The sequence below is a fragment of the Crinia signifera genome, chromosome 1, assembly GCF_055691185.1.
Source record: "Crinia signifera chromosome 1, ASM5569118v1, whole genome shotgun sequence".
Lineage (NCBI taxonomy): Eukaryota > Metazoa > Chordata > Amphibia > Anura > Myobatrachidae > Crinia > Crinia signifera.
This window is the reverse complement of record NC_139217.1, coordinates 374,657,596-374,801,774: the sequence shown is the minus strand read 5'-3', so window position 1 is coordinate 374,801,774 and position 144,179 is coordinate 374,657,596. Positions and strand designations below refer to the sequence as shown.

The 144,179-nt window shown below is 45.3% G+C and overlaps 3 protein-coding genes across 4 annotated transcripts in view; 2 read left to right on the top strand and 1 right to left on the bottom strand.

The window, feature by feature from the left end:
• Positions 1 to 27,278, bottom strand: part of IFT81 (intraflagellar transport 81) — a 121,765-nt gene extending 94,487 nt beyond the window's left edge. Inside the window, exons 1-7 of the mRNA XM_083151380.1 lie at positions 27,167 to 27,278; positions 26,671 to 26,835; positions 23,667 to 23,770; positions 9,833 to 10,013; positions 3,920 to 4,009; positions 3,210 to 3,275; positions 2,786 to 2,896 (exon numbers count right to left, since the gene is read on the bottom strand). Coding sequence (XP_083007506.1) covers positions 2,786 to 2,896; positions 3,210 to 3,275; positions 3,920 to 4,009; positions 9,833 to 10,013; positions 23,667 to 23,770; positions 26,671 to 26,814 — 696 coding nt within the window. The 5' untranslated portion in view covers positions 26,815 to 26,835; positions 27,167 to 27,278. The remainder of the gene's footprint in view (positions 1 to 2,785; positions 2,897 to 3,209; positions 3,276 to 3,919; positions 4,010 to 9,832; positions 10,014 to 23,666; positions 23,771 to 26,670; positions 26,836 to 27,166) is intronic.
• Positions 27,279 to 39,079: 11,801 nt separating this feature from the next.
• Positions 39,080 to 97,892, top strand: P2RX7 (purinergic receptor P2X 7). Its single transcript, XM_083151374.1, has 13 exons — positions 39,080 to 39,274; positions 41,133 to 41,265; positions 44,631 to 44,702; positions 48,274 to 48,346; positions 49,540 to 49,633; positions 54,555 to 54,635; positions 55,997 to 56,126; positions 58,807 to 58,946; positions 76,439 to 76,532; positions 89,382 to 89,447; positions 89,536 to 89,658; positions 94,065 to 94,172; positions 96,110 to 97,892. Exons 1-13 carry the CDS (start codon positions 39,171 to 39,173, stop codon positions 96,605 to 96,607), a joined length of 1,716 nt encoding a protein of 571 aa, XP_083007500.1. The 5' UTR covers positions 39,080 to 39,170; the 3' UTR covers positions 96,608 to 97,892.
• A 16,309-nt stretch (positions 97,893 to 114,201) lies between these two features.
• The window catches only part of P2RX4 (purinergic receptor P2X 4), a 36,793-nt gene continuing 6,815 nt past the window's right edge, over positions 114,202 to 144,179 (top strand). The window contains exons 1-8 of one of the 2 annotated variants that reach the window (XM_083151372.1): positions 114,203 to 114,424; positions 120,366 to 120,513; positions 128,376 to 128,447; positions 129,329 to 129,401; positions 139,188 to 139,284; positions 139,711 to 139,791; positions 140,168 to 140,309; positions 142,788 to 142,924. In XM_083151372.1, coding sequence (XP_083007498.1) covers positions 114,282 to 114,424; positions 120,366 to 120,513; positions 128,376 to 128,447; positions 129,329 to 129,401; positions 139,188 to 139,284; positions 139,711 to 139,791; positions 140,168 to 140,309; positions 142,788 to 142,924 — 893 coding nt within the window. In that variant the 5' untranslated portion in view covers positions 114,203 to 114,281. Of the gene's footprint in view, positions 114,425 to 120,365; positions 120,514 to 128,375; positions 128,448 to 129,328; positions 129,402 to 139,187; positions 139,285 to 139,710; positions 139,792 to 140,167; positions 140,310 to 142,787; positions 142,925 to 144,179 lie in introns of both variants that reach the window. The other variant, XM_083151373.1, reaches the window with a different exon arrangement.

The following is a 144,179-nucleotide window of genomic DNA, read 5'->3' as shown; positions in this document are numbered from 1 at the left end:
AGACACTGAGACAAGCACCATCAGCCGCCAAAAGGTGACCCTCCCACCCTTCATCTCTTTAAAACCTCTGCACACTTCAAACTTTACCACCCCAAAACTCCTTACAAGATGATGCCCAGCTGTGTGGGAAACTGTACAGTCTCCCACACAGCTTTTTGTTTTTCCTTTTCCCCTTATTGTGTTTTGTTAATGCGCTTGTTTTGGAGTCTGGTTCAGGTGAGGATACTTTACATCTTGCTATTTGATATAGGTCTTCCTTTAAGGTTGGCTCATGAAATGTGGGTGGTATCCATTCCTCAATCAAACGGAAGAAACTATTACTATATTTAAATAAACACAAATTAGATTTATACCTCCTACAGGAAACAAACCTGTTGTACCCAAAAATAGACAAATTATCCACTGTTGGGTAGACAGTTGTTGTGGCTGCTCAATATGCCACGAAGGCACGGGTTGTGGTCTTCCTGGTGAGAAAACAATGGATGCTAGAAATTCTACACACGCATACTGAACCTGAGGGCAGATATATACTGTAATAGCTGATTTTGATCTATTTACCTCTCTTTGTTATTTATAACATTTATGTCCCTAATGCCCATTCTAAATCATTCTTCTGTATTTTGTTGACAAAATGAAGCTCATATATATCCAGCCGTTTGATTTTGGGGGGGTGATTTCAATATTATATCTTCCAAATTTATAGATTCTAATTCCTCTTCCAGATCCCCTCCTAAGCTTTGTGCACCTTTTATAGCTGAACGGCTTGCATTCATTGATCTATGGAGAGCATTACACAATACTGAAAAAGATTTTCCATATATATCTGCTGCTCATGGCTCGCTATCAAGGATTGGATGATCTTCTTTTGTCTGACTCAGTTTTCCCAAATGTAATTGATGCACAGATTGAACCAATGTTTCTCTCCGACCACTCCTTCATCTGGGTGTCCTTTTCGACCAACTTAGATGTTGGCTCTGGCACATTTCCTCTCATTTCACAGCAAATTAGATTTATGTTGGGAGGACTTCAGACTTGAAAACATATCCGTATTATAATCAGACCCTTTCCTCTTTTGGCATCTTCTAAAGCTGGGATCAGAGGATGTATAATAAAATATGTCTCCCAAAGAAAGAAGGAATATTCCTCCTCATATAAAAAACTGCAATCCCAATTGACTTCCAAGCCTACAAAACATCCCCTTCTGGTACCACTAAATCTCTATATAATGAATCCAAACATAAATTTGACAGCCCGTCTTAGCGTTTATGGGGGGAGAAACGTACATTTTATAAGGACCATAGGTTTTATAAATTCGGTAATAAAGAAAGGTCACCTGCTATCTAACCTATTAAAAAAACTCTGCGTCTTTGCCCATTATTCAATCTATCAACTGCAAGGATGATTCTTATGCTACCATTGATAAGGATATCACTAATTTATTGAGTGACAGTCGAAAGGTCAACAGTCAAAAAGTTGACGAGTTTTTCCCGTTTTCTTTAACCAACTTGTGCATATGCTACCATCCACTTGGGCGTGGAAGGAGAATATAATAGTGTGCCGAGCAACGCGAGGGGACGGGGTACACGGATAGGATTTCCATGTCGACTTACGGCGAAATTTGGGACAAAAAAAACCTTGAAAAGCTCATGTTGACCTTTTGATCCAATACCTTTAGTGGTCAACCCAATATATGACAGTATTCATAGTGTCCACCCTATGACCCATACCCATCTAAAAGGAACCAGACAGGGATGTCCACTGTCCCTGCTTTTATTTGCATTACCAAAAGAGCCCTTAGCGATCATCCTTCGCAAGATGCCTGAATTCCAAGGCGTGACTGTGGGGCCCAATCATTGACTCCCTAGATCTATCGCAGCAACAACATGTGTTAATTCAAATAAGGTTAACAAAGTGTTTCTTCTTCAGACAGATTGCACACATTTATTGATACAACTGATGGTCTTATTCTTTTGCTTAAATACACTACACCTTACATTCCATAAATTGCGTTATTTTTTTAAATTGAGTGTTATTGGAAGAACTCCACCGGACCATGTGCCCGATTCTGACCTGATCGCTGGGCTGCAAGATTTCAGATCCCAGCGATCAGGTAAACTCTGTCCCAGCATCCGCACTTACCCCTCCCATATGCACGGCTGCAAAAGCGATCACAGCTGTGCACACGAGGGGAAAACCATTCAAAACTACTCACCATCTAAATATTTTCCCCTCTCGTGGCAGCGCCGAGTAAGTCTGATGATGTGAGCAGCCCTCCCTCCCAAAGGCCAGGGAAAGCCTGTGTCTCCGCCCCCAAATGCCTGCGATGGTATGCCTTCAGTGGAACCATACACGTGCTCAGCCATTCTATAATTGGCAGGGCTGGGTTTTTGCAGCCCTGCGTGTCAATTTGAATCGGGCCCTATATCTCTGCTTCCAATTCCCCCTTTTTGAGTTTCTTTATTCCCTTTTGTTATTGATACTTTTTCTAGTTTTATATGTCCTACATACTATATGACATTTTGTGGATATATAATAATAATTTTCTGGATACATAATAATCACTGACTTTTCCTATAATGTTTAATCAATCCAATATAAATCTTTGCATTATCGCACTGCTGAGTGTTGTTATGTATTGTATCTTCACATGCTGCAAATTTGTTTGTGTGAATAGAATTTCTTTATTTGAAAAACCCAATAAATAAATATATATATATATATATATATATATATATATATATATATATATATATATAAATATATATAAAAAGAAGCGGTAAGCTACCTGATTTCTTTGCTCCTGCTTCTGCAGAGCCAGAGAGTCAGCCCTTTCCTTCTCAACTCGCAGCAGACTTGCTATTTCAAGCATTCGTTGATGATTCTGAACGGTCTCCACCTACAATAAATGATCAAGTGGTGCAAGTTACTGTGAAATTCTTCAGAAAATAAGTAGGCAATATCATGTGTAATACAAGTCCCTCTAAGCATTTCCTCTTCATGTCATGTCAAATACTCCTAGCAGCTGACAGCAAGGTATTGGTGTCAAGATCTGTAAAAGCTTTGGCCTTCGGCCTAAGGAGATTCCCTTTCTGACAGTTGCATTTTCACCTCCCTTACTGAAACAGCAACATGCTGGTCCTAATCCGTGTTTGCATTCCTCCGGCCAACAATCTTGACATTGAAATGTTAAGTATCAGATATATCCTCACCCTTTTTTTAAGACGTTCAACTCTCTTCATTAGTTGATCCTTTTCCTCTTCCATTGCACTGATGTCCTGCAGACAGAATAATGATTACATGTAAAACACATATCTTGTTTTAACAGTTTTACATTCCAAGAGATTGAACTGTTCTGCATAAATCAAAATCAATTGTCTGTTGTGAACCTTGCTCACGCTATTGTTATTTATTTAGTTTGCAAAATGTGAAACAAAAACACAGTGATTTACATGGGATTTGCATGGCCAGCAAATCACCAGTTCCATAAGCAACAATGAATTCTAATCGGTGTAGCTAGCTTGCACCCTTTAGGTTACTGCCAGAGGGAGCACATAAAACAATGTGATTGGCTGCCTAATACGTAACCAAAACAGAACAAACAAAACACAAGGCAAGGATAGCTCTCATTAGTTCTAATATTATATAAACATGTTCTTTAGTTTCTTTAACTAAACTTTATAGCAATCCCTAAATATACAATTCCTAAGAAATTTCCATTTTATCAGTGTAGACAAGAACAAATGTTGACACAGTCAATGACCACCCTACTAGAATGTCGACATGATGCAAGTCAACATTACGACCATGTTTTCTATGTCCGTTCTTTCTTTAACAAAAAAACAATAAAAACTTGTTTTTCAGTTTTGTAAATCTAATTAAAAAAAATCAAATGAATATGAATACATGACGCAGACTTTACCCGTCTTATCTCTGCAGTAGAAAATCCAGAGGATTTCAGTAGTTCACACTCTTTATGAAGACTTTTGAAGTTCTCCATCAGATCTTCATACTGAAAAGAAAATATGTTAACAGTTATCTCCATGGACTACAACATAATAATCTGTGAAGGCAATAGAAAAATGAAGGTGTTCAAAAGTCTACAAAGTTGCTCAAATTAAACACATATTTTATTAATAATGTCCTGCCAAACCGCCCCCCATATTGCCTTCATTTTTACAATATACCCCTTTGACACGCAGGATGATACCAAAATCATTATCCATTCTTTTACTTGAACTCTGTAATATTCACATGTCCTTCCTCTTACCAGTCTATCCTTACTCCAAAACCTTCCAAATTCTTTTTGGCCACTTCCTCAAACTTTATCACTCCCTCTCTTCCTCCTCTTGTTTGTGTTCCTTAAGGTACTAACTCCTGCCTTGGTGATGTCATCAGCTTCTCTGACCTACAATACCACCTTTATGCTGATGACACATATATCTACTTTTCTTCAACTGATCTCTCCCTCTTCACCCTTGCTCTCATCTCTTTCTCTCATACATCTTTCTGGATGTCCTAGTGTTCTTTTAAGCTTGACATGTGCAAGACAGAGTTGGTCCCCACCCCTACAACAGACCCACATTTCTCTCACATCGGTCACTCAAGTCTGCTGTCTGTGGGTCAACCTTGACAACTCCCCCTTTTATTAGCTAAATTCATGCTATCATTAAATCCTGCCACGTTAACCTATACAATATCTCGAGAATCACATCCTTCCTGACCAAGGAAGCTAGCGATGGGTACATTTATCAATGACACACATTTTGTCAGAATTAAGTAAGAATAGTATTATCGACACAATTTACCAATGTACACCTCGCAGGAGAGAACTTGCGAAAAACCATCTTTCCAGAAATGTAAACAATCCATTTAGGATTCAGTGTAATTTGGCTTTGAAAATATTTCTATATTTTGCTTTTTTTTGTACTACTGAACACTGAATTCAACTCTGCATAATCACCCTCACATTCAAAGTCAAACCTACACCTTTCCTCTAACATCTCCGAACTGTCCTTCTTACCATCTTAGATTTGCATCTTATCTGTGTCTTACCACTCCGCAATTCTTCTGGCAAGCATTCACCTGTACTGTTCCCTACATCATGAATTTGCTACTCCAGCTGACCAAACACTCTACAAATATTCAAGATTTCAAGCTTGTGACTTGTAAAAGACATAAGTTCCCTTATCAGACATGTGTAACATGTAAAACTATTAAATGCAGAGAGGATTTATTTATTATTTACAGTTTCTTATCTAGCGCAGCATATTCCATTGCGGTTTACAATTGGAAAGAACAGTGATTAAACAAACTGGGTAGAAACAAACCGACATAAAGGTAGGAGGGCCCTGCTTGCAAGCTTAGATGTGACCTTTTCACTGGGAATGGAAGAGGAAAAAATTTGACAGCATATAAGAACCCCTTGTTCCATCTAGTCTGCCCAAGTACAAGCACATTCTTACATACTAGGGTTAATTGTTTTATTGGAAGCCAAGTAACCTGCCTGTATATTTTGCGATTGTGGAAGAAAACTGGTGTACCCAGAGGAAACACATGCAAGAATATGCAAACTCCTTCATAAACAAGAAAATAACACCTGTGGTACAGATGGAGCACCTCTAATTCAGCGCTGGGAATCGTCGGATTCCCTGCACCGACAGAGAGGCGTTCCAACCGATGGGGACCTGCGAGCGTCTGACACGCACGCGTGTACCCTGCACTCGGCGGCAGGACCCCTGCCCGTCTCCGCTTCAGTGAGACGGGCAGGGTTGGGGGGGGGGGGTACGGGGAGGCAGCGGAGAGTTCCGTCGGAAAGGGGCACGCGAGCGTCTCATGCGCATGCGTTCCCTTCCGGCAGATAAGGCAGGCTGGCGGTTGGCGATTCTATCGCCAGCTATATACCACAAGATAGTAGCCAAAGTAACACACAGAATTGGACACATTTCATATGAACCCTTTGAGTGCCAAAATGATGTATGTACACTTATTGGAACAGAGACTGTAATGACATTGCATTCAAATACATATAATTGAACCCTTTGAGAGCCAACATCTGTGAGAGATGTGCAAACTATCTGCTAAAAATGTCAGCATCGCTCACATTTGTTATATAAATCCAAATAAAAAAAATGTTGTGTAAACAAAGATTATATTTCCTATAAAAGGTAAACTTTACAGGTCATTATGATAAATAAAAACGTTTCCTTGGCAATTTTCACACCTATTTTGACAAATTCAGTTGGCATTCAAAGGGTCAAACAATAACCAAGCTAGTATATGGATTAACAATAACCAAGCTAGTATGTAGATAAATATCAATTTATTTCTACAACTATGTTTAAGTATATTTTTTATGAGGTATTTGGCATTTAAATACATCTTCTTCTGCTTCAGACTACCCTGCAAACAGCATGCTGGGCAGCCTTCCAGCGATCTTGATAACAGTCTGAAAATGATAAAATTGAGAAGACGCTCCAACATGGATTTCTGGGAAATGTCATCAGGAGAGAGGATTGCTTAGCAGCAATCCCCAAAGCATATCACAGACAACTACATATTAAACATAGTTATGCAGAAGGGTGAGATATAAATGATCGATGATGAATGGTGATTTAAAATAAATGGAGAAAGTAATGTTATTACATGAATACAATCCTGCAGTACTAATAGTCCTTATTATTGGACTCCATAATTCTAATTATAGTAAACACATAATCTAAAACCTGCCCTGCATCCTTAAAGAGAGCAGGAAACAATTTGTTCTGCACAGCCTGTTATTTGGAAGTGTAGGCATGATTTGGTATTAACGCCAACAGACAGAGAACCCTTGTGGTGGAGCGTAGGCGCAGGGAGGCGGGTGAGCTATACAATTCACACCAACTGCAGCCTGTACTTTCTGACCACTATAGAACATGCTCCTGTTGTTTTTTTAAGATTGGATAACCCAAAATCTTGCGCCTACTGTGTTTTTTTAAATCTTTTTAATTACATTTTTCTCATAAGGTTTAACCCTTTAGATCAAAGATGGACAGCATGTGTTCATTTAGTCACAAGTCAGTCAAATCTAAATCTATATATGTACAGAATCTTAATGATAAGGAAAAAAAAAGTTTTGATTCACTGATATCAACAGAAAAGACTCCCAAATGTATGCATGATCAATAATATATTGATCAACAAATTCCAATGATTCCCCTATTAAGCTCCTATAATTAATATTTCAAGTGCCATGGCAGCCTGACGATGAGATTTGTCAAGTCCTGCACTATAATCCAAAATAGCGTTACAAAAATAAGCCAACAAAATACATTATCTAAATAAAGCTGCGATTAACCGGAAATGATATTAGATATTAGAAAAGAGTGGACTTAAGGTTATGATGGGGAGATTGTAGTGGAAAATACAAAAATACACTAAGAAGATATTTCAAAATCTATTAAATCTAAAACACAGATTGAAGAATCTTCGTTTCCTTTAAAGTAAGCTCTTATGTGCAGAACCCACATGTGCTTTTCCTACCTTACTTCTACCATAATCTCCTCCTCACAGCCTGCAATGGCAGCTAACCCTTCTGATCTGCCCCCTAGCAGCTTACTTCAGTCAAGCATTACGACTTCCGCTGAAGAAATGTTTCTACACCACACCCATGTACTGCAATGCTCCATAAGTAACTTCTTTCTTGTTCCGTACTTTATAAAGATGCTACCGACTCCTTGTAGTACCATATAAATAAATGGAAATAATGCCTTAACACCCCTTCAGAAATGGCACCATTACTCAAAGAAGTGTCTGGCAAACCCTATGTTATTTGCTGAGAACAGGCACAGGACATCCTAGAACAGCATCAGAGTTTGGATTTATTTTCTAACCCTCTATAAACAAAAAATGGCAGAACTGGACTGGGTGCTGTGCGTACCACCACTACTTTATCTGTGCCGTTTTTATAAATTGACCCCCAAAATATCCAAGCATATTATGCACTGGCGGATTTAATGTACATCAACTTCTTGTTCCCAATAAACACTTCAAAACCATTTTAGGGTTGATTCTGAGTTGGGACAGATATGGCAGCTGCAGCCTACTGAGTATTATTCTAGCGCAGGTATTCATGTGTCTGCAGCAGCCATTATTAGTATCAGGACCTGTACTCACTTCATGCTGGATTCATTCATCCAATCACCACCTGCAAGCTACAAACCAGCATGTACAGTAGATGGCTACCACTTCTGAGGGATGGAGCCCTTCTGTGCATTTGTATTGCCACAGTTACAGCCCAGAAACACTCATTTCACAGAAAGTGGTCTGTATAGATCAATCTAACCACACTTGTAAATACCATCAATGGTGCAGTGGTACGATATCAGTGACTGCATCCTTAAAGAGAGCAGGAAACATTCTGTTCTGCACAGCCTGTTATTTGGAAGTGTAGGCATGATTTGGTATCAAGACCCGTAGCCATTTCCACTTGAATCCAACACAGTATCAGACTCTTGTTGGAAAAAGTCTGGTGGGCATCTCAATACAAATTCAGATAGCTCCGGTATTTGCATATTTCCTCACATCCACTATGTACAGTGTCGGACTGGGGCATGAAGGGCCCACCGAGGGAATGCAGTAATAGGGGCCCATGTTTAGGGGTGTGGTCAGTCTTTACACTGGTTAGTCTAACTGTTAGAGTGCATGGTCCGGGCCGCGTAACAACTCCAGCGCTCGCTTCTAAGTAAAAAATAACTGGCTCCTATGCCCTCCTGTCTACCTGAGACCGCTTCAGAGGAGAATAGTCTCTTTGTCATTAGGAAATTGGGACCTGAAAAATTACTGGAGATTATATTTGAGGGAGGACAGGCACTGGTTAGTGTTTATCACTGTATGCTGTGGCAGGAAGAGTAGGATCCTGGAGACATACCATAAACGGTGGAGAATACAGAGCACTCACTATCGGCAAGAAAGTAACTGTGGAGAATAGCTCATGGCCCAGTGTTCCAAAAAAAAATTAGTAGCCGATACACTGTTGCCCCTATCCCCTTATCAGCAGCGTCATTAGCTGTGGCACCAAGAAAGTCACAATGTACAGTGGACAAGATGGACCCCAATCGGCAAGTGACTGAGGACAACTCAGCAGCTCCCAAACACTGGGCACGTTCCCAGAGTGCAAAGAAATGGGGGGTGCCATGCGGACATGTCACGTGATACAAAGCCACGCCTATTTTTCCCCCATGCTCACATTCGGCACACTGACAGATTCCATGGGGAGTACAGGTAATAAATAAAGACTACTGGAATATCGCCTGCAGACAGTCACCACTGTTTGCATTAATGCAGCATCTCGTTGCAGTAATAACTGCTATCTTATACAATAAAAACATTTTAGTTCAAGAGATTTTTTAAATTTACTTACTTACTGGGAGTCTAACCAAGAAAAAAATGCTTTGGCCCTCCATTCAAAGTCATTTCCTTAATACGACACTTCAAGAAAAGAAAAAAGGGAAGAGCCTCTGCTTTCCTTAGGTATCCCCATGGCTGCTCTCCATTTGGAACCCTATTTCGTGTTTTGCGGTCGTGTCTGCGGCATTGATTTTTCTTCTTTTTGGCAGGAAGCGCTTATGCTTATCGAACCTTTTATCACTTAGATTTTGTCTTTAAACAAATACATGACTGTTGTTTAAACGTTCTAGTCTTTCTTTTTTGAAGTTTTTACTGACTACCTTCAGGTCATTCTGAGGTCTACAAAACAACATTTCTGTGCCTGCTTGCATTCATATACTGCATACAGATATTACATAGAGGGATTATGTCTTTAACAACATGATTATAATTATACATAAAAATATACCTGGTTGTTAGTCTCAGATACTATGTCATCCTGAAGAAACTCTGCAGGTACCTCCAGTTTAACCAGAAAACGTGACAAATACGCCCTCTTCTTTAACTCGCCCGTTTTCTGCAGCAGCCAGCATAACAATGGGTGAATAACGGGTTTGCTTCCAACAACTAGACCTTGGCGAAACGTACTCCTGAATATAGAAAGATTTAGAAAGGTTAATACATAAAATTTACTATAATGGGGTTTATTCAATGCTGCCGGCGAGGGGGTTGTATGGCGAGGATGGCTTTGTTTCAGCGAGGATCCTCGCCGCAAATGCAGCTGCATATAGTGGCGAGCCTCGCTGTTTTGACGGCTGCACTCGCCCTTTCCACCTCTCTGAAAAGAACCAGCAAGGTGGAAACGGCGAGTGGTGTCAGTGCAATGGGTACATATCAATATATGCTTTTAGGAATGATGGTACATATGCATGGGAATATACACTATTACAAACATAAATCAATTAAAAATGGTTTTATTTCGAATAATTGGATACAAAAATAAAAGGGGAGAGATAGGATAGATAATAAATTAATAATATATATTTATATATCTTAAAAATGTATAATACTGGCATACAACATAAAATACTTTGGACAACATATATGTGTATGGACAGTAGACACGCTAATTGCATTGTACTCTTTATGCCTTTGAAACTGAAATTGGCCTAAAATATGCACCCAACGTGCTGGAGCTCACCCAACAAGAATATACTGTATATAGAAAAATTACAAAGAGAACAGGCTGAAGTAAGTTAAAAGAGGAAAACAAATGGGATGGAGGAGGGAATAAATGGTAGGGGGGAGGGATGTAATGCCCCCAGTATGGGCCACTGATGTATAATTAGACTATATTTAAAAGAGAAAACACCTGTCCAAAGGGAAGACATAATGTGGGAAATATTCCACTGAGCAGCTGCACTGAGGATATGAATTGCCAGTTTATCAGCTGATCTATCTACACAGAGCCTCCAAAATTGTGTCCTTTTAGAACTTGAACACTAAACATGTAGGAACCCTATTCCATACAACCCTATTCCATACAACCACTTCATTGTTGAGAAATGGAACAAATACCTTGTATAGTCTGGTTGGACACTTTAGTACATATCCCCATTTGTTCTTGCACTACGCGATTTGGGCCTGATTTCACTTGGCTTGGGACGAGAAATCGGGTGAAATCGCCTGAATCGCAAGTGTATGACATCCGATTGTATCTGATGTCGGAGTTCGGAAAGACTGCACATAAGATAAATCTTATGTGCTGCTGTCAGTGGTACATTGTGGCTGCTGTGTCAGTGGCCCCCCAGTCTTTTGAATAGGATTTTTCAAATCTGCTGCGCCCCCACCTGCAGCTACCCAGGCTTAAACGTAACAAATTGCATGCAATTTATCACATGTAAAAAAAATGGCACATCACGCGTCAAATGTCAAATCTAGTGAGCTCTTCCGGGGAGCTCAGTGGAAGTCGGGTCCTTAGGACAAGTTGGTCTAATGTATGGGGGGCCTTTAGCCATTTATATTGAGTGAAATGCTGTGCTATTATTTTCCTGTACACCAGTTAATATTGAAAATGTAGAGAAAAAAGGAGATCCTTATTTAATATTACTTGTTGATGGGAGGTATCGTTTTAGATCAAAACAGGGTTTCCATTGGTAACACAGCACACTCTACTGGTTGATCTGTGGAACAACACATCAATTGTGTTTGAATTGTGTTTAGAGCGGGTATGGGTCATAGGGTCAACAGTTAATAGGTCGACCACTATTGGTCAGCAGACAAAAGGTTGACACATGAAAAAAGGTTGACATATTAAGTCAACATGGTCAAAATGTTGACATGGAAAAGTTTTTTTGTGCCTAGGTAGACATGGACACATTATAAGTGTATCACCTGTGCTGGCCATGCACCTATTGTATCCCCCCTCTATGTCCACTGGGATGGGTAAGTATGAACAAGTCCATTTAAAAAAAAAAAAGGTGAAGAACTTAAGTTGACCTTTTTCATGACAACTTTTTGCTTGTGGCGACCTTTTTGACCATGTCAACCGTTTCGATCTTTTGACTGTCAACCAATAGCAATCGACCTTTTGACTGTTGACCTAGACACTGTCAACCGAATGAACACATCCCGCTAGAATACAGATGAAGACATCCTCAGTTCCTGCTGCGATTACACAGGTAGCACAACAACTAGTGTTTCCAAAACGAGTACGCACATACACGTATATAGGAAATCAATAAAAAATGTAAACTGTATTTTATCCACTCCACCAATTCTGTGTGGGATCCGCAGGGATGTAGAAAAGTATTATTAATTATTATTATTACTACTACTAATACTATGTCAAAACAAGGGCCCGATTCAGACCCGCTCGCAGAGGAAAAATCATTCGATGGTTACTCACGATCTAAAGATTTTTCCTCTGTTCGCTGCCGAAAGTAAGCCAGGACTTTCTTTTCAGTTGACCAGTCTTCTCCGAATTGGGGGCGGGTGTTGACGTCATGTGACATCATCTGCCTGCGCTGAGCAGGCAGGGGTCCCGTCCAATGTTTCTATGGGCATGCCTACCGTTTTAGTGTGCACGTCCATGAAACACCAGATATCCACCCCAGAACGCCAGCTCCCTGTCAATCATACAGCGAGCGCCACCGCAAATGAAAGTTTTGCCGAAGGCACTCGCTGAGGGGTCTGCACATGCACATTAGCGCCTATGCAGATGCGCACGGCCCTACCATCGGGGAAAGGACTCTGAATCAGCCCCCATGTTCGGATCCCAAAAACTAATGGTGTGTGATTTCAGGTGCAATGGTTCATGCTGCGGTACTACAGTACATTGCTGCATCCAAGTTATATGATTTTATATATCCAGACCAAAAACCAATACATGAGGGTGTTTTTACCAAAACCAAACCACAATGATGATTTACTAGCAAAACCACGGGGGTCTGCACACATCTTTGGTTTAGACTAGCATATTGCATTTACCGGATCCAACGTTTTTGGGACTTCATTTAGCTCTGGTTTCCAGTACAGTACCTAATGCGAGTTATCAGTTGTTTATTTGCCAGACAAGATTGGAGATGGTTAAGCAAGGAGAAAACATTAAATTAGCCAAAATGGTATTAACAAGTCTGGATCATCAATAACTTAATGGGGCATGTAAAATGTGTAAGGGTATACATTACTATAGAATAGCTAGTGTTCACTCTAAGATTTTTTTTAGGGCAGGGAACATTTTGGTACTTGTGTATTATCAGGGTGCCCAATTAGCATACGCATACTAGCGTACTGAAATCGCATTGCATGTCCCGTTTTAGTGCCGTGCGATGCGATCTCAGTAGTTAATATGGTACTTGTATATTGGTGGCTGTTACGCAGTTAGTGTAACTGTGCTGTCAGAATCAGAGTAGGCAACATAAATTGCGTAGTCAGTAAGAAGAAGGGTTCCACTCCCTGTAAGATTCAGTCTGAGGTGAATTACTGACAGGAATGTCTGCATCACTGAGAGCTGCAGGAGAAGTGACAGAAATGGCTGCAGAACCTGTCACAACTATGTTCACCTTGCCGAAGACAGAGGAGGAGGCTGTTCTTTTCTTTCAGCAGCACAATTTGTTGCTGGTCACGCAGAATTGCATTAACGGGCACCCTATGCGCTTATCTGTGAAAGAGTGCAGGTGGCGGTGCCATATAGAATTATGTCGCAAAGTGAGCCTTAGAGCAGCGCATTGGTTCCCGGGGAAACGTTTATCCTTCCTTACACTTATCAGATTCATCTATTCCTGGGCAGAGGAGCTCACATCTATTGCATACTGTGAGCGACAACTGCAGTTATCCAATAAAACTGCGGTCCTCTACAACCATTGGACGCGGGAGGCCTGCACCGTGGACCTTATGGCGCAGCCCCAGCGGCGTATTGGTGGTCCCGGTAAGATCGTGGAAGTGGATGAGAGTCTTTTTGTCCAAAGAAAAAGCAATGTTAGACGGACGCTGCCTCAGCAATGGATATTTTGAGGCATTTCATGGGAAAGTGGTGAGTGCTTTGTAACTCAGGTGCAGAAACTGGATGCCAGCACTCTGATGGCCGCCATCAATGAATTCATCGAGCCGGGCATAACATACTATAGTACAGAGCAGCTGGAACAGACCGGATATCAGCATGCTCGGGTTAATCATCGTTTTAACTTTGTGGACCCAGACACAGGTGTTCACACCCAGAACATGCAAATGGCGCAGCCAGCACCAAAGAGGCACGGCACGCCACCATTAGAGTCCTACCTGCAGGAATTCATGTGGCGGAAGACTTTGGGTGCCGATAACGCATTTCAGCGTATTCTTCATGCACTTTCGCTGCTTCCGAAGGCATAGTGACCGTTTTATTAAGTTTTTTGCTTCATGAATTATTATTTATGTTCTTTTCCTTGATTTATTATTATTATAGTATTTATTGTGATTAATGTGATTTAATTATTTAATATGATATTTAATTATTATTTATTAAGTTAATTCAAGTTAGCTGTTAACACATGTGAATGTGTTCCTAAAACACCACCACTATCCACGTCATCCCGAAGCGTGGCGAGGGGACGCGCTACGCGTCCTCCCAACCTTTTCATACCCCCCACTATCCACGTCGGCGTGGAGTTGATTTTATATAGTGTGGCAAGCACAGCGAGCCAGCGAGCCCAAAGCGCGGCAAGCACAGCGAGTCCCGCGAGGGGATGCGGATTACTTTACATGTATTCTGCGTCCTCTCACCACGCTTCGGGCTCGGTGGCTCGCTGCGCTCGTCACACTATATCAAATCCACTCCGCGCCGACGTGGATAGTGGGGGTATGAAGAGGTCGGGAGGATAAGTAATGCGTCAGCTCACGCTTTGGAGTGACGTGGATAGTGGGGGTGTGAAAAATACAATTGTATCACATATACACTCGATTTTGAGTATAATGCGATGCAATGCGATGCAATGCGATGCGATGAGCGGTCAGGGTGCAGTGAATAAAGTAACTAGTGAGATTGCATCGAATCGCAACTCACAGCAGGAAAACGTGCCATGCAATCGCATAAGATCTTGTGTGTGATGTGATTCTATGCGATCGGCGGGCAGGGTGCAGTGAATAAATTAAATAGTGAGATCGCATCGCATTCATCGCATGGCACTAAAACGTGCAATGGAATGCGATTTCATTACGCACAATAGCCCATTAAGAAAGTAGTGCGTAGTGGGCGGGTGCCGGACGGGGCCCCAACAGTCAGGATCCCGACAGGCATTTACCCGGCGTCGGGATCCCGACTGTCAAAACACCGACAGCCGGGTTCCCGATGGCCGTCGGCTATTTTCCATAGAGATAGAATAGGTGGTTCGTGTAGCGAGCCAACGCGCCAGCAGCGTGGCGAGCCCGCAAGGGGCTTAGTTGCGCTCACCATGCTGTCTGGGTCTGGCCAGTCAGGATCCTGACGTCAGGCTAATGACTGTCGGGATCCCGACTGTCGGACCCCTGTACCACACCCGTAGTAGGCACCGTGCTAATACACAAGTACCAACATTTTATATTCGCAATTTGCATTAGAAAAAATTATATTAAAAAAAATTGCACACTGCACTAGGATTACGCCCATTAAACATTGGCATACTCTGCAATACCCATTACATATTCCATCATAATGACAATGACACATTATGGCACACACTGTAATGCCTCTTACATATTATACCACACACCAGAATGCCCATTACACATGATGGCATACACCGTAATACCCATTACACATGATGGCACATACCAAAAGTTCTCAGTGGCATGTCAGCGTGGCGGGGAGCAGCATAAGGGGGCTCATTGCCACACACAAAAAGGGCAGGGTGCATTTTGAGGTTTTAAAACCGGGCAGGGTGCGGCACCCTGAAAAAGAAGCTTAGAGGGAACACTAGTAGTTATGTAGATCCAACAGTGTGTTCGTAAGTGTACTGGTTTAATTGAATGTGATCTACAAATATATCTTGATAATTAAGTCAGTCGCCAGTAACAAACTACCACTCAACAGTACCTGGAATAATAATAAAGCCAAAGAACCAAGACAACTTGTTATGATATCAAAAAAGGGATTTTTCTAAGAACTTACCGTTCAAATCCCTTTCTCTTTCAATGGTCCTGGTGACACAGCTCAACACTGGGATGTAGGAGGGTCCGAAGGAGCCAGGCACCTATCCTAAAGTTTTCAGAGGGTAGGCTCCTCCCCTACTGCATCCCGGACTCTTCAGTTCAATCTTTCAAAGCCACTGGAATACATTAACTCAGTACAAACGCCTGCACATATTATATGCACATTTTTTAACAATAACTGTTTATTAACCAATTTAACATGAACATCATGAACACTGGCATACTTACTGAGCGTAAGGGAGGGATCGCTGTGTCACCAGGACCATATCAGAGAAAGGGATTCGAACGGTAAGTTCCTACAAAAATCCCTTTTTCTCTTTCAATGGTCCTGGTGACACAGCTCAACACTGGGACGTTCCAGAGCCGGTCCTTTGGGTGGGTACGCTCAGGTCTGCAGCTCTCATTACTGCTCGCCCGAATGATGCGTCCTCCGACGCGAACTCATGGAACCTATAGAATTTGGCAAAGGTATGAACAGATGACCAAGTGGCAGCCCTGCAAACCTGCTCAGCTGTTGCCCCATGTCGAACCGCCCAAGAAGTGGCAACCGACCTGGTGGTATGCGCATTAATCCTGGCCAGAACAGGCCTTCCAAATTTTGTGTATGCAAACGCTATAACAGAGCGCAACCACCTTGCAATGGTCTGCTTAGATGCAGGCCAACCAATTTTGTGTATGTCGTACAATACTAACAAGGTATCAGTCTTTCTGACACTCTTAACTCTTTCCACATAAATGCGTAAGGCACGCACAACATCCAAATTCCTCAATTTGTCCCTTTACCTAGAACCCTCTGGTGGTTGAAACACAGGCAGAACTATCTCCTGATTTAGATGGAAAGCAGAGACTACTTTTGGCAAAAACTGAGGTACCGTCCGAAGAACTGCCCTATCCTCATGAAATATCAGGAAAGGAGACTTGCATGACAATGCTCCTAACTCTGACACCCTTTTTGCCGATGCCACTGCCAACAAGAATACCAGCTTCCATGTGAGAAACTTAAGGTCCGCCGACCTTAATGGTTCAAAAGGTGCCTTCTGAAGGCATTCCAAAACCAGTGACAAGTCCCAAGGCGCTACTGGTTGTTTGTAGGGAGGTTTCAACCGAGACACCCCCTGTAGAAAAGTTTGAATTTCCGGTAATATAGCAATCTTTTTCTGGAAGTAGATGGACAAGGCCGATATCTGCACCTTTAATGATTGAAGGCTTAACCCAGAAGAAAATCCATCCTGCAAAAATTCCATCATTTTTGTCAACTTAAAACGTGATGTATGAGCCTTTCGTCTCTCACACCATCGAATGTAGGTCTTCCAGACCCTATAATAATTTGCCGCAGACACTGATTTCCTGGCCTTTATCATGGTGTTAACTACTGCATCTGAGAATCCTTTATTCTTTAGAATGGTGGTCTCAATAGCCAGGCCGTCAAAGTTAATCGAGCTGAATCCAGATGATTGAACGGTCCTTGTTTTAGAAGGTCTGGCCTCAGAGGTAGACGCCACGAGTCCACAGACAATCTCTGAAGCCTCGAGTACCAGGACCTCTTTGGCCAATCTGGGGCCACTAAGATCACCGGGATCGCCTGGGCCTGTATTCTCTTTAACAGTCTCGCCAGCATTGGAACTGGCGGAAAAACATATAGGAGATTCCCCTCCCAGGGTATAGTCATGGCATCCACTGCTTTTGCCAGTGGATCCCTTGTTCTGGCATAAAATCTGGGCACCTGATGGTTGAACCTGGATGCCATCAGGTCCACATCCGGAGTTCCCCACTTCAAGGTAATCTGATAAAATACTTGGGGATTTAAACTCCATTCCCCTTCCTTCAGTTCCTCCCTGCTCAGGAAGTCGGCCTCTATATTCTCCACTCCTGGTATGAATATAGCTGAAACTGCTGGAACCTTCTGTTCCGCCCACAGGAAGATTCTGGACACCTCCCACATGGCCAATTTGCTGCGTGTACCTCCCTGGTGATTCAGATACGCCACAGCTGTGGCGTTGTCGGTCTGAATCCTTAAAGGGAGTCTGTGTAGCCTTTCTCCCGCCAGAGAAATCACTTTCCAGACAGCTCTCAGTTCCAAGATGTTGATCGGTAAAGCCGCCTCCTCTGGGGTCCACAAGCCCTGCAGCCGCAGGTCCAAGACCACTGCCCCCCAGCCCCTGAGACTGGCGTCGGTAGTTACAACCAGCCAGCTCCAGGACTGCAGTGACCGACCCCACTGAAGGGAATCAACGTCTGTCCACCATTTCAGGGAGGCTCGAGTCTCTGAAGACAGCACTATCTGCTCTGACTTCATGGTCTGTGTGTTTCCCGACCACGCCGTTAAGATGTTCCACTGGAACACCCGAGAGTGGAACCTGGCAAACTGCAGTGTCTCGAACGACGCCACCATTTTCCCCAGCAGCTTGAGGCACCTCCACACTGATGTGCTCCGAGAGCTGAGAATCTCCTGGACTAAGGCGACCAGATCCCTGGCCTTCGCCTCTGGTAGAAATACCCGATGCAGATGGGTATCCAGAATGACTCCCAAGAATTGGAGTCTCTGTGACGGCATCAACTGAGACTTTTGTAAATTTAAAAGCCAGCCGTGAGCCTGTAAAAAACTGATGGCTTCTGCCAAATGACTGTGCAACCTGTCTGCTGACTCTGCTTTGAACAGCAGGTTGTCCAAATAAGGTATCACTGTGATTCCCCTCAGCCGAAGCACAGCCGCCATTACAGACATTATCTTGGTAAATACCCTTGGCGCTGTGGCCAGACCAAAGGGCAACGCCTGGAACTGTAAATGCAGGTCTCCTATCGCAAACCTCAACAGGGCCTGATGTTCTGGGTGTATAGGAACATGAAGATACGCGTCCTGGACATCCATGGACGCTAAAAATTCTCCCTGGTCCAGGCTTAGCAGCACTGACCGTAGAGACTCCATTTTGAAATGGTCTACCCACAAATGGACATTTAGAGACTTTAGATTTAGTATAGGTCTGAAAGACCCGTCTGGTTTGGGTACCAGAAACAGAGTGGAGTAAAAGCCTTTCTTCCACTCTGCCCTGGGAACCGGAATTACCACTCCCTTCTCTAACAGAGAGTGAGCTGTTCCTAAAAGAGCTGTACGAAGTCGAGCTTCCTTTGGTAAAGATGTGGGAATAAATCTTCTCGGAGGAAGACCTTTGAAGGGAATTTTGTAGCCCTGGGCTATAATGTCTAACACCCAGGCATCCTGGTCTAGAGAAGCCCATGCGTCCTTGAAAAGTGATAGACGCCCCCCCACCTTTACCACTGTCGGGCAAATCCCCTGACAGTCATGCGGAGGGTTTGTCGTCTCCTTTGGTGACAGGCTTTTTGTGAAAGGAGCCAAATTTGGACTTCGGGGCCTTACCCCTGGCTGACTGGAACTTTCCTCTAAATGACTGTCCTCGAAAGGACGCACCACCTCTAGGGGAGGGCCGAAAGGACGGCCTAAAAGCAGAGAATCTGGATGTTTGCTTTGCCGTGGGAGCAGGCAGGAATGTACTCTTGCCGCCCGTGGCCTGCTTAATAATCTCTTCTAATTCAGAACCAAATAATAACTTTCCTTTGAAAGCTAAAGTTTCTAAGGCCTTCTTAGACTCATTATCTGCTTCCCAGGCCTTAAGCCAGAGTACTCTCCTGGCATTGATAGATACTGTGGAAACTCTAGTCGCCATTTTAAGTGCTTCCTCCTCCGCTTCAAACACATACTCAGCTGCTGCCTTTCTCTGCCAGCAGCAATACACCAGGATCAGCATGTAAAATGGTGCATAAATCATTAGCCCACTCAATCATGGCCTTAGAGACCCAGGCTGAAGCAATAAGAGGACGTAGGGTGAATCCCACCCCTTCAAATATAGCCTTGAGGTTACCCTCCAGCTTTTTGTCCACAGGATCTTTGAAGGCTGCGCCCCCTTGTACAGGTAAAATAGTAGCCTTAGACAGGCGCGCCACAGAAGCGTCCACAACTGGCACTTTTTCCCAGAGCTCCGCATGAGACTCTGGCATGGGGTACAAGCTTAGGAATCTCTTTGGCATCTGAAGCCTTTTATCAGGGGTTTTCCAAGCCCCTTCCAATAATTCCTGTAAGCCTTCATCAGAAGGAAATGTAACAGCCTCCTTACGCTGTCGTTTAAACACACCTTTAGCAGGAGTTTTATCCTCCACTGAAAGTTTTAAAGCCTGTTTTACAGCTGTAATAAGATCCTCCACCCCTGCAGCTGAGGAATCTTCCAAATCATCACCCTGGTCCCAGGGGATATCAGTATACGCTCCCTCCTCTTCATCTACCAATAAAGGCACCGAGTAAGCCCTCTTAGGGGTCCCTACAGTATCAGCATCCATTTTGTCTAGTAATTCACTAAACCTGTTGATCCCTTTTGCAGTATCCTGCATCACCTGTATGAAGGCAGGATCTGCCTGGGTAAGAGGCAGGGAGCCAGAGGACTGCTGAGATGATGGCATAGGTCTCTGAGATTCTACCAAGACATCACTCTGCCTGTCCAACAATTGCACTAAAGCGTTAACAGACCTGCCCAGGGCACTGGCCCACGCGGGTTCAATCTGCTCTGCCCTCTGGGATTCACTTCCCATGGGTCTCACAGCAGCGCAAGCAATACACAAGCCCCCCTTGGCCATCTGCTCAGGTACAAATTTCTGTGTACACACATTACAAGCGCTCAGTGTAATAAGGGCTCCCTCCCCCAAAACCACAGCTTGTTGCTCAGACATGATGAAAAGTAACCCAAACAGTGCATACAATGTACAACAGCGCTTATACAGGGTTAATGCACGCAGTCACTTATCTGTCTGTCGGTTTCAGATGCGGGGAAACGATGCTCAGGAAATCCAAACACTCTGTCAGGATCTGTAAGCCAGCTCAGCTCAGAAGCTGTAAGCGCTGCACAGGGAGGCCAGACAGCGTCTCCCCTGTGCACAGCGAGCTGACAGGACGCGCTTCTGTCAGATCCTGCTGCGCTATCAGTGTGAGGATTCACTAGAAGAATCCTCACACTGTGCCTACCTAGCTAGAGTGAAAATTAATAAAATAATAAAAATCCCCTAACTACTCTATTTCTTCAGCTGCTCCAGCAGCTCTTTAGAATAGCACCCACTCCAGTGGGCACCTAACACGAACTGGAGAGTCCGGGATGCAGTAGGGGAGGAGCCTACCCTCTGAAAACTTTAGGATAGGTGCCTGGCTCCTTCGGACCCTCCTACATCCCAGTGTTGAGCTGTGTCACCAGGACCATTGAAAGAGAAAGATCTGTATTGTTATCCTTTACTTACATTACGCCACAAGGGATCCGCAGCACCCAATTACAGAGTATATGAATGAGCTAAACAGTGACATTCAGTTGAACACAGTAGAGGACAAGTACAGGGTACATAACCACAGATGCATCAGCAAAGGACACCAGAATAAGTATCAGTGTGGCAGAAAACCACAGGATTTGGGGCCATCGAAGATGGTTTAAGTAAGGGAAGGAATAGAACACAAAGGAAGAGAGCCCTGCTCATGAGAGCTTACATTCTAAAAGGAATAACAAGATACCTGTATCTACTAGTGGTAATAGAGATAATACTCAAACCAATATGTAATACAATACCTAAGGTATAGGTGAAAGAATGGAGATCCCTTCTAGTCAGAGCTAGTGGGTGCCACCCACAAATTAATTTGTATGAAATTAGTGTATGCTTTCAAATGGCACATAAATGCATCACAGTGCCAACATCAGGATAAGTGTATAGCATCACAAAGTATAATGTATGCTGTGCTGTACATTTAGGTCATATACAGTTTTACTGTAGTAGGTAGGTGAGCAGCACTACAAGTTTGTATTAGTCTGTATTACAGAAATAATATGCACTTATGTAACCTGCAAATGGTGCAAGGTTGTATCGTAGTGCCCAAAGCAGACAACCAGCCATTGTAAAAACTAGACAAGCCACACTGCAGGTTGCACAACTGTGCACAAAAATGTCAAGCACAATTTGGTGTAAAAAAATACAATCCATACAGATGGTGCACAACTATATTATAGAGCAATACATGTCCCTTTAAACATCGATATGCGGCACTACAGGTTGCACTGCTTTGCACCACTAACTATATGTTGTGTAAGGCAATCAGAAAAAAAAAACACAGCAATGAAATTGTGTCAAATAACAAAAAACATGTCACTGTGCAACAAGGCTCTGCACAATTATGTAAGGCACACTAAAATTCCAGGTTATGGCAGAAAAGGCAATAGGTAATAACGGACTTCTCAGTAAGTACACAAACACACACATCAGAATATTAACAGGTAATGAAAGTAAATTCCAACTCAAAGCAGATGAATGTTAAGCATATTTGGTTGAATATACTGGGTATAAAGCATATGGTTGCAAGATACAGTTGGGATGAAGAAAGTAATGATAATCCCCTTTGGCATGGAGAACGTAGCTGCTTTGCACCATGGGGTATATCTATTCAGTATAGATATGGGGGTGGGGAAGATGTACCAGCGCACACTCCTATGTATAACGGTGTATGCCAAAAGACAGGGCTCTGTCTATATCAGTGCTGTCATCTAAAAGGTTATATGCCGATATGCAGGGCAAGGTTAAACGTTTCCGACTATCAATTTTGACAGCTGCAGGTGTCACTGCCCTATCTCCACAGCAGGGACAGCACTGTCGCTGGCTGTGGCAGGTGCCTCTTTTGGGCTGTACGAAAAGTTTGTGGGCTCCATAGCAAAATCTTGAAAAGGCCCCCCCGCCCACCATTGTCAATACAATGCCTCTATGGTCACAGAAGAAAAGAGAGAGGGAGAGAGGTGGTCATGGAAAGAGAGAGGGCTTCATTGAAAGAGATGGAATTAGAAAAAGAGGTAGAGGGTGTCAGAGACAAAAAGTGGGAGGAGCAAGAGTGAGAAGAGGGGGAGCAAGTAGGAGTGGGAGCATGGGACTGCCGTGGCGCCAATGGCAGGAGGACAATGGGACTGTGGCGGGTGAGCATGGGACTGCAGTGGCAATGCTGGAGGTGGGAGCACAGGACTGACCACAGATCTACATTTAAAAAGAAACTAAAGGAAATAAAAAAAATCCAAAGGGCACAGGGGTCCCATAGCAGGTGCATCCCATGCACCCTCCATAGTTACACCACTGACTGTATATGTGCTTTTTTTTTGTTCTTTTACTGCATTCAGATCGCAAAATGCATTGTGCTCACTCTGTCTCCTTTAGCGACCCAGCAATATTGCTGACATCTTGCGGAGGCGGGGCGTCATTGGGGCGGGGGAGGATTCTAAACAGATTTATTACCGGTTCGTAATGCCAGGTTGCTAGACCCAGTAAGCCTTCTCAGCTCGCACCTATTACCGGGTTAAACCGACAACAAAAAGTTATGAACCCGGTAATTAGGTGCGATCTGAAAGAGGTATAACAAAAGAGGTATAACAAACATGAATCAGGACCACTGATTTGGGAGGACTGATCATACACAATTGTCAGGATTTGTTATATACACACGAAAGAAAGACACTGCTTTAAGTTTGACGACTAGAACCGCAATACAAAATGTCTACCAAAGAGGAGGGGGGGGGGGGGGGGTCCTTCAAAACCCAATGTCTATGTTTATTGGTACCTACATGTCTCCTGAATTTCCTGCAGGTTTATATTTTAGGATAGCAAGAATGTTCAACATTCTCTTGGCTGTTTGGTCAGGCATTTCCTCACGAATGTCAACAGAATGCTACAAAGACAAAAACAATGTAAACATGAATATTACATGTATAACAGTAATGTTGAAATTGAGTAGAAAACATAGGGTTTTTTTTAAAGCGGCAATAATTTACACTTCAAAACCAGTTTGATTTTGAAGTGTAGATGATTGCTGCTTTAAACAAACTGTCGATTTCTTACCAAATCTCTCACTTTCTGAATCTCTCATCCTGTTACATTTCACCCAAAATATAGACTTCACATACTGTTTTGCATTTTATAACATTTACTGCAGCCTAAAACTCACTCACACATACAAAGTTTGTTGACCACAGTTTCCCAAACTTTACAGTACAGGTTTCTTTGTTTTTTATTCTTTTTAAACCATGAAGCTTTATTCAGATCTATAGTACAGGGAGGAGGAAAAGAAAACTGTAGGTAGAATGAAATAGGTCAACAACTAAAACAATTCCAGTAATCATTAAAAGTACACCACTGAGATCAGACTGCATGAAACGGGATACGGTCACCGTCACTAGGTCTACAAGCATTAGGTCGACATGACTGAAGGTCGACAGGGTCATTAGAACGACACAAGCATTAGGTCGACATGGAGAAGGTCGACAGTCAAAAGGTGGACATGGGGTTGTTCACTTTTCTTTTGAGCCGACATGTGCCATCAGGTTGTATTTCATACCCTACCATCCACTAGGGCGCGGTGGGAGAATAAAATAGTGTGCTGAGCGTAGCGAGGCACTGTGCTCGAAGTATGGTGAGCACAGTGAGCCATGTGAGGGGACACGGTGCTACGTTTCAGTGTCCATGTTGACTGTGTCGTCATTCGGGACAAAAAAAAAAAAGTGAAAAACCATGTCAACCTTTTGACTGTTGACCTAATGCTTGTGTCGACCTAATGACCCTGTTGACCTAACCCATGTCGACCTAGTTCATGTCTATCTAATGATCCATACCCCATGAAACTTGTCCATTGTGTTGTTTTAGACACTGGTGATATATTTTAGAGACAAATCATATCCTATTTATAACATCATGGTGCAACGGAGGACCAGGCTATTTCCAAATTTGGACCAGTTGCTACTTAGCTGCACAAGTAACATATAAAAAGAAAATTCCAAGGAATGCCCACCAAATGTGAAAGTAGCCAACAACAGAGTTTCCCAAAACATACCATTACAGTCAAGTTTTAAAGAATATCCATAGTTAAATGCAGGTGACTTAATAGTAATGCAGGCAGTATGATTGAACAATCTGGACTCAAAGATGGACACCCTTAAACCCTGAACTGTAATGGTAGATTTTGGGAAACTGGTGTTGGCTTCTTCACGTGGAAGAAAAAAGGACAAAAACAAAGGCTAAAAGGATTTTCATCTTCAAGATGAGCCCAAGATAAACCCTCCAAGCCTTCAACTGTGACCATGAATTCCCCAATGCTTCTTTTGTTTCTTATAGTGTGTAACATCTGATTCAACATTCCTGTTGGTATTATTACAGTAGAGGTGGGTATTCAATCCCGGCAGATATTTCCGATCCTTGGAAATATCACCCATTATCGCGTAGAATAGATTGAATTCGATCTATTCAATGTTCTTTTTTTTCTTACTTTCCCAAACATTGCAAAAGTCGAAAAAGATGTTGATTGGTGAATCAACGCAAATTTAGCATCTGTTTCTGTGAATGCATATTCAGCATTTCAAGGAGCCAAAAGTGCAGCGGAAAGTCCCATATGAAAGCGGCTGGGATAGAACAGGTCCTGGACAATAATTCCAAGTATACGAAATATCGGCCAGCATTGCATACCCTACAGAGTGTCCTTTCTAAGATTAAATGCATTGTTCTGACTTATTACTGACATCAAAGGTAACATGTGACAGTGTAGGGGCCCCTGAAGTATAATAGATTGATGAGAACTGCAAAGGAATAGTCTACAAAGAGATAGAAAATAAATGCTGTTCATTTAATGTACATAGGGTGATCTACTACAGCAACTAATGTATTAAGGTGACAAAACAGACTTTCAGTATCCGATGCCATCTATAGAAAAGCAGCCAATATCTGGTGCCAGGAATACAAAACTTGGGTATATCTGATGAAGCACCATATCTAGTGCTGAGAAGACATTTGGTCCAATAATATATGGGACCATAAGCTGGTGGCAGTAAGGCTGCCATACTGTATATTCTTAAAAACAAAGGTTCTCTGAGAAGACTCTCTCCTGCCAATTTCAGCTGTATCCGTTAATGTCAGTGAAACGCTCGGAATTCCCGTGGGTGCGTCCTTCCGGTGCCGCCCCATGCCTGCACTGTTAGGTGCGAATGGGATGGCGACCATTTAGTTCACTGTGCGCATGCGCCAAACATCGCTCCCCCGTGTGAACGCATGGGGGAGTGAATGGTCAAGAATAAGGTCCCAAGCTTGAACCCAAGTGATGCTTTTTTTCATTTCTTATAAAATCCAGTACAATGGAGAATTCAGTTCTTGTGAATCCAGTACTATGGAGAATGCCCACGGCTGCAGGGCGCACTACATTTCTCCTTTCCTGGACCCCAATAATAAATGATCCAGGGAGTCTTGAATCTTAAAGAATTTGCATAATACATTGCGTTAGGAAATACATATACAATACAACAGTATATCTTGTTGGAACAGTTAGTAAATCATAAATCATGTCCCTGTCACTCGCTGTCAGTATGAGAAATGAATGCTTTCTGACAAGAAAACTGCTGATTTGACTTTCATCCAAGCAAGCTCATTCTTTATTATGAAGCAGAGGGACCACATAAAATCCAAAAGTGCAATCGTAATGTGTACTGGAAACAATTTTAGGCAACACCAACATAAGATTAACATCTGCCTTTAAAACACAATGAACAACCCTTTGCTGCTATGTTCGAGTACATGCAACGCAATTACCTTTGAGTCAATTTCTGCAACAACATCATTCAGGACCTGCAACAACTGCATGGGCTCCAGCGAATCAAATGTGATCAAATTAAAGTTCTTTTTAAACGGTTCCCTGTTCAGCTTTTCCACAATGAACTTCAGTTGATCAGTCATTTTTATTTGTAGGAATTAAACCTGTAAAGTATATAATAAGCAACAGATTTATGACATGGGGGAAAGAGCAAAGTGGGGACATTCTTCACGAATTTACCTTGCAAGATAATTTCTGATGATATAGATGTATATATATTGTTTTTAGCTTGCAATAGGGATTGGATAACAAGCAATATTATTAACACCTTTGTGATCACTGAAGTTATATATACATATTGACATCCGTGTCAATGCTTATACCGTTGTTTTTTTTACAATACTGGACATCGCAGCAGCATCAATACGAAGTAATCCTTAATGAACCTGACGCACTTTATAAAAGGGATATAAGCAAGTTTATGTTCAATATTACCTGACAAAGATACAGGACCGTGAAGGAAAAAAGTAGCGTTAAGCAGTTGCCAAGGCGACGCTTTCCGTGTGCAACGTCACATCCGGGTCAAACAGGAACTCGCCAGAGAGTACAGCAGCGCGCTCTCTTTGTAGCGAGCTGTGGTAATATGCTGCCCCCTGTGGAGGAATAGTGCAACTCTACTCTAGCGTTTCAATTAGGGATGGGACATCGAAAGAAAACATCGGTCAAATGATGTTTTTCAACATTGGTTGCAAAACATCATTTAGACCTAAACATTGGTACTGTGAACCAGATGTTAACCGATGTTACCCGATGTTTCGATATTTTTTAAAATAAACTGGTTACCAAAGCATATAATACACTAATAAGCTTCTGAAATGATAAATAATCCCTCTATTAAGTTTATCTTAGTGGGTTCTCCATGATACACTCTGACTCTCCGTAACAAGTTATAAAAAAACATGACTATGCTGGCATCTGTAATAGCAAGCTATTGCTAATTCATAAAAAAAAATTTTTTTTATTTAAATACATTTATCACGATTGTTTTAATATGGAAAAACTTTGGGCCTAATTCAGAGGTGGATGCAGTTGCACTCTCAAATCCACCGCTTAAGTATAAAAGATGCAACATTGCCAACATCAAACATCTGAGCAACCCGATTGTTGCTTAGAATAACCATCAGAACAAAGACGCTGGAGCCAGTGCAACTGCAAATTAATGTTTGAAACACGTCTGCATTTGACAAACCAGCCCCCATCCCCTCCCTCAAATAGAAACTACTGTACCTGTCACTCAGTATCTGCAGCTGCTGTTACTAATAAATCACTGCACAGAAATAAACTGTGCACATGTCTGCATCCACAACTGAATCAGGCCCTTTGTAAGGTGCTGTAATATGCTTGCTGCATAATAATAAATCAATTGATAGATTGTAAGCTTGCGAGCAGGGCCCTCATACCTTTGACTGACTGTAAATACCCAGTTTGTTGTATCACTGTCTCCTATTGTAAAGCGCAAGTGAATATGCTGCTCTATATAAGAAACTATTAATAAATAAATAAATATGAAGGGAGTTCACCACAATGTCACTACTAGTGACTATCGTATTATACTGTTCATTCTAGCACCCGCTATCTTTGAAAACCCATACAGTTCCTCTTCCGTGCCTGGAGTGTCGCTGTCTGCTGTAGTGCTTCTAGCACAGTGTGGTCTGTATATCAGCACTGATATGCAAACCAGACCTGTGCGACAGTGACTCACTAACAGCACCAGTTGCAGTGAGGCAGGGGTGGGGCTGTCCTGTGTGCTGCTGCTGAATGGCTGGCCAGACTGTCTTTAACTGTCAGCTACTACCACCCACAGCAGCAGCACACAGCCACACACACATATGAAAGCCCAGCCAGCGGTGATAATGTCATGTTTGTTAATGGCTTTTTTTTTTTTATCAGTCTCTTAAGTTTTAATGAATATAAATCAAGGAGAGCGTGAGCTGGCTGCAAAGCATTGAAAGCAGCACACATTGACACACAAAAGAAAAAACATTGGAAGATTGAGAAAAACATCGGGGGAGAAATCTAGCGATGTAGATGAAACATTGGATCCTCAACATTGCATGGTTAAACATCGAACATTGGAACCATAAATCCGATGTTACCGATGAAACATCATATGATTACCCATCCCTAGTTTCAATGTCATTGGTAGATGCTCGTCATCGTTATCAGTTGTCCCTCATTTCCAGGGAGATTTAAAAATGTTGCTCAATGTGATCGTTGCATGATCTTGGCATTACCATAGAGAACATGTATTCAAGATTGATATTTTTAAAATGAGAAAGTTGCTATAAGTTTATGAATGTGGCGTGAGGGGGATTCATTGTAGTTCTCCAAGTTGAACTTTCTAATACAACATTGCATATGACATAGGGGAAGCCGCAGTGGTCGAAGTGGAAATTTGAAAGTGGGGGTATAGAAAGCTGAAAGGCAGTGCAGGCAGTAGTTCTGCACGTGCAAGAAAGGGGTGTGTGGCCACTCAAAAGGGAATGTGTCCATAAGTGTAGAGTACTGCACCTTACATACTGTATATCCCTTTTCTCTTTCACTCATGCTGGTGACACAGCTCAACCTTGGGATGTAGGAGGGGACCGATGGAGCCAGGCACCTATGCTAAAGACTTGAGAGGCAGGCTCCTCCCTCCTGCATCCCAGCAATCTTCAGTTCGTTTTAGGTGCCCACCAGAGTGGGTGCTATGCTGAAGGGCTGTTGGAGCAGCCATAGAGAGGATAACTAGGGTGTTTGTTTTTTTATTAATATTTTGCTTTAGTTAGTCAGGCACAGGGTGAGGATTCTTTGAGAATCCTCACACTTACAGCGCAGCAGGGGATGACAGAAGCGTGTCCTAAAAAAAGGCACTAAAGTCCGGTCTCCCCACTGTAGCAGGGACTTGGGGCCTTATTCAGATTTCAACGGTACTGCGCGCATTCACACGCAGTACCGATGTTGTGCGTCTGCGCATGTGCAGGCGTGTTTCTGCGCATGTGCAGGCGCATGGTGCGCGCACCCACGGCGACCTTTCGGGTCGCCGGGTGCACGCACCCATGGCAGCGAGGGGGGGGGGGGGCGGAGATGGGCGGGGAGCGCCGGGCTGCCCCATTACCATATGGGAACGCCCAGCGTTCCATGGGCGTTTCCATGAGAGCGCTGGGCGTTCTCATGGTAATGAGGCAGTGACGCGGGTGTGTGGGCCGGGTAGCTGACATCACCGGATGTCACCTGCCCGACCATATCACGCCAGCGTGCACGCTAAACTAAGTAACTCAAAAGTCACTTATATAAGCGTGCACGCTAAACATCATTCGATGGTCACCGACCATCGAATGATGTGGGCAGACACCCCAGCAAAGCGAATGGATGTTTATGCAAAACATCCGTTCGCTGCTGTGCGGGCGAAGCCGCACTTTGCTGGGGCGGCGGGGGGGTGTGCGTTCGCCGGGCGGGGTTTGGTGGACTCGCAAGGCTGCGAATTCGCAGCCTTGCAAAACAACCTGAATAACCCCCATGGTCTCTTCCCTCACTCTGTTGTTTGGCGGGATTCAGTATTGAATCCCGGCGGTCGGGATCCCGGCGTTCAGAATCCCGACGCCGGAATCCCGACAGCCGAAATGCCGACAAGGGGGGGACGTGGATCGCCCCCCCTTGCGGGCTCGCTGCGCTCGCCACGCAGCGGGCCCGGTGCCTCGCTACGCCCGGCACGCTATTTTATTCTCCCTCCAGGGGTGTCGTGGACACCCCAGGAGGGAGAAAGTGTCTGCATTTCGGTGGTCGGGATTCCGGCGTCGGGATTCTGAACGCCGGGATCTTAACTGCATCCCGTTTGGCGCCCTTTCTACTGCATGGCGCGGAGCTGAAAGGAGTGGAAATATCCTGCTGGCAGAGTGATTGTGTTTCTCCTGAGGTGACGCCATCCACGGTGACCGCGGAGGGTCCTTGCAGCAGACAGCTAAGTACACTGCATATATTGGGGGATGCTCTAACATCCGCGCCCCCTTACCGCCGCCCATCGCCGGCTACCACTAACATAATTATCGCATATGATCTAATATATGTGATAATTATGACAAAAGACAGCTCTTGCATAGTCTGTCTTTTGCGGTGACTCGGCGATGAGCGGCGGGGCCCGGCAGCTCCCCCCTCCCTCTCTTACCCGGCTAATTTTGCTGCTGCAGGGGGGGGCTGGCTCTCCTCCTCCCTGCACTGTACATCCTCTTCTGGGTGCAGGGAGGAGGAGGAGGTCACAGCTCTGTGTTGCCCGGACACAGGTGAGGGAAGGTCGGTGCGGGGCGGCGTGGGTCGGTGTGGGGCAGCGGGGGGTCGCGTTAGAAGCCCATAGGTTTCTATGGGGCATCGCCAGATTTTTCTGGCGATGCCCCATGACGCGGTAACCCGGCGGGGGGAGGCTTCGAGCATCCCAAAATGCGGTAAAACCCCCGATAATGGGGTTTTTACAGCATTTTTAGTTAAGAGAATCTCCCCTATTAACTTTTGTACTAACGCCTGGCTATTTGCACTGTGTTGTTTAACATGACAGAAAGGTGTGGTGCTGCTGCATTTGGGGAGGGAGTGTCGACCAGGGTGCGGTTTAAAATTAACTCCTGAACAGATGGACCATGGGGATGCTCGCCCTATATGTGTGTCTGTGCCCAGTGGAGCGCAAGCCCAGAAGGCTGAGCAACCAGAGCCGGCGTGGGCTCTTGCTTTGGAAAAATCTGTGTCTGCCTTAGTGCAGGTTTTAAACAGGCAGAGAGATGAATTGGTGAGATCTCCCAGATCATTGTCATCCTCTCAGTTTTCTATGGGCTCCATTCCCCCAGCTAAAGGGGACCCTGCCTTTATTCAGGTAGTGCAGGATACGGCTCTAGGGGTACAAAAGTTAAACAATACCCTTATGGAGCAGTTTAAGGAACCTGAGGGTTCTCCCAGATTGTCAGCTTCTTCCCCTCCTGTCCCTAATGTGGGGTCGGAGGAAGAGGGAGAATGTTTGGAAGACATAGCATGGGATCAGACGGAAGGAAGAGGATGTCTCTGTCCCTGGTGTGGATGATTTGATCATCGCAGTTAGATAAGCCTTAAATTTATCTGAGGGGTACAAGGCTCCTTAACAAGGAGTGTTTAAGAAACAGCGCAGGGACGCGGTCACTTTTCCTTCGGATGAAGGCATGCAGGAATTACTGCGCGGAGCGTGGAAAACTCCAGATAAAAAGCCTCTTATGCCCAAAAAGTTTCTTACTTTATATCCGTTACCAAAAGAGCATGTAAATGTGTGGGAAACTGACCCTCTGGTGGATGCTCCTGTGGCTAGATTGTCAAAAGCTACCATTTTGCCTGTTCAAGGTGGTGCGGCATTTAAGGACCCTGTGGATAAGAAGCTGGAGGATTGCTTAAAGGCTGTGTTTGAGGGTGTTGGCTTTACACTTAGGCCTATTATAGCTTCTGCCTGGGTATCCAAGGCCATGGTTGCTTGGGCAAACACCTTAGGTTCTCTGCTTCAACCTGATACCGAGGCATTTGCTTTGGCAGAGAAATTAAAGGCAGCAGCTGAATACACCTGCAAAGCAGGGGAAGAGGGAGTCAAGATGGCTCCAAGTTGTCGGCCACTTCAGTGACAGCTAGGAGGGCATTGTGGCTAAAAGCTTGGGACACTGATAATGATTCCAAAATATCCCTGGAGACTCTGGCCTTTAAAGGGGAATTACTCTTTGGTTCTGAGTTGGAAGCACTCATAAAACAGGCTACGGGGGGGGGGGAGTACTTTTCTGCCCTCGTCCACTAATAAACAGGGCTCTTCCAGGTTCACTGCCTTTCGTCAGTCCTTTTGCCCCTCCTTTAGAGGGGGTGCTTCTTCCAGAGGATCATCAGGAAGAAGGAGATACAGTGCTGGGAAAGGAAAAGGTTCCAGATCCCGAACCCATGACGGCCTGGAGGCTCCCTGCTCTGGAGTCAGAGTGGGGGGGTCGCCTTTTGCAGTACCGGGACGTTTGGGCCTTATCAGGTCAGGATGCTGGGTTCTCAACGTAGTTTCCCAGGGACACAGGATCAACCTGAAAGGGACTCCTCCAAGGAGATTCCTTCCAACATCTTTACCCAGGTAGGCTCGCTTAAGACAAGCCCTTCTGGGCGCGGAGAGATCTCTCATTGAAAAGGGTGAGTGGTACCGGTACCGCGAGAGGAAAGGAAGAAGGGGTTTTACTCCATAATCTTCTTAGTGCCAAAACCGGATCAGTCTTTCCGACCCATTCTAAACTTAAAAGCTCTAAACCTGCATTTATGGGTGGATCACTTCAAAATGGAGTCTTTGAGATCAGTACCCCTAAGCCTGGAGCCAGGAGAATTCCTGGCGTCCATATATATTCAAGACGCCTATTTGCATGTTCCTATTTGCGAAGAACATCAATCTTTGCTGCGTTTCGCAAAAGGCGATCTACATCTACAGTTTCAGGCTCTACCGTTTGGGCTGGCAACAGCTCCAAGGGTATTTACAAAGATAATGGCAGTAATGGCTGCTGCACTCAGGCTTCAGGGAATTGTGATTATTCCATATCCGGACGACCTGCGTCGGCGGAGAAATTAGAGGAGAATCTGGCAACAGCGATACAATTTTTACAAAAACATGGATGGATTCTGAATCTACAGAAATCCAATCTTTGTCCTACCCAAAGGATACAATTTTTGAGAGTACTTCTAGTCACTCATCTTCACCGAGTGTTTGAGACAAAAGCCAGGGACATTTGCCTGCTAGTTCAGACTATTTTACACTCACACAGTCCATCGGTATGGCATTGCTCGAGGCTCCTAGGCATGATGGTAGCGACGTTTGAAACGCTTTAGTACGCCAGATTCCACTCCAGGCCGTTCCAATGGAACATTCTGACGTGTTGGTCGGGGAATCCCAAGACCATGAAGATAGAGACTGTTCTATTGACGGCAGACACAAGTACTTCCTTACTATGATAGACTGATGTGGAGTCTCTCCAATTGGGACGTTCTCTCCAGTCATGGGAGTGGCTGGTGGTTACTACAGATGCAAGTCTCAGAGGCTGGGGAGCTGTAGTCCTGGAGTCGAGGTTACAGGGCTTGTGGTCCAGGGAGGAAGCTTCACTACCAGTCAATGTACTAGAACTGAGGCCAGTTTAGAATGCACTAGTACAAGTGGAGAGAATGTTGAGGGGTTTACCCATTCGCATTCAATTGGACAATGCCACGACTGTGGCTTACTTGAACCATCAAGGGGGTACTCGCAGCAAGATGGCGATGGAAGAAGTCACCAAGATTTTTCCAATGGGCAGAGAACAACAGGGGTTATTCTGCTAGCTACGGTGGGACCGTAAACGGGCGGATCGGGTTTTTTTTATCTGCGCATGCGTAGCTATCACAATGCGCAGGTGCACGACCTCACACCGCTCACGGACGGGTCTCTCTGTGCGAAAAAACCTGTCCGCAAGAGTACGGTCATTGTGGGCGGCATGGGGGCGTTTTTAGGGGAGTGGCCGGAATAATGAGGGAAACTGGGTGTAAACATGGGCGTACATGGGGGTGTGCACCAAAAATGTACGGTGCTACAACCGCTCGATCGGCGAACACACCGTGCATTGTGGGCCAAAAACAGGCGGACGCCAAAGATAGCTCCAGACCACCCCTAGAGATACCGCATGAGAGCAAACGCCTGGGTCTGCTAATTAACGCTGATTACTACACCTGAATGTAATAAGCAATGCTGCAGCCTATTAAGTGAAAACCATGATTTCACTACCTGCAAGCCACACACAGCCCTCAAACACATTGGAAGCATATCTTTCTACACTTCTCTACATGTAAAGGTTGTTTTAATTTTAGGTAAGATTCATTCTAAGACCTGCTTACATATGTCAAGGTAGTTATTTTATAACCATCTACACCAATTCAGTAAGTGTTTTGGTATACTTTAAAAAGCAGGACACTCAATTCACAGAAGTCGACATGTGTCAACTTTTTCACTGTAACACCAACTTAACTTTATTTAAAAGTAAAACCAATGTGGGGACACATAGATAGTGATTAAAATGCAACATTAGAACATAATAAATATACATGTAATGAGGGTTAAAATGTTGTTTTATTAGGGTGTTTATTAAGGTACACAATTGAGTTCATAAAAAAACAATTATTTAATAACAGTTAGAATAATTAATTATTGTCTTAATTATAGTTGAAAGGCAAGATTTTTAGTGCCATATATGTGAAGGGTATGCCACCGTGCACGGACGTACGCTCACTCTCACGATCGGTGACACGCTGAGTTTTCCATTGAAAAAAGGCGAGACCCATCCGTGCACTGTGGCGTACGCTTAGATATACGCAAGATGTCGGTGGGAAACCGGACGAGACACGTCCGTATACGGTGGCGTACGCCAGTTATCGGTGGCTAAGAGGAGATCCGTCCGTGTGCGGTGGCGTACGATAAAGTGTACGCCCCTCCCCTTTGTCGGTGTTTGTGACCATCCGTATGCGGATGTTTTGTGGGCGGACTTTCGCTCACTGTCTGCGTACGGGAAACGTACTGTGAAACGGACCGTACGTACGTTCCACCGCACCAAACAGAATAAGGCCCAATGTTCCTGCCTTGTCTGCTGTGTTCATTCCAGGAGTTCAGAATGTGGAAGCGGACTTCCTCAGCAGCGAGGAACTCCTGGAAGGGGAATGGGCATTACACCCGGAAATTTTCCAAGAAATAGTATCTCGTTGGGGAATTGGATTTGATGTTGGGACTTGGATTTGATGTTGTCCAGGCACAATTACCAGGTGTCCAGGTTTTGTGCCAGGACCAGGGACCCGTTAGCATGGGCAGTGGACGTCATGACAGTGCCTTGGAATTTTGGGATGGCGTATGTTTTCCCTCCGTTTCCCATGATTGCTCGGGTCTTCAAAAGAGTGAGAGAACAGAGAGCATGTGTCATTCTGATTGCTCCGGACTGGCCAAGGAGATCCTGGTATTCAAACATTCTGAGCTTGTCGACACAGTCCTGGAGACTTCCACTCTGACCAGATCTTTTCAGACAAGGTTCGTTCCTGCACCAGGACCTTCCTCTGCTCAGTTTGACAGCTTGGCTCTTAATAACGTCATTCTGAAGAGAAAAGGATTTTCAGAGGAGTAATCCGTACCATGATTAGCGCAAGGAAACCTGTTTCAGCTGCTAATTATTACAGGGTGTGGAAAACCTACATTAGACGGTGTGAGAGACAAAAGGTTCACACGTCTAGATTTAAGGTCTCCAGGTTATTGGATTTTTTACAAGATGGATTTGCTTCAGGGCTGAGTCTTCAGTCTCTGAAAGTACAGTTGTCAGCTTTGTCTATCTTTTTTCAGAAAAAGGTGGCGTTATTACCTGAAGTTCAGACTTTTCTGCAAGGGCTTACTCGGCTAAAGCCTCCTTATAGGCAACCGGTGGTTCCTTGGGATTTATCTTTGGTGTTATCGGTTTTACAGAAGTCTCCATTTGAGCCGTTAGGGTCAGCTGACCTAAAGTTTCTTACTTGGAAACTAACCTTTTTGTTGGCTATCGCTTCTGCTAGAAGGGTCTTGGAGTTAGGAGCCTTATCTAGAAGGTCTCCGCTTTTGGTTTTCCATGAGGATAGGGCTGTGTTGAGAACAGTTCCTACGTTTTTACTTAAAGTGGTTTCATCTTTTCATTTAAATCAGGAAATTGTTATTCGAGTCTTTTCCCCTTCAGAGGGGGTCAAAAATAGGGACAAATTAAAGAATTTGGATGTGGTTCGCGCATTGCGCATCTATGTGGACAGAGTGAAAGAATTTCGTAAATCGGATCTTTTACTGGTTTTGTACGATGCACATAAAAGGATGGCCTGCTTCTAAACAGACCAGTGCTCGGTGGTTGAGGTCCGTGATTGCTTATGCTTACACTAAAGTGGGCAGACCAGTACCTTCCAGAATCAATGCTCATACCACCAGGTCGGTTGCTACCTCTTGGACGGTGCGCCACGGGGCATTCGGCAGACCAAATATGTAGGGCTGCCACTTGGTCTTCTATTCACACGTTCACAAAATTCTACAGGTTCCATGAGTTCGCGTCAGAGGATGCATCATTTGGGTGAGCAGTAATGAGAACTGCAAACCTGAGCGTACCCTCCCAAAGGACTGGCTCTTGAACGTCCCAAGGTTGAGCTGTGTCACCAGGATGAGTGAAAGAGAAAAAGGGAATTTTGTAAGAACTTACCGTTCGAATCCCTTTCTCTGATCTCATCCTGGTGACACATCGATCCCTCCCTTCACACTCAGTAAGTAATACCGTTCATGTGTAGCCATGTTCTAATGGTTATGTAAATTGATTGTGCATGTCAATATGTTCAGGCGTTGTACTGAGTTAATGTATCCTAGTGTGCTTTAGAAATTGAAGTTAAGATTGCTGGAATGCAGAAGGGAGGAGCCTGCCTCTCAATTCTTTAGCATAGGTGCCTGGCTCCTTCGGACCCCTGCTACATCCCAAGGTTGAACTGTGTCACCCGGAGAAAGGGATTTGAATGGTAAGTTCTTACAAAAATCCCTTTTTATAGCAGGGATGGGACACCTTTGGCCCTCCCAGCATGCCCTGCTACAGTTTTGCTATTTGTCCACGCTTAAACTGTTGCAGGGCATGCTGGTATGTGTAGTTTGACAACAGCCGGAGGCCTCATCGGCCATCGCACCGATGTTGATCACATATGTACTAACATATGTAATCAACATCGCAATGCGGTGATGGAGGCCCCCACAATACCTGTGATGTGGTGTGCTGGGGTCTCCGTCACATCCCCGGGCTCTCTCTGGCCGGGAAGTAGAAGCCATTTGCTCCTCCCCCTGAAGCTGGAAGGACCTCCTGCGGGCGGTGTCAAGAAGCCCATAGGCTTCTATAGGGTATCGCCATCCAATTGTGGCAGGGTTGCCTACCCGCCCGGAATGGCCGGGAGGGTTCCAAAAATTGGGTCACCCTCCCGACCCCCTGGAAAGGTGGGCAACCCTCTCGGATTCTGGGGGACCCCCGCTCCCCTCCCTAATTGCGGCTTCCTCCCCCCTGACTGCAGCATTTAAATAACCTGATCTGCCAATCTCCGGGCAGGGCTAAAGTGTCATAATCGTCGCTCTTTAGCCCCATCCCTCTACGCAGATCGGCATATGGGGTAATTTGTCTTCATGGGGGTAGGGCTTAATGATGGCACACTCTCCCAGAGAGAACCCTGGGCAACCCTGAATTATGGCGATACCCTATGTGGCGAAAATGTGGCGTCCAGGTCTCATTACTGTACATTTAAAAATGTGGTAAAACCCCCAAAAATGTCAGATCCCAGCTGGTTTATGTGGAGCTGGGAAGGGGTGTCAGAGGGTGTGGGTATGGATTGTAGGGTCGACCTAAAGATGGTCGACAATCATTAGGTCGACACCACTAGTTCGACATACTGCAAGGTCGACGTGTCTAGGTTGACTTGGCACAAGATCGACAGGTCGTTAGGTCGACACAAGCATTAGGTCAACATAGTCTAGGTCGACATGGGGTTTTTCACTGTTTTTTTTACCCAATGTCGACACAGTCAACATGGACACAGTTTTAAATGCACCGCGTCCCCTCGCATGGCTAGCTGTGCTCGCCATACTTCAGGCACACTATTTTATTCTCCCACCATGCCCTAGTGGGTGGTAGGCCATGAAATACCTCGGCACATGTCAACTAAAAAAACTGTGAAAACCCCCATGTCGACCTTTTGACTGTCGCCCTAACAACCTGTCGACCTTGTGCCATTTTGACCTAGACCCCTGTTGACCTTGCAGTATGTCGACCTAGTTGTGTTGACCTAATGACTGTCGACCAACCGACCGTATCCTGATGGTGTGGGGGCCACAGCTATACTTACAGGTAGTATCTGGTATGTTATGTTATTAGGTTGGTGGACAAGGGGAGGGGGGTAGAATTGGGGCCTCCAGAGCTTTCAGTGTACTGTGCTCCAAGATTTCTGTTGCCATCCCTGAGTCTATCTATCTGTTATCTATCTTTCTTTTTATCCTTTTTTTCTTACGCTAGTGCACACCCCAGTGTAATGTGTTTCACACACCAATGTAGGTGTCTGACTGGTTTCCAAAATAAATAATCTTACAAAGCACCTAATTGCTTCTTATACACTGTACTGACATTTTATGTACAGCGATTAGTCATCATCCAGCTCTGATACTACACTACACAGAAACATTCTGGTCAGTCCTAAATCCACACACAAGAAGACACAGGAGCTGCTGTTTGGCCTAAAGCAATGCTGTGATTGGTTAAAACTTTCTTCAGCGTGCAGCATGAGTCACTACAAGTCGCTTTCATTTCTGCAGCTGCAAGAAACAATTGCACAGTTCCCTTTCCAGTGCCCACTCCTGCGTTGGCTGTGAATCTTCTCTGCATGTCAGCAACCAGCAGCAGGACCACAGAAAATGTCCCTTTGTGAATACACCACACAAAAAGATGTTCGCATACGAAGTGTTCCACTCAGCACTTTAAAATGGGTAGTCACTTCAGGAGTTTTATTATACATGTGGTGAGTACTGAAAAAAAATACTTACTTGTGCTGCTTGTTTAAAACAATCTGCTGACTGTACAGTTCAGATGCTTTCATGAATGTGCTTGACTAATAGGATACACAATGGACGTGATTTAAAAAAATGGAAGATGACTAAAGGCCCATACACACTGGGTGACTTTGAGCTGGAAGTTGCTCAAAACAGCAGGTTTGAGCGGCTTTCAGCTCAAAGCCGCCCAGTGTGTATGCCCCGGTGCTGCTGCGCGCTCCCACATCATCGCCGGGAAAGCCGTTCATCTGCTGGTAATACCAGCAAATGAGCAGCTTTAAGGATGGCTTTGCATAGCTCTGCACTATGGAAAGCCGTTCGTCCCCCGCTGTTGGCGCCGGGCGGGGGGAGAGCCGCTCAGTGTGTATGCACTGAGCGGCTTTCCCCCTGTTATGAAAACAATTTGCACTGTCCATACATGCTGGGCAGAATCACCCAGTGTGTATGGACCTTAAGGGCCAGATGCACAAAGCTTCAAAAGTGATAAAATGGAGAGTGATAAACAACCAGCCAATCAGCTCCTGCCTGATTTTGTTCAAACACACTCATGGCAGGTAGGAGCTGATTGGCTGGCTTTTTATCACTCTCCATCAGCTTCGTGCATCTGGCCCTATGACTGATAGAGCCCTGCTATAGTTGTGAGAGATGTTTAAATAATGTTACGTTTTTATGATATGCAAGAAGTTTTTAATATATTACTTACCTCGTAGTCCTATCCTGTGTGAGTGCGTATACAGTAAAAATAGAAAGAGGTAATGTTGTCCATAGCTACCAATGAGATTCTGGCTATCATTGTCTAGGATGCAATATAGAAATGATACGGCATACAGGGCAGGCAGCGGCGGCTCATACCTTATTGGGGGAGGGGGGCTGCCTCTGGCCGCAGCGGGAGTGCTGCGATTCAGGCACCCCTCCCCCTGTCGCCGCCGCTGCTGCCTCCCATCCCAGTCCCGGCGCCTGTGTGCTGTGATGATTGACAGGCGCCGGGACTGGCGCATGCGCAGTACACAGTGAAGCCAGAGCAGTCTCACAGACTGCATCCGGCTTCACTACAGTGGCGGATTTTACCTGGGGCATAGGTAGAAACCGCCACTGCAGGGCAGGGATGCCGTTTGGGGTGCACGGCTCTGGCGCCCTGTCAACTTTCGGCTAGCTACACCACTGGTCATCACAGCCGGGTGTAGGGGCTACATTGGAAGGGGGCTGTATGCAACGGGACCCAGGAGACTTGCTTACTTTCCTGGCCATGCACCTGCATTAATTTACCTGTAGACTTCAAGAGGAAACTAAGCACATACAGAGTAAAGCTGCCTACACACGGGGAGATATGCTGAGGGTTCTGAGCGATGCTAGATTGCTCAGCACACACGATGTGTCAGAGTCTGTCAGGGCCCGTTTTCTCTGGTGAGAACACTGGCCCTGCCTGGCGATTAACTAGGCTTATCCAGCATGCTGGTTGTAAATCATTGGGCGACAGCCACGCATGGGGCCGTGCATCGCTATCAATATGGCCATGACACACAGAGCAATGTACAAGCATTTTCTAAGCAATCTAGTGAGATCACTTAGAAAATGCCCTGAAATTGCCCCGTGTGTAGGTCCCATAAGTACCTATATATACTGTGTGGTAGATCTATTAAATCTTTGAAAACAGACAAATCAGATTCTATCATTTCTCTATTGCATCAGCTTCTTATATTTTTATTATAATCCTAAATATTCTATTTCTGTGTATGCAAATAATGTTACCAATTTATTCTGTATTTTATTGTATTATATTCCCTGACCTTAAAGCTTTTCTAATTTTTTTCTAATTTCATTTTCCAGTGTTATACTGGTTAGCGAGAAACGCTACCAGAAAAAAGATTCTATTATCAGTTCGGTTCACACAAAGGTGAAAGGAGTTTTGGATGCTGATTCAAGGATCTGGGACTCTGCTGAATACACAATGCCGGCCCTAGTAAGTCACATTGTACAAATCAGTTACTTTTACCTTTGCATCATTTATTAATGATGTTTTTATTAAAAACCATCAATGTCAACACAGTCCACATGAGCACGGTGCCAATTAACATAACGTATGATACATGATTTTGCGCTGCACATGGCATTAAGAGAAGTTGCAAGCCTGAGCAAACTGGTCTAGCAATTGCACCAGCAAATACCTAGAGAAGCAAGAACTGGGAAGTGCATTGTAACATAGGCCCATTAGTGTAAAGGTGCCCAAACACGGTCCAAGGGTGCTGTGTGGTGCGATGCGGTGCACGCTCCCGTGGGCATCCCAATGCACACCACATAAAGTCTGTGCAGCCTGTGCTTTTTGAACTAGGTTCGGATCGCATCACACGTGATTTGCGTGCAATGCGATCTAGTTCAAAACGCACGAAAATATTGTACCATGTATGGGCTACTTTAGGATATGCTTGTGCCATTGGGAGCATACTGGCAGGGGATAAAGTTAGGGGGAATGGGGTGGAACTCTGGGGCAGATTTATTAAGCTCAGTGAAGTGATAAAGTGTCTGGTCTTTATCATCGGCCAATCAGCTCCTACCTGTCATTTTTCAAACCAAGCCTGTAACTTCACTGTTAGGAGCTGATTGGCCTGGTGATAAAGTACCAGCCACATTATCACTTCACCGAGCTTAATAAATCTGCCCCTGAGTTCCTCCACCTCTAATAGTAGGGGGAACTGAGTTCCACCTCTGCCACAGCCCTGAACAGTAATTCCAGCAGAGGTAATTCCAGTCCCAGAGACTTCTTCTGGCACAGCGTATGAGATGTCATGCCGTCACCCCAGCGGAAGTGAAGAAGGGCCACTAACAGGAGCAGGCTCTGTGCTTGCTGACGACAGGGTGAGAGGGGGCTGGAGGGACACAGAGGTGTGGAAGCTGCTAGAGGGTCACAGGGCATGAAGCTTCTGAGGGACATGGAGAGTGAGCTGCTGGACTGACAGAGACAGATGTGTATAAGCAGCGCAACTGTGTACATTATGGGGGTTATTCTGGATTACTCCTTCTGGCAAATTCCTTCTAAAATGGACAAAACCACATGCACTGCAGGTGTGGTAGATGTAACATATGCAGAGAGAGTTAGATTTGGGTCGGGTTTTACTTAAAAATTAGATCTATATTCCAGCAGCCAGTATTTTTTCCCTGCACAGAAACAAAATAACTCACCCAAATCTAATATTCTTTGCACATGTTACTTCTGCCCCCCTGCAGTGCACATGGTTTTGTCCATCTAAGAAGGAATTTGCCAGAAGCAGTAAATCAGAATAACCCCCTATGTGTATATGATTGTTCTACTGTGTGTTATAATTTTAATTGGCATTACTATTGTGTGACCACACCCCATCCTTGTGGGACCATTATTCCTTTATGGGAGGTACGGCAGAAATTCCCTGGCACTGGTTTAGGGAGGGGTTGGGTACTTGTGTAGTTTAATGGTGGCAGCATGGCGCCGTGCGTCTGAGTCCCCTTGCGGGGGCTCGGTGGCTCGCCACTCTATCTAAAATCAACTCCATGCCAACATGGATAGTGGGGGTATGAACTATCCATGTTGGCATGGAGTTAAGTGAGTTTATTTTAGATAGTTGTGGCGAGCGTAGAACCCGGAAGTAGCACGGCGCCAGTACCAGGTGTTGATTTTTGGGACAAGTACCAGGGGTTGATATTTGGGGAAAGCAGTTCCACCACCTCTCCAGGACCACTTTAAGCCATACTGGGACATAAAAAGGGCTGGCAAACACCGGTACTGTAAGGGGGAGGTGTGGTTAGGTCCCCCTCTTTCAAAAATATTAAAAAAAGCATCGGATAACAGTAGCTGATGGTTGGATAAAGCAGTTGCTGCTGCAGCAGTCTCCCCAGCCTGAAGTGTTAGCATCCACTGCTGCCTGTTACAGGTATGCCCCTCCAGCAGGCCCAGTTTGGGTAATGAGTACACACCCCCATTCTTTCAGCACCACTAGACATAAACACATATGTGCCTGAGAAAGATGTATAATTTACAGGTGGTCAGGGGTAGGTGCAAATAGTGCATGATAAAGGATGACGGATGAAAATTGTTTCTTTTTGGCTGTTTTCAAATGCACATCTGACTGATTTCTTCATTCTTGGGCATATATTAGGCTTTTCTACCTGTGTTTAAGCAAATATTTTTGTTTTGTATTATCGTACATGAATAACATAGATATTTTTTTGATGCATTGAAGATGCATTAAGTGTTAATGACTCCTAATAGAAAATGATTGTATTCCAAGTGACCAAGTGATTAATACCATGTTGCAAGTGTATGTGACTATGGAGGTTATTCTGATTCACTCGGAAAGGCACAATCACTCTCTAATGGACAAAACTATATTCACTGCAGGTGGGGCTGATGCAACATGTGCAGAGATTTAGATTTGGGTGTTTTATTGTTTCTGTGCAGGGTAAATACTGGCTGCTTTATTTTTACACAGCAATATAAATATCAGTTTGAAGTACACCCCCCACCCAAATCTAACTCTCTCTCGGCACATATTACATCAGCCCCACCTGCAGTGCATATGGTTTTGTCCTTTAGAGAGTGATTGTGCCTTTCAGAGTGAATCAGAATAACCCCCTATACCGGAAATTAACCAACCTGCACACTTATTCTGTTAGTTGCAGCTTGGCATTAGCACACATAAGGGTGTATTTACTATGGTGGGAGTTTTATTGAAGATGGTATGTTGCTAAGGGCAACCAATCAGATTCTATCTGTTATCTTCTAAAGGGTGCTAAATAAATAAGAAGTAGATTCGGATTGATTTCCATCTTCAATAGAACTCCCATCGTAGTAAATAAACCCCATATTCTACAAACTATGGCATTTTGGCCCTGATACTTGTTGGTTTGGTAAGCTGCAAAGATCGCAGCTTGCCAAGTGCCACCACGGCCAAATCCCCTCATTTACGTGTAAGGGGATGTGTAACGAGGACACATCCTCTCGCATGTCTCCTCTGCAGGAGAAATCATTTGGCATTCCCATGAGCGACCCCCGTCCTCGTCACCATCTGCCCCCGCCCGGATCCTTGCGAACAGCTCGGCAACTATGCAAGTCACCGAAGCTGTTCATAAAGGGGAGCTGCACATGCACATCATATACCATGCGCATGCATAGAGCCCCGAACATCAGAATTAATTAGAACCACCCCCTTTGTGTCTATAATTTGAGGGTGCAATTGCAGTCAGTTTAGCCTATGAATATTTTCTGGAAGCGGGTAACATTTGCCAAACGTAGATTCATTTTGTTCATTGTTTACTTTTACTTTAATAATGTAGCATCATGTTCACTTTTCACAGAGTGGGTCCTCCTTTTTTGTTGTAACTAATATGATAAAAACAGAAAATCAAGCACAAGGCCTTTGCCCAGAGGTAAGACCAATTTAATGAATGCTTTTCGATATATTTTCCTTGAATAATAAGGATAAGGGTCTGGACTTTACATGTACTCCAGGATATATGAGCACACTACAGACTAGCACATGCAAAACTAGCATGGCTGCATGTCACACCCATATGACTCACTACATTGGGGTGATGCCATGAATTAGGCCTCCATTTCTCATCCTGCTGGGGGTGATCCAGGTGACAATGCCACAGGCGAGGCCGTGTCTGATTGTGTAAGCCAGGTTTCTGTAATGGCCAGCAGGTTGAAGTTGTGAGAGACGAAGAGGTCGTGGATGGATATTAATTTGTTGCAAACAGAGCGGTCATTCAATAGGGCACATTTGGTGGTGGGAGGCATGTGATATTTATGAGACTAGCTGAATTTCTATAAGGCTTAGAAACAGGTAAATCTGAGTGGGACAGGTGGTTGGGGCCTGGGTTTGGTGATATGTCACCAGCAAATAAAATCAGAAAGGAGAGATAGATATAGGTCAGGGTTGCCGACTTTGAAGAAATCCTCTCCGGGAGAAGCCCGGAGAGGAATCTTACAGTACTCGTTTTGGGGGCGGGGCTTAACTGTGACGTCATTAAGCCCCGCCCCCATTACAAGAAATAGTCGAAATAACAGTTATCCATGGAGGGGGCGGGGCTAAAACGTCACGATTGTGCCGTTTTAGCTCCGCCCCCTCCCCTGAGACCCGCGGATTGCGGCATATAAATGCCGCAATCGGGGGGCTCAGTGGGGGTCCCCCTGATTCCGGGAGGGTTGCCCACCCTTCCGGGGGCCGGGAGGAAGGACCCGATTTTCGGGAGACTCCCGCAAATTCCGGGAGGGTCGGCAACCCTGATATAGGTGGATGTTTGTGGTTTTTTTATATTGGTGGTGAGATGTGGATGTGAAAGTACATGTAGAGAAGTAAGTAAAGAGCTCATGAGTGTTTATAACAGGGGAGTGTATAATAGAAGAGGCAATGTGCACAGGTTAGAATTCCATGTAATGAAATGAGAAGTAGCAGTTTTGTGAGCATGATGTGATTGTGTATTTGTTAGAGAAAGAGCTCATTAGAAAGGATATGTATAGTAAAGATGTGTAGTAAGTATTGTATTTACCTTGCTTGATGTTGTTCAATGTTTTTCAACTTTTTTACTGTTCTTTCATTCCCACTTTCTTTCATTCCCACTTTGTAATTTCTCACTTAGGGCGGGATGTATTAATATACATCGCCACCCTTCGCCATGCCCCTGCTGCGATGCCAGCGCATATGTACTAACATATGCAGCTGGCATTGCGGTGTGATGATGGAGCCCCCCCGCGATACCTGTAATGTGGTCTGCGGGGGGTCTCCGTCACCTCCCGGGTGCCTGCTTCTCCCCTGCAGCCGGGACAGCCCCCGGCGCCTCCCCCCCCCCCCCCTGCATCCGGAAGGAAGTCCGGCTGCGTTGCTAGGGGGAGGAAGGGCTTACCTTCCGGGGTCCGGGAGGACGTAAAGTAGAAAGTTGTTGTGCGCTGGATGTATATGTTAAATGGACATAGTATTGCTATGTGAAATCACTATCAGACACTCTTTGACTGAATTAAGTAATAATGCCATGTCATCTAGATTGAATACTGTGTCCAGTTTTGGAGGTCATATCTCCATAAGGAAATAAACACATTAGACAGTGTGCAAAGAATGGCAACTCAAATTATACATGGCCAACATCACAAAACTTACCCATGAAGACTAAAAAAACTCAGTATGTATAGTTTGGAGCAGAGAAGGTAAAGGGGGGACATGATAGAGACTTTCAACTATATCAACAGTTTTATCAAGGTCCATGAAGGAAACATTCCTCAAAGGAAGAGGAGTATAAGAACACAAAGACATACATTGAAACTAGAGGATGGGAGGTTCATGGGAAATCTGAGGAAAAAATACTTCACTAAAAGGGTAGTGGACAAGTATAATAGTCTCCCATCTGGATTCTATGGGCTGCATCCGAAGCAGCCCATAGAGGCATCCCAGAGGGAGGTAATACCTCCCAATGGGACTGGCTTGGGTTACTTGCCGGTTATGTAGGGTACACACCAGGACGACCCGCTCACGATGCACATCGTGAGCGGGTCGCCAGTGTCTCGTCCGACCCGCTCACGGTGACGCGGGGGGGGGGGATGACCCGCTCACGATGTGCACCGTGAGCGGGTCCGATCCAATGGCGACCCGCACCCGGCTGTATGGTCGTCATTGAGATCCTACCTGCAGCAGGTAGGATCTCAATGACGACCGACCGACCCGCGGGACCGCGCATCGGATCGGTATCGGTCCACACCAGGACAGAAAAGGGCCCAATCACCACACAATCTACATCCAATTGGTCGGAATTGGATCTAGATTGAGGGGATCGGGCCCTAGTCGTCCTGGTGTGTACCCAGCATTAGACTACCAATAGGCTAAGAAAGTAGAACAATGTAAATATGGATGAGATAGACATAATGGCATATATTCAATGCCGTGGGCGAGCGGTGACTGCGAGCAGGACTTTTTGCACGCAGTCACCGCTCACCCTGTCAGTATTCAACTGACCCCCCCTCATTCGCAAATTCCCCCTCGCTCCGTTTTTTGAGCGAGGGGGAATTTGCGAATGTGCCTCCAAAAGCTGCGAGAGCCGAGGCTAATTACAGCGAGTTTGCTGCACTAGCCGCGGCTCTCGCAGTTTAGGGGAATCCTCGCAGTTCTGTGACTGCGAGGATTCCCCCGGAACGTTGCATAGTGCGAGCGGCCGGCGCGGGGGTTAAACTGCGAGGATCACTGGTTTTCTGTGATCCTCGCAGTTTAACCCCCTTGCCGGCCGCTCGCACCGGCATTGAATACTGCACAATGATATCCTTACAAAGAAATAAGGATCAAATAGGGTTCGGGTAACAATATGGAAAAAAGAGGGGAAGACTATATGGGCCAAATACTTCTTTTCTGCTATAAAATTATATGGCTACTACAGTCAGGTAAGAAACCTGAAAAATATAGGCAGTTTACAAATAGGTGCTGTAAAGTTTGGGGCACAGCATTAGATTTATATGGAGATTAATCTGCATCCCCACTATAGATTTAGGTACCAAGCTATTATGTGTCATGGCTGGTGGGCTGATTTATATATTTGCAGACATATTCTGAATTGTCTGTTTTTGAATTGTATATAACATTAGCATTTTTAATAAATTAGCAAAAATCTCCCAAAAAGCTTTTTCAAGTTGCCATTACGGGGTATTGTGTGTAGTATTTTCAGGGTAAAAAATTATTTATTCCATTTTGTAACATAATAAAATGTGGAAAAAGTGAAGCGCTGTGAATACTTTTCATATGCACTGTATGCTGAACTCCTGCAATAATGCAAAATAAGTAATCTTTTATATAATTTCTCTTAATTACACCGAAAACTTTGTTTTTGGCTATGTAAGAATTTACTATTAAAACTTAAGACTTGTTTTTTTACAGGATTGATACTTCTCTTTATGCAATGTGCAGCGGAAGTGCCTGCTACAGTACTTGCATGTCTAATTATATTCGCTTCTTTGTAGTTTCCAAGCCCAAAAACAATTTGCTCCCGTGATGATATCTGTAAGAAAGGTCACGCCGATCCACAAAGTAATGGTATGTTCCCTCTTTGTTCTTTAATAATATAACTGCTGGAATTTAAGCTTACACTAGGGCCCTTATTCAGATCTCATCGCAGTACAAATTTGTTCTCAAAATGGGCAAAATCATATGCACTGCAGGTGGGGCAAATGTAACATGTATAGAGAGTTAGATTTGGGTGAGTTATTTTGTTTTCTGTGCAGGGTAAATACTGGCTGCATTATTTTTACACTGCAATTTAGATTTCAATTTCAACACACCCCACCCAAATTTAACTCTCATGTTACATCTGCCCCACCTGCAGTGCAGATGGTTTTCCCCATTGTGAGAGCAAATTTGTACTGCAATCAGATCTGAATAAGGGCCTAGGTGTGGTGATATTTTATTTATGTGTTTATTTGTGAATTCAGGGTATTTATTTTTTGGGTGGGATATTACATCAATTTTTTTTGAAAGAAAACTATTATTTTTAAAAACAATAATGACATATAATTTCTTAAATATATCCAGTGCCGCATTGTATTTGTTATCTTGGGTACATACTGTATCTCCCAACTGTTTAGGTGCCTGTTCTGCCACCTAACAGGCCAGGACTGTCAATGTGTGCTGGAGACTGGTGCCACTTCAGTGGCATGCATACCAATATCAGGTGTGGCCAAAATTTATGTAAGCACTTTCATATATCATTCAAATTTGGTTGTCTGTTTTTTTTTAAATCAGAAACTTTATTTTACATTTTTGTTTACATTATATCATACAGAAATCATCTACTAGATTTCTCAGGGAATTATTTAAAATTGTATGGATTTTTTAATGACAAGATTCTATGACTATGATATGCACAATAATGACCATGTCAAAGGATGAGATGTAATACCCACCGAGCTCGGTGGCCATGCAGGATGCCGCCCGATCACTGAGTTTTTTTTTGTTTATTAAAGGGGCAATTATTTACAAGGCAAAACCATGCCTTGTAAGTGATTGCCCCTTCATAGAACGTCTGGATTCCATCTGGTCCAAAATTGACATAACCCACCGCCATATCTATTGGTATTCTGACTGCATACCCTATACTGGTATAGTAGAACACCATTACTTTTGATGTCAGCTGCATAAGCACAGGGAGAGAAATAATATGGCAATATAATGGTATTACTGTTTGTCTATAAAAATCATGGTGTGTAACTTTTGAAATCTGTGTCCTATAGGAATTCAAACTGGGAAATGTATTCCATACAACGCTACATTTAAAACCTGTGAAATCAGAGCATGGTGTCCTGTAGAGTCCAAAAGTACTCCAGAGTAAGTTCTCCACTGGAAATGTCTGGTCTGATCTAAACCCTATAGATTAGATTCATGCGACGAGTTTCCAAAGCGGCCGACTATCGGCGTTTAAATGTAAAACCAGGCTATTGTGTAATGACTGCTGTTGCTGGTTTAACCCTTTGTTGCTGTGAGCAATTCTCAAAATATCCACTAAAAATGCCAGTGACTGTTCTTGTCGTATAAATAAATACATATACAGCTGTCAATTGAGGTTTAGTTAAATACTGCACCCAAAAAAAGAACAGTCGATGTGAGCGGTGCTGGCATATTTACCGGATATTTCGCAGATCTCTCACAGCAGCGTTGCCACTCAAATGAGTAATACATTTTTTTTTTTAAAGTTTGCTTGGCAAGTTTCATACCTATTTTAACAAATTCCCTTGGCACTCAAAGGGTTAAGTTCTGCAGTCAAAGCTGCCAACAAGCAGTGGTTTTGGAAACATTTGCTACCAAGAAGGCTCGAGCACTTGCTGAAATATAGTCACAATAGTCCATGTTGTGTACTGTACTTCTCAGTGACAATAGCATCTCTGTGCCTGGGAAATAATTCATTCCTGCATCTTCTTTCCACGACTTTCTAGATTGCCCCGACTTTATAAATACTACATTTCTTAGGGAGAAGCTGAACGTTTCTTTCCTCTGACCTCTTTATCTATTCATTACATATCTTCCACATCTCTTCCTGCCCATAAAATGCATGAAAATGATTTTATGTTGGCAGAATTATTAGTTTTGTAATAAAGGGACAATCACTGTGTATTCAACTTTAAAACTTCATCTAAACTTGACCTTAGCCTCCTACCTCAGTGCCTACTAAATAAAATGTAATAATAATAATGTTGACACAGATGAAATGTTGACATGTTGAGACTGTCAACTATGTGTTTTTTTTTTACAATAAGTCTATCCCTAATAACTTATCACTTATCCTAGCCCTGAACTGTAACTCTAAAAGTAACCCTAACACAAATGTGGACATTTTAACAATGTCGACTTTGCCTGTCAACAATTTCCAGGTGTCAACATTTAGGATTTAGACATTCACTCCTGTCAACATAACTATTGACATTATGTCATCATCATGAATGTTGCCATTGTAAGCGTTAACACAGTGACTGCATAACCCATGCATAAACATAAATGGAAACTTTCTGCTCTTTGGCCCTAAATAAATGATGGAATGAGACTTGGGGCGAAATGTAATAGGGTGCGATTTTTGGACGAGTTCCAAACTCGCCAGAAATCGCACCTTTAAAAATCGCGTTTTTTGCCGCGAATTCGCATATGTAATGAGATGCGAATTAGCGGAAAAAATGCGATTTGCCGCGATTTGCCGCGATTTTTAGTCATGAAAATGTGCGCATTTTCAGTCATGAAAATGTGCGCATTTTCATAAATGCGATTTTGTGGAAAAAAAAAAATAAAAAAAAAAAAAACGGCGTGGGGTCCCCCCTCCTAAGCATAACCAGCCCCGGGCTCATTGAGCCGGACCTGGTTCCAAAAATACGGGGGGACAAAAAGCATAGGGGTCCCCCGTATTTCTGAAACCAGCCCCGGACTCTTGGACCGGTCCTGGTTCCAAAAATACAGGGGACAAAAAATCTGGGGGTCCCCCGTATTTTGAAACCAGCACCGGGCTCCAACAGCCCGCGGTGTCATGCCACAGCCGGGGGACACTTTTTATACAAGGTCCCCCGGCCAAAACATGAGCACCGTGGCTGGTCAGCCTTGGACGGGGTACCTGGAGGAGTGGGGACCCCCCCAATAAAGGGGTCCCCCCCAGGCTTCACCCGTCCAGGGCTGAAGCCCGGGGCTGTCACCGGCGTCCGTGGCCAGTGGACGCCGGCCTGATAGGGTTAAATCCATCATACATATCATTACATTGCTTTTTACCGGCGAACTACAAGTGCCAGCAGACCTCCCCCGCATGCTGGGACTTGGAGAACCACAAGTCCCAGCATGCGGGGCATTAATGGGCCCGCTGGGACTTGTAGTCCACCTGTAAAAAGAATGTTTATAAAAAACACACACACAGAGAAGTAAAAGTTTATTACACACACACACCTCACTTTTACACCAGCGTTACTTACCATTCCTGGATCCAGCGCTGGTCTGGCTGCTTTACAGCCGGCTCCCCCCGAACTGACAGGCAGCGGGGAGAACCGGCTTTCTCCGTTGCTTCTAACAGCTTCTGTAGCGCTGTCCGAGTGCTACAGAGGCTGAGAGCGTGATTGGCTGAGCTACAGTATGCGTCTCCATGGAGACGCATAGCTCAGCCAATCAGGACTGAGCTATGCGTCTCCATGGAGACGCATACTGTAGCTCAGCCAATCACGCTCTCAGCCTCTGTAGCACTCGGACAGCGCTACAGAAGCTGTTAGAAGCAACGGAGAAAGCCGGTTCTCCCCGCTGCCTGTCAGTTCGGGGGGAGCCGGCTGTAAAGCAGCCAGACCAGCGCTGGATCCAGGAATGGTAAGTAACGCTGGTGTAAAAGTGAGGTGTGTGTGTGTAATAAACTTTTACTTCTCTGTGTGTGTGTTTTTTATAAACATTCTTTTTACAGGTGGACTACAAGTCCCAGCGGGCCCATTAATGCCCCGCATGCTGGGACTTGTGGTTCTCCAAGTCCCAGCATGCGGGGGAGGTCTGCTGGCACTTGTAGTTCGCCGGTAAAAAGCAATGTAATGATATGTATGATGGATTTAACCCTATCAGGCCGGCGTCCACTGGCCACGGACGCCGGTGACAGCCCCGGGCTTCAGCCCTGGACGGGTGAAGCCTGGGGGGGGGGGGACCCCTTTATTGGGGGGGTCCCCACTCCTCCAGGTACCCCGTCCAAGGCTGACCAGCCACGGTGCTCATGTTTTGGCCGGGGGACCTTGTATAAAAAGTGTCCCCCGGCTGTGGCATGACACCGCGGGCTGTTGGAGCCCGGTGCTGGTTTCAAAATACGGGGGACCCCTATGCTTTTTGTCCCCCCGTATTTTTGGAACCAGGTCCGGCTCAATGAGCCCGGGGCTGGTTATGCTTAGGAGGGGGGACCCCACGCCGTTTTTTTTTTATAAAAACACTTTTACACATTTTTATTAACAGAACCATGCACAGATCTCAATGATCTGTGCATGGTTCTGTCAAATTCGCCTGTCAGAACCTGGTCTATTTTTTTTGCGATTTTTGGTAACATTTACCAAAAATCGCACCCTATTACATTTGCGAGTTGTATACTTTATAATGGGAAAACATCTGCGAATTGAAATGTGACTAAAAATCGCACTTCTAAAAGATTTTCAACCTATTAAATGTGCGATTTTCGGAAAATGTGCGATTTCGGCCGTTTTTGACCAAAAATCGCACATGTCTAAAAAATCGCACCCTATTACATTTCGCCCTAGGTGTTGGTTTAAATAAACCCTTTTATTTGTTTCACACAGAGGCCCTTATTCTGGTTGGTGCGGCCAGAGCCGCACACGGTGCTCTGGCCGCACAAACCAATCCCCGCCCACGAGACGGATCGCCACGGCCGTCCGTACACGGACGGCTGGCGATCCGCATAAAAATGGTGGAGGCGTACGCCTCCACCATGGTGGGAGCTGCCCCCTGCATTCGATGGTCGTCGACCATCGAAGGCAGGTCCGCACGCCACAGCAGCTCCCGCAAGCTGAGACCACACGGACAATCGTCCGTGTGCTAGCTTGTATGGGGGCTGAGAGCTGACATCCGGCGACGTCAGCTTTCCGCCCCCATGAGTTGCGTCATACCCTCATTACCATGCATACGCCCCGCGTTTGCATGGGAACGCCCATGAAACGCGGGGCGTACACATAGGGAAATGAGGGTATGAAGCCCCTCACGCCCCTATACGCCCCCTTTGTGGCGGACGAAATACGTCTGCGGCGAAGGGGGCTGCACATGCGCAGATTGACCTCTGCGCATGTGCAGAATAAAAACATCGGCGGTACGGCCGCACGCGGGCCGTACCGTCCGAATTAGAATAAGGGCCAATGTGTTTAATAGAACACTATCACAAAGTGCAATAAAACTAATCTAGGAGAAATGTTCTGAAGGGTATACTCCTATAATACCCTTCAGAACATTTCTCCTTGATTAGTTTTATTGCACATTTTGATAGTGTTCTATTAAACACATTGTGTGAAACAAATAAAAGGGTTTATTTAAACCAACACCTAGTCTCATTCAATCATTTATTTAGGGCCAAAGAGCAGAAAGTTTCCATTTATTGCTCACTACCACAGGCTGATCACCTGTTATTTCGTAGCAGCTAACCCCGCACAGACGCACTTAGGATAATATTCTAGTTCATTCTTTCTGACAAAATCCTTCTTAGATGGACAAAACCATGTGCACTTCAGGGGGGCAGATGTAACATGTGCAGAGAGAATTAGATTTGGGTGAGTTTTTTGTTTCTGTGCAGGGAAAATACTGACTGCATGATTTTACACTGCAATATAGATCTCACTTTGAAGAAAAACCCCACCCAAATCTAATTCTCTCTGCACAAGTTACATCTGCCCCACCCACAGTGCACATGGTTTTGTCCATCTAAGAAGGATTTTGTCAGAAAGAATGAACTAGAATAACCCCCTTAGTGCGCAGTTTCACAAAACCCATCCATAACCATGCATATATGTTGTAAAATGTGGCCGTACGTTCCTGAATAAACGTGCTCCATGGACACCAGCTATAATAGGAACCAGTCTTAAAATGCTCACTCTCTTACTGTGGCTGGGCCATGACTTCCTGTGCTTCCCATGTTTCACCTGCTTCTCTGTTAAAGGACAAAAATGTCTTTGGGTTTTGTGCTGCGCCTCTGTGTTATATTTTACTCCACATCTTGCCATATTCCATGCACAGTAACTTTTCATGTGCTTGCTTTTAGCCCCGCCATTTTGGGAAGTGCAGAAAACTTGACAGTTTTGATAAAAAACAACATTCATTTTGCTGCCTTCAATTATACAACGTAAGTACTGCAGATTGTCAATGTACTGTAAGGCTGGCAATACTCCTGCCAATTGTCCCAATTTTCATGGGACAGTCACAACTTGTTTGTGCCTCTCCAACATCCCACCCATGGGCAGCAGTGTCCTGCGGTGGCATTTGGGAATCCCTCTGTCACCCGCTGCTTTGCTAAGTGCAGCAGCGGTGAATAAACACTGTGTACATGTACACAGCATCTAATTACAGTGAGAGAGGCTCAGGGGGCATGCTAGTGGGTGAAAGTGGCAAAAACAGGGGCATGGCCTCGAGGGAAGTGCCGCGATCATAGGCCAAGCCCCCTGACAGCGAGGCATGCAAATTTGCCCCTCCTGCACGTGAAGCAAAGGTTGGGAGGTATGTGTTAGGTGATTGTCTTTTTGTTAATTGTAGTTTTATTGACATTAATTTTTGCTCTGTATGGGAAACAATGATCCAACTAGAAATGTACTTATTATGTTGTTCCGTGTCTTACATTTGTATCTTGATGTTATATAGTGTGGCGAGCGCCACATGCCACACCATCCTGTGTGTGGACACAGGATGCAACAATAGCAGCACCTAACTAGTGGAACAATGTTCTTTAGCGTTCAATGTTCTTTAGCCCCGCCCCCCCCCCCCCTCCGATTCCGATCTGATGCATGGTCCCATGCGGATAGGAGCCAGAGATCACAAAACCCGCACTATAGTTGTATCAAATCCATCAGGGCTTACTTGGATCGCATACGAGATACATCATATGCAAAAGGTCTGCCCCAAATAAGAAGGGGGAGTGTTCTTGGAAACCAACACAGGACAGTGTATTATTAAGGAGAAACATATCCAGAGAGTGGGGGGAACATCAGCACTAAATATAGTATATATATATATATATATATATATATATATATATATATATATATATATATATATATATATATATTCCATATGGACTGGCTAGAAACCAATCTACCACTTGGGGAAGCTACAGTATATAGAGAATGTACCATTCTCTACTAGAAAAGCTATATCTCAATGTTTTAAAAATACTCCATGGTAGAAGGACCGTATTCTTCTCAATGACCTTCCGATCTCTCTTGAGTAACAATTTTCATATGACCTGGAATAGCACAAATATTGTACTTTTCTTTCTTTTTCTTTTTGATACAATAATTTTGAAATGTTTATTTTCACTTTGTAATACATAAAAAATATATAATGTATACAAAATATTGCAAGAGAGCATGTATAAAATCCTAAAATAACATCACTTAAATGTAGACATGACCTTAAATTATATTATCCATACTTTACTATGTATGAAATGATGCTATTATCATCTAATTACTCACCTGATTTCTCCTCCAGAAAAAACATCCTCCCAGAATACAATGTGTCCTGTATATTTAACAAAGCCAGTGCCCCTCATTGCCCCATATTCCGGTTAGGGGACATTCTGAAGGAAGCAGGAGAGAATTTTTCTCAAGTTGCTATTTTGGTAAGGACTACTAATAACTTCAGTTTCTTTTCAAATTCTGTGGATTAAATAGAGTTAATGGAAGATTTTTATTTATGATGGAGTTTCCCACCTAAGTTATCCTCCTCAGTTACAGTATATATCTGGTCAGGCCGCTTGCCCCCCCCAATCTCTTACCTCACATTTGTCACAGGTAGCCCTGCAGATGGTAGAGGAGTGGAGCTAACAGGTGAGTTAATCTGATTGTAAGCAGTAACTGTGCAACAATAGCAGCACCCGACTAAGGGGACAATGTTCTTTAGTGTTGAGGGTTGGGATCATTTGGTCTATTGCATTATGGTAGAAAGTCATTAGGTCGAATCCATTAGGTCGACATGCTAAAAGGTCGACATGACTCTAGGTCGACATGGGAAAAGGTCGACATGATTCTAGGTCGAAAGGTCATTAGTTCGACAGGTCATTAGTTCGACAAGGTCATTAGTTCGACATTGTCTATGTCGACATTCACAAGGTCGACATGGAGTTTTTCACTGTTTTTTTACCTGAATGTCAACACAGTCGACATGGACACAGTTTAAAGTGCACTGCATCCCCTCGCATCGCTCGCTGCGCTCGCTATGCGTAGGGCACTGTGCCTCGCTACGCTCGGCACACTATTTTATTCTCCCACCACGCCCTAGTGGATGGTAGGGCATGAAATACCGCCTGTCGGCACATGTTGGCTCAAAAAACAGTGAAAAACTCCATGTCGACCTTGTGAATGTCGACATAGACAATGTCGAACTAATGACCTTGTCGAACTAATGACCTTTCGAACTAGAATCATGTCGACCTAGAGTCATGTCGACCTTTTAGCATGTCGACCTAATGGATTCGGCCTAATGACTGTCGACCATAATGCAGTAGACCAAATGACCGCATCCCGTTCAAAGGTGTCCATACACTTGTGCTATTTGGGCACTTGTCATCTGATTGAGATGGATCATGCGGATAGGAGCCAGAGATCACAGGACCTGCTCTATAGTTGTATCAAATCCCTCAGGGCTTACTTGAATTGCATACGATACATCATAGGCAAAAGGGCTGCAGTGGACTTTTGCTTAACACCACCCCCCCCCCCCCCCGCCGCCACCATGTGAAAAGTATGTGAATACATCCCTTGCATGCGGCCATAGAGGAGAGAAATCAGTAGTGTATGGGGGGCTATAAAGTGGTGATAAAGCTGTGATAAAGTGGAAGGTCATAACATACTGTACCAGCCAAACAGATGTGTTTACAAAGTGACAGGAGTTTATTGGCTGGTGAATTATCACCTTTCCCTTTATCACAGGTTTATCCCCACTTTATCACTTTACCAGGCTTATTATATCTGCCCCCCTGTGTGAGGAAACCGGAGTACCCCTAATAAACCCACACAAGTACTTGGAGAATATACAAACTCCACACAGTTAGGGCCATGGTGGGAATCGATTCCATGACCTCAGTGCTGTGAGGCAGTAATGTTAACCATTACACCATCCCTACTGCCCCATCTCTATCATCTATATGGACCCTGAGTCTCCGAAACACTGCCATCTGCTGGCAGAGAGTGAAACTACATCTCTTTCTCACACATGCACAAACACAGAAGGTAGCAGGCTAGCTTTCGAAGTCTTGACTTTGCTTGTTAGCCACACCAAAACACTAATTCTAATAATTACTACACTATGGGGCTAATTCACTCTCCCACGCAGAAGCACAAAAATCTCTATCACCCGATCTTCACACTGCTGGACATGCACAACACGCGCAGTGCTCATGAGGGAAAACTCACCCTGGAAGGATGCAAAAGTGGTTTGAGTGAGGTTGGTAGGCATTTATAGGAAAGTGAAGCATCATTTTGTGGGCGTGCTCCGACAGCAGTGATTTCTGCGATTACAGTGCAGAGAATCTACATGATACAGGCCTTGCCCTGACAAGGCAGTAGTGTTAACCACCATGATACCATGTTACCCAAATTAATCTGGAAGGTCAAAATTAACCACTTGCCTGGCGAGGTTACATCAGCTTTGCAACCACACTAGGCTGGGCTTTCTCTGACATGGTCACATTCAACTGATGCGACCAGTCAAACAGTTAACTGTGCAGGAATATAATCTTCCCACAGCTGCCACTCTCAGAGGGACCTCCAAATCCCTCTGCTCTGTGCCTGCCATGCTGCCAATCATTGCTAATCGATCACTCCTACATCACCTCCCACCCCACTGCTTTAGACATTATCAGCCATTGGGGAAATGTGGAAATGCTGGCTTCACATTTACTCTGTACCCCTGGGGGTGGCAGAGAGGAACAGGCGTTGGGAAATTGTTAAGTCCCGATGGTTGCGATGGTCATGATGTTCAGAAGGTGATGTTACTGATATTCCAATGTGCAAAAAAAATGTTTTTAATGAATCAATTTGGATAAGTATTAAAATAAAATTATTCACCTAATTCAATCATGAAAAAACCCTGACAATTTCTGGGTGTTTTTTTGTAAAAAAATATATATTAGCCAGTTATGGGGGTGATGAAATTACCCATGATTACTGATTGTGGGTAATTACTTCCATGGTGTGGAATGGCTATTCAATTATTCCTGATAAGCTGGTGCAAGAAAAAAAAAAGCTACCATGTGCCTGGTCTACATACCTGCTTTTCTTATACGGTTTATTTTTTTCTAGGGAGGTGTTATGGGCATTGAAATAAACTGGAAATGTGATCTTGATCACTGGGTACGCTATGGCTGCCGCCCAAAATATAGTTTCCGGCGTTTGGATGATAAGGTTGTTGATGAGCGCCTGTATCCTGGCCTAAATTTCAGGTAACGAATAAAGTATGTGCCAGGGTTTTATAACTTTCATGTGCGGGTGAGAAATCTCTGGAAACTAAGAATTTCCTGAGGAAATTTGGGCAGAGGCAGGGGTGATTTTTAATTATGTTCTAGCAGATGATTAGAATTGTATCCAAAAGTAGTGAATTAATGCTGCTTTACAAGCCAACCAGAATGAGGGTGAAATGTGTAGTTAAAACGCGTATTTTTGCATACCATAAATGGACTTGGGTCCATCTTTAAGTAAGCCCTTTGATGTACAACTGTGGAAGTGGAATTGGTAAGGAATAGTACAAATATAAAATTCGGTACTTGTGTATTATCTGGGCACCCGATTTTTTCATCGCAGGGCAAAAAATCGCGTTGCATCACATGCAATCATATCGCATGCGATGCGACGCGATTGGACCCAATTTTTAATTGTACAGGCACCCAGATGCCTGATTCCTATGTTAAATGCTCCCCAGACCCGATTTTTTATTGTACACCCACCCTGATGGGTAATTACTATGTTAAATGGACCCCCATTGTTAACGGCACCCCACTATCAATGCCAACCCGAAACACGCGTCCTCCGACCTTTTTATACCCCCACTACCCACGTCGGTGTGGAGTTGATTTTATATAGTGTGGCAAACGCAGCGAGCCACCGAGCCCGAATCGTGGTGAGCGCAGCGTGCCCCGCGAGCGGACGCGGATTCTTTTACATATATTCCGCGTCCCCTCGCCACGCTTCGGGTTCGGTGGCTCGCTGCGCTCACCACACTATATAAAATCAACTCCACGCCGACGTGGATAGTGGGTGTATGAAAAGGTCGGAGGACGTGTACCGCCGCCCCTCGCAGGCTCGCTACGCTCGCCACGCTTCGGGTTGGTGTTGATAGTAGGGTAGCGTCAACAATGGGGGGGCATTTAACATACTCATTACCCATCAGGGTGGGTATACAATTGGGGGGGCATTTAACATGGGAATAAGCCCAAATCGGGCATGATCGCGTTGCATCGCATGCCATTATAATGGCATGCGATGCGACGCGATATTAAAATTGTACAGAGGGGTTTTAAAACCCCTAAAATCGGGTGTCATCGCATCGCATGCCTTAATTAGTGGCATGCAATGCGATATACTGTATCGGGCGCCCAGATAATACACAAGTACCTAAAATTCTAGTTAAACCCAATGTAAGATATTGAGCATTTATTCCATGTAGGAATATATGAGTGTAAGGGGCTGATACACAGCTGAAGGAATGCTTGTTTACACAGAGCTGTTCATCTTGTGTACAGTCTCTGGCCATGCACTGAATGGGCACAAGCAAGTATGGAAAATGTCCTGAGACAGGGCCTGATTAAAGGTTCCAGGTGCCCTAGGCTAATGCACATGTACTGTAGCACCCCCCCCCCCCCCCACACACACACACACACACACACACACACCCCACCCCTGGTACGTGTCTAGGCACTCGCCATTCATACTGTGCTCATGTGTGTGTAAAGCAGGCTTGCCTACCCTCTCGGAATGGCCAGGAGCCTCCCGAAAATCAGGTCCTTCTCCCGGCCCCCCGGGAGGGTGGGCAAGTCTCCCGCTTTTTGGTGATTGCCCCCGCTCCCCCCTTGCCCGCTGGTTTAAGTACTTTAAAATCGCGGGTCCGCAGGTAGGGGGCGGGGCTTAAATGACCCGCCCCCTCTCCACTGGCCGCGAATCACAGCGGTTTCCTGCATGGGGGCGGGGCCAAGTGATGTCAGCCTTGCCCCCGCCCCCTGATGTGTTGCCCCTCCGGGCTTCTCCCGGAGAGGTGAGATCCAAAGTAGGCAAGTATGGTGTAAAAAAAAAAAGGTGAAAAAACTGGCATGTAGGATCTAATTCTTGTTCCATGTGAGGGAGGCTTTGGCTTTAAGCTGCCCAACTGGCCCTGTAGCACAGTGTACATAAAGTAATGGTTCCATAAATAAGTTACATTGGCACAGCCATCTGGCAGTCACCTTAAAAACTTTACCCTCCACAGTACATTGGGATGGGTGATAAGCTGAGCAGCAAGGAATAAATTAGCACTTAGGCCTGGAGGTATCAAGCTTCAAAAATTGATAAAGTGGAGAGTGATAAACAACCAGCCAATGTTGTGATAAACAACCAGCCATCCTCCCTGTCATTTTTCAAACCCAGCCTGTAACATGACAGTTAGGAGCTGATTGGCTGGCTGTTTATCATTCTCCATTTTGGAGATGTAGAACAAGGCGTACTCATAAAGGTTTAGTAAAGGCATGTGCCTAGAAATGGAAATATATTATTAGAACCTAGTATGTGATAGGTGCAATTAGTTACTGTTACGCTTTACGCGACTATTAGCAAACCAGACTCATATACTGTACTATACATGCAACGGTGGGCAAATCTTCAGGTGCACACATCTCTGCATGTGTGCAAAGTACACTATTCTTCTGTGCATGATATATATCAGTATTGTGCCTGAATAAAGCCAGATACACACCTATACAATCCATGATGATTCTATATTAGGTAAATGGGCAATTGTAAGGGGGTGCGTGTATGCATGTCTGAGGCAGGAGCGTTAGCTATATAACAGCTTGAAATGCTCCTGCCATAGCCAGGATCCGGTGGTCGAATCTTATGTGCTGTGTAATATTTGTCAGGATGGGATGCAGTCAATTTGCCGGCGGTCGGGATCCCGGCGGTCGGAATCCCAATACTGGAATCCCGACCGCCGAAATCAGGAAACTTTCTCCCTCCGTGGGTGTCCACGACACCCATAGAGGGAGAATAAAATAGCGTGCCGAGCGTAGCGAGGCACCGGGCCCGCTGCGTGGCGAGCGCAGCGAGCCCGCAAGGGGGGGGCGCTCCACGTCCCCCCCATGTCGGGATTTCGGCGGTTGGGATACCAGTGTCGGGATTCCGACCGTCGGGATTCCGACCGCCAGCATTACGTATCGGATCCGTCAGGATGACCTCCTGATCCCATAGAAGCCCGCACTGAGATATTTCTAGCACAGTGCTTACAAGGCTCGCAGGTGGCTGATAGGAAGTCAAGCTGCGAACTATGCACTCGGATCGGGAGTGATTACTTCATCATTTGAGGGATCAGAGTTCTGCATTAGCCCCTAAAGGCTGGATTCAATTAGGTGTTATATTGGGGTTTTTTTGCTCCATGTTTTAACCCCTGTTGCTATTCTGCGCATGCTAACCCGCCAGACATGCGAGAGCCCTGAAACTGCTATCACTAGCGATTGCAGCTTCAGAGCCTGGGGCGACAGAGGGGTATGTATCATTAGGTCTCCAGCATGTTGGTCGACGCAAGCATTAGGTCGACACAAGCATTAGGTCTACAATCAAGAGGTCGACCTTGGGTTTTTCACATTTTTTTGTCCCGAATTTTGACACAGTCGACATGGACACTGAAACATAGCACCGTGTCCCCTTGCATGGCTCGCTACGCTCGGCACCCTATTTTATTCTCTCACCACGCCCTAATGAAATACCGCCTGTCGGCACATGTCGGTTCAAAGAAAATGTGAAAAACCCCATGTCAATCTTTTGACTGTCAACCTTCCCTATGTCGACCTAATGCTTGTGTCGACCTAATGACCCTGTCGACCTAACCCATGTCGACCTACAGTCATGTCAACCATCAACCTTCCTGCATGTCGACCAAAATGCATGTCAGCCTAATGGTGTCGACCTAATCACTGTTAACCCAATGCTTATAGACCTAATGACCACATCCCGGGCAGAGCATGGAATCGATGGACTGTTATGTGGGTGTTGCATTTTGTGGGAGTGGTCAAGACAACACATCCCTGTCTAGGCTGCTTGGGGAGAGGGCCACGGCTGTGCGACATCACATGCAGCCTCTGCAACCCGAAACATGGCAGACCGGTGCCTAGCTTCACAGCTAGGCTGCGCAGACAGGGGCAGCCGATAATGTACACATGATTCTCTATGAAGCACTCACACCTTAGCGATGTGCCTGCAGAATTTTACATGTAAACGGGGAGGGACCCGTGAGCAGGGAAGCCGTGTCCGGTGCTGGACGCCTCCCCGCGCAGCATAGCGCCGGCAGTTGCAGCTTTTCAAAGCTTTGCAAAATTGCATTATGTCCTTAACCAGGTATTAGGGCTTATTTATTGCAATTGTATTGAAGTGCAGAATTTGTAATAAACTACTCAGTTGTTTTCATTGTCTGACTTCCACAAGATTGTTGCTGTGAGCCAGGCAAATTTCACTCTTCAGTGCAATATTAGTTCTCTACAATGTTCCTCTAGTGAACTATGGAAACTTTACTTGGTGTACAGTAAGTCAAATATTGACAGATATGGTGAAGGCTCTGATGGAAAAAGATTAGAGACAAGTACAATATATATACTCTAGAGTGGATTTATACAGTTTTCATACCAAGGCCACTTGTTTACATGGTATGTACAGTGTGTGCACTTTTTTTTTTTTTTTTTTAAAGAAATTTTTATTGGGTTTTTTCAAGTCAAAAATACAAAGCAGACAAAACCAATAATAAATTTGACATGGTGTAAACAGATTTAGTGCGTTTTGGTTTTTGAAGAGACGTCCATATATCAACTCAGGAGAGCTATAGAGAAGCTATAACGAAGGACAAATGGACTATGAGGGTGTATGCATAGTGGAGGGAGAGGAGTAGGGGGAAGGAAAGGGGGGTAAGGGAGGGAGGGGGGGGGGGGCGGGGCTGGGATGGCAGGCAGATTTAGATGCGGGGTTGGGGTGATATACAAGCAGTAGTCAGATATGCGTCAAAGGGGCCTCGGATTGGAAAAAGGAGGTCCATGGGGACCAAGCTTTTATGAAGGAGGGAGTGGAGTCGTTTAAAAATGCTGTGATTTTCTCAATTTTGTATGTGGACCAGACAGCATTGACCAAGATAGGTTTGGAGGGTGGGAGGGGGCTTTTCCAGTTTTTGGCTATTAGACATTTGGCTGTATTTAGGATATGGTTAATTAGCTTTTGAGAAGCAGGTTGGATGTGTGGGATTGGTCTCATCAACAGGGAGAAAGAAGGTGAGGAGGGCATCTGGATGTTGAGAATCTCTTTGATTAATTCATGGGTTTCCAGCCAAAAGGGCTGGATAATTGGGCAACTCCACCATATATGCAGATGATTGCCTTCTTGAGCACACGATCTCCAACATTGAGAGGGAGTAGAGGGGTAAATGGAGTGGAGCTTGGTCGGTACCAGGTACCAACGGTAGTAAATTTTGTATGCGTTTTCTTTTATACGCGTTGAAATAGAGCTTTTTGCAATGGCTAATCTGATATCAGACCAGTTTTTTGCGCTGAGTTCCTCTCCCATGTCTGATTCCCATGCAACTTCATGTTTCTCTTTCTGCGGCTGATTGAAAGTGTTAAGGATCTGGTAGATGGTTGATATCAATTTTTTCGTGATTTGGGGTTGTCTGCATAAAGATTCAAGGGGGGATCTTTTGAGGGATGGGGAGGCCTGAGGAATAGATTTGTAAAAGTGGCGGATTTGCAGATATTGGTAGAAGCTAGAGTTTGGAATCGAGTATTTGGATCTGAGGGATTCGAATTCAGGGAATAGTGGTGTGGGGGCGATGTCAATGGGAAAAATAATGTTATGACTCGTCCAGGTTTTAAACTCGTCTTTGTTGGTCCCCGGAGGGAAAGCAGGGTTGTTCCATAGAGGAGTGAGCGAAGGGTGGTATGATCGCAGTTTGTATAGTTTAGTGGAAAGGTCCCATATTTTAAGTGAGTGGCGGGTCGTTGGGAGAAGGGATGACATCTTGGGACGGGCCGATGACGGGATCCAAAGGAGAGTGTAAAGAGAGTAATGTGCGATGGAGGATGCTTCAATGAGGGTCCAAATTCTTTGTGAAGGGGGGGCGTGCCAGAGTATTGCAGGGGCAATATGTACGGCTCTATAATATTTGGTGAGGTCGGGGAGACCTAGACCTCCTGTAGTGTGATGTTTTTGTAAGAGGCGAAGTTTGACTCTGGGTTTTCTGCCCGCCCAGACAAAGGTGCTAATGTCTCTTTGGAGGTGTTTCAGAATTGTAGTAGGGATATGAATGGGGAGAGTTTGCCAGAGGTATAGCAGGCGTGGTAAGATCATCATCTTGATCGCCGCCATCCGGCCCACCCAGGATATAAACTGTGGGCTCCAGGTGGCAAGGTCAGATCTGATGGATGCCAACATTCTAGGGACGTTCGCCGCGTAAAGATCTGCGTATGATTTGGTTAGATAGGTTCCCAGGTATTTGATTTTGTGCGTTTGCCAACGGAGCGGAAATTTAGATTGGAGGGAGGCAAGGTCGGGTGGAGCAATGTTGATATCAAGGGCCTCTGATTTTGATGTGTTAATTTTATAGTTGGAGAATGAGCTGTATGAATGGATTTCGGAGAAGAGAGATGTCAGTGACGGAAGTGGATTAGTAAGGGTGAGTATGACGTCGTCTGCGTAGAGGGCTATTTTGTGTTTTGCGGAGCCTATGTCGATGCCATAAATATTCGGATTGATGCGTATACGGGAGGCCAGGGGTTCCATGATTAGGGCAAAAAGGAGGGGGGAAAGTGGACAGCCCTGGCGAGTGCCGTTTTTAATTTCGAACTGGGGAGATTTAAGGCCGTTAACTAGTACCGAGGCTGATGGGTTGTTGTAAAGAGCTAAAATACCGTTTAGAAACGGACCGGTGAATCCCATGTGTGTCAGGGTGCTATGAATAAAAGGCCACGCCACCCTGTCAAAAGCCTTTTCGGCGTCGAGGGCCACAACCAGGGCTGGATCTGCCCGCTTATTGGCCACGTGAATAAGATCGATAAGGCGTCTGGTATTGTCAGGTGCTTGGCGGTTGGGTATGAAACCCACTTGATCTGGGTGGACTAGTGTATGGAGGTGGGGAGCAAGGCGGTTAGCAAGAACTTTGGCATATAACTTTAGATCGGAGTTGAGCAGGGAAATGGGACGATAATTTCCCATCTCTGTGGGGTCTCTGTCGGGTTTGGGGATAACTATTATGTTAGCCCTGGTTGTGGCTGAGTCTATGGAATGGCCTTGAAGAAGCGAGTTGAAAAGGAGCGTGAGCATTGGGGCGAGGGGTTGGGCCATTTTTTTGTAGTAGAGGTTTGAAAACCCGTCGGGCCCAGGAGCTGCTGAACGTCGCAGGGTTTTAATGGTCGCCAGGATTTCGTCGGGGGTGATCGGGGTATTTAAAGCTTCTATTTGGGACGGGGTCAGTTTAGGGAGTTGACAAGATGAGAGGTAATTGTCTAGGGCTTCTGAGTTGGTTGCAATAGTGGATTCAGAGGATGCAAGGTTGTAGAGGTTTTCATAGAAGGTGCGGAATTGAGTGGCCATGGTATTGGAGTTATACGTGACAGTGCCATCTATACATTTTAGGGATATAATCCTGTTTTTGGTACGTTTGGCCCTAAGTTGGTTAGCTAATAGTGCATCTGCTTTGTTGGATTTTTCATAGAATTTTTGCTTTGCCCATAGTAGTGCTTGAGTGGCTTTGGATGAGAGGAGTTGGTTTAATTGGCCTTTTGTCGTTAGGAGTTCCATATATTTGTGATGAGTTGGGTGGAGTTGGTGGTCATGTGTAAGGGAAGTAAGGGTGATTTCTAGCTCTTGGATGCGTTCGCGTGTAGCTTTATTGTGTGCACTTGTCAGGCTTATCAGTTTGCCCCTCATTGTGGCCTTATGAGCTTCCCAAAGAATGGAGGGGGGGATGTCTGGGGTATTATTTAAAGAATAAAAATCTGCGATAAATAGGTTTAATTCTTGGAGGATATCTGGCTTGAGAAGCAGGGAGTCGTTAATACGCCATTGCTTTAGAGGAGGGTGGAGAGTAGATCGGACATTTAGCTCAATAGCCAGGTGGTCTGACCAGGATACTGGAATCGTATTGGCATCTATCAAGTTTTGTGATGAGAGGGGATCTGCAAAAATATAATCGATTCGAGTGTGGAGGTTGTGGGGGGGGGAAAAGTGGGTATACCCCGGAGCTGTGGGATATAAGACTCTCCAAGAGTCGTAAAGGTTGTGTCTAGCTAGGTGTGTGAGGAGGCGTTTAGAAAGCCTGGCGTGATTGGGTAGAGATGAATTTGACTGGGATCTATCTAGATGAGGTTGGATGGTAGCATTAAAGTCGCCCCCAATGAAGGTGGGGCAGGGGGGGAATTGTGCTAGCCGCGCGAAGAAGGTGGCATACAGGGAGCTTTGTTGTGTATTGGGGGCGTAGACAGAAGCGAGAATAATAGGAGATTGGTTGAATGTACCTGAGAGTATGATGAATCTACCCTTGGGGTCTGAGAAAGTATTCTCAATGCTTAATGGGAGGTCGCGGTGAATTAGAATGGCAGTGCCTCTGCGTTTGGCGGACATTGAGGAGTAAAAGACATGTGGGAATTTCCTGGAGGATATTGACGGATGAGGTGGTTTGAGGTGGGTTTCCTGGAGCATAATAATATCAGGATTGCGTCTATTCATGAATTGGATGGCCATGGCTCTTTTTGTGGGTGAGTTGAGGCCGTTTACATTCAGGGATAAGATTTTAAGCGTCATGGGGGATCAAATTGGAGGAAAGCGAGTAAATTGGGAGGATATGTGCCCGCGCTCCCAGCCCCGCCCGGGACAGGAGATGGGGAGGGAGGGATGGGTTGAAGTGAGAGGGTAAGTATAAGAGGGGATAGGCGAGGTCTCCCAAAAGGCGGGAGGGACTCAATGTTTGAGGGGACAGTGTCGACGAGACAGTGACCCTGAGGGGGGGCGATATGCCAGCCGAGTAGTAGCTGGGGGTATAGGAGAAGCATGTGCATGTGGGGCAGTGGGGAGGGTGGGGAGAAGCATCAATACAGAAGCTGAGGTTTGAGGAGATGCTCATACGGTGGAGGTGCGAGAGAGGGGCTGCATGAGGTTGGACACCCAAGGGTTGAAGGGGGAGGGGGAAGGAAGGGGGGGCGAAAGTGGATAGAAGGTGAGAGAGGTCATAACATCAGGTGATATAATGTTTGAAAGCATTACGTTAGCTAAAAGCAGTTTTTGCCTAACAGTACCTGGTGAGCTAGAGGCACATCTATTGTGAAAACAGAGTAGAAGAGAGTTTAGAAACCTAAAGAGGTGCTTTACCAGTTATCCAAGGTGTTGCCCCCATTGGGAGATGGGAACAAGACCCGGGACATTAAAGAGATTGCATGAAGCCATGAACGATTAGTCAATATTCTATACATAAAGTTTAGGAGTAGAGGTAAAGGTAACACAATTCACCGCCTGAGCGAGAACAAGTATTAGGCTTGGCTATGGTGACTGACGAGAGATATTTGATATCTGTATCTCAGTATAAAGTAGTGGTGTGACCGGTTATTAGAAGTGGAGGGAAATAGAGACTCAGAGTAGTAGAAGAGAAGGAAATACTTTCTACCTAACAAAAAGAACTTATTCAGGTCAAGTTAGTATAGGAACAATGTACAGGAGCATTCACATGACATATATTTAAAAATTGAGGCAACTAGAAACAGTTATCTCTAATTTAAGTAATAATACGGTCTATGTTATCAGAGGAATTATGAAACGATAATCCAAACATTTTGAACTGTGTAACTAAAGAGAATGCAGATACTTAGCGTAGTATAGCGAATGAACAAGGTAGATAGTGGTAGTCGGGTAGTAAATCACGTTGTTTAGACAGTCAGGTTTTTGTCCATTCTGGAGAGGGGGCTGAGGGGTTAGATCGATTCTGTGAGGTTTGTGGTTGGAGAGAATTTGGAACAGAATCAATGATACCAAACTTTAGGAGCAGGTCGAAGCCTTGTTGAGGTGTCTTTATGACATAGGAGTTACCGTCCTTCATAACTAGCAGCTGAAACGGAAAGCCCCATCTGTATCTGATGGAGTGGTTCCTGAGGGCTTTGGTAATGTTGATTAGGTCTCTTCTTTTCTTTAGGGTGACCGGAGAGAGATCCTGAAAGATTTGAATCTGGGATTCTGCATAGGTGATTGAGGGAGATCCTCGGGTTGCTGCCATAATGCGCTCTTTGGTGGTGTAATAGTGAAACCTCAAGATGATGTCTCTGGGGGGCTGTGAGGGTTGAGGTTTGGGTCTCAAGGCGCGGTGGGCTCGATCTAGTAGCAGCTCCGGTTTAGGAACACTAGGAATTAGTTGTGCGAAGAGATTTTCTAGATAAGAGTGCAGGTCTTCATTTGAAACCGTTTCAGGAACATTGCGGATCCTGATGTTGTTTCTTCTGTTCCTGTTTTCGATGTCCTCCAGTTGTTCTTTGAAGGAGTCGAATTCGGATTTGATATCTGAGATCTCTTGTTCTACGACGGTTTGATAGGTACATACTTCATCCATTTTTTGTTCTAAGGCGTCGGTGCGGGAGCCTAGGTCAGCTAGCTCCGATTTGAATTCGGCCAGGACCGTTCTCATTTCTTCTTGAATTGTTTTTGTGACAATTTGGACTATGTCCTTTGCAGAGAGCGCCATGTCGGTACCTGGAGTATCTTCGGAGTCGGATGTCTGTTCAGATACTGGAGAATGTTTGGCAAGGGAGCCAGATTTTTCCCAGACTCGCAGAATGTTTGATTTCGAATTGTTAGAGGATTTACGGCCTTTTTGAGACATAGTGTAGCCGTAGGGGGAGAGAAAGGCCGTTACGGGGTCTGAGAGCCAAGATCGTGTGGCGGGGGGACAGGTAGGGTGTCTTGTCTGGAGGATTTCGAGTTTAGTGAGAGGTTAGTGCTATGCGTTGAGCATCTCCGAGTGGGGAGTCTCCCCTCCCAAGCGCCTCTGGATTATGGGAGTTGCATGGTTCACTTGGTGTCTGGGTCGTAAGTGTGGTTATCCAGTGCTTGATAGGGAGGTTCAAGATTTGCTTGGTTGATCTTCTAGGCACAGAGGGTTCAGTTAAGAGCGAGAGGAGTCGGAGAATGGGGGTAACATGTGGGAGGAAGGTCGACGGACCTAAACCTCTAGGTGGCCAGGAGTCAGCTCCGCACTAGGGGAAAAAGTCAGTGGTTGGTGTTGATTCCCCTTTTTATATATAGCTGACCCTGTGGTAGTTAAATTCTCCTGGAGGCACTTAATACCTCTCTGGGATGCAGCTCAGCGAGATGGCAGCTACCAGATTGAGTGGCTTGGGGTGGAGTGGGGCTGTAGAGTGATTGGCTTGGTAGGGACAGAGATAGGCGGTTCAGCTGGCTTAGGGCCCAGGGGGGATCGTTGGGTGAGAGAGGAGCCCTCCGATAAAGGGGCTCTGCAGCCCTATGTCTGTGCGAGGGAGTTTTCTGGGATCCACAGAGCTTTTGAATGGTGGATAGTGTCTGCCCAGGAGCCTCTTTGTTAGAATTAGGCGCCTCCGGTGCCCCCCGGCCGAACTCAGATCTCTCACCTGGGTGTTGTGTGGATCGGCGGCCTCACTCCCGGAGTCACGGTGTGCGGCGATCCGGTCGCGGCTGGTCAGCTCCTTTCTGAGGGTGCTGGCTGTCCCAGGAGTCACCAGGCATCCAGGTCTCTGTGCGGAGATCTTTCTTATAGGCGCTGGGGGACCCAGCAACCTCCGGGCGTCCAAGCACCCGTGCGGAGAACCGGCGGGGTATATTGGGTGCGTCGGCGGGTGAGAGGGCGGGTGAGGCGCCGCGTCGCTCTCCGGCTGCAGGTTCTAAGATGGCGGGCGGGGCTGTCGGGAGCTACTATCCCCGAGAGTCGCAGCCCGCAGGAAGGGCACCAGTCCCCTCCCCGGCTCTGCCACTGCACGCGGGGGCTCTCAGGGGGTCTCCGGTATGTGAGGGGAAGCAGCAATCAGCCGTGGGAACGGCGAGGAGTGTGTCCTCGGTGAACGGAGAGACGGAGCCCCGGGGAGATGCGCTCTGCTTCTCAGCGCGCCTTCTGTGTTGGCGGCCGCTGCTTCTGGACGGTGAGCTGTTCTTGGTTTCTCTCCTGCAGCGCCCTCTTCGCTTCTCCGTCCCCCCGTCGGTCGGGTGCCCCAGCCTCACCTCGTCGATGTCTTAGTCGCCGCTGGTCGGGTCAGATGATGGGCGTCCGCGCGGTGCCGTCGTCAGCTCCGAAACTGAGGCCCCGGCTTCTGAGGTACACCAGGCCGCAACCTGCAGGAAGGCAGGAGGCCCTCCCCGGCTCTGCAACCGGTGTCCTAGTGCTGTCCGGTGGATAGGTAGGGCGAATCTGGCTTTCTATTGAGGGAATGGAGGGTATAAAGCATGCAAACTTCGTGGGTTCAGACGGAGCTCTCTGAAAGCACGTCTGCTCGTTATGGCTGCTAGGCCACGCCCCCAGTGTGTGCACTTTTAATGGATTACTAGTCTTTTTAACACTGACTGATTATTTTGATAGAGGTGCTAAAAATGTTTGCATTATCACAAAACATATTAACCAAATTTTCATATCAGGAGCCAAATGTAATAGGGTATGAGATCAGAAAGAGAGATTTGGGAAGAGATTTCCTATTTATTTAAAGTGGTAATCAATTACATGGCAAATTCATCCTGGATTTGCAGTGTAAATGATTGCCGCTTTAAATAAATAGGAAAACTCTCCCCAAATTTCTCACTTTCTGATTCTCACATCCTATTACATTTTACCCCAGGTCCCATTGACATCCTGGGAGATCCAGGTATGAGGTGAGGGAAGAGAGGGGGGGGGGGGGGGGGGTCTGGCTCCGCCTACTACCCTGAATGTGGGAGAGTTGCCTACTATCCTGCAGCCGGTATAACACTCTCAAATTTGAGAGTCTCCCAGAAATACAAGGAGAGAGCCTATTACACACACATACTGTATGTGTATAGTCACACAACCACTGCCACTTGACGATAGATAGCTTCCACATCCATCCCATGAATTGTCTTGTAAAGTTATCATCAGCAGTCCCTGCCAATAAAGTTGATTCTATTCTATTCTATCATGAATTATAGCAGGGTTGCCAACTTTTACAATCTCCTCTCCGGGAGAACCCCAGAGAGGAGACTGTCAGCATCACTTCTGGGGGCGGGGCCTGATGGAGACATTTAATTTAACGCTACAAGGTACATGAGGGGGGAAGGGGCCAGCCTGAATCCGGGAGGGTTGCCCCCCTTTCCAGGGGAACCGGGAGGCGGACCCGATTTTCGGGATCCTCCCGGCCATTCCGGGAGGGTTGGCAACCCTGAATGATAGGGCGAGATTTATTGTGTTTACCTTTTTTCCGAAAATGCGATTTTTGCACAAATCGCCCTGTATTGCCGTTTTTTAAAATCGCATTTTTTTCCAGAAATCGAATATTTGATGAGGTGTGTATTCCGGCATGAAAAGTGCGAGAAAGTGCGATGTAGGGCGATTTTCAGGATGGAAAGTGCGATTTTTTTTAGTCATGAAAAGGTGCGATTGTTTTAAAAAGTGCGATTTTGTGATTGTGAAAAAAAAAAAAAAAAATTGGCGTGAGGTCCCCCCTCCTGTACATAACCAGCCCCGGGCTCATTGAGCCGGACCTGGTTCCAAAAATACGGGGGACAAAAAGCGTAGGGGTTCCCCGTATTTCAGAAACCAGCCCCGGACTCTTGGACCGGTCCTGGTTCCAAAAATACGGGGGACAAAAAATCTGGGGGTCCCCCGTATTTTGAAACCAGCACCGGGCTCCAACAGCCCGCAGTGTCATGCCACAGCCGGGGGACACTTTTTACACAAGGTCCCCCGGCCATACCATGAGCACCGTGGCTGGTCAGCCATGGACGGGGTACCTGGAGGAGTGGGGACCCCCCCAATAAAGGGGTCCCCCCCAGGCTTCACCCGTCCAGGGCTGAAGCCCGGGGCTGTCACCGGCGTCCCTGGCCATTGGACGCCGGCCTGATAGTGTTAAATTCACATTCCTAACATTGCTTAATACAGGAGAACTACAAGTGCCAGCAGACCTCCCCCGCATGCTGGGACTTGTAGAACCACAAGTCCCAGCATGCGGGGCATTAATGGGCCCGCTGGGACCTGTAGTCCACCTGTAAAAAGAATGTTAAAATAAAACACACACACAGAAAAGTAAAACTTTATTACACACACATCCACACACCTCACTTTTACACCGCTATACATACCGATCCAGGATCCAGCGCTGGTCTCTCTGCAGCAGAGCCGGACAGCCCGCACTGACAGCGGGCTGTACCGGCTTCCTCCGATGCAGCTAACAGCTTCTGTCGCGCTGTCCCAGCGCGACACAGGCTGAGAGCGTCTCCGGCTTATGCGTCTCCATGGAGACGCATAGCTCAGCCAATCAGGCTGTCAGTGAGGGCTGTCCGGCTCTGCTGCAGAGAGACCAGCGCTGGATCCTTTATCGGTATGTATAGCGGTGTAAAAGTGAGGTGTGTGGATGTGTGTGTAATAAAGTTTTACTTTTCTGTGTGTGTTTTATTTTAACATTCTTTTTACAGGTGGACTACAGGTCCCAGCGAGCCCATTAATGCCCCTCATGCTGGGACTTGTGGTTCTCCAAGTCCCAGCATGCGGGGGAGGTCTGCTGGCACTTGTAATTCTCCTGTATTAAGCAATGTTAGGAATGTGAATTTAACACTATCAGGTCGGCGTCCAATGGCCAGGGACGCCGGTGACAGCCCCGGGCTTCAGCCCTGGACGGGTGAAGCCTGGGGGGGGGACACCTTTATTGGGGGGGTCCCCACTCCTCCAGGTACCCCGTCCATGGCTGACCAGCCACGGTGCTCATGGTACGGCCGGGGGACCTTGTGTAAAGAGTGTCCCCCGGCTGTGGCATTACACTGCGGGCTGTTGGAGCCCGGTGCTGGTTTCAAAATACGGGGGACCCCCAGATTTTTTTGTCCCCCGTATTTTTGGAACCAGGACCGGTCCAAGAGTCCGGGGCTGGTTTCTGAAATACGGGGGACCCCTACGCTTTTTGTCCCCCGTATTTTTGGAACCAGGTCCGGCTCAATGAGCCCGGGGCTGGTTATGTACAGGAGGGGGGACCTCACGCCATTTTTTTTTATTACTTTTACACATATTTTACAAAAGAACCATACACAGATCACAATGATCTGTGCATGGTTCTGACAAAATTGCCATGTCAGGATCAGGTCTTTTTTTTTTGGAACTTTAGACCATTTTTTTTGGCGATTTCCAAATTCGCATCTCATTAAAAATGCGATTTGTATCTTTTTCAATGGGGAAAACATCTGGATGCGAATTCCGGAGTTAAAAAAAATCGCACTTTCAGAAAGTGCTATTTCGCGGCAAAAAGTGCGATTTATGCCGCAAATCGCCACCCATTAAAAAATCGATTTGGGGAAAAAAAATGAAAAAACGGCCGTTTTTGCAGGAAAAATCTCCCAAAACCCAACATCGATCTCTAATAAATGTCACCCCTAGTCTCTGTTACACTCTTGTGGCCATTTTAGGAATTTATGATGGTCACTAAGGGCGGGATTCTCTAATAACCCCCGCAGCACATCGCTATGCATTAACATATGCGATTATTAACACAAATGCGATGGCCGGCGATGTGCTGTGGGTTTCCCCTCCCTCCCTGAACCCTTACACAGCTGTGACCGGGCATCACAGCAGGAGGCTGCCCAGACACAGTCGAGGGAGGGCATCGTGGATCTGCGGGGGGCGCGCGGGGCGGCGGGGGACACAAAAGGAAGCCCATAGGCTCAGGGCCGGATTAACAATGGGGCTGATGGAGCTACAGCTCCAGGCCCATTCTCCAAATAGGCCCATTCTGTAGCTGAGGGCCAGAGCTTTCTAACGAGCCCAGCCCCGTGTCGGTAGCCCCCCGGGAACCGGAGATACCGACAGGCAAACCTGGAACGTTTTCCCCTTAGGATAACATGGGACCAGCTAATTCCGACCTACACCCGGTTCCAACGGCTGCCAGTTCCCCCTCCGGCATCACAGAAGCTTGAGGTTGATCTCAGTCTAACCCAAATCGCTGGGCCTTCAATCTGATACATGGTCCATATGGGTTCATTGGTTCTAGAGATATTGCGGGTTAACCAATTTTTTTTCATTTCTGAAATGTAATTTCATGGCTGTTCATGTTGTTTGAGGACAGATTTCTCTGGAACCAAATGTCCCATTTTCACGGGACCAAAATCATTTGAAGCCTACATGTAAATCGGTCAGTTGGTTCCGAAGATGTAGCTGGTTGTTTAAAGGGGGGCGGGGGTTGTTTTCTCTCCCCCTCACACAAAAAAATGCAGGGACTAGGCTGGTGTAAAACGGTCCAGTCCGGGAATGTCCCTGCATGATCTTGGGGCCATATTCCCGGGTAATTCCCTGCATTTTCTGGTGTGAAAGGGGTATTATTTCAAATAGCCGGGACATGCAGCCGTGCTCTGAATACAGCCAGGCAGCCCCCTGCTCTCTGCCCAGCTGTCAATGGCTGTCATTTCTGCCCGGCGGCGGCTACCCCCCAGTTACCGCAAGCATGTATTCCCCCTTGGCAATGAGCATGTAATCCCACGTGGCAATGAGCATGGAACCCCTGGCAATAAGCATGGAACCCCTGGCAATGAACATTTTGGTAAGCAACACTTAAGTAGCATCATTTTTCATAGGCATTATGGTGTTTGGCATAATACGTAATGGAGAATATGGTGTTTGGCTTAACATGTAATGGGCATTATGGTGTCAATTTTTAATGCGCGCCTTCAGCGCGCAATGCCCCTATTTATGAAGCATATTGTGCATTATTGCTCAATCTATTTGGTATAATAATGTGTATTTTGGCTCAATCCATGTGGCAAAATGTGTATTTTGCCTTAATCTGTGTGCCATAGTGTGAATTTTGGCTCAGTCAGTGTGAATTTTGGCTCATTCCATGTGTAAGAGGCAAGTACAGTATAAGGAGGTTACTATTGTGTTGCATGATTTGTATAAGGGGTATATGGTGTGGTAAATTTAGGTGACCACATAAAAGGTGCTGAAATGTTGTCTACCAAGTTTCGGCTTTCAGTATTTTTTTTATGACTGGAATGCTGCCTCACCCTGCAAGTATCTTAGGACATCGGCGTGATGCGGGTGCACCTTTGGAGGGCACCCGCCAATATATCTCCCTGCATTTATCTTATGCCAGCCCCCTGTCTTTTCTAGGCATATATAATTAGTTGAAAGTATTTACACAAATACAGACACACCCATGAGCAGACCACCCAAACAGAACACTGGTCACGCCCCCCACATTATTAGGTGCTGGCCACAACCCCTATTATTGTGCATAATAGGCCATTGATAATTTTCAGCTCCAGGCCCATTTAGACCTTAATCTGGCTCTGCATAGGCTTCTATGGGGTTACGCCATATAGAGAACTGGCGTAACCCCCCCCCCGCAGCGAAACCACAGCAGTGGGGCTTTGCTGCATATGAAAATGCGGTAAAACACAGAAAACTGATTTTTTTTTTTTTACGGCATTTTTAGTTTGGAGAATCTCGCCCTAAATCATTTACACACAGTGTTGTCAATAATTGTCACTAGATGTGCTTTACTGTCTACAGATTTGCCAGATACTACAAGACCCAGAATCAGAATGAACTGAGGACACTGATAAAGGCTTATGGGATACGATTTGACATACAAGTCTATGGAACAGTAAGAATTTAATTTCTTAAAAATAATAATAGTGCTATAAGCAACCAGATGTCGTTCATCATATTTACTGTGAAACATGCTTAATAAAACCTATAGAACAGTGCAATCACATTCCATAAATGATAAAACTTTTCAAGTCATCAAGATGATGTTTCCCACTCATATTAAGGCACATGAGTTGACTAAAGAACTAGGGCCTGATTCGGACTTGGAATGTAGATTTTCACGTAAGGTGACAATTTTCAGCCACTGCCCATGTATCAAAATCCTTAACAAGTCACAAGAGGCAGGCGACCTTGAGTGGGAGAACTGACTGAGCTGCACAGACTCTGGAATGTAATGGGAATTCCTGGGCGGTTACTGGGAGGTGGCTAAACAGGCGCACAAGGATCTAGTGTCTGGTGGGTGTGTTATGGGAGGTCACTGGAGAGGTTTCAGAGATATATGAAGCAGTGAAAGGAGTGGGAGAAGTGGGCCAGTGGAAAAGTTGTCCATTGCAACCAATCAGCTTTGCGGTAGCATTTATCAAGTACATTTTATATAATTCAAGTTAGAAGCTAACTAATTGCTTCTCCTCTAGTACACTCCTCCACTCTTTTCACTGCTCCATACATCTATCAATCAGTTGTATTGGAGTCTTTACGCTGATAAAGATTCCACAACTAGAATGTGGCTTGTGCAAGTCCCTATTGATAGCTGCAGACCCACAATTGTACACCAGGGGAAGGGCTTATACTAACCGTAGTATAAAGTATCAGAAGCAATTACATTAATGCGGTCTCAGCAGCACATGACTCAGAATCAGCTCCTATACCACGTCAGACAGAAAGTGTATGTGCAATTCACTCATATTCCTGAATGAACACAGTTGATAACTTCAGATCTCATTATTTATAGACGGCAACATACGCAGGGGTGGATTGGCAAAAGAAGCCACAGGGATGATTCCCGGAGGGTCGATGCACCTATTGAACCTCCTGTGACCTTAAGACGGTGTAGTGTGAATGACTGGTGGTGTGGCTGTATTAGGGGCTAGAAATGGGCTGTATGTAACTGTGCCCATCCCAATCCGCCCCTGCAGGCCTGTGTTAGTAGTTAATGCTAGAGTTTCAATGTATAAAATATAGTACTTTAATGAAGTGTCATATACATAAGAGTTTGTCTCTGTCTGGACAATGTTATTTATAAATACTAAACTTCAAATTGACCATGTAAAATACAATTAAAAACAGAGGAAAATAAAAAAAATAACATGACAGTATTATATTTTATTACATACTAACGTCTGTTGTTTTCGCTGGATATGCTTTCCTGTCTGTGTTGATGAAAGCCTTTCTGCCGTTTCATCTTGGATCCCATCTCACCACCTCAAACTGAATATTTCCAAAACAGCAGTTTAGCAGTTCTTCCAACACACCCATGAGGTGGCTGCTCAATGTCATGTTTTTTTTTGTGTAATGTCGCCAGTAGCCATACCCCCAGCTTGTTCACATCAATTCCCTCCAGTTTCAAAACATAAAATAAAGAGAAAAACACTGTAAATGTGTAAAAATGATTGTTGAAATTGGAGGGATCAGTGACAAGTCTTCTTAATCATTTGAAAAATACAACAAATTAAAATGAATAAAACACTGTAAAAGAGTATTTCAGGAGGGTGGAGGGGGGACTCGGGGTACCTCATTTGGCAGCCTTCACCCACTCGGTTTTTATGAGGTACATAATTGATTGGATGACAGGGACAGATTATTATACCCATAAGACACTAGATTCGGAAATGTTTCCCCAGATGTCTACAGCGGCACTTCTGCATGTTCCAAGGTCGGCCTTACCCCCCTTGGCAATGCAGAACATACTATTTGCTGACACATATCTGGTTTGGCGGGCTATAAACAAGAGACTGGGCCGTAGAAATGAAGTGTCGAGATATGCCACTTTCTGGGGGAATCCCAATTTCCTTCCGGGAACACTCAACACCACATACCTTGGGTAGGCTAGCAAGGGACTCTCAGCTATTCGAGACGTGTTTGACCCGGGGGGACAGATAATGACCTTCCAGGACCTGGTTGCTAAGTACTCCATTGACAATAAAGATTTCTTTATGTATTTGCAGATTAGACATTATATACAGACTATGCCCTCGCCTATGATAGCAGTAGGGGTTCAGGACCCTTTGCACGTGGTTTTCGTATTAAGTTCCACTGGCCCATACCGCCTTAGATACATATACCCGAGTCTGTTGCCATCGGACCCTAAAATAAAATGGGAAGGAGTAGCAACTCAATGGAGATCTGACATACCATCAGTGGTTGCCCAGGACACTCTGACTAAACACCTAGAAAAGACCATGAAAATCTTAGTCAGCTATGCTACAGGAGGTACACTTAAAAACCCTTCACAGAGCTTACATGACCCAGGCACAACGCAAACATTTCATCCCAGGGGAACTGGGCTTGTGCTTGAAATGCAGGAGCTCATAGTCCAATTTTTTCCATAGTATGTGGGAATGTAGTAAGATACGAAAGTTCTGAGATAAGGTCATGGGACTAATAAATAAAGTATGCGGACTAAAACAGGTGAAAGATCCACTGGCTATGCTGCTGGCAAACTTTAGTAATTGGAACTTGGAGGGCAAGAAGACAATATTGTACCCATTTTTGACAATGACGGTAACAGTGGCCAAAAAAGTGGTGCTGCGATCATGGACTTCGCCTAAAGCACCAATGTTGTCATCGGTCAAGGTGGAACTTAATAATCTGTTATTTTTTGATAGAAGGGCCACGTTGCCAGACATAGAAAATGGAGTGCGACGCTTCCATAGGAAATGGGGGGTCTATATAGACTCGCTAGATCAGGCTACAAAGACACATATTTTCAAATTATTTGAAGGCACCACGTGGTATCTATTGAGGACATTGTAGTGAACATAACTGGATTACTTTCTGCAGGGAGGGGGGGAAGGGGTGGGGGGGTAGAGTTAGTAGTTAGTTGAAAAGTTGTAATGTGTCGATAAGATAAAAATGTAAGCGAGATAATCGCGTGAACAAATAACTCACACTTGTATGCCTTTTACAGTTTTTAACTGGTAGATTTTATTGGTATACTCATTGCAACTTTGTTTAATCTTTATTGTGATAAAATAGAAAATTAGCAGTTTGTGACATATGCACAACAACTATGTAAGTATAACAGCTGGTCTGTGAATGTCAATGTATTTTCCCCAACTGCTTAATAAAATTGTTTATTAAAAAAAAAAAACACTGTAAAGGTTTAAAAACTTTTATACTTAAAAAATAAATTAAAAAGGAACTTACTCACAGCTTTAGACCATTGTTTTTAAGTTGGTTCTTCTGATTTGCTGGGTAGCCGTCAGTTAAGGTGAAAGAAAACATCCAGGTTGAAGAGTTCCGCATGGCACAGAGGGCATATGTTGTTGATCTGCAGCCATTTGTAAGACAGGCAACATGGAAGGTGTGGTGACAGTGTGATACAGCCATTTCTGTACCTACCTCAATGTCACAGATGCAGATGGTGCAGCACTGCGCTGACTCACCTTCTGCAATGGTGCGTCTGCTGTAGGTGGGCAAACAGGGCATGATGAACCACATGAATCTTTGCAGCAGGAGGAGTTCTGCTCTCACTGCACCCGTCTGATGGCCACTGGCACTGGGCTCATTTCCTCCTCTTCCTAATGACCATCCAGATCTTCCTCTTCCCGACGATGGTCCAGATATTCCTCTTCCTGATGATGGTCCAGATCTTCTTGCTGATCAACTCCCATGAGATGGTCTGCGGCGTCCTGACCTCAGCCATGTCTCTCTGGTGTTCTGGGTTGGACTGGTATTTCCAAGCAGCTGGGCTAACTCCCTTTGGCTAATTGTAGATGGTGGATATGGCTGCATAATTGGGAAAAAAAAAGAAAAGAAAAGAAAAAGCACATGTAATTGTGCACGGAGATCCTGTCACTGGTGAATTGGTGGTAGCGAAACAACCTGATCTTTCTTGGGAGCCCTTTTCTCCTGTGTGCTCAGCAGCTTCTACCCAAGAAATGCCAGTGCTGTGGCTTTATACCATGGAGGATTCAAATGTGGCATGCAGGCGTCAGTTGGTGATGGCCGTGTGTCACATCACATCTACAGTATACTACACATCATCGTCTTCCAACTGATATTACATGGGGACATGTGGGAAATCAATGTCTTCTATTGTAAAGCTCAACGGAGTATGCTGCGCTATATAAGAAATTGATAATAAATATATATACATGCAGTAGTTTTGTGCTGAAAACATAAACAATAATAATAATGATCTTGTTCCACATTGTAAAACAAAGTGACGTAGATTTTTGAGAAGTGTCACTATAGTTCGTTGTCCTGCAGATGATGCTCCTGAACAGTGTTCTAGAAGTAAGAAAACTTTAGTTGAAACCAATGTGCGCCTCTTGGTGCCATCCAGTGGTCAAATACTGATAATACAGGATCAGATTTGAAGTCAGTTGTATCAAAACATAGATTTAGGCCCTTATTCAGATTCATTCGCTCCCCTGCGTGTTTGCCTGTAATGGTGAGGTGGAAGTATTTCTACCTCCACATTGACCCTGCACAGTAATTCTAACAGAAAAGCATTATAGTTTGCAGGGGGTGCCAGAAACCCTGGCTCTGCCTAATGGGGGGAGAGGAGGAGGGAACAAGGTAGCAGAGGGAATAGCGTTTCCCCACCTCTCCAGGACCACTTAAAGCCCTGGTCTGAATACATACAACATGTATTTGAATTGATATAAGGTCGACATGCATTGGGTCGACCACTGAAGGTCGACACGGGCCAAGGTTGACAGCTGAATAGGTTAAAATAGGCTTAGGCTGACAAGTCATTTGGTCAACACAAGCATTAGGTCGACATGGGCAAGGTTGACAGTCAAAAGGCCAACATAGGATTTTTTTGAGCCGACATTTGCCGACAGGCAGTATTTCATGCCTTACCACCCACTATGGCTTGGTGGGAGACTATAATAGTGTGCCTAGAGTATTGAGGCACCTTGCCCAAAGCATGGTGAGTGCAGCGAGTCATGCGAGGGGACGCGGTGCACCGATACAGTGTGAATGTCGACTGTACCGGCAATTGGGACAAAAAGTGAAAAACCCCATGTCGACCTTTTGACTGTTGACCTTGCCCATGTCGACCTAATGCTTGTGCCGACCTAATGCCTTGTCCACCTAAGCCCATATCAACATTTTTAGATGTCAACCTTGGTCCATGTCGACCTTCAATGGTCGACCCAATGCATGTTGAACTTAGTGCTGTCGTGCCTATGACCCATACCCATATGAATTGTTAAAACTGCAATATGGAACAATACAGCATGAAGGAAATATACCTATGTTATCTTGGATATGGTTCTAGGCATGATATGGGTCAATCACAGCAAGTAGAGCCAAGTTAAGAGCAAGTAGGAATAGATTACCTCCGGCAAAGGGTATCCGGTTGATTGGTCGACAGTCAGTAGGTCTATACTGGTGGAGTGTGATAGACTGGTGGCGTGGCTGTGTTAGGGGGGAGATAGCGGCTGTCTGGAACTGTATCCAACTCATAATCAGGCCCTACATAGAGGGATCCCACCCCCACAACAGACCCCGCCTCCAGTGTCAAACGCAGGATTTTCAGAAGGGGGTTTCCAGAGGGGCGGAGCAAAGCACGGAGATGGACACTTAGGTGACCCAGTATATGCCGGGTCAGTTAAAGTATTATAGATAGACCAAATGTATATAAATAATAATAATATTAAAATAATACAGACACACACACATATACATACATAACAGCAGTGTAGACCCCTGGGCATAGCAATGTATTGGGGCCCCTACCGATCCTCCAGCGGTAGGGGTGGGGGAAGCTTTGATGTCCCGCGGGTGGTAGGGGGTATTATATCAACCGCTCAGTATGTAGGGCCTGGATCAGTAATTTCCACTAATTACCCCTTTACTGCACATATGGTGGGAGATGGGGTGGGAGGAGGGGGCATTGGGCTGAATTTAGCGGCCCTGATACATAACTTCCAGGGTGGTAGAGGATGTTTAATATGCAGAGGAGGGGTGTATAGTGGAGTGGGCTTATTATTCATAATTTTCTGGTGGGAGGACAGCTTGCTTGACTGCAGATATCTCCAGTTCCCAGAAATAGATTTCTTAGATTTTAATGGAATTAAAAACTAGAGAATCCCACCTACCAAATGGTATTGGGGACTATGGGAGCAATCTGCCAACGAGCATATAAAATGACATACCAGTTGTGTGGAGCTGGAGCAGTAACCAGCTGCTGGGAGGCTGATATCTCTGGTTCTGGGAACAGTAGAGACAAGCTTCTAGTGCATAGGTCCTCAAACTGCGGCCCTCCAGATGTTGTGAAACTACAAATCCCAGCATGCCTTGCCACAATATTAACACTCCCTTATAGCAAAACTGTGGCAAGGCATGCTGGGATTTGTAGTTTCACAACATCTGGAGGGCCGCAGTTTGAGGACCCATGTGTCATCAAAGGGGAAGAGTCCCAGCTTTTGGAATATATCCTCAGAAAAACTCTAAGGGCAGTATTCAATGAAAAAAATTCTCTGTGCATGGCGAGAGATTTTTTCTCTCGCCATGCACTCTCCCTGTTCCGGAGCCTCCTGCTCCCACTATTCAATGTATTTAAGACTCGCCGCCACTCGCGGCGAGTCTTAACCCCTGCAGCGGACGAGCGTCCACGGCAGGGAGCTTTCAGGGAGCCGGGGGACGGAAGCAGCCAGAGAGATTAAAGTCTCCCTGGCTGCTCCAGAGGAATGTGGAGGGGAGGTGGGCTCCCCGGGACCCAGGCAGCACAAGCTGCCCCCCCCTATAGCTAGCGGGGGACCCAGTATTCCCTGCACCCGATCGTGCATATTAACGATCGGGTGCAGTGAATATATGAATATCTAATGAGCGGCTCGAGCGCTCCAGCCCCCTGCTGGCTGCACTGTGTAAAAAAAAATAAAAAAAAAATATTTTTTTTTTTAAATGAAATATATATTCATGTGCTATAAGCACATGAATAAAAATAACATGCCCCTTCACAGAAAAAAAAACCTGATTTTTTTGACACCAAAATTAAAAAAAAAAAAACATTTTAGTTTAAAAGTTCACATTCCAGCTCTCCATCAAAAGATGGAGAATTTCTACACGGAGAGAGACGGCGAAAATCACTTAGAAAGACGGCGAATATTTCACATTGAATAGGGTGGTTCACTTTTGGAGAGCAAAATGCACCGTCCAAGGCGAAAAAAGCAAAAATTCTCCATAAAACATGGAGAATTTTTCTCATTGAATACTGCCCTAAGTCAGACAGAACCTGAAATATCTGACTGGGAAGAGCAATTAACAGGCTTGGATGGGGACCACTGTTTTGAAGTCAGATATCTCCGGTTCCCAAGGGCCGATTTTTAAAATTCTAGTACCCATGGAAAGAGGGGACCCTCAGCTTTCAGAATAGGGCCATTAGACTCCTGGGGGGGGTTTCTGGGTACTCAGAAACCCCCCCTGCGTGCGCTACTGGCCTCCATAAGGGCTGCTTCCAAAAATTTCCCGGGTTGGTTTTCCATCCCAATCCGCCCCTGAACATACAACTTACTATGCAGATATTAATATACCTTGTGTACTATAATATTTAATATGCAGAAGTTTGAGTATCTGGTAAGATCATCAGAGGGGAACTCAAATGTAGAGGTACAACTATATATAATATAACGCCACAAATATATGACCAATGACTCTAAAGCAGTTGTTTTCTTGTGCTGTGAAAACCATGTATTCTCATCTCATGTATTGTAAACAAGATCTTACTTATGTTAGTGGGTGCTGAATGATGATAAGTAGACTGTAGAATAGTCCATCAGTACTGGTTGCAGGACAGGTTTATAAAGCAGTCTCCTCTCAGTGGGCCTTATTTTGGTTCATTCTTTCTGACAAAATCCTTCTTAGATGGGCAAAACCATGTGACCTGCAGGTGGGGCAGATGTAACATGTGCAGATATAATTAGATTTGGGTGGGGTTTTACTTCAAAGTGAGATCTATATTGCAGTGTAAAAATAAAGCAGCCAGTATTTTCCCTTCACAGATACAAAATAACTCACCCAAATCTAATTATCTCTGCAAATTTTACATCTGCCCCCCTGCAGTGCTCATGGTTTTGTCCATCTAAGAAGGATTTTGTCAGAAAGAGTGAACCAAAATAAGGCCCAGTGTTATTTCCAGAGCCATGAAGCACATTTTGAGTACAGTATGGTTTTGTATAGTCTTTCCAACAGATAAACACAATGTTAAATGCGTGGTTTATTATTTTCACGTTAAGTTTTAAAAGCATGTTCGTTCTTAAAAAAGTACATTTAACAATTCAAGAATATCTTTCTTGAAAGGCTCATTTCCCAAAAACATTTACCATTTAAAAGAAACCTAATTTATTTTCAAGCAATGGGGGTAAATCAGACGTGGACGGAGTTGCATTTTGCATCACAAAGTACTAATTATCAGCATACCTCCCAACTGTCACGATTACAGCGGGACAGTCCCAATTTTCGGGTCCTGTCCCACCCGCGGCAGGCATTGTCCCGCTGCGGGGGGTGGCAGTTGGGAGACCCCCCAATCTAATAGAATAGACCCTGTGCGCATGCGCACAGCGTCTATTCTCGTATGAAAAATGAGGTTGCGGCTAATTAGCATAAGCCGCGCCCTCATTCGGAAAGGCACAATCACTATCTAATGGACAAAACCATATGCACTGCAGGTGGGGCTGGTGTAACATGTGCAGAGAGAGTTAGATTTGGGTGGGGTTTGTACTTCAAACTGATATCTATATTGCCGGTTAAAAATAAAGCAGCCAGTATTTACCCTGCACAGAAACAATAAAACACCTAAATCTAAAGCTGGGTACACATATATACAATTGTCGGGCCGTTCTTCCGTTCTGGGTCGGACAGCCGTTCAATTGTATATGTGTGTACGCTGTCCCGTACGAGCGATAAACGGCAAAAAACTGTCTTGTCCGTCCATACTCGGTCGGTCGATGGTTCTTTGCAGTTTAATTTTCATCCGACAGGACGGCCTCATATCGGAACAAAAGTGCAGTGTGTACGCACGTTCGATCGATATGCTGCCGTCCTTGCGACTATACTGCCAAAGCTGGAACGCCCATGTGGGCTTTCCAAAGCTGCATAATCTCTCCTACAGATATAGTTACAAAATAATAAGTATATTGCATTCAGAACGCACACATGAATAAATCATGTGTGGAGGTGACAGGGTTAATGTAGTTCACGGAGCAGCGGCTCCGCTGCTCATGATATATCAGGCTGTCACAACATAAAGGAATTTGAGAGGCACAAGCAGACCGACAATAGCCCTTAAAATGAAGGATAATACAAGGCACAGTTGCTAATATTTCAATATGCATTACATAATGTGACACACGGAGCACCAAACTTCTATAAAGCCGGGTATGCGACTAGTCAGTTTGCGGTAGTCACCCTGCCAAACTTCTATAAAGCCGGGTATGGGAGTATAGTCAGTTTGCGGTAGTCACCCTGTAGTCGCATACCCGGCTTTTTAGCAGTTTGGCAGGGTGACTACCGCAAACTGACAAGTCGCATACCCGGCTTTATAGAAATATTGAACTACAATATTTCAAATGGGGATTAGTGCAGCGCTCTGCTCCTAGGTGTATGTGTGTGGGAATAAGTTGAGTGGTACAGTGTTGTTTAAAACTTTTACTTCAAAAATAATTCAGATACAATACAGTGTAGATACAAAGTATAACATATACAAAATTCATACAAATTAACGTTTCTGTGGGGATTGTAGTAAGCAAGAAGTAGCAGAATGAAAATGTCTGTCTGTCACAGAAGGCTGCAACACAGTGCTTCCTTGCTTCCTTGCTCTCTTACTACTGGGATTTCTGGGGGGCACTTTATGGGTTGGTGCTGGGTGGGTTGGGGTATCAGGGTGACAGAGTCCAGTAACGGTGCACGGTGGCAGCGTCCCGCTCGTCCGTGATAATTAGTGCGGTCCTATGCGCTTGATGGTTGATGCGCTCCGGCTGGTAGTTGGTAACTGATTCCTCCACGGGGGGGGTTTGAGATCGACGTGCTCGTTGGTGTGGTATGGCAGCGAACGGGTTTTCAGTGGTGGCAGTGGGTCTGGTCACTCCTTGTGTCCCGTCGTGGCTGAAGTGCTGCTTAGGTTTCGGGTTAACAGCCCTCTGCCTTTGCAGTCCTGTGCCGCGGTCGGGGACGTGGAGTGTCTGGCAGCGAGCACGGGTAGGAGGCGGCTTGGGTAACCCCTTCCTTCCCGGTGCCTGTCTTACGGACCCCCGCCTACTCACCCTGGCTTGCTTCTCGTCTCTCTCATACGGCTCTCCCCGTGTGTCTTCTCCGCTTGTTGTTGGTCGCGTCTCGGCCGGTGCTGATGTTCTGCCGTTACCGCTGTCAACCATCAAGCGCATAGGACCGCACTAATTATCACGGACGAGCGGGACGCCGCCACCGTGCACCGTTACTGGACTCTGTCACCCTGATACCCCAACCCACCCAGCACCAACCCATAAAGTACCCCCCAGAAATCCCAGTAGTAAGAGAGCAAGGAAGCAAGGAAGCACTGTGTTGCAGCCTTCTGTGACAGACAGACATTTTCATTCTGCTACTTCTTGCTTACTACAATCCCCACAGAAACGTTAATTTGTATGAATTTTGTATATGTTATACTTTGTATCTACACTGTATTGTATCTGAATTATTTTTGAAGTAAAAGTTTTAAACAACACTGTACCACTCAACTTATTCCCACACACATACACCTAGGAGCAGAGCGCTGCACTAATCCCCATTTGAAATATTGTAGTTCATTATTTCTATAAAGCCGGGTATGCGACTTGTCAGTTTGCGGTAGTCACCCTGCCAAACTGCTATAAAGCCGGGTATGCGACTACAGGGTGACTACCGCAAACTGACTATACTCCCATACCCGGCTTTATAGAAGTTTGCGACTACAGGGTGACTACCGTAAACTGACTATACTCGCATACCCGGCTTTATAGAAGTTTGGCAGGGTGACTACCGCAAACTGACTAGTCGCATACCCGGCTTTATAGAAGTTTGGTGCTCCGTGTGTGTCACATTATGTAATGCATATTGAAATATTAGCAACTGTGCCTTGTATTATCCTTGGCCATTTTAAGGGCTATTGTCTGTCTGCTTGTGCCTCTCAAATTTAACTGCGGGACCAGACCGGCATTTCTATACTGAAGTTTAGTAGACGCGTACCCCGTCACTTTTGTTTAGGTTCTGTACTCACGCCTCTTTGTTTTGGTATGCCCTTAACCCAGCCCATTATGATAATTTTGTTCATATATATCGTGTCAAAAGCCCAAATCGAGAGAGTGTGTACGGTGGTACAATCTTTTTCTTGCGACTGTTTGGACGGGAGTACATCGGACGTCGCAAGTAAAATTGTACAGGTGTGTACGCGCGTGATCGGCTGTTGTTTGTGGACGGTCCGACGGGAGTACAGTCGGCCAAACGGTTGGATTGTATATATGTGTACCCAGCTTAACTCTCTCTGCCCATGTTACCTCAGCCCCACCTGTGCATATGGTTTTGTCCATTAGAGAGTGATTGTGGGTTTCCGAATGAACCAGAATAATCCCCAATGTGTAGCTGCTGAGTGTGCAGGTGTCATATCCCTCACATAACTCCAAATTGAATCGCCTCATGTATACTATACTGGAATATCATAAATATAAAATTATGTGCATTTTTAATGACTTGGGTAAAGTGGTAAAGGCATCATAAACAGACATCACATATCAATTCAATTATTTTACATTTGAATAAAAAAAAATGAAACTGGGATACGGTCACTAGATCGGGAAGGGGACGGTCGACATGCATGACGGTCGACATGGGTTAGGGTCATTAGGTTGATACAAGGAAGAAGGTTGACAGTCAAAAAGTCGACAAGTGGTTTTTTGCTTTTTTTGAGATGACATGTGCCAACAGGTGGTATTTCTTGCTCTACCATCCACTAGGGAGTGGTGGGAGAAAAAAATAGTGTGCCAAGCATATAGTGAGGCACCATGCTTGAAGCATGGTGAGCCACAGTGGCGTAAGTTCGTCCCAGCTGCCCGGAGGCAAGATGTATACTAGTGCCTCCCCACAGACACATACACATACGCAGACACACAAACTTATATAAAATATAAAAATATATATAGAGAGAGACATATATATTTCTAAATTCAGCCATAGAAGTGATATCAATGGCTTTCAATTAATGGATTTAAACTTGCAGAGAAGGAGAGGTGCCCCCTTGGGAGCAGGAGCCCGGCGGCAGATGACTCCATTGCCTCCCAGAGTTCTGCCTCTGGTGAGCCATGTAAGGGGACACGGTGCACTTTTTTAGTGCCCATGTCGACTGTGACGGATGCGGTGCAATGATATGGTGTTCATGTCGACTGTGTTGACATTTGGGCCAAAACCCTGAAAACCCCATGTTGACATTTTGACTGTCGACCTCCCCCATATCGACATTATGCTTGTGTTGACCTAATGACCCTGTCGACCTAACCCATGTCGACCTTAATGGATGTCGATCTTCAGTCATGTCCACCATCATGCATGTCCACCTTCAGTGGTCGACCTAATGCTTGTCTATCCTATGACCCATACCCATTGAAACTATCGAACCATAATTCAAAGAAAAAGAGCCATAGTAACAGCGTGTAGGTTACTCTGCTTTACAGGAACATATTGTAGAAGTATTTCCCATATTTATATTTCAAAATTCCTTTTGCAGGGAGGTCAGTTCAATTGGTTCGAGCTGGTGATATTCATTGGTTCCTATCTCTCTTACTTCGGATTGGTGAGTTTTTTTTTTCCCCACTGAAAGGTCCACTTTGTAATAGTAAGATATAAGGTCATAAACGTGTGTTTTGTTTTCTTTATTGTAGGCTACAGTGTTAATCGATTTCCTCATCAGCCAATACTATCCTAGTTGTTGCAACTCCAAATCTGGGCAGAGGTACTATGATGAGCAGAAGTATGAAGAGATATCTGGTCCCAATATTCTAATGGTAACACCATTTTTTACTATAGGCCTACTAAAATGTTTACTTTTCATGTGCAACTGATTTGCCAGTTTGTGGAACCACAATCGTAGTCCAAATACTTCTCTGTAATGTAGCCCATAAACTTATGAGATATTGCATGCAATCATCAGATTTTGACCACATCTGTTCAATAATCGAATGATTGTATGCACTTTTTAGGGACCATGCGACGCGTTACCCAGGCCTGCCAGTCGAATGACGCGTCAATAGATAGTATGTGCAGCACCAGTGGCGGATTCAGGGGGGGGGGGGCACCCGGGCACGTGCCCCCTGTCATTTGTAGCTGAGGACCAGGGATTTCCAACGAGCCCAGCCCTGTGTCTCTAGTCCCCCGGGAACCGGAGATATTGCCTGGCAAACCTGTAACATTTTTTCCCCATAGGATAATATGGGACCCGTCAATTCCAACCCCCACCGGTTCCGACGGCTGCCAGTTCCCGTCCTGGCATCTCAGAAGCTTGTGGTTGATATCATTCAATTCCAAATCGCTGGGCCTTCAATATGATACCAGGCTGGTCCAAATCGGTCAATCGGTTCCAGAGATAATGCGTGTAAACCGATTTTTTTATTTTTGAAATGTAATTTTATGGCTGTTCATGATTTTGAGGGCAGATTACTCTGGAACCAAACGTTCCAGTTTCACTGGACCAAAATCATTCAAAGCCCACTGAAAAGTTCTTCAATATAATACTTGTCTCATGTAAATGGGTCAGTTGGTTCCAAAGATATATCCGGTTAAATGAGATAACTGGTTAAAGGGGGTAGGGGTGGTTTTCTCTCCCCCTCACACCAGAAAATGCAGGGACTAGGCTGGTGTAAAAGGGGCCAACCTGGGAATGCATTTTCTGGTGTGAAAGGGGTATTATTTCAAATAGCCGGGACCTGCAGTGCTCTGAATACAGCCAGGCTCTGCCACTGTCAGTGGCTATCACTTCTGCCTGGCGGCGGCTGTCCCCCATTTACCACGAGCATGTATTCCCCCTTGGCAATGAGCATGTAATCCCACATGGCAACGAGCATGGAACCTCTGGCAATGAGCATGGAACCCTTGGCAATGAGCATGTAGAGAAGCAGCACTTATGTAGCATAATTTTTAATAGGCATTATGGTGTTTGGCATAACACATAATGGACATAATGGCGTGTAACTTAACGTGTAATGGACATTATGGTGTAAATGTTTAATAAGCGCCTTTGGTGGACAATGTCCCTGTTTATGAAGTGTATTGTGAATTTTGGTTTAATCTGTGTGGCATTATGTGAATTCTGGCTCAATCCATGTGGCATTATGTGAATTTTGTCTCAATCCGTGTGGCATTATGTGAATTTTGGCTCAATCCATGTGGCATTATAAGAATTTATGTGAATTTTGTCACAATCCATGTGGCATTATTTGAATTTTGGCTCAATCCATGTGGCATTATGTCAATTTTGACTCATTCCATTTGGCATCATGTGTAAGGGGCAAGTATAATGGGGTCTAGTATTTTGTTGCATAATGTGTAGAAGTTGTATATGGTGTTGACATGCCCCCTGTTGAGTGGCCACACACCCTTTTCTGGAGCGCGCCTTTGGCGCGCGCACAACTACATCCTTCACTTTTGTCGCCATGGTGGGCCTGCGTACTTTAAATGCCAGGGCCTATTTTTAATTCCATTCCAACCCTCTCCTGCTGCTCTCTTAACATGTACACTGGCACCACTAACACCGCCCCTCCCCCACCCAAACCCTTTTTTATCATGGTGCCCCCCCTGTCATTTTATCCTGGATCCGCCCCTGTGCAGCACATAATATCTATTGAATTGCAGCAGCGATCGCTCAAATGCAATCCATGGGTGGGGGGCATTCGGCATCGGGTTTGGGGAGAGGGGGCCGGAGGGACCGCTGGTGGCACCAGTCTGGATAGTTTAGCTCTGTCAAGGAGCGAAGGAGCGCTAGCGGGCGGTGGGGGTCAGCGGTGGCAATAGAATCAGAGGGCCGCCCAGTGGTTTATTTATTTTTTTCAAATTCTGCCGCCGCGCTGACCTCCGCCGCCTGCTAGCACTCCTTCACAGCGCTGCCCTACTCTGCCACCCTCTGCCTGCCCTCTTCAAGCACCCAAGATGGCATGCGACATCGGGTGCTGAAAGGGGGCACTTTTTTGCACCATAAGATGCGATCGGATGCAATGGACATCGCATTTCAATGTCGTATTGCATTCAATCACATAAGTGTATGGACATCATTACTCTACTGCACTATCCACATCGCAATGTAGTACCATAATTATCATTAAGGTGGCCTCACAGTATACGGCATGTGTTGTAGAGAGGTGATACAGTATAAATTGGTCTATATGAAAAGTATTTGTGGCCCAAGGTGTCCATTGAGGACTGGTTTAATATATTTTGCTGTGGCAAGGTCTCACAGCTTTTTGTAAAATATAAGGGGTTATTCAGACCTGCTCTGCTAAATTGCAGAGTCCCACCAGAGTGAAATCCCGCCCTGTGCTGGATCGACGATTCCCTGCAAATCCATTCACAAGATGCTCATCATTGAATGATTTCTCCACTGTGCAATCTGTGCCTCACCCAGAACTTACTGCGATAGAAACAGACGGATCAGGGATGGAGCTCACGTCACACGCCTTCCCCTAAAACGCCTGGGCACGCCTGCATTTTCCATGAAACTCCTATAAAACAGCCAGTTACCAACCCCAAAAGCCGTCTTTCTGTCAATCAAATTGCATACGGCCAGCAATAAAAAAAGTAGCGTGATTTTATTGCAGGTCTTACGCACCAGCGCTATGATCCGTATGCATGTGCAGTCTATTGATAATTGCCCGGCCTGCGTAATTCACAGCCATGCGATCAGTTCTGAATAACCCCCATAAGCAGAGAACATACAAACTCCGCACCGAGAATTTAAATGATGACCACAGTGCTGTGAGGCAGTAATGCTAACTGCGTCACATTTTGCACCTTGAGAAGCACCAGCTAATGACAGAATCAGGCAGTTCCCAGTCCTTGTGGCTGTGCAGCACTGTACAACTCTGAATCAGGCTGTTAGTTAATAAGGCAGAAGACAAAAGACTCTGATTCAGAATTAGGAGCAAAAAAAAAGGCAAAATAAAAACAACAAAAGGAACAATTTGAAACTTGTTAAAACCAGGCTACTGTGCATGAGAGGCAGATTTGAAATGGTCTGAGAGCTTTAGAGTTGAGAATCGGTATGTACTAATGTAGACTTACATTTAAAAAAAAAAAAAATGCATCCTGTATTTGTTTGCTGCATGCAAAGCTGTTAGTATTTTCCCTACATGAAAACAGGTCAATTCATTTGAAATCCTTGTATTGCAACATGGTTAATCCAGGAGCATATTCCTCCTTTTTTGCTTTTTTTCATTTGCTCCTTAAGCTAGGCACACACTTATCGATGTGTACCCAACATGACGTTCCTGCTGGTGGGAACCTGCATGCGACACACTTTGCGATGTCGGATCCAATGTGGTAGAGCCATGTGACCTTCTGCAGCATGTAATCACTAGTGACATCCCCCCATGGGGAATGATGCCAGTGACCCGTGGCATCATTATATTCACCAATTTTTATATTCACCAATTTTTAAAATCTCTTCTCTGGAAGATCTCTAGTGAGGTGCTGTAAACTCAGGGGTTGGGCCTGGCAGTCACGTCAGTAGACCCAAAACGAAACAATTTGCAGGTTCACAGATAATTTATGCAAATTTGCTTAATTTAGCCGCTGCCCCTTCATATGATGGAGGGTACAATCTCATCCTGCCCTCCTCACATGATGTGGGAAATCCGGGCACTCTTCTGTGGTTGCGGGAAATACCCAAAAAACATGAGTCTCCCGCTACCTGTGCATACCTCCCAACCTTGGAGGAGACTGAGGAGGGACGAAGCTGCTGCCTAAAAACCCGGGGGGCGTGGCCTAATTTGATGGCGTGGCCTATACTAGCGGCTCTCTAGAGGCCACGTCCCCATTTTGACACTATGGGGGCATGACCCAGAGGCTCTGTGAGCCTCTAGCCATGCCCCCAGCCCCCTGGCTACGGGAATAGATGCTGTGCGCATGCGCACAGCGTTTATTCTCCGCTGCTTGGCAGCCAACAGGGGCGACTCCCAACAGCCCCCCCTTACCGCGGGACACTGCCGACCACGGGAGGGACAGCGGGACAGGCCCTGATAATCGGGACTGTCCCGCTAAAATCGGGACTGTTGGGAGGTATGCTGTGGGAGAGAAGTCTGTCCTCATTCTGATTCTGGTTCATAATGTCTACAAAAGATACTGCTACTTGTTGTGTAATGATTAATACTGTCACACCCAACCAATATTCACTGCTACATATGTCTATTTCTTTTTTTGTCAGTCATGCCAGGAGCTTAAGTTCGTGTCTTTCGTGGATCAAGACTACATTGTAATGGTGGATAAAAAATTATATAAAAGTTTGCAAACAACAAAAGGCCATCGAATCCAGGTAGGTCTTCTAACAACACAGTTGTGTTTACACAATTTATCTTGCACTTTTAAGCCCTGCACACACTGGGAGATTGGGGGGGGGGGGGCGGTGGTCACACACGATTAAGCACTAAGGCCCTTATTCTGATCTGTGCGGATATTCCCGCATTCTTACGGAGCGGTCCGCACGCCACGGTGTTTTGCCGCATGCGGCCATCGTCCGTAGAAACGCCCACGTGTCCTCCGCATTCGGACGGACTCACTCTTTAAGAACAGGGCGTGTTTACGGACGACATACAAACCATGCGTGTGCGGGAGAAACACTCCGATTCGGCACGGTATTACAGAGTATTACAGAGTATGCTCGGGAATACCGCATCCGAACGGGAGCCAAGCGGTGCTACCGCACGTAAGCGGAGGATTTACGCCAAACAACCCACTATGAAGTATCTTCTGCAAGACATCACATGACCCACTTATTCAATTACCTATCCTCATAAAAAACTGCTTATTTGGAATTGGAATCAATTAGATTCCAATATATCCTTACAAGCATGCCTAACACATGCATAGCACACATTAACCCTTACAGCAATTGAAGTGCAATGGTTTCAATTAAAGCACTGACAAGCGTCCTATTAGTGAGTAATGAGTAAAGGAGTAGATTGTTATTGGGTTCAGGTGTTAATGGTTGTAGTCATTAGGCGTACGTTCGCCTACCGCATGAACGAGTGGTGTCCGCAAAGCAATAGTACACTTGTGGACACCGCACATTTCAGCCCTTTTTGCTCGCGTGCATTCGGAGTGGTTTCCGAATGTACGCCCCCCAACATAAGTGTACTCCCCCGTGTCCGCCCATGTTTCCGCCCCGTTTTGCCCACTTTGAAACTACGCCCATGTGTCATTCCGCATGACGCCCATAATACGCCCCTATTTCCCGACTGATTGCGGTGACCAGTTTTGGACGGGCTTTGTCCGAACTGGTACCGAGTCAAGGCGTGGCACATGCGCGTAGCGTTCTCCACGCATGCGCAGACGCCGTAAAGACGCGATCCGTAAGAACGCGGTAAAGTCCGCATCAATCAGAATAAGGGCCTAAATGTGGCAAGTTTTGCATGTGATAAATCACATGCAGTTCACGGGGAGCTGCAGTCAGAGGGAGCCGTGAGCGGAACAGGGCAGAGAGCCAGGCAGGGGATGCAGAGAGGCAATGGGTGCACTGGGCGGCGAAGGGACCAGAGAGCCGGGTAGCATAGGGGAAGCCGGGCAGCAGTGGGTGCACATAGAAAAAAACATATACCAATGAATGGACAGCCAGTGATTGGCTGAGAGCTCTCTGACTAAGAGAGCTCTCAGCAAATCACTGACTGTCCATTCATTTGTATGTAGTTTTCGGACAAAAAGCCCTCTGCCAACATCACAGTTTTGAAGATGCAGTGTAACAATCGAATAGTAGCCTGAAATCTATGTAAGAAGACACAGATCCTGGCCAAGAAGAGTGCCGGGTGACTGCATGACAAGGGGGATCCTGCCGGTCAGTATCCCAATGTCAGAAACCCGACTGCCAAAGCTCTAACAGGGGGGATCCTGACTCACAGGGGTTATTCTCCCTTGTGGCAAGCGCAGTGAGCAGTGAGCCCGCAAGGGGCTTCTTTGTGCTCACCCCCCCCGTCAGAGCACCGGCAGGCCGGATACTGACCGTTGGGATCCCCCCCCCCCCCCCCCTTGTCGGAGCACCATACCACACCCGGCCAAGAAAAATGGAGCTGCCCCTGGTTTCTGGAATGCTGCCCAGAGCCATCCTAAATGGTCTCAGGCTCAGGACCTGTTGCAATTGCACAGTCCAGCCACCATTGGAGTTGTATGTAAACCATTGGGTTTGCTTATAACCCTGAATTAAGGATTAAAGTAAAAGGTCCTTTGATTTAGTCTGACTTTCTTACTATTCTCTTTCAGAGAGGAAAATTCACTGACAATATAGTCACACATTTGGAAGATTCCACAGCCAGTGGACTCGAAGTGTCACCTGTCACCACAAGAGCAACTAATAAACCCGCCGAAAGTCCTTTATGGTGCCGATGTTTGGGATGTGTACCGGAGGAAATGCTGGAGAACCAACTCTGCTGCAGATATGAAAGAGGGGAATGTATCACAGCCTCTGAGATGTTTAGGAAAGTAGTCCTGTGCAGAAATACGCTGGTGTACCTTCTTCAGTATAGTAACCCGCTGTTAAAGAAATGCTCTATGAGCAGCGAACAGCTAATAAAATGCGCAGAAAAACAATATATTCAATGGCGTTTTGGATCCAATAAGGATATAATGGGCTTTGCCAAGGTTCCAAGCTGTTGTAAATCTGGGATCAGGAACATGTTTGACAACAGTATTTGTGAAACCTCCTTTCGTGATGTTAATGAGCCTCTTAAAGCACCTCTGCTAAATCAGCATCATCGGTAAAGATTACACTAATAAATAAGACACTGTGGCCCTTATTCTGATCGGTGCGGCCGGAGCCGATTATGCGGCCAGGACCGTGCGTGCGAAACCCCGCCTTCCATACGGATCACCAACTCCGTCCGTATGCGGTAAGAAGCTGTCCGAACGGACCGCACGTGTATTTTTCACGGAATACGCCTCCTCCATCTAAGGGAACCTCCCCCATCATTCGATGGTCGCAGACCATCGAATGCAGGACCGAGTGCTCCACCAGCACCCGCAACCTCAGACCACACGGACATTTTTCCGTGCAAAAGCAGGGATCTGGGCGGGCAGCTGACATCCGGCGATGTCATATATCCGCCCCCTACACGTGCGTCACGGCCGCATTACCATACGTACGCCCAGCGTTATCATGGGAACGCCCATGAAACGCGGGGCGTATGCATATGGTAATGAGCCCAAATAGCCCTTCACGCCCCTCTCCACCCCCTGTTCGGCGTGTTCACATATCATGCGGGATTTGGCCGTACACCCCGCTCGCACATGCGCAGAGACGCCTCTGCACATGCGCAGACACAAAACATCGGCGGGCCGAACGCACGCGGATATATCCGCACCGATCAGAATAAGGGCCTTTGTTATTTTATACGGCTTTCAGTTTTGTGATTATGTGTTTAGTTCTTGGCTGCAACATGTTAATCCTTCACAAAATATATTGTACTTACAATGTACAGCTTTGATTAACAGTGTACACGTGTGTACTCAGAAGTTTTCTTTGCATTATATCTTCAACGTCCTTGTGCTTGCAATAATTAATTATTTGCTCCTTTGCCATGGAAGGGACATTCCAATGTTTTCCAAAAATGTCACTTATAATACATTTCACCATTGCAAAATTGCATACTTTTTTTATCATTACATTCTATGTACTTGTACATATATTGTTAGCTTTTTATATGATTAATTAAATGATTTTTTTAAAATAAGCCTGTCTGCCATATTGATTGCGTCCTTTATAATAAACGGCTAACGCTGCTCCTCACCTCTACTGGGCAAATTCAAGTGTTGTGCGTGCCACTGGTCACTAGATGGAGCCCGACAGAGTAATGGAAGTGTTTCCCCTATTTAACATGCTGGGACTTGTGGTTCTCCAAGTCCCTGCATGCGGAGGAGGTTTGCTGGGATATGTAGTTCCACAACTTAACCCAATAGCTTTTAATTCTATTTTATACACAGTATTGCCTGACTCGGGGGCCAATTGCCCAGGGGCACCGGGACAGCCTCAGGCTTTGGTCCAGGAAGAGGGAGCACTGGAGGGGAGGACCCCTTTATTGGGTCCCCCCTCCCCTAGGGTCCAAGCCCAGACTAACCAGTCAGGGATTAATGCTTTGGCTAAAAAGCTTCCCCCATCTTTGGCGTTAGTCTGCTGACTGTTAGTGTCTGGTGCTGGTTTTCAAAATACAGGGGACCCCTACTCTCTTTGTCCCCATATTTTAGCAACCAGGAATGGCCCATGAGCCCGGTGCTGGTTATAAAAATATAAAGAGACCCCCCCCCCCAATGTATTTCTACAACCAGGACCGGTTCAATGAGCCGGGGCTGGTTACACCATTTTTAAGGGGGAAAAAAAATATTTATTCTTTTTTTTTTACACTGCCCAGCATTGCATGGACCTCACAGATCCGTATGATGCTGGTGGCTCCTATGTATTTGGCTACCATATTTCTGGCACCCAAATATGAACGGCTACGGCATCGGAGAATATGAATCTGGAGAATACAGCAGCTTTGTAAATTTAGCATATTCTCCATTCGTATTGTCAAGCTGTATACGGCCGATCCTGTTCGTACCTGTTTGTATGGAGATCAGCCGCATACGGCCGTTCTTAATTAATGTCCCTCATATACTCTGGCAGGTGTGGTATAGGGTTCCGACAGTCGGGATACCGACAGTCATTAGCCTGATGTCGGGATCCCGACTGGCCGGAATCAGACAGCATGGTGAGCGCAACAAAGCCCCTTGCGGGCTCACTGCACTCGCCATGCAGTGGGAACCACCTATTCTATTCTCCCTCTATGGGGGTCGTGGACCCCTATGAGGTAAAATAGCGGGTGGCCATCGGGCACCCATCTGTCGCGTTTTGACAGTCGGGATCCTGACGTCGGGTAAATGACAGTCGGGATCCCGACGGTCGGGACCGCGTCCGGCACCCCTTCCTGGCTGTGACTGTGAGAGAAACACTGCTTATCCAGACTCCCAGAAGGACAAGGAATGGGAAGTATAGGGACAGCCTAATTGACCATTTTATCCCTTAAGCTGCAGAAGCCCATTGATGATGTCACTTTCTTCTGTGCTGTGCATCTCTGATCTCCTGTCTGTCTCTAAGCAAAAGCACTTTTTTAAGGTCTGGGAGAGAAACACTTTTTGGACCTTGGTATATGTAGGACCTTGGTATGTACAGGACAGATGTCAGATGTTAAGGTGCCTACACAGGGTGTGTGCATTTTATGCTAGATTGCATCACATCAAGTTCAAGATATGCTACAACAGCATGAGTTTTAAACTAGATGCAATGCGATCTAGTACAAAAAGTACAGGCTGCACATTTTGTACTTTGCGATGTGATATCTGCCTAAAGCTGCCTAATGGTAGAGCCGGCCTGTGAAAAGACGGGCATAGTGGAGGGGGCAAGATGGAGGGGGGCAAGCAGTGACCCCCTTGGCAACGAGCATTAACCCCTGGCAATGCAAATGAACCCTCTGGCAACAAAAATTAACCGCTGGCAGCAAGCATTGACCCCTGGCAATAAGCAGGTAGTTTACATTTTATTTTATTCAAAGCCTTACTGTGGGACATTGTGTGCAGAATCTTGTGTCAGGGGCATTGCGGTGTGTGGCATAATGTGTCGGGCATTGCAGTGTGTAGCATAATGCATTTTTGAGGCAGGGGCGTAACTAGAACCGTGTGGGTCCCATAGCAAAATCTTCATAGGGCCCCCCCACCTTTGTCACTATAATAGGCTGTAACCTGCAGGGGCATGGGAGGGGGTGGTTACACAGGAGGGAGCATGGTGGTAGAATGTCACCTGTAGGGGTGGGGGGCAGGGGTCCACAGGCAGAGGTGCCGATTTATGTTTTTGCTGGTGGGTGCTCAAGACTGTTGAAAGGCTCAACAAGCAAATACAGTGGCGCGGCATTGGGACTCTGGAGTTCTGGGAACGTGGGTGCTCATTAATTCCTGTGGGTGCTCGGGCCCTTGAGCACCCACAGAATAGGCACCTATGTCCACAGACATAGGAGGGAGCAGTGGATAGGCAGTAACCTGCAGAGGAAGGGGAGGAGGTGGTGGCACAGTAGGGAGCAGGCTGTCACCTGCAAAAGGGGAAGGAGTGTTGGGGAGGGGCGTGGCCACGGATAGCAGGGAGTAGGCAGCAGGTCGTTGTGCTCTCCCGCCCCGTGTTAATGGCTATATCGTTGTAATGAGCCCACGCTGACTTACCCTTTTGCTTCCCCCTGGATCCCCCCGCGGAGATATCTGCTACCTCTCCGAAGTGGAGACGAGGCGAGCGACGTGTCTGATGCCCGGATAGAAAACTTCGGGCTGCTGTGCTGAGCTGGAGGGGTGACGCTGCCGCACGTTATAGATTAACGCCGGGTCAAGGAGGCAGCGCGGCTGTGGCGGCTGTGAGAGAGCCGGCGTCTGCAGCGTCTGCCGTGCTCTAGTCTGTACATTGTCTCCCTGCTGCTGGCGGAGCGGGAGCAGCGCGGCTGTGGTGGCTGTGAGAGAGCCGGCGTCTGCAGCGTCTGCCGTGCCCTATTCTGTACATTGTCCCCCTGCTGCTGGCGGAGCAGGAGCGACGGGGACGCCGGAGGTTCATTGAGGAGTATCTCTGACTAAGAGACAGGATTACCTGACGCCCTGTGGACTATCAGTATCAAACACCTCGGGGGGAGAAGATTGGGTTTTTTTTGCGTCCTGTGCAAGAAGCCTGGCCAGTAAGTAATCCACTTAGCGTGGAGCTAACCTTGGCTGTAATACCTGTGCTGCTGCTTGGTTTGGTGTCTATATTGGGGGCTATTGTCTGGCCGGGGACCTGGGCTAAAGAGTGACTCTTAAGTGAAGGCAGGCTTTTTGGAGGGGAGCAGTTTGGGTTGCCTTCACATTCAGGCACTATGGGAAAATCCCAGAATACCACCACGGCTAATCGACTTGCCAAATATGCGCGCCAGCCGGGGACCCCAACCACTAATCCTAGAGGAGAAGGTTCTCCCCCAGTTACTCCCCCTGAAGTAGAAAACCAACAGGACCAATTAACACCCTCTATTCAAAAAGTGCTTGACGCACTGGCTGCGAGTGAAGGCAGACTGGCCGATAAAATTGAGAAAGTTCAGGGAGATCTGGACATAATTCACCAGTCAGCCAGTAAGCTGCAGGACCGGGCCAAGGAGCTGGAAACTCGTACTTCAACTCTTGAGGATACAGTCACCCCCTTAGTAGAGAGAGTGGAGGACATGGCCACACAGGTTAAAATGATTAATGCAAAACTTACTGATATGGAGGGGCGTTTACGCCGGAATAATCTGAGACTTGTGGGCTTACCGGAAAAATCAGAGGGAGAGGCGCCAGAACTTTTTATTGAAAAGTGGCTGGTGAATTCTTTTGGCCGGGAATCTTTCTCACAATACTTCGCAGTTGAGAGAGCCCACAGAGTTCCAATGAGGGCACCTCCCCCAGGTGCCAAAGATCGTACCTTTATTTTCAAATTATTGCACTTTGCCGATAGAGATGCGGTTCTCCGGTTGATTCGGCTTAAAGGTCCCTTAATGTGGAATAACAAAAAGGTATCGGTGTTTCCAGACTACGCCAATGGAGTACAGCAAGAAAGAGCACAATTTTACCAGATAAAAAAGCGTCTGAGGGATCTACAAATACAATATGCGATGCTCTTTCCAGCAAAGTTAAGGGTGAATCATGAAGGCAGCATAAAGTTTTTTTTTTCCCCTAATGAAGCCGCAGCCTGGTTAGATGCAAAATTTCCGTCTCATCGCATGCTGTCCTCCCGTGAATAGATTGCGGAGGAAAGTAGCTGAGGAGAAGGGTCCAGGATGAGACACTCTACATAATTTTTTTTTTTTTTTTTTTTTTTCCCCTTTTTTTTTTTTTTTTTTTTTTTTATTTATTTATTTATTTATTTTTTTGGTTCCTGCACATTAGCAAGATGTTGCATAATTAGAGACACTATGCTATTTATAAATGTATAGGCGTCAGAACTAATCTAACGTAAGATGAACATCTATATGACACTGGACAACCGGAGCCATTATGACCTTATACCTGTACATTCATATAAGTATCCGTATTATTCGGGAGCGACTAGCTGTATAGAGACTGCACAATTAGAGATATACTATCTATATTCTCCTTTCTGGATACATTCTGTTAGAATGTCTGGTTTTTTTTTTTTTTTTTTTTTTGTACTAATTGAAACTATGCACATTAGTAAGATAATGTATAATTCAAATCACTAGGTTTTTTTTTTTTTTTAAATATAGGTGTTAGAATTAGTTTGACGTATGAGGAGTATTTGTATGACACTGGGCAACTGGAGCCATTATGTCTTTATATCTGTATATTCATATAAGTATCCGTATCACTTCTGGGTGATTATTTGTATTGATATTGCACAATTTGAGATTTACTATTTATATTTCCTTATCTTGATGCATTCTGCTAGAATGTTTTATTTTTATTTTTTTTTTTTTATTAATTGAAACTACGCACATTAGTAAGATAATGTATAATTCAAATCACTAGGTTTTTTCTCTATATAAAAATATAGGTGTTAGAATTAGTTCGACGTATGAGGAGTATTTGTATGACACTGGGCAATTGGAGCCATTATGTCTTTATATCTGTATATTCATATAAGTATCCGTATCACTTCTGGGTGATTATTTGTATAGATATTGCACAATTTGAGATATATTATGTATATTTCCTTATTTTGATGCATTCTGCTAGAATGTTTTATTTTTATTTTATTTTTTTTATTTATTTATTTTTTATTTATTTATTTTTTTTTATTTTTCTTTTCTTCCTACCTACCTTCTCGTAATATTTGGGTCTATGCACATTAGAAAGATACTGTATAATTGGAGTAATCATGTTGTTTGTGCAAATGTATAAGTGTTAGAATGGTTTGACGTACGAGGAGCATCTGCAGGATACTGGGCTACCGGAGTCAGTATGTCTGTGTATCCGAATATTTATATAAAGTATCCGTATCACTTTCGGGTGACCATATGTATAGGGATTGCAAAATTTGAGATACTCTTTAATTGGATACATTTTTCCGGAGTGTTATATTTTTTTTTTTTTTTTTCCTGTTCACTATAGTGGAGGCGGGGTAGGTCAGTGGGGTCAGTGTTGGGGTCAAGTTAGGGGGCGGGGGAAGCACCCCCAGCTAGTGGTCAGTGATTAATTGCCCTAATAGTATGTTTGACTGTATTGGGTTTTGGGAAAGTAAAGGAGGGAAAAGGATGAGGCATGTCAAGGGTGGGGGTGGACATGCAGGGAGGGGGGGCGGTGGGGAGGGGTTAGTGGTGGGGGAGGGAGGGTTGGATAGGCCGATTCAGTTCACTTGTAAAACAACTTTATGGGGAGAAATACTCAGGTAAAGCAAAGCTCCGTAAACTATAAATTTCTTACCTGGAATGTTAGGGGGTTGAATAACAAAATCAAACGGTCCCTTGTTCTGAATTATATTCGTAAGCAAGCGGCAGATATCATCTGCCTACAAGAGACCCACCTGGTAGGGGGAAAAGTGTTGGCATTAAAAAAACCTTGGATAGGGTATGCCATTCATTCGACCCACACTTCCGCCTCCAGGGGGGTCTCTGTTCTTGTCCGGAGGGGAGTAGTATTTTCCGCTGATAAGGTGGTTATTGATCAGTGGGGGAGATATGTGTTTTTTAAGTGCCGGCTGGGATCTAAGGCCTTGGTATTGATGTCCGTTTATGTTCCCCCACCTTTTTCGTATGATGTGGTTAAAGCAGCGGCAGAATTTTCAGCATCCTACCCTAATTTACCGGTTATAATGCTGGGGGATTTTAATAAAATCATGGACCCAAAAATAGACAGGAAGTATGCTACCGGTATGAATGGGGAGACTCGGAAAACGGGATTTTCTGATGTGGTAAAAGAAATGGGGTTAAGGGATGCCTGGAGGGAGAAATACCCAGCTCAACAACAATATTCATTTTTTTCTAGCTCGGCTAACTCTTTTTCCAGGATCGATCTGGCCCTTGTCTCAGAGGAATTGATCCCTGATATACAGGATATTGAGTACCTAACTCGGGGAATATCGGATCACTCCCTGTTACAGTTTACGTTGGAGTCGGGCGCCGAAAGGGGCTATTCGTTCTGGAAGTTAAATACTTTCTGGCTGACTCAAGCCCAATTTGGAGAGAGGCTGGAAGCTATGTGGGCAGACTTTTTGACTAACAATGAAGGCTCTACTACATCAGATATTATCTCGGATGCCTTTAAGGCTAGTGTTAGGGGTAGCCTGATAAGAGAGGTTGCTGGCCTTAAGGCCTCTTTTAGAATTAAGGAAGGTGAATTAGAGGCTGAATGCCGCACTCTGGAAGCAGCTTATCTACATAACCCTACGGAGGAACATAAGTTAAGATGGAGGGAGGCCCAAAAAATTTGGTTGGACTGCCTTTCTCAAAAGGAAAAGTTTCGGGAACTGTATGCTGGCCATAGGAGGTATTTGGAGGGGGACAGACCCGGGAGTTTTCTTGCAAATATAATACATACGGGGAGAGCAGTTAATACAGTTACGGAAATTAAGCAAAAGGAGGGTGGTTATGTATATCAAACCCCAGATATAGCGGAAAGTTTTAGGCAGTTCTACTACCAACTATATCAGTCTCGTCAAACGTATTCCCTTGAAGAAATTGCAAATTATTTAGCCACTATTAAACATCCTGTTCTATCTGTAGAGGCTAGGGATATGTTAGATGCCCCTATCTTATTAAAGGAGATTGAAGAGGCTTTAGGCTCAATCCCAATAGGAAAAGCTCCTGGGTTAGATGGGATACCTCAGGAAGTATATAGGAAGTATAGTAGATTTTTCGCCCCCAACTTTCTGTCATTGTTTAATGACAGCTCACAGTGGCTGAATAGTGAACGGATGCCCCCGGCAACACCACCGGCCGGGGGGGACACCCTAGGACCACCTCCACTGCCCTTTGGATGCAGTGCCGGGCAAAAGAAGGCGAAAGAAGACCAGCAGACCCGGTGAGAAGGGACCCATCCCCCGCCACCTAGGACAGGAGGCAGATCAGCCAGGAGGACCCCCGGCAATTTCACCGCAGTGGCCGGTAGGATCCCCCCCCCCAACAGGCCGCACCAGCCCCCGGGTAAACTCTGTGGCAGCTCCGCGCCCTCCCCCCCCGCCTCCACTTCCACTGACTCTCCCCCGGCCTCACTGACTTTGCCCCCTCCTCCCCCCACCACCCACGGCTCTCCCCCAGGAAGATTCAAGTTGGCGCCGCAAATGGCTGCCTAGGAACTGTGCAAATGTATCATGTGTTAACTGTACTGTCCCTGCTTAACTGTACTGTCCCTGCTTATATTGCTACCTGCCTGGCTTCTGCAACGACCAGTGGCGCCGCTGATGGCTGCCTAGGCGCTGTGCAGCTCGGCAGGTATGTGTTTCCTGTGTGATAACTGTACTGTCCCTGCTTATATTGCTACCTACCTGGCTGCTGCAACGACCAGTGGCGCCGCTGATGGCTGCCTAGGCGCTGTGCAGCTTGGCGGGTATGTGCCCCCTGTGTGATAAATGTACTGTCCCTGCTTATATTGCTACCTACCTGGCTGCCGCAACGACCAGTGGCGCCGCTGATGGCTGCCTAGGCGCTGTGCAGCTTGGCGGGTATGTGTCCCCTGTGTGATAAATGTACTGTCCCTGCTTATATTGCTACCTACCTGGCTGCCGCAACGCCCAGTGGCGCCGCCGATGGCTGCCTAGGCGCTGTTCAGCTCGGCGGGTTCATGTCCCTTATGTGATAAATGTACTGTCCTGCTTATATTGCTACCTACCTGGCTGCTGCAACGACCAGTGGCGCCGCTGATGGCTGCCTAGGCGCTGTGCAGCTTGGCGGGTATGTGTCCCCTGTGTGATAAATGTACTGTCCCTGCTTATATTGCTACCTACCTGGCTGCCGCAACGACCAGTGGCGCCGCCGATGGCTGCCTAGGCGCTGTTCAGCTCGGCGGGTTCATGTCCCCTATGTGATAAATGTACTGTCCTGCTTATATTGCTACCTACCTGGCTGCTGCAACGACCAGTGGCGCCGCTGATGGCTGCCTAGGCGCTGTGCAGCTTGGCAGGCATGTGATCCCCGCTAGTGATGTCTTAATGCTCTCAATGTAATGCGTTTAATGTCTCAATGGAATGTGTAAAATGTCTCAATGGTATGCATGTAATGTGTCGTCGTTCCCCCCCCCCCCCCCATTTCATCCCTGCTTGATGCTGCACTGTACTCCACAAAAAATTCCTAGTGTGCGCAAGCACACATGGCCAATAAAGTTGATTCTGATTCTGATTCTGAAGAAGCTTCCAACGTCAATGTCAGAGGCTCTTATAACTGTAATTTTAAAAAAGGATAAAGATCCTAAAGAAGTTGAGTCTTACAGACCTATTTCTTTGCTAACCAATGACGTGAAAGTACTGGCTAAAGTCCTCGCGAACAGGTTAAATCTGGCCCTACCTGACGTGATACATAGTGACCAAGCTGGCTTTATGCCGGGAAGGTCGACCACCTCTAATTTAAGAAGGCTATTTCTGCATATACAGGCCCATCGGGAGGGATTGCAGGAGGAGGCTGTAATCTCTCTCGATGCGGCCAAAGCATTTGATACTGTAGAATGGGCTTATCTATGGGAGGTAATGAAGTGGATCGGGATTGGACCCATATTCATTAATTGGACAAAGTTGCTATACCAGTCACCTACCGCGAGAGTGTCTGTTAATAATTATATCTCTGGTGGATTTGAAATAGCAAGGGGCACACGTCAGGGATGCCCGATGTCACTGGGCCTCTTTGCCTTGGCCATCGAACCGCTGGCATGCCTCATCAGGGATAGTACATCCTTACAGGGAATCAATATTGGGGCAAAAGAAGATCGAATTGCCTTGTATGCAGACGACCTGTTGTTGTTTGTACACAATCACCTGGAGGCTGTGCCAGTGGTGGTGGGGCTGGTCAGGAGGTTCGGTGGATATTCGGGCCTCAGAATTAACTGGAGCAAGTCTTGTATCCTCCCGATGGAAGGACCATGTCCACCAAGTATATCTGCTCCAACTTTATTAAAATGGGTTACGGAATTTCAATACCTGGGTATTTGGGTATCCCGGGACACCAATAAGTTTATAACTTTAAACATACTCCCACAAATAGAATATATAAAGTCAAAGATCGAGCCGTGGGGTCGACTGCCACTGACAGTTACAGGCAGGGTTAATTTAGTAAAAATGGTGGTGCAGCCAAGAATATTCTATGTCCTACAGCATTCGCCTTTATACCTCCCTCGCCGTATATTTCGAAAGATTGAGGGATTAATCTCCTCCCTAATTTGGGCCAATAGGAGACCTAGAATAAAATTGAAAACATTGATGCGAACAAAGGACGAGGGAGGCTTGGCGTTAACGAATTTCTGGCTGTACTACCTGATAGGACAACTGGTACATCTTAAACTGTTAATTCAAGAGGACTCTGGGGAAGGTAGCTATATAGAAATTATTAAGATCTTATCCTCAGGCCATACCCCTATTCAGTGCTTTCTCAGTGGTAATGTGAAACGTAGATGGCCCCCAATCATCCGACAGTTGATATATGTATGGAAACAAGTAGAAGAGTTATTAGAAACCAAGGGAATAGATCCTGAGACCCCACTTTTTAATGCTAGAGCTTTGTCAGAGTTAAAGAAACTTCAAGGGGCTAGGATATGGAGAGAACAGGGTGTACAAACGTTAGGGCAGCTGTATGAGAATTCACAGTTCAAATCATTCCAATCTTTAAAACTTGAGTTCTCCCTCCCAAATAATTTTTTTTTTAGCTATATCCAAATACGCCATGCCTGTGATGTACAATTTAGGAACACCACTCTAATACCCCTTTCACATCGCACTTTTAAAACGGTATATTGCCGTTTTTTTCCCTTTTTAAAACGTTTAAGGGTGCACTGTGAATGCACCACAGGCAATTTACCGTTTTAAGTTAACTGGCATTTCGAACCGTGTAAAAAGCAGAGTCCTACACGGTTCCTTGCCGTTTTTTGTGCAATGTGAATGTGTGCAGTTTGTCTGAAACGGTATTTCAGGCAAACAACACAAGCACAAGCACTGATAGCCCCCCCCCCCCCCCCGACAACATATATCCCAGCACTTGCCCCCCCCCCCCCCCGTTAAAAGACGTCCCCGGGAGCTGGCAGGGGGTCCCAGCACTTGCCCCCCCCCCCCCCCCCCCCCCGTTAAAAGACGTCCCCGGGAGCTGGCAGGGGGTCCCAGCACTTGCCCCCCCCCCGTTAAAAGACGTCCCCGGGAGCTGGCAGGGGGTCCCAGCACTTGCCCCCCCCCCCGTTAAAAGACGTCCCCGGGAGCTGGCAGGGGGTCCCAGCACTTGCCCCCCCCCCGTTAAAAGACGTCCCCGGGAGCTGGCAGGGGGTCCCAGCACTTGCCCCCCCCCCCCGTTAAAAGACGTCCCCGGGAGCTGGCAGGGGGTCCCAGCACTTGCCCCCCCCCCGTTAAAAGACGTCCCCGGGAGCTGGCAGGGGGTCCGTGCGGCGCGGAGGTACCTGTTAAGGGAGAGCCTGGAGGTCCCTGCGCCTGCGCTGAGTATGATGCTGCCGGGGTCCCTGCAGTGAAGTGGAAATAACGCGCTATCTCCGCTGGAGATAGCGCGTTATTTCCACTTCACTGCAGGGACCCCGGCAGCATCATACTCAGCGCCGCAGGCGCAGGGACCTCCAGGCTCTCCCTTAACAGGTACCTCCGCGCCGCACGGACGAGCACCGGGGATGGCGCTGATCAGTGCATTACACTCTGCATTGAAACGTGTTCAGAATGAAACGTTTCAACTGCAATGTGTAATGACACTGAACCTGCTTTTAAAACGTTTAATCTGGCCACTATTAAGGCTCTGACCCGTTTTAATTACCGGTTTAAAATACCGGTTTTTAAAACGGGTCTGCGATGTGAAAGTGGTATTAGGCTGGAAACGTCCTTAACTAAAAAATTGTTAAAGAGATGCCCGAACAGACATCAGGTTGCTTATCTATATAGGGCTTTTAATCACGAAATCCAGAAAGATGAGCTACTGGACCTGAAATATAAGTGGGAACAAGATATAGGTCCTATATCTATGGAAGGGTGGCGTCAAGCTTTGAGCAATATTCGGTTAGCAACCTGCCAAGTACGGTTACAGCAAATTCAACTATATATTGTACACAGAACATATTTGACCACTGAATTATTGTGTAGGATCGGAGGCAGGGCTGACCCCAAGTGTCCTAAATGTTTGATAAACATAGGCTCATATTGGCATTTGATGTGGACATGTCCCAAGGTGGCGTCCTTCTGGGAAGCAGTGTTTAAAGAATTGATAGGTAGGGGTGTACCCAGAGAGTACTGTATACCATGTTACCATATTTGACACAGTCCCAATTGATAACTTTCTGAAGCAATTCATAATTGTAGCTTGCTTGCTGGCTAAATCCTGTATAGCTAGGAAGTGGCTTGCTAAAGAAAGTCCTAACCTAGAGACTTGGAAGGCGCTGATGAACGAGACTATGGCGCATGAAAAATTTGTTTATTTAGCAAGAGGGTCAGAATCTACTTTTCATAGGATTTGGAAATATTGGAAGGTATGAGTCCCTCCCTGCGGATTAATTAGTTTACGGACAGAATCTATGGTTGTCCCTTTGCTCTTTCTTCCTTATGTGATGTTTGGGAAGGATAACAGGATGGACATGAATCGGCTCTGTATTAGAGGGGTGGGTATGGGGGGGAGGGTGGGAAGGGGGGTTTCTGCTGGTTTGAAGGTTTTCCTATTTTTTTTTCCTTTTCTATTTTTTTCTCTTATTATTATCCTTACTTTTTTAAGTTAGTTAGTAAGGATAAGGATTAGGTCATCTGCATTGATTCAATGAAGCCTTGTAACCAGGCTTAATCACTGCACACCCAGTGTAGTGAATCTCTAATTGTTAAATATTGAAACACTGGATAGTCATAATGGTGCTAAGTCCCTATAAAAGGGTTATTTCCTAAATTTGTAAATCCTCGGGCGAGTTCCCCCAGTCATCTCTATAAACACTTTACTAATAAGTCACAAGAAAAGTTAATTACTTTATAAGCACTCCTAAACACCCTATCTAACTTAATTTTAAATCCGAATAGTAGCTTAGAATATCCCTAACCACATAGCAATGAACACTGAATAAGAGGTAAAAAGCACATTGAACTGTAAATTAAATAAACAGTCAAAACACTGATAGAGCAACGTAATACAAGCTACTCTATGTAAATAAGAGAAAAGTAGAGCTGGTTGTGGTAGTATGAAAGGGCTGAACTCGCCGGATGATAAAATAACCAAGTGTAAATATATTCTCTCTAACTGAGCCCCTAAGCTGCCTCCTCAATTGTGGAGAGCTGGAATTGGTAGAGAAATGTTAAGTTCATATGTATAATGCAGGCTAATCATGTGTTTTAAGATATTTGTACCCCCTTCTCTGGGTATTTTTATTTCAAAATAAAAATAAAGTGGAAATTAAAAAAAAAAAAAAGGGGAAGGAGTGTTGCAGGCACATCAGGGAGAAGGGGGGTAGACTAGTATCACCAGCAGGTGGGAGGGGTCCGCAGGCACAAGACAGAGCAGGTGGAAGGCTGTCACTTGCAGTGGCAGGACGGTGGGGGAAGGGGGCATATAGGCTGTCACAAGCAGGGGCGAGGGAGGGTTGCAGGCTGACACTTGGTTACCTGTTTGTGGTCAATGCTCTGTGTGTGCAGCCAGCGGCCATCCGGGCCCATGCTGCACTACTTGGTAAAAGGTGCTGGGGAGGTGCACTGACTCACCTTCCCTTCAGCACCATCTACTCAACATCCCTCCTCACACAGCAGAAGAAGCTGCACTGCAAGGAGCTGCCGGCCACTGCTGCCGCTGGTCTCACAATCTCAGCGAGCACCCGGCAGTTGTGAAAGGCAGCTGCAGCACCCTCTAGTGTGGTGCACTATGCAGACTGCCTTTCCTTCTCAGATGCATCCTGGCCTCCATCCCTCCCTCCCACTAAAATTACTGCGGCGGCGGCACAGTGATAATAAAAAAAAAAAAAAGGAAAGAGGGTACAGGGGATTGCCTGCTGGGCCCCCGGACCACCCCAATCCAAAGGGCCCCATAGCAGTTGCACCCCCTGCACCCTCCATTGTTATACCACTGTTTTGGGGGCTGTTCTTTGTCTCACCTGGGGCCGGCAGTGTCCTGCAGTGGAGCAGCGATAAATACACGGTGTGCATATGCACACAACACCTATTCAGGGAGGCTGGGGGCATGGCCAGCAGCTCTCAGAGCGCTGGCCATGCCCTCTGGCCTCGCAGGAGTACCACGGTATTTGGGCACGTGCCTTGCACAGATGTCCCTTCTCCTCTGCCTCCAGTGTTGGGAGGTATGTATGTGGCATATTGGACATTGTAGTGTGGCATATTGGGCCTTATTCTAGTTCACTCTTAGAGGCAAATTCCTTCTTAGCTGGACAAAACCATGTGCACTGCAGATGGGGCAGATGTAACAGGTGCAGATAGAATTAGATTTGGGTGAGTTATTTTGTTTCTGTGCAGGGAAAATACTGACTGCTTTATTTTTATACTGCAATGTAGATCTCACTTTGTAGAAAAACCCCACCCAAATCTAATTCTCTCTGCACATGTCACATCTGCCCCACCTGCAGTGCACATGGTTTTGTCCAGCTAAGAAGGAATTTGCCTCTAAGAGTGAACTAGAATAAGGCCCATTGTGTCTGGGGCATTGCGGTGTGTGGCATAATGTGTCAAGGGCATTACAGTATGTGGCATAATGTGTAAAGGGCATTTTTGGGTTATTATGCAGAAAAAAAGGTTGTAGACCACTGCTATAGACTATATGTACTGATAAATATTAATACTGTATTCCATGCAGTATGCAGTGTATAAAAAGATCAATTTTCAAGGCTGTTACTGCTCCCCCAGACTCCCGTACATACTCTAATGTGCTGCAAAGTGGGAGATTTTGGATTACATTTGGAAACTCTCCCTTTAAAAATCCCATGTTTGACAGTGTGTATATATGTAATTGGTGATTATCTGTGTTGGTTACTAGAGCGACTCACTTTCCCAGCCCCTCCCTACCCCCTAGTGTCTTTTCCCCCACCATCTAGCAACTCAGTATTCTCTCTCCACTGCCTAGAGTCTCTTTATCCCCTCTCCACTGCGGGTGCCGGATGGTTGACAGACAGTCGGAATACTGACAGTCATTAGCCAGACGTTGGGAACCCGACTGTTAAAACCCCAACACTCGGGGTCCCGACTGCCACGGCTATTCTCCCTCATGGGGGTCCACAACCCCCATAGAGGGAGAACTTAATAGTTGACGAGCGTAGCGCTTCATTGCGCTCCCCTCGCTGTCTGAGTCTGGGCAGTCGGGATCCCAACATCGGGCTAATGCCTGTCGGGATCCCGACTGTCTGTGCCGTATACCACACCCCTCCACCGCCTAGTGTCTCACTGTCCCCTCCCTATTGCCCTGGGTCACTCTATCCCCTCCCTACTGCCCTGCATCTCACTGTCACCTCCCTACCATCTTTCATCTATCTCCTCCCTATTGCCTAGCATCTCTCTGTCCCCTCCAGCAGATGAAAACTTGTACTGCACCATGTTATGGTGGTAAAGGGTTGAGCCTGCAGTGTGGAGTATGTTTTTTATTCTTAATTGGAGGCCAAAGTGGTTTTTTTTCATGGGGGAGGGGCTGTTCAAGATTTTGCTATGGGGCCCACAAAGCTCTAGTTACGCTCCTGCTTATCACGTGGGACTCTTCTGGGCTTCCTCCAGACTTCGGTACACACTTTTAACTGGCTAGGGCTGCCATCTGCATAGCAGGGCAGACAGCAGCGTTGACAGGTTGTGCCATGTCTTCCAGCCCCTAATGGTACACTGTGGTTCAGCCCCTAATGGTACACTGTGGTTCAGCATGCTGTAATCGGGGCCTGGTCCGACAACCCAGGTAACCCGTAGACATTGCCTGGATCCTTCTCCTGTCCAACACTGGTCGCTACCTGGGTTATATTCCCAGGTAACTGGCCGTGTTTTTTTGTTTTGTTACCCAGTAGTTAAAGCGAGGGAGAATAGGGTGGAACTCAGTTCCACCACCTGCAATGGTAGGAACTTGTTCCATCTCCACCACAGCCCTGTACAGTACATGGGAAGTGTGCTGCTAGAGTGACAGAGGCAGAGTTGTTTCTAAGGGGCATTATGTGTATAAGCGGCACAACTACTGTGGGCATTATGTGTAAGGAACACTACTACTACTGTGGGAACTGTGTATAATGTACTACTCTGTATGGTAATGTGAATAAGGGGCACTACTGTGGGTTTAGTGTGAATAAGGGGCACTACTATTATGTGGTGTAATATGATTCAGGAGCACAACATGTGGTGTAATGTAAATAAGAATTTGCTACTGTGTGGCATAATTTGAAATGGGGGACCTATTGTGTGACCGGGGCCTAATTAAGGACTCCTGCCAACCTAGGATAATACAGAAGTGCCCCCCCAACCCCATGCATTAATTAGATTTTTTTTGCCTATGTGCTCATTGCCAGGGGTTACGTGCTTGTTTCCAGTTGTTACGTGCTTGTTGCCAGGAGCTTTGTGCCCTTTGTCAGGTGGTTACATGATCATTTGCATTTGCTTGTTGCCAGGGGTTACGTGCTCATTGCCAGGGGTTTATTACTCATTGCCTGGGGTTTGTTGCTTGTTGCCATTGGTTACATGCTTGTTGGCCTTGGGTTATGTATGCTTGTTGCCTGGCATTACATGCTCGTTGTCTGGGGGTTTCTTGCTTGTTGTCAGGGGTAACATAATTGTTGCCAGGGGGGGTTACATGATCATTGCAAGGGGGTTACATGCTTGTTGCCATGGGGTTACTGCTCAGAGTGCACTAGAGCCCAAATAATCTGCACATCCAGGTAGCGCTGGGCATGTTGCTTTACCTGACAGATGCTAGAGGTCTAGTAGGACTTCTAGCATCTGTTGCCTACATTTTTGGGAGGGCGATTTAGCATCTTCAAATGCTGTCTGCATGGAATGTATTCTCGTTTATTGAGCACTTAATCCAGAAGGTAATAGATAGTATCTGATTGGTTGCCCATAAAAACATCCCATATGAACTAGAATTCAGAAAATGTTTCCCTTCCAAACTTCCAAAGATTACAGTATGTAGGAACTGAGCAGTAGGTGGCGATGAGCGTTCTATCCCCCTCCCATCGTTGTGTAGTAAAACTCTCGGCGGGTACAGCAGCAGTCACATGACCTGCGGGAGATCAGAAGTTCTTCTTGTTGCTGCTGCTGGCAATTCCTCTTCCCAAAGCAGCAGTCATGTCTGCGGGCGGCGGCTGCTGCGGGGAGGTGTACAGCTGTATCTTTGACTACAGCACCCCGCGTATAGCTCTCATTAAAAGCAGGAAGGTTGGACTGTTGAACCGAGTCGTCCAGCTGCTAATCCTCGCCTATGTCATTGGGTATGCTACACTATACTATGTCTCGGTGTACAGTACTCTATTATATGTATCTCTTTTCGTCTGACACTGTCACTATGTGCTATATTTTCCAATGGAAGCCAGTGATGACTGTATGATAAAGTTGTGGGAGTTTGTATAGAGTCCTGATCTGTTCTGACATATGTCTCCCCACCCCCATGTGCCTGCCGGGTTACTTGGACATACTGAAGGGGTTTTCCCTGTGTTTGCAGCTGGTCTGATCGAGTACATGGAGCTTTATTATAGTGGTTCCCAAATTGGGTGTTGGAAGGCACATTCAGGGGTTGTTGGTCCAGAATTAAACAAAATGATTGGTACTTGTGTATTGGCTGATATTTTGATGCGATCCGATGCGATTTTTTTTTTTTTACCTGTTTATTACCCCACTATCCACTACACATGATTTTATATAGTGTGGCTAGTGCAGTAATCCGCATCCCCTCGCGGGGCTCGCTACGCTTGCCACACTATATAAAATCAACTCCATGCGTAGTAAATAGTGGGGTGATGAACAGGTAAAAAATTGCATCGATATATATCGGCCAATATCGCATCCGATATATCGGGCGCCGTGAAAATACGCACGTACCAAATGATTTTTCTTATCAATGTCATGGGCAAAACCAGTGCTGGTGGCTGTGGCTGCTAATCGGGAACTAGGTAAGAACCAGAACTGGACCTGACCATAGAACGCCGGACTGGCTCCTTTCATCAAACTGCCATTCAGGAGCTTGTAGTGTTCCGTTTGGAGGGGTGTCCCATCTGGGGGTGCCTTTCACAGCTGTCATCTGGGAGATGGGCACTGTACCGGTTTTTACTACATCCCGTACCATACAGGGAGGCTGTAATCTCTCCCTCCTGTCTCTCTGGTGACAGGTGTCATGGCATCCATACCAATGGAGACCCCATGGACAGACACCTAGATCCATTCCCTGATCATCAATACAATATGTGGATAAAGAAGGGCAACCTTGTCCACCACCAAATACCAGCAAAGAACAATTTACTTCATAATTGCTGCTGAACGTTTGGCCTAGTAGTGCAAATTATGTGCTCTCTATTTCCCATGAACTCCTGCACAGATGATGTAGTGCATACACACTGTGCAGTCTTGCTAAATATTGACTGCGACATTCAGTAACATACACAGCCCCTCTCCACCGCACATCTTCGGCTACCGCATAGATAATTATCGCATATGCCCTAACCTATGCAATAATTATTGCAAAGGATAGCTCTTGCGTTAAGATCTGCCCTTTGCAATGCGCAGTGGCTCCCCCTCCCTCCCTTACCCGGCCGGCTGATGATGATCTTGCAGCTGCTGCGGGCTCTGCTGACTGCCTGCTCCTCCCTGCATTTTGAAGGGGATGTAGGGTCTAGGGAGGAGGAGGTCACAGGTCAGGGCAGCACAGTAGTGTGCTGCCCAGACTCATTTGAGAAGAGGAGGGGAGGGGGGAGCAGCGGGGGTTGTGATAAGAAGCCCATAGGCTTGTATGGGGTATTGCCAGCTTATGCTGGCGATACCTCTCCCCCCCCCCCCGCAAACAGGGCATTTTTCGCATAGAGCATCCCGCCCATAATCGGAGGCCGCATCCAAGAATATGCTGTCATCGATGAAATCCTCCGATTGAGCTGCATGAAATTGATAATAGCCACCCATGGTAGCATGCATACCTAACGATTTATAATGCGCAAACATTGAACGATTTTAAAGATGCCCATACATAGTGCGAAGGTGCTGTGCGATGTGGGCATCCCATCGCACAGCACATAAAGGGTGAGATTTAATGGGATGAGAGATTCAGAAAGTGAGAGATTTGGTGAGAAATCTCCAGTTTTTTTTAAAGCGGCAATCATTTACACTGCAACATCAAACTGGTTTAGCAATTTAAATGATTGCCACTTTAAAAAACCCTGGAGATTTCTTACCAAATCTCTCACTTTCTGAATCTCTCATCCTATTAAATCTCACCTAAAGTCTCTGCAGCCCGTGCTTTTTGAACTAGGTCCCGATTGCATCTTATGCGATCTAGTTCAAAACCCACGCGAATATTGTACCGTGTATCATTATCAGCAAATTCATTTAAAATGTAATCTCGTAGCAATAATGATTCGAAGCACTGTGGTCAGGGATTTGATTACCACCATGGCCTGAACAGTGTGGACTTTTGATAATTTCCCTATGGTTGCGTTGGTTTCCTTTTGGTACATCCCATAAATATACTGTTAGATGAATTGGCTAAAATAAAAAAATGAAGCATGTATGTGTACTTACATGTGGTAGGCAACATAGGGAGCAGCGTCCAATGTGAATGGCCGAATATGTGCGCTATATAAATAACTGGTAAAAATCGTAATCTTGGACACTGCATTTCACAAAAGTTTGGGAACCACTGACCTATGCCCCCCCTGTAAATCTGGGATATATAGGGGCAATGCACAGTGTATACAAAAAGCCAGGTCTGGGGATCGGGAATAAAATTTTAATCCCGACCATTTTTGATCGGGCATATGTAATTTCACTAATATCTGATCACTGGTGGATAAGGTTGGCGGTGCTGGCTGAACAGGGCTATGCAGATGTAGATGTCCGGTGACCTTTCCACAATGGTTTGTGTGTGAGTAATCTGATTTTCACTACACTTCTTTTCTTTCTGAGAACTATTTTTTCAAAATATTATACTGCAAACCTTATTAATGGGAAGTTCTATGGCTTTTATTTAGGGGAAGTGGTTTTCTCATTTCTGTGTATTTCACTGTTAATATTTAACTTCTGTATTTATATAATGCAAACACAGGTGTGTAACTGTAGTGGGTGCTGATGCTATGAGTACTAGGGGGCCCCGAAAGACCTACCGCTTCACTGGCACACACTTATCTGCAGGTCTGACCTCTGGCGGGCAGGAGACTTAAAAAAAAAAAATACAAAAGAATATGCAGCTGCTGATTGGCTACGAGAGCTCTCTCAGCCAACCAGCAGCCATCCATTCATTTGTTAAGGTGTTTTTGAATTCTCCTGGCTCCTGCTGCAGCTACCCGGGATATTTACATGCAATAAATTGCGTGCAAAAATTGGCACAGAATCATGATTGTAAGCAGGACTTTCTGATGTACTGTATGGCCACCTTTTTTTAGAGATTCATCTTCCACATGTAAGCAGTGAGATACTTGGCACTGCCACCTCATTCTCACTGTTGTGCACGCCCAGTGCTAATCTGTAAAGGGCACATGTGACACATGCCTTATCAGGATACTGGTAAGTTTACAACAAATGTTTCACTGGTCTCATTGCTTTAGGAACATTATATAATAAGAATACTCTTATTTTAGTAACTGCACTTCACAGCTTGGTTATTACAAGCAGTTATGTGTGTCTATTATGGTATTTTAGAAGCTGCTTGAAATAGCTCAGCCCAGGTCAGGACCTGAAAGACAATACATCTTAAGCTGTGTACACACGGGGGCGATTTCCGCACATATCGCTGGCAATGTGGTCGCTGAGGGACCATGTTGCCAGTGATTTGTTTGTGCTGTCGCCGATAAATTGCCAGGTGCGCGCTCCCGTGTGCAGCCCCTGCTGTAGCAGGAGCTTGCTCCCCTGCCTCTTCCCCCGGCAGAGTCTCCTGTTCATCAGCGACCAGAGATGGTGATGAGCAATATATCTCTCCTGTGTGTACACAGCTTTATACAACCTATTAGCATCTCTCTGTTGATGATGCCCTCCTAGGGAACACAAAAATTTAATGGGACTATACATGGGGAGAGGAGTGTTCAGAGCGATACTAGATCGCTCAGCACACAGCGATGCACAGTGATGTGCCACCGTGAGAACACTGGCCCTGACACCGGCGATGACCGATTTTATAGAGCATGCTGGATATTAATCGCCGGGACCATAGCGACGTGCGTGACTGCGCATCGCTACCGCTATGCCCCTACACACACACACACACACACACACACACACACACACACACACACACACACACAGACATTTACAACGCTTTCTAGGCCACATCACACTGGCATAATTTCTGTGGTAACAGTGGTAGCATGTGCTACATACCTGGAAACTAAGTGACCATTAAAGTTGTGTTTTAGAAGTTACCGAAGATGTGGGCAATTGGTCAAACTATTCTGTTCCTAGTTTTTACCAAAAACATAACACTATGTTAGTAGTATGGCTTTCTGGTCATGAATTGGCTGCCAGAGAAGAGAGTGCAGAAAAAGACCCAGCTTTCTCCGCACACTGAGGATCCGGGTATGAAACATTAGGTCGACATGGGTGTAAGTCAACATGTCATTAGGTTGACACAAGCATTACATAGACATGGCCAAGGTCGACACACTATTTTATTATCCCACCACACCCTAGTGGATGGTAGGGCATGTAATACTGCCTGTTGGCACATGTCAGCTCAAAAATCTGTGAAAAACCCCATGTCGATTTTGCCCATGTTAACCTAATGCTTGTGTCGACCTAGAACCATATTGACCTTACTCTGTCGACCTAATCCTGTTCCTCCTCCTGAACTCAGATGTGCCCTCTTGGTGATTGCACACACGCAATCTCTCCAGCCTTCAGTAAAATTTTGTCTGATTATTGGTGTTCTTTATAACCAATTTATCAATATACTGTAGGACGGGATTCAGGCATGATTCCTCATCCTCATTATTATTATTAACCATTTAAAATATAGCGCTCATATTCCGCAGCACTTTACAAAGAATATCTGAACATTCACATCAGTCCCTGCCCCAGTGGAGCTTGCAATCTATATTCCCTACCACGTGTACACACACAGACATTCTAGGGTTAATTTTGTTGGGCGCCTATTAGCTTACCAGTATATTTCTAGGTTGTGAGAGGAAATCTGAGTACCCAGTGGAAAACCACACAAGTACGGGGAGAATATACAAACTCCACATAGAGCCATGGTGGGAATCAAACCCATGACCTCAGTGCTGTGAGGCAGTAATGCTAACCATTACACCATCCGTACTGCTCAAAGTGGCAGATGACTACGAGTGGTTAGCAGCTGCCCTGTGTAAATTTGCGAGTGAATAGCAAAATATCGCTATCTGCTATCCTGTTGCACATTAGACGCAATTCCAAAACAATACAATGATTTTCCCACTCTGTGCAAATGTGAGTAAGTTTGACCCTTCCACAACTGTTACAGAGATGCTCTAACATCTGCACCCCCTTACTGCCGCACATCGCCGGCTACCGCTAACCTAATTATTGCTTATGCAATAATTAGGGGGGGGGGGGGGCTGACTCTCCTCCTCCCTGCACCCGGAAGAGGATCATTGTGCAGGGAGGAGGAGGTCACAGGTCCGGACAGCACACAGCTCTATGCTGCCCGGACACATGTAAGGGGGGGTTGGTGGCGGGGGGTCGCATTAGAAGCCCATAAGCTTCTATGGGGCATTGCCAGATTTTTCTGGTGATGCCCTCCGTCGCGGTAACCCGGCGGGGGATGCTTAGAGCATCCCAAAATGCGGTGAAAACCCTGATAACGGGGTTTTTACCGCATTTTTAGTTTAGAGAATCTCCTCCACAGACTGATAGAGGCTGGTGCTGACTTTGTACACCATCTCATAAAATGCCTGGGCAAACATGCATTTTATTCAGATACTCCCTAAAACCATCAAGTTACCACCCCAAATGTCTGCTTCCTGTCACCAAATTGTGAGGGGATTTTGATTGGATCCATTTTCAATTTCTGTCAATATTTTGGTTCGCACCTGCTCTCTACGGTCTGTATGCATGTGCTGTCCTTTTGTTATCGCTCAGTCTGCAAATTCATCTCTGAATAACCGCCATAAAGCTCCTAGTGTTCTTGATCACATTACCTGTTGCAGCCTGCATAGCACAGTATTTGCATTCTAATTTACATTTTTCATTGCATCTTAACAGGTGGGTTTTTGTCTGGGAGAAAGGCTACCAGGAATTTGACACTGTGATCAGCTCTGTAACCTCTAAAGTAAAGGGAGTTGCTGTGACAAACACGTCAGACCTAGGTTTTAGGGTCTGGGATGCTGCTGACTACATTGTACCACCTCAGGTTTGTTCTTCCTGTTCATGAAATGTTAAAATATAAACATTGTGTTCCCCCCCTCCCCCTCTGTGTTAGTAACTGGAGTGTCCAAAAGATGAGTCTGCTTATCACTGTTGGTGGCTTTTAGAATTAGTAGTGTCCAGCACATACACATACAGTGGTTCCCAAAATGTCTTAACCTTTTGAGTGAGAGATCCTCAAAATATCCACTAAAAAGGCCAGCGTCGCTCACAGTGACTGTTCTGTTCTTTTATTTAGGGGGGAGGGAGGAAAGGGGGAGAAGTCCTTAAAGAAAAAAGTCCTAAAGAATATAGGACAAACTCCATTTTGAATAGGAAGGTGGTTCCTGTAGTTATAAGGCAAAGTGCTAGGTATTTGTCAGCTTTGTAGTTGCGTTATGGAGCATAACAGACCTATTTTCCTTGTGACAGTCCTCCTATAATTTCATTATGATAAAAATGAGGGGGGTGGTTTGAATAATGAGTTTTCAACCGCTGGACATGTTTAGGATGTAAAGGACTATGATATGATAACATGGAAGAAAAGAATCAGAACCACAATAGCGGTGATTGTCATTTAGGACAATGTCTTCAAATGTGAGTGCCCTGCAATGTGAGAGCAGGTTTTAGTTACTATACAATTGCGTAAGTAATTCATAATATTATAAACTGGGAAAGGAGACTAACTTATATACACAATGGTTATGGCTCAGGATGCTTTAAATCAGGCATATCCAACGTTGACCCTCCAGATGTTGTGAAACTACACATCCCAGCATGCTTTGCCACAATTTTGCTATTAGAGAATGCTAAAACTATTGCAAAGCATGCTGGGATGTGTAGTTTCACAACATCTGGAGGGCCAACGTTGGACATGCCTGCTTTAAATTCTATAAATAGGGGCAACCTAAAGGGCAACCTAAATGCGCCTGATAGTCACCATTATGAGGGGAATTCAGTTAGCTATGGTAAATGAACCCCGCTAATTGATCCCATGGGTTATTTCCTTTAATAACAAATCCTCTAGAAGTCCTGTTTCTGTGCATGTGATTTATCGCATTTAAAAAGTGGCACATCAATGCCAAATTGTAAGTGAGCCATAGCAGGGAACTGCGGTGGGATCTCAAACGAAATTAGGTCAGACTTGTCCTCATGTATGGGGCCTTTAGTCTCTCTCTCTCTCTCTCTCTCTGTTTTTGCCTTCAGCCTTCTGGTCTCGAACTGCTCTCACTTTATACGTTATCTGTGGTGTGAGTGTATCTTCTACCATGACAGGCAGCAACCAAAGCTTACCAAAAACCTATTGTTCTAAATGCAATAGAAAATGAACTTGGGCAAACCCTGATGGGACTACGTTATGTGATGGTGGTTCTATAGCTTAGAAAACTGTGAATTTCTCTCCTACTTCTGGTTGGTGTTATGGCGGATTTATTCTCAGAATTAGCGGAGTCCAATAGGACAATGTCTGCCTGGGCGACGGGACTGGCCAGGTCTGTGGAGGTTCTAGCGAGGCTCTCTTTGCTCCTTCTAATAGATCACACAAATGTCCATTGCCGACAATGCTTGACTTTCCCAGGAGGAGGTGGAGGAGTGGGAACTGGGGTAGGTTTTGGAAGAGGAGGATTCTGCACCTCCGGATGCAAATTCCAGTGCTTTGGGAGTTGAACCAATAATTTAAGTGGTTCAAAGGTACTTAAGAGGAAGCAGTATCTGAATCCCTTGGCTTTGACCTGTTTAATAAGAAACAAAGGTTGTCTGTTGGCTTTCCTTTTTCCCAACCACTAAATGACCAGTTTTCAACGGCATGGAAGCAGCTAGATAAGCGATTCCAGGTACCAAAATAATTTTTCTCCAGATATCCTTTCCCATCATCTGTGACAGGTAAGTGGGAGGCATCCAGTGGACGGTTCCTAGTGCAACTTCAGACTATAAACTGGGCACCATGCTCAATCTATGTATACTGCCACGGGAGCACAGCTCAGACCAGCACTAGTTAACGCTTGGTTATCAAGGCAGTAGTGTGTTGGGTGGAACTATCTAGATCAGATCATAGTCCTTGCCGAACACATGTGGGAGTGGCTCGCAAAGGTATCCACTCTTGTCTCTCCAATTCAGCTATAGCAGTTCACAGAGCTCTCTGGTTGTGCTCTTGGCAGGTGGATGCAGAGTCCAAACTGGTGGTTGAAGCTTCTTCTTTTTTCCTATTAAGGTTTTCAGTAATACATGTTGATTATACCGTGGATTAATAAGAACATTACTACTATTATTGTTTTATATGGTTTAGCATTGTGTAATAATTTAATAATTGATTGTTTTTAAATTTATACATTTTGAAAGATCACACACTATTTGCATTCTCCTATTATTGGTGAAATGACATCACCATTCCCGTACAATTTTTTTTCTTTTTCTTTTTTTATACATTTAACCTATTTAAGTCTATGGCAAATTGGTCCTCCCAGACACTGTGATCAAACCCCTGTCTTTTTTTTTCCTGAAAGGTTACAAGTTTCACATCCAAATCAGTTACAACAGAGCTGCCAATTTAGTTACAACAGATCTTGTCGGATTCAGTATGAAATCCCGGTGGTCGGGATCCCGGCGTTCAAAATCCCGACCGCCAAAATCCCGACAAGGGGGGGGGGACGTGGATCGCCCCCCCCTTGCGGGCTCGCTGCGCACGCCACGCAGCAAGCCCGGTGCCTCGCTACGCTCTGCACGCTAATTTATTCTCCCTCCAGGCGTGGACACCCACGGAGGGAGAAATTGTCGGGATTCTGAACGCCGGGATCTAAACTGCATCCCATCTTGTCAGCAGACAAGGCCACAGTACTTCAGGTGCTGATTTTAGTCTCTTCTGGTATCCGATGTCCTGGTCCCTTTTCCTCTACATCAGAGGTCTGGGATTCTACTTTTTGTCATGCCCAAATCAGACTATTCTGTCAGGCCCATTTTGATCCTGAAATCTTTAAAACCACATTTGATGTTTTATTGATTGAAATTGGAATTAATTCGATCAGTCATTGTGACCTAAGAACCAAAACCGTTATTAATACCTTTTAGACATCAAGGATGCATAAACATCCCAATTTGGGAATTGTATCAAGCATTACTGCGCTTTGGTTTGGTTTTGGGCACTGCGTTTGGTTACTTTTGTCTTCACAAAAGTCATGATTGTACACATGGGTCTGTGGGTATTACCATAGTTCTGTATTTAGATGAGGTATTGATCAATGCGTCATTGGAAACTCTTCTTTTGGAACATGCCTTTTGACATACAGGACTCTTAAACAGCATGGCTGGATAGTCCTATTTAAAAAAAAATACAAAATCCAACCTCTTATACCTTTTTGACATCGCAATTAATTACCTGGTACAAGCCGGTTCGACCCGGTAATTAGTGTAATGTGAAAGGTGTTATTGGGTCCCGCGAACGGGTAGCAACATGGCAATACGAACTGGTAAAAAAGAAGGGTTCTTACCAGTTCGTTGCTGTGCAATGTGAGCGGGTTAAACGGGTCGAGTGACCCATTTCCCATTCATACTATGGAGGAGGCAGCACTTACAGCTCTAAGTGCTGCCGACTACCTGCCGCGCCCTAGGATGACTTCAGCGAACCAGCAATAATGCCGGTTTGCTGAGGGGATGTGAACATACCAAAATGCATGGTCGCATCGGGACTAAACCGTTTCAAAGTCCTGGTGCGACCCTGCATTTGCGATGTGAAAGCAGTATAACGGTCTCAAAGACTTCAATTTATGGGTATGATCCAGGATACAAAATGACCGCTTTTGTGTTCCTGACAAGGTACACAAAATTTGACAAATGGTCCAGACAGTCCTCTGAACAAAGGTGTTGCTACGTCTTTGTTTTTGCCTGTTAGGTAATATGGTAGCTACCTTTTTTTGAAGCTCCACAATTAGCCGTTTCAACTCCCGCCCCTTTCAGTTTGATCTTTTGTACGGGTCCCGCCTACAACTGCATTCTGGCATTTTGTACGGGTCCCGCCTACAACTGGCTACAGACCAGCAGCCTCACAGCTGGCTCTTGATTCAGAGTTTGAAACTGAATAATACTGATGACCGATGCAAGCCTTGGAAAGGGTAACAGTGGTCCTAGACTCTCAGTTCTAAGGATGTTGGTCAGTCCAGGAAAGAATGTTGCCCTTAAATGTATTGGTTTTCAAGGCTGTGCACTTCTATCTGAACCAGTGTGAGACATGTCAGACAGCGCAATGATTATCACCAATATGAACAATATGACTGCGAAAGTTGCAAGGCTATGTGAGAATATCTCTAATTCTCAGGAGGGTCAAGAGGCAGAAAATGTATCCTGTCAGGAAGGAATGGACAACTGGGAAGTCGATTATCTCAGTCAGCAGCGCCTTCACCCCGCAGAATGGTGCTGCATTCAGACATAATCCAGGCTTTAGTTTATCGTTTAGTGGACCTCATGGTATTTCAATTAAACCATCAGCTACCAAGATGTGTCCAGGATATGAGATCCATCAGCTGGGGCAGTAGATGCGCTGATGTTACCCTGGCCCTAAAACCTAGTCTTATCTATTTCCTCCACTTCTGCTTCTTCTCTGTTCTCTAAAATGCATACAATGCAAATTAGTCAGTGTCCTTCTGTTAGCACCAGATTGGCCTCGGAGAGGTTGGTTGTCAGACCTTTGACTGTTGCTCGCAGATGAACGTGGACCCTGCCGCTTCATCTGGATATTCTGTAGCAGGGCATGTACCTGCACCACAACTTAACGCACTTGTGTTTTCACTGGGTGGATCCAGTCATTTCCACTATGCTTCGAATCAGGAAGCCTGTTACAGCTTGTCATTACCACAGCATTTGATGTTTTTATATGGCATAGTGTGAGTCCGGATTTCCTATCTATGGCTTTCAGCTTGTCTCAACCTGTTTTTGCAGACTGGTCTTCCAAGGTTCAGATCTCTGCCCTATAAATTTCCTTTCAGCACAGACTGGCTATCCTACCTGAAGTTCATTCCTTCCTTTGGGGTGGTACAACCACCTTTTTGTTCCACCCACGGCTCTGTTTGACCTGAATTTGGTGTTTGATGCTTCTACAATCTTCCAAGTTTGAACCGATATGGTAGAGGTGGATGTCCAGTATCTGTTTGGAAGATGATTCTCCTTCTAGCCCTAGCCTTGGCTCATCGTGTTTCAGAGTTGGAGGTATTGTCTTTCAAGCCCCTATACCTAATTTTTCAAGATGATGGTCGTATCCGCATTCCACATTCAGCTTATTGGTTTGCCTTCTTTGACTGAGGTGCCTGGAAAACTATCCACCTAGCTCTCGTTTTGGCCTTGAGCATCTATGTGGCACAGATCGCATCATTGCATAAATCTGATGTACTGTTTTTTGCGATAAAATGCCGTTTGAAGGGGTCGGGATGGTTATGGCTAGAGATCAGTCGGCGAGCATAATGTCAGCCACTGTAGACCTCCTCCATCTACTTTGGCGCACTTCATGGTGGTTACATCTTGGGTGGCATGCCAAGGTTCCTCTACCTTGCAATTATGCCCTTGCGGTTACTTGGTTTATAAAAATTGAATTTTTATTTTTTGATAAATTTTATAAGTTTGACAATTTCTGTTGCTTTAGCTTTGCTTTTGGCCGCCTTGTTTTGAAGGTTGCACCGAGCTCTCGCACTCGTGGGGGAACATCAGGTTGTCCCCAGTGCACTAGTCTCCAGTGTCCTTTAGATGAAAGGCTTACTGGTAAATCCTCTTTGAATACCCTTCACAGCACTGCTTCACCTGCCTGCTTGTATATAGTCTGTTATGTCTTTGTTCTTCTCTTTGCAGCCTTATGTTCTCCACTGACTTTTTTTTTTTTTAACACTCTCTGACCATAACTTTAAACTCCATGTTTTTGTGGCAACGATTGTGAAAACACACGGATCTGTTTGTACCCTGGACCTTGGAACCAGTGGCAAAAAAAATAAAACACTAATTGAATCCCCTAATAAGGTTTAATATATCTAAATGCAAATGTGATTTAAAGGAAAGTAAAGCCAGGTATTGTTATAAACCACAGTTATTTATAATGATGCATTTTCATGGTATGAGTTTAGGGGTTATTCAGACCTGATTGTCTATCTCCTAATTTGCAGAGAACTGCGATGATATAGCCACTGCAACACCAGAGTAAGATCCCACAATGTGAAAGGCTTGTGAAAAATAGATCAGGGAATAGCTGCAACTCCATTTGCAACTCACTCACTGTCAAATGGGTTTTCCACCCCCCAAATGCTGGCTTTCTGTCAATTCACTTGCGAACAGCATGCAATAAAGAAAGATGCTGTATTTTATTGCTTGATGGCCTTGTGCATTTGCAATACAACCCATACACATTTGCAGCCCAGCGATCAGGTCTGAGATAGCAGGTTTGAATACATGAGGGGACGCGCTGCTCCAGTTGTCCCCTGTAAGTCATCCGTGAGGTTGATGTGTTTGTAAGTACAGTCCAGACTTTTGCTCTCGGCAAAGTAAGCATTGAGGGATTTATATGGTCTAGGTAAGCACAACATAACGTTTGTGTTTCTTTTTTGTTAAGGAGGGAGGTTCTAAGAAAGGCTTTTCCAGGCTCATTTTCTTAAGGTTACTGAAAGGAAACTTTAATGGGTGTACTTGTATTTACTCATCTGTACGTGTTGACATTTGACATGGTTAGCTGCATATGTTAGTTTGCTGCTGTGTGTACAGGGTGTGCTGTCTAACTTATACGTGTGTGTGTGTATATGTAATGTCTGTGCTACACTGTGTAATGTGTGTATGTATATACAGTGTGTGTAATAAATATATATCAGTGACTCCCATACCCCCACCCCTCCCTGTAAATCTATCTGTGACCACACCCCTTCCCTTTCTTGTTCAGAACTTGTCTGCCAAACAAAGTCAATTCAAAATCCTATGCATTCGATTTGATCCCTATATGCGTCATCGAAATCTAATAGAAAAATAGACTGTGCCGATCTGTACAATTATAGACCAAATTGAATGTGTTTGCCTTGCTGTACGAGATTGAATAGCAAGGCTATCGCAGTGTGTACACCCTTTGTAAGAATAAAAATCTTCCCCATCTGCCACGCTCCTTCTCCTTACCGGCATCCCGATGGAGGGAATCCTGCCCCCCCTCCTATGTTGCCTGTAGTGTGCAGAAATGTTCCACATGTTTAAATATTATACCCCTTTCACATTGCCAAAATGACCATGGTCAACATTCATTGTGAAAGCAGCAAACCTTGAGCAACCCAGCAATTTGACCCAGGTTATAGAAGGGTTAAACCCGGGTCACCCTCTGCAATCCCCAGTTTGCGACGTGAAAAGATTATTATTATTATTATTATTACCAGTTATTTATATAGCATGCACATATTCCGCAGCGCTTTACAGAAAATATTGTAACATTCACATCAGTCCCTACCCCAGTGGAGCTTACAATCTATATTCCCTACCACATGTACACCAAACACAGACATTCTAGGCTTAATTTTTGTTTTTGGGTAACAATTAAACTACCAGTATATTTTTGGATTGTGGTAGGATTACCTGGAGGAAACCCCCGCAAGCACTATAACTGATTTCTGTGGTAAGTGATCAGCTGCCATTTGGCCACACTTAATGCTGCAGGGACACTTTGATGTGATCTGTAGCACCTAAACAGGTCTTTATTATTATTATTAACAAGTGAAAGGCATTTTCTTTTATGTTTCACTAGCAGTCTTTAAGATGTGTACATACTGTTAAGTGTCCTATAAATGCAGCTTATCATATCTCATATACAGTATGTGGGGCTAATTGCTTTATTTTTTTATTTTTCATTAAATACTATTATTTTGAACCTAGGAAGAAAATGCTGTCTTTGTGATGACAAATCTAATTTTGACACAAAACCAAACACAAGACCATTGTGCTGAGGTGAGGTTATATATATATCTGCATGCATCTTAGCTTGCTGCTCTTTGTCTCTAATACAACCTTGCATCTGCCACTCTTTAAACGGGAAAATCCACCTATGGTATGCATGTTGTTAGGGTGACCTACTTAGACTATAAATCCTACAGTATATGTGACCAAATGCTATATACACTGTTTAGTAGAGTCTATATAGATAATTCATCTTGGAAAAAAAAGTGATTTAAAAACATTGAAATGTATTGATGTTATGGTGCTCATACAATAGTGCATCGGATCGAAGCCCCTAGATCGGAAGTACTGCACCAAGGATTTGTTTGACCCGCAGCCCTTGCTGGGATCTCTTGCGATATATCTTATGCAAAAGGACCACTTATGATATATCACATGCGATCCAGCTGCCGAGTCACTTGCTGGGATATCACATATCGCATTCAATACCTCGTACAGTTGTTTGGGGCCATTATAGTTTCTTTTGGCTGAGACAGACTTTAGGGTGGCGCACTGGGGGGGCAGACTGTAGGTTGGCGTGCTGGAGGGCGGTAATGAGCAGCCGAGGAGAGGTACCATAGAAAGCGGGGAGCAGGTAAGACAGTGAGCTTTCCACCCCCCCATCCCGCCCATGAATGAACGCTGCCCCCCCCCTCCCTGGACACGGGGGGGGGGGGGGTGCAGGCCCGCCGCATTAACGCCCGCACCTCCCCTTCCCCCCTGGAGCCCGGGGGGTTTTGGTGCCCCGGGCGGAGGATAGAGGATTTGCCTGGGGGGAGGGGGGGAGGCTTGCACTGGTCCTGGCTGTAGGGTGGCACACTGGGGGACGGCTGTAGGGTGGCATATTGGTGCAGATGCAATGATCAGTGATTTCTTATTTACCATTTTTTCAGCTACCAGATACTTCCACAGTATGCACTTCAAGTCGTAACTGTACCTCCGGTTATGTGAGCAGCCACAGCAATGGTACAGTCTCCAGTTATTGTATACATACGCTTGCACAATTTATACTAGTCATTGTAATCATTTGTGATTTATTAACCGTTTCAAATTAATTTCAAGACATCTCTATATCACACACACATACACACATATATATGTGTGTGTGCGTTCGTTAATTGTTGTTGGGAGCCGATTAACCTTGCAGTATATTTCTGGAGCACCCGGCGTAATCCCAGGGAGCATATACAAACTCCCCAAGCTAGGTGATAGCTAGATAATGATTCATTGGTTAATTTGTGAGCACCTCTATTCATAAATGTCCACCCCCAATAATAATGACTGGCTTATGTTGTTCAGAGACTAGCAGCATTTGTATTCTCTGCAAACACTGCAGCAGAAAACACAGGTGTTGCACTAGACCTTCTTCTTTCCCCTTCATCACTGTCAGATTTAAAGGATTTATTATTCTGTCCTCTGTCAAGAAACATGGACCCTCAATCTAATTCACTCGTTCCCCACCGTCCTCAGACAGCGAGGATTCCTCCAGAATGTTGACTAGGGTAAGCGGCCAGCACGGGGGTTAAACGACGAGGATCACTTGTTTTTGGTGATCCCAGCCATTTAACCCCCTCGGCGGCCGCATTGAATACACCCCCATGAATGGGCCATGATAAATTCCTTTGGGAACTGGAATTGTTTATTTAAAACATGTGGTTGTCCTGTTCTTAAGTTGCCCACAAACTAGGGCAATATACATGCAATTTGGTCACTTTTTATGATATTGTGGTGATCACACATAAAAAGCGACAACATCTCACTTATTTGACAGCAGATGTAATGCGTGGTCCTGTCTGCATTGCATTGGAGCCTGCGAGACGCACTGCCAGCAGGAGAGATGTATCTAATTGCAGCCAGGCAGGCTTGGCTAGGATAGCATGATATAGATCAGGGCTGGGCAACACCGGCCCTCCAGATGTTAATGAACTACACATCCCAGGATGCTTTACATTAGTTTTGCTATGTGGCTATGCTGAAACTGATGCAAGGCATGCTGGGATGTGTAGTTCATCAACATCTGGAGGGCCGGTGTTGCCCAGCCCTGTTATAGATGATATGCAAAAGGACCGCATGCTATCCTGCCAGCCAGGAAGGTTCTTGGCGACTCAATTGGTGATCACAGGCGACTTCTCCACTCTACTTGTGTTCAGATAACAGTTCTTTGCACTGACATATTGCTGTAATGATGGTGATCTTCATATACGTCTCCCATGGGGCCATAAATAATACATATTATTCAATCTAACTCTGTGCACAAGTGTGATGATCTGTACTTCAGTAGTGTTCGTGCAGAATTGCTATACGTCCTGCTTTTGCTGGAACTTGAGCAGAATTGGGGATTCCTTTTCTGGGGTGTGGTATAACACACCGACAGTCAGGATCCTGGGACAGTTGGTAGGTCTAATAAAGAGAAGGAAGCAGTGCGGGTGTATGTTGAGCTAATGAAGGGAGGGAGTGAGGGAGGAGAGGTGAAGGGCTGATGGAGATAGGGAGTGAGCGAGGGAGAGAAGTGCAGGGTTACAGAGGGATAGAGGGCAGGCAAGGTACAGGTGTTTAGTAAAGTAAGAAGGATCAAGAGTAGTAGAGATTATGTGAAACATTAAGGAAAGGTGAAATCAAACCAACATGGGGAAGAGGTAGATGGAAGCAGGGGATATAGAATTAAAAAATATATATATTTTGGGAGGAGGCGTGGCCAAGTCTGGATTTGGCCACTTCCCTGGAATAAGTCACGCCCGGGTCGAGCATCCCTGGAGTTCATCCCTGGTCATGACGAGGGTTGAACAGCTACAATTTGAACGGGTAACCTCAGTCGAGCGCCCAAGGTCCTGTTCACAGTATGTAGGAGGCAGTGCTGTCGGCTCCAAACGCTGCCTCTGACGTGCTGCTGCTCAGCCCCATCCCGTGTGACATAGCTGACCCAGCAATAAGCCAGGTTGAACGCAGACTGCAAATGCCGGGTCACTCCTGGGACATGAACCTGTGTCCTAATCCCTGGTGCGACCCATCATTTGCAGTCTGAAAGGGGGCATTTCTTTTTTTTTGGGGGGGGGGGATAACATTTATTTGGTTTCATAAAATATATATACATTTCAGAAAGATGTTACAAAACTAGATAAAAAGATAATACCTGTATAGTATAGCGTTTACAAATTCACAAAGGAAACAGGATCACAGCTATACAAAGAAAATCAATAAAACTGTAAAGACCATAAACTAGTTATCCTTACATATAAACATAGAATCGTAGAAAAAGAGCGAGACAAAATAAAAACGTAACAAAGGACAAATGATTAGAAGCGTAGGTGAAAGAATAGGGAAACAAGAGAATGAGAAAGGGGTAATGGATAAGTTAGGTTAGGGTAAAAAGGCAAGAGACGATAGGTAGTGGAATGGTCGATGGCCGTCAGAGCAATAAAAAGGAGACCTAGATATTATGGGGTAGTCAATGGAGCCTCCGCTTGCAAATGGTCAGTCCATGGCGACCAAATCTTAATAAATTTGGAGGGAGTGTCATGAAGAATAGAGGTGTTTTTTTTTTTTTTTCAACCCTATAGGTACCCCAGATAGCATTGATCATGGCAGTTATAGAAGGAGGTAGGGGACATTTCCATTGGACAGCAATATGGCATTTAGCCGCACTTAGAATGTGATTAACTAGTTTTTGAGTTATGGGTGAAATGCGAGGTAGGGGCCTAAATAATATGGAATAAAAATGAGATGAAGGCATTTGTTCACCAATGATCGATTTTATTCAGGTTGTGAACCTCTTGCCAGAAGGGCTGAACAAGTGGACAGGACCACCAAACATGCAGAAAAGCTGGTCTCCGGCTACATTGTCTCCGGCAAAGATCAGAGGGGGTATATAGCGTGTAACCTTGAAGGGACCATGTACCAGTGGAAGTATATTTTGTATGCGTTTTCTTTAGTACACACTGATCTAGAACACTTGGCAATATCTAGTTTAATTTTGGTCCAATTTCCCTCTCCCATGCTAGTTCATTAGTTTTCTTTAGCGGCTGGTTATAGGATAAGAGTATTTGGTAGATGGTGTAGTTGAGAGTTTGGTATATGAGAGTGTCGGCAGAGGGATTCAATTGGTGAGAAGTAGAAGGAGGGGGTTGGCCGTGTGAGTTATAGAAATGACGGAGCTGTAGGTATTGGTAAAAAACATGATGACGGAGGGAAAATCTGGATTGTAGAGAAGTAAAGTCAGGGAAAGACGAAGAGGGCAATATCTAGCGGGAAGAGAACATTGTGTCTGGTCCAATGTAAAAAGGATATATGATCCATCCCTGGTGTAAAGGTGGGGTTATTCCAAATAGGAGTCAGTAAGGGGTGAAGAGAGGGTACTTGTGGAGTATCACGGCTCCCACGACCTTCATCGTATGCTGATTGTATGCTAAAAATCGCATCGCATGCGATGCGATGCGATCGCACCCGATTTTGCACTGAAATGCATCAGAATGCATTGAAATGTGTATTAAACTTGTGAAATGCCCCCAAATGCCATTTTTCATAGTGCACCAACCCCACTATCAACGTGAACCCGAAGCGTGGCGAGCGCAGCGGTACGCGTCCTACGACCTTTTCATACCCCCAGTATCCACGTCGGCGTGGAGTTGAGAATAGAATAGTGTGGCGAGCGCAGCGAGCCACCGAGCCCGAAGCGTGGCGAGCGGCCGCGGATACCTTCACAGCTATACGCGTCCCCTCGCGGGCTTCACAGGTATCCGCTGCGCTCGCCACGCTTCGGGCTCGGTGGCTCGCTGCGCTCGCCACACTATTCTATTCTCAACTCCACGCCGACGTGGATAGCGGGGGTATGAAAAGGTCGTAGGACGCGTACCGCCGCCCCTCGTGGGCTCACTGCGCTCGCCACGCTTCGGGTTGACGTTGATAGTGGGGGTGGTGCACTATGAAAAATGGCATTTGGGGGCATTTCACTACTTTAATACACATTTCAATGCATTCTGATGCATTTCAGTGCAAAATCGGGTGCCATCGCATCGGATGCCATCGCTAAAATGCTCAAAAATCGGTAAAACATCGAATCGCATCGTATGCCACTACATATGGCATGCGATGGCATACGATTTTTGAGCAAAAATGCTCAAAAATCGGTAAAACATGGCATTGCATCGTATGCCATCGTATGCCACTACATATGGCATACGATGCCATACGATGGGAGCCGTGATACTCCACAAGTACCGAAGAGAGCATAGATTATATTATTTGATGCTAAAATTCCAAATCTGTGAGGAGTCGGGTTGTTGGAAGAAGTATAGAGGAGACAAGATGGTCCGAGGGGGGAATCCAAAGTAGAGTATATAAGGAGTAGTATGCTATACGAACGGTTTCTATAGATGTCACACTCTGTGGCTAGAGATGGACAGCACAATAGTATTTAATAAAGTCTGGGAGTCCAAGACCACCCATGGTATGATGTTTTTGAAGCAGGCACATCCTAACTCTAGGTTTCTTCCAAGTCCATATAAAGGTATTGACTTCTCCCCTGGAGTTGTTTTATAGTTTAAAGGTGCCCATACGCGGTACAATGGTGCTGTGCGATGTGCGCTCCCGTGGGCATTCCATCGCACAGCACATAAAGGGGGAGATGCACTTATATTCTATGTGATATATATTTTTTTTTCCGTAATATTTTCACATTATAGATTTCAGCTCCACCGTATGCTCTTTTGTGTGTGCTTCCGCCCTGTATGAGCGGTAAGGCACTGTATGTGCGATGAGGAGGTGTCTCAGGCATCTTCATCTTCTGCGCATGTGCCCACTGTTTAATTTTCATGTCATGAGCACTTTACTTGTCCGGAAGCCAGTGGGGATCGCCTGTCTGGCAGGCTCTGGCACGAACATAACACATTCTACTGTGCACCAGGGGTATGCTATATATGATTGGCATAAGTGCACATCCCGGCATAAGAAGAACCCCTTAATGATTCCTTTAATATGGACCTCAGCTAGCTTATTCCCTGTGCTCTAACGCCCTCTCTGTAGTAAAGCAGGGTGTACAAGTTCGCCACCTCAAGCTTGCAAATTTGAACAGCCTACTTTACTACAGCACGGGTATTAGAGCATGTAGTGTTCATTCTAGCACCCGCCAGCTTTGAAAACCCATATATTTCCTCTTCCCTGCCTGAGGTGTCACCGTCTGCTGTAGTGCTTCTAGCACATTGTGGTCTGTATATCAGCACTGATATGCTAACCAGACATGTGCTAGAAACACCACAGCAGACAGCGACACCCCAGGCAGGGAACAGGAACTGCATTTGTTTTCAAAGCTGGTGGGTGCTAGAATGAACACTAAGCATAGGGAATAGGAGGGACCGCAATGCAGTTCAATGGGAAGTGCGCCAGTAAACCTTCAGGAGGGGAAGAATAGAGAATATGCGACCAGCGGAACGGCGCCGATAAGTGGCTGAAAGCGCTGCGGAGAAGGTTAGAGATTCCGTCCCAAAGTCTGTCCAGCCGATGCTTTTAGTACAAGATTGCATCTTATAGTACAAAAAGTACTGTGCTGTAGCACATTGTATGCTTTTGTACTAGATGCTATGTAATCTAGTATATGACCCTCAAAGCCCATACAAAGCAGAGTTTGCTGAATAAAAGGCCAAGCCACACTATCGAAGGCATTCTCTGCGTTGAGGGCCAACACCAGAGTCAACAAAGATTTCTTGTATTCCAGATATCAGATCAATAAGGCGTCTGGTATAATCTGAAGTTTGTAAATTTTGGAATGAAGCCCACCAGATCCAGGTGGATCAAAGTTGACGAGAGGAGCTAAATGATTATCTAAGACTTTAGCAAACAACTTTAGATCAGTATGTAATAAAGAAATAGGCCTATAATTACCCATTTCAGTTGGGTTTCTAGCAGGCTTAGGGATAATGTTAGCTTCGGTGGTGGCGGAGTCAATCGGCTTTCCTTGTAAAGGAGCCCATACACGGTCCGTTGTGTATGGCTCCGTTCTGTACTATGTGATGCGCGCTCCCGCGCATCACATAGTACGGTACAAAAAGTATGTGCTGCACATACTTTTTGTACTTGGGAAACATCGTATCGCATGCACACTGCATGCACTAGGGATGCGATCCGATACGATGTGTACTGTATAAGTACAGAACGGAGCTTTAAAACGGACCGTGTATGGGCTCCTTAGGATTGAGCTAAAAAAAGTTGTAAGCATAGGTAACACAGCTGTGGAGAATTTTTTTATAGTAGAGGCTAGTGAAGCTGTCCGGACCAGGGGCTATGGAACGACGATATGTTTTAATGGTATCTAAGCGTTCTTCATTTGAGATCAGTGAGTTGAGAGCAGTAGCTTGAGTAGGGGTGAGTTTAGGGAGGTGACATGAAGCTAGTAATTGCAAATTGTCTCCAGGTCAGTGAGGGATGAAGGTTCATTGGATGCAAGATTATAAAGGGATTCATAGAGTGAAATTGTTTGCCCATTAATTTGGGGTCATGAGTAGTGGAGCCATCTGAGCATTTAAGATTATGGATGAGAGTCTGAGTACGTTTAGCTCACAACTGGCTAGCTAATAAAAAGTTGGCCTTATTAGATTTTGTTCATAAAATCTTTGTTTGGCTGATAAGAGCTTGGGAAGCCTTGTTAGAGAGAATTTGTTATAATTGGCCTTTAATTTACAGAATATTAAGATACAGTAAGTGCGCCATTTAGGGAAGTGTTGGTGTAATCTATGTATGCGTGTTAGGGTAGCTTTGGAAAGGGGGCTTTATTAATGACTGCACATGATGTGGCAGCAATGAATAAGCTGCCAGGTAAATTAGTTTCTGGAACAAAAGTAATTTTGGCACCTGAAAACTATTTGCAGTAGTACAAGAACAATGATGTACAAACCATTTATTTTGTTTGATGCAGAGATGAGCGAGGGCTAGACCAGTAACTAGATGATGAACCAATTCTGGAACCGATGTCCTGTTCTATAGACATAGATATATGTATGGATAAGTCAGAAATTGTTAATTAAAATAGGACCTCTTTAATGAGACCTAATTGGCTGTATATGGATTATGTGATTAGTTTGGTGAATGTGTGGGCCCTATTTTAACTTTTAAAAAGTATGAAGGGCAACATTAGAACAACTGTCCACCACATAACTGACCCTTAATACCCCTTTCACACCAGAAATGCAGAGACAAACCTGGGAATTACATTCCCGGGACAAGCAGGGACATTCCCGGGTTGGGACCTTTTCACACCAGAAAAGTCCCTGCATTTTCTGGCGTGGGGCGGAGGTGGGCAGTAGGTGGTGAGAATACTCACTCCGGTTGCTTGTCCTCTGTGCAGGCCAAGGATCCACACAGGCGGGGGCGCAAATGATGGGACAGGAGGCGGATGAAGATGACGCAGCTCTCCGTGCCCTCACTGCCACCGGAGAGCTGCGTCCTCATCATCCACCGTCTGTCCCTTCATTTGCGCCCGCCGCCTGCGTGGATTCCCGGACAGACAGGATTATTTTATACTAAAAGAAAAGTCAATGTGAGCAATGCTGGCATTTTTAGTGGATATTTTAAGGATCTCTCACAGTAACGGTGCCACTCAAAGCGATACAGTTGAAACCAAAATTAGACCAGCAACAACATATCGAGGGTACTACCACAATGGCCAGACATTATCAAACTTGGAAGGCCATTTTCTCTTCTGATACAGGGGGTACTCAATTAGTCACTTTTCAACTTTTTTTTTCAATTTGCACTATTTGCGGAAAACATGTGGATCAGCGAAATTGCTGGACTTTTTACCCATTTTTAGTAATTTTTTGCTCATGCCTTTTTCTCCACTCGAAAAAAAAATATGAAAAGGCATGGGTGAAAAATAACTAAACCGGGCAAAAACTCCCGCAATTGAATACAAAAGCGAATTGAATACCCCTTACTGTAAGTTTATGTAACATTAATTAATGCTGCATAGGTTCGGATAGGGGGGAGAGAATCAGATGTCATCCAGCCACAAACAATACAGACCTGGGCCAATATTAAAGGCTGTATTCAACTGCATGGCAAGTGCAGGTCAGCGTACTCTGTTTTGGTTATGCAGTGCTTCCGCCATCCGCCCTGTTCGCCGCCAGCCCTCCATCTCACCTTATTCAACTCGTCAGGGGCTCGCTGCGAAACTGTTCTAATCCGGTGCACACAGCAGCAGGGGGGCGGTGGCAGGGAGGGGGAGCGGCCGGCGCAGACAATCCAGCAGTAGCTCAGTTACCGCAGACCTCCAGCTCCTTCTCTCGGCAGCCCCAGCGCTGACATCTAATCACCTGAAGCAGCAAGCAAACACTGCTTGCTCCTGAACTGCTAAGTGCAGTGATTGTAGTAGATGTCAGCGCTGGGGCTGCGAAGACCATGAGCTGGAGGTCAGGTTAACCCCCTGGCAGTGAGCATGTTAACCCCCTTGCAGTGAGCATGTCAATCAATTGCAACATGGAGGGAAAAAAAAAATTATGTGGTGCTTGTAAAGAAATAAAATAATCAAGATACTTCAAATAATAAATAAATTGACTTGTAGACACCCAAAAAAATTACAATTCGCCTAAAAAAGATGTAGAGAGCAAAACGGCGAACTTATACCCCCCCAAAAAGAGTGAACACCGTTCTCCATTTTAGCATTGAATACACTTTTGGTGAACTATGCTAAATTTCCCATAGAAAAAGCAAATCGCAGCGAAAAAACTGAACAGGCCGACGTACGCTGTTCACTTTTGGCGAACAGGGAGCGTTGAATACAGCGAACATCATTTTTGGCAAAATAATGGAGAATGAATGAACTACCCTAAAAGGTTATTCACCTATAGACCTAAAAAAGCATTGAGGTTTTCCTCCAAGGCATTAACCCCTTGAGTGGTATGCCCGGAAATTTCTGGGCATACCACCAATATAGAAAGGTGTGCACCACTGGCGCAGCTCCTCTGGAGCACACACACACCCTCCCCCCAGCTATGACCCGCCCGCCAGCCGCCGTCACTCATTTTACGTCGGCGGCAGGCTCGGGTATGGTCGGTGCGGCTCGGGGGGACTCGGGAGCGTTCAGGCACCGGAGTCCTCCCGAGCCGCGAACATCCCCCAGCCTGCCGCCAACGTCACTGCTGAATGTGACAGGCGGCATAGGCTGGGGTGAGAGCAGCAGCAGGGAAGCTCCGGCGTACTAACGCCGGAGCGGAGGCGAGGGAGGCGGGGCGGCTTCCAGATTTCTGTGGTGGGTTTTGCTGGGGAAGGACAAACCTGCCCCAGCAAAACCCACCACTCAAGGGGTTAATAAAGGTAATGTAATAGCAGTAATACGTATAGTGGTGTCCACCCTTGTCCAAAAAGAGGCCAATAAAGTATATATCCACAGAAGCTGCCAGAATTAAGGGCAATATTTTATATAATCTATTACAGGTTAAGTATCCCTTATCCAAATATCAGTTATCCAAATTATTCCTAAAACCATAGTTTCCAGATTGTACTCCTGTTTTGAAAAAACTTGCTTCATTCACAAATACAAAATATGTGTTTATACAACATAAATGCAAGATTCCTCGAATACAAAAATATTCTGAAATATAGAAGAATCCGTTCATTATCAAAAATACTTCTGGTCCTGAGCATTATCCTGAGATGAGGGATACTCAACCGGTACTACATTAGCTGATTAAATTAAAATCACTGATTGTGTGCCAGATACTAGAATGTAGACGTCCTATATTGGGTCTTCTGTTTTCTACTTCACAGGAGTACAGACCGGAAAATGTGTGGATTATAATGATACAGTGAAAACATGTGAAGTATTTGCATGGTGTCCAGTGGAAAATGACCTGAATGTTCCAAAGTGAGTGCTGATATTGACTGGTGACTTGCCATAATTAAAATGTTTACATTGGGCCTTATGCAGATCTGATCGCAGTACAAATTTGTTTGGAAAATGGGCAAAACCATGTGCACTGCAGGTGGGGCAGATGTAACATGTATAGAGAGAGTTAGATTTGGGCGAGTTATTTTGTTTCTGTGCAGGGCAAATTCTGGCTGCATTATTTTTACACTGCAATTTAGATTTCCGTTTCAGCACACCCCACCCAAATTTGACTCTCTCTGCACATGTTACATCTGCCCCACCTGCAGTGCACATGGTTTTGCCCATTTTCCAAAAAAATTTGTACTAAGCTCAGATCTGAATAAGGCCCTGTGTCATCCCATGTGGTGTTGTGTTGTGCTTTTATGTATTCGGGTTTGTAATTTTATTTTTGTCTCATTTCAGTCCTGCTTTTCTCAAGGGTGCTGAAAATTTTACTGTTCTTGTAAAAAATAATATCTGGTACCCTAAATTTAACTTCACCAAGTAAGTGACTCATTTTACTTGCCATTTAAAGAAAAAGAAGTAACGGGTTCTGTAAGAGAGGCTTGAAGTTTATAAGGACTAGTGATTTTCTGTAAATGATACGGGTATTAGAAGTTACTGTCCCATTTCCCCACAGAATGCATGTTGTGTAGGCCATGTGCGTTTTACTGTATGTCTGTATCTTGTATAATGGCATTTCTAACAACCAGAATAACTTGCTGTAGGGAGTGTATTATTGCACACTTCATCATGGAATAGAAATCCTCTTGTATTCACCAAGGTTCCCATGATCACTGAAGTAATGATCTGACTGCTAATGATTTTACTTATGTTTTCACCGGAGTTTATACCTCCTATTAAATTGATTATTTTCTAGGAGGAACATTTTGCCAAATATAAGTGCTGAGTACCTGAAAACCTGCGTGTATGATCGTGTAAGGGATCCCTTCTGTCCTATATTCCGGCTGGGCAGCATAGTAGCAGAGGCTGGAGAATCTTTTCAGAATATGGCTATACAGGTGATAAAGAGGAGCATGTCTAAATGTATATTCGATAAGTGGTGAAGGGAAAAGTCTCATGATGTTGGATGAGTATCTAGATGGAGCGGGCCTGATTCCAAGTCACTAGCGCCGTCCTCTCAGCCAAGGACTATGCGGATCAGTGCAGCCGGTTCTGAACTTGTAGCTAAATGGGTGTTATTGAGATTTGTGCTATAGGTGAGGACTTGGATTTGTAGGTTTTTGTGAAGCGAGCAGATGCAACGATCCATATGACTTCAGATAAAACTTCTGCAAAATGAGTAGATCTGTGCAATTCTAGTGTATGTTTAACTTCTAAAGCTATGGAAACACTGGACAGATGTATTAAGCTTTAAAAATAGATAAACCAGAGAGCGATAAAGAATGATAAACGTCCAGCCAATCCGCTCTTAACTATTATGTTATAGGCTGTGAAAAGTGACAGGAGCTGATTGGACGATGTTTATCACCCACTTATGTGTATCTTTTTTTAGGCTTAATACATCTGCCCCCCATATCATGGATGCTCCGATCTGATGGAATGGAGCGATTTATCAGATCTGTGCGCATCTCCTTTACATTGAGCAATTTCTTGAATGAATATATATATTTACAATCCAGGAAATTGCACCACATTTATTTACATTATCATTCATTTTAAACAAACACATTCCTTAGCAGTCATAAGCTATTTGCTCCTGCATAGGAAGCATGCAAATTCTAGCTATATGAAATTACTACACTACATAACTCTGCCTAATAGTAATGGTTTTGAACTAACAATTCTACATAATCCGAATCTGCGCACTTGTGTTTGTCCATCTACACCTGCTTCTCACACTACTTACCCTAAAGCCCCCCATACACGGTCCGTTTAACAGATCCGTTCTGTGCTGAAACATCGTATCGGATCGCATCCCTAGTGCATGCAGTGTGCATGCACTGCGATCCGATACGATGTTTACCTAGTACAAAAAGTATTTGCAGCACATACTTTTTGTACCGTACTATGTGATGCGCGGGAGTGCGCATCGCATAGTACAAAACGGAGCCGCAGAGCGTGTATGGGCTCGTTAACTCTGCATTTTTCTTTTCTATATTTTGACACTATTTTTCTGAACTATACTGTGGTACCAGAGCCATGGTTCCTCAATCCTGTGCTATACCTATTTACTCTGCATGCTCTCTGCCCCCTAGCCAGGGGGTGTTGTGGCATGGGCCACAGCGCAGGGCTGATAGGGTTCAAGGGTGGAGGAGGAGGATAGGAGGGAGAGGACTGCTTTGTCCGCTCTATCTACCTGCTGCCTCATGTCCTGAACCTCCCTGCCATCCTCACTTCTTGCCTTCAGGTCTCCTTACCTGCACCTCGTGTCACCTGTCTGTCTCCCCCTCCTAGATTGTAAGCTCCTTAGAGCAGGGTCCTCTTCCCTCCTGTTCTCACAGCACTCTTCTTGCATTTCAACTACAGCTCTCTTACTTACCTACAATCTATACCTGCATCTATTCTCACTCACTTCCTTATATCTCGGCTGTATTGTGTACTAAGAATTGTGCTTTAATTGTGTTCTGTCTAGTTCTGTGGACCCTGCACTGTTCTAGTGTGTTCTATATGTACAGTACTGGCTGGTGCAATCACCATGTGGCGCAGCTGAATGGCTGTCTGGGTGCTGCACAGCTCGGTAATTATGTGTTCCCCACGTTCGTGTCCCTTATTAGAATGCATCTTGTGCATATCTGTATGTGTGATTATATATTTGTACTGCCATTGTTACTTGTTCCTTGTACTGATAACCCTTTGTATTACAGTATGTGCATTGTTATTTTTAATGTCTGTAAAGCACCTTGAGTCCTGTTGGAGAAAGTGCGCTATATAAATAAAATGACTTACTGTGCAGGAGCAAGTAGCTCTATCAGTAATCCTGGGTATCTCCCAGAGTTACGCCTCTGAATGGGAGGCCCGAAATGATGTAGCATCAGCAGCACGCTCTATTGTACTCCAGATCTAAAGCATTTGGAGTGTTTATCGGCTCCTGCATACACTCTATCCAATTGTAGAGTCAATTATCTGCTGATGGCCCTGATAATTGGATATTGGGGGGTAAATTTATGAAAATGGGATGTTGCCCATTGCAGCCAATCAGATTCTATGTAATATCTTCTAGAAGGTGTTAAATAAATAAGTAGAATCTGAGTGGTTGCTATGGGCAACATCGATTTCCAATAGAACTCCCATTTTTGTACCCCTGTGTACCTAGCAATAAGCCTGTACACACAGAGCGTGTTTAACAATGTCGTGATTTTTTGTTTCCTTTTCTTTTTTCCCCCTTGGCACAGAACAACTATGTAGAAATACTGTAGGTGCAATGTCCTCTTGCTCTTGGCAAGACGCCTGTATGTGGGGACTGCCTCACACAAGCGGCTTTCTAAATAAAGCATTAAATCTCTGTGCTCAGTGTTTTGTATTTGTTTGTTTTCAAGGGAGGAGTTATGGGAATCCAAATTAGTTGGAACTGTGACCTGGACAAAAGTCATCTATATTGTGTTCCAAAGTACTCCTTTCGGCGATTGGACAGCAGAGAATTGGACCACAACGTGTCTCCCGGGTATAATTTCAGGTAACAAATGTTAAGCCAACCAGGATACCGTACAGGATACATCATTGGTCTGCACACTTATTGAGGTGTTTTCATTACGTTTGTTTAAAGGGAAGGTAATTTGTTAGCAGTGCTTATACAATATATCCAGGTAAATGTGTCTACTTTTCATAATTACAGGCATTAATTTGTACTTAGGTAGGGTTTTTTTTTTTAAATATAAATGTTATTGGTGAGATGTCATGAATACAGAGAAAAGGCACCATAAGAACCCTACACAGAGGTTTCAGGGGATTTAGGTAGTTGTATATTACTTTAAGTAGAGATTCATTTTGCTGCTCTGCCATGAACAGTTTCAAACTCTAAACCCTGCAGTCGGTGTTAGTGATGCTGTAATTAAACCCAGGGGCGAATTTAGGGGTCAGGCCACCCCTAGGCACAACATTTTTGTGTCCCCCCCCCCCCCTATTTTAATGTAATCATGTATATACATTGTTATTTATATATTTCATTAAAATGTAACTCTAGCCCACCTTAATATTTTTTTAAGCACTCTGGGCTGCTCACTGTACAGATGACCCGGAGGGAGGCACTTATTATTACAGTGATTAGCAGTGTCTCCGTCAGTCTCTCTCACACTGTGACTGACTGAGTGCAGGGAGGATCTGCGCGCCGCTCAGCTGCTGGATACGCAGCCAATAGACTGTGTGTGTGTAGAGTAGCCAATGGGCGGGCGCCGGCAGCAGTGAGCCTGAGCCATTTCCGGATACACAGGGGGACCGTCGGACCCAGCCACTAAGCAGTGATGTAATGTGCATGGCAGAGTGGGTGGGCAGTGGCGGGTGACGAGCGGCGCTGCCGCCAACATATGATAATTCATGTCTGCGGCGGCTTTCCTCACTCGCCGCTGCCCACCCGCTGTGCCATGCTGCTATGCAGAATGACAGCCTGCCTGCCGCCCTTAAATGGTGCCGCCCTGAGGCCGGTGCCTCACAGGCCTAGGCACAAATCCGGCCCTGATTAAACCTAGTTGTTTTCAGGGTTGTATATTGATCAATGCATTTAAGCCTGCAGCCCCCTTCACGGGACCCCACTTTTCTGCAGGTCCTAACACTATCACTCAAACTGGCTACAATACACATAGCTATCATATCAATGCTTGATTCCAGGCATGCTATCTGGTCTAAGGCTCACAGCAGGTCAATTCATGAACCAAATCTCCACTATTTATTATCAGTTAATTTAGTGCGTGCAGAGCCCCTACAATGTCTATATA

Excerpts from the sequence above, each read along its gene's own strand:
- P2RX7 (XM_083151374.1), top strand. The coding sequence starts at position 39,171 with ATGTCCCTTTGTGAATACACCACACAAAAAGATGTTCGCATACGAAGT. Across the intron at positions 54,636-55,996 it reads GCTGCCTTCAATTATACAAC|AAAAAACATCCTCCCAGAAT; the intron begins GTAAGTACTGCA and ends TTTCTCCTCCAG. Across the intron at positions 56,127-58,806 it reads TTTCTCAAGTTGCTATTTTG|GGAGGTGTTATGGGCATTGA; the intron begins GTAAGGACTACT and ends ATTTTTTTCTAG.